A 144,179-nucleotide genomic window follows, 5' to 3' on the forward strand; every position below is an offset into this window, starting at 1 on the left:
GGCCATGAAACCATGCATTGTCGATTGCCTCGGAGGCTCCCGTACCCGCATCCTTACGATCAACTCAACCCTACAAACAGACCACCAAATTTCTTTGAAAGGGGATCCCCATTGGCTCTTCCGACACTAAATGACGCTAAATCTACCATCCCTAGGATGAAAATCAATCCTACATGTATCCCTAGACCACCTAGACCCTATGTGACCCATCCACCAAGTGACACTCCAATCCACTATGTGGACGAGCCTAGCAGCGACGAGCCTTATGTAAATCCATACGTGTCGTACAATGAGGAAGGCAATGCTATCCTCATGGACTATTGACCAGTACCGATGATGGCATTGGGTAGACGGAGAGGCAGAGGCCTAGGAGGGCAAATCCAAGAACCAATCATGTGTTGGAGTTGCGTCACCCCAAGACATATTTCTTCGCGCTGCCCCGAGAGGGAGTAAGCAAACAAAGATAAGGCTAACCTGAGATGGACTGAGTGTGGAATCACTCATCTCTTTGTCGACTTCCCTAAGTGGAGACCATCCTCTAGTTTAGCAAACGAGCCATCGATTCCATTGGGGTTGTTTGGTGTCGAGACACCCGACGGGGAGGCCACACCTATCCCATTGCATGTCATAACCCATGCACAAATGAATCAAGCTTATTATTGCCAAGGCCTAGCAACCTTGACGCAACCTCAGTTGGAAAAAAGAGTCGGAGACGAAGGAAGAAGAGACTGGATGCCAAGGGCACCCTCAAAACCAAAAGTGTCATAACACTACCGATTGGAAGGGAAGTCATTGACGCAGAGGAAGAAAACGTCGACTCCATGGACAACTGAGAAGGGAAGTGCTAGAGCCATGGAGTACCCCAAACTGAAGTGCCAACTCGAAGCTGTTAAGAAGGTGAAGGAGTGGGTGAAGGAGGCCCAAGAACACCTAAAGGACGCTGAACATATACTAGAGGATGAGATCGATGATCTCTCAAGCATAAGCACACCAATCTCTCCCCCACGATTAAGATCAAAGGAGGTGATGGCACCTCAAGGTTGGCCACCCAAACAAAGTCTAAATGCTTCGGGCCACCAAGCTAGTCAAGGCCATTGGCCAAGAACTGCAGAGTTAGAAGAGAGGCAGGTGGCTAGCAACCTCCTTAATACACTGTTGACCACCCCTGTAACTTAAGCTTAGGCAACCTGCTTAGGCAGCACCTAACGCTATGGTTGGAGCTATTGTGAAGCAGTGGGTTGAAGAACCAAATGAGCTAGTTTCCACAAATTTGCCTGAGTATGATGCAGAAACTCAAATATCAAGTTTGACGGTACACTCCATACCCAAATCCTACACATCAATGCCTTTTGGGAGGGCACGAAAATGCATGCAATCCACTAAGTCTTAGCACTAGGAGATGTCACCAGAAAGGGGATCTTGGACACAGGGGCAGGAGTGAGTGTGCTAACCCATGTAGTACTCCAAACTTGGCGCAACCCACCGGTCGAGACTGCTAGATTTAACGTCACACTGGCAAATGGAATGAAGGTGAAGCTGTTGGAGTGTGAAAAAATTGGCCAGTAAAGATTGCAGGGATCCAGTTCTATGTTGACTTCAGAGTCATGAAGGGAGTGGACTATGATATCCTGCTAGGTCGACCATGGATGAATAAGGCAAGAGTTGTAGAAGACTGGGGCAATGATCTTATCTTCTTAGGTAATCAAACAGAAGCTGTGAGAGTGGAGATGGACACTTGGAAGATCACACCGATCAACCTAGACGCCATCTCCACCATGCTGAAGGGTGATGGACAAGCTAGGAGATCTTATGGAGCTCTTACCAAATATATCCCATGCCCTGAGGATGAGCAAGACTAGATGCACGTTCTTGCCACCATCAACCTACCATTCTCAGATACTGAGGAGTACGAACAAACCGTCAAGCAACTGGTAAGTTCAAGGACACACCTTCAGTGCCAGTCTGCATGATGATGACCCGGAGTCTACGTGGAAGACCCGCTCATGTTGCATTCCAAGTCCCAAGCAATAGACGCAAGCCTTAAGCTTTAACCATCAGGTGGACAGTAATCCAACGACGAACCTTAAGCTGCTTCAAGATCTCTTGGATGAGCCTGAATGGCGATGGTCCGAGGTGCACAATTTGAACTTGAAATACAATTGGGCCTTACTTCTCGACCAATAAGAAGGGGATAGTCAAAATCAAGAGAGTCATGAGCAATTGAAGAAAGACAGCTCCGATGACGAATATGAGGACTGTTGTTCCCTCAGTGATGAGAGCAAAAAGGAAGTCAATACCCTAGAGTATGACACTAGGGGGCATATGATGAAACAAATACAAGTAGACCCCAGACCACACAAGCAGGGTGCACTTAGAGTAGAGAAAGAAGTCAAGCACAAGGATTGCGATCGAACTTGGTTGGAGCACATGGGTGCAATTGACTACAAGTAGGCAAGCCTAGCCCCACAGGCCTAGCCCCGCTAAATGATGCACCACTGATGTGAACAAACTCGCCTTCTGAGCTACGATCGCCAATGGAGAGTCCCTCTTCTAGCAAAGACGGAGAGTTTGATTCCAAATCAAAAGTCAGCTCAGACAGTGATCCTGAAATACCTCGGTCTCCCAAGACTAGACACTCTAAGGGGGACCTACCCATTCACCTATGACGTTGACCATTAAGAAAGGAACGACAAATGTTAAGCAAAGAAACATGGATCGTGAAGTTCAAAAAGGGAGATAGGGTGGTGATCTTGCTAGGAGCCAAACGATAAGGGCAAGCAAGTGAACCCATTAAGGGACCCACCAAGGTCAAGGAGGTCAATTTAGCTAGGGAAGGGGAGACCCCACGACCTATCTTTATAGCTGATGACTTGGCTGAGCAAGATCAGGCAAGTCTCATTACTCTCTTTCGAGAGTATATAGACATCTTTGCTTGGTCCCTAAAAGAGCTCAAAGAAGTAGACATGAGTGTAGTGATTCACAACATACCCATGACACCTGCCGGTCAAACATCGACCGTATTCCATGAATCCAAAGCACACTCACATGCAATTGAAAAATTGATGAGAGCGGGATCCATCTACGAAATTGAACACACGGACTGGGTCTCGCCCATAGTCATCGTCCTAAAGAAAAATGGAAAGATTAGAGTGTGTGTTAATTACAAGGAGGTAAATGCAACTACAAAAAGAGATAATTATCCACTGTCATACACCAGAGCTAGTGGCTAGCAAAGAGGCATACAGTTTCCTGGACGGCTTCTTGGGATACAATCAGATGCAAGTGCATCCTAATGATAGGCATAAGACGGCGTTCGCCACTAAATGGGGAGTCTTTACCTACATAGTCATGCCTTTTGGATTGACTAACGCACCAAGCACTTTCCAACGACTGATGTGTACAATATTCAAAGACATGCTGAGGAAGGAGTTAGAAGTCTTCGTGGATGACTTGTACGTTCACTCTACTTGGCAAGAACACTTAGGCATGCTCTGAGCGGTCTTTGAATGACGTCGATTGTACCGCCTCTCATTGAACCCCTTGAAAAGCCAGGTCTGGGTGAAGCATGGATGTATCCTAGGACATGTGGTGTCAAAGAATGGTATTGCCACAGATTTCTCAAAGATTAAGGTCATTGTCGATCTTCCACCCCTAGATGATTACAAGGGTGTTCAATGCTTCTTAGGACATACTGGGTATTATCGATGGTTTTTGTTAAACTACGCATTGATTGCTAGACCTCTATATAAGCTGTTGATTATATTGGAATGGACCGCAGAGTGTCAACGCGCATATGAGGAACTAAAAAAGGCTCTAACCACCACTCCAATACTACGAGCCCCAGATTGGACACTCATGTTCCATCAATGCTTCGAAATTCACTGTAGAAGGTGTGTTGTGCCAACCTGGTGAACACAACCTAGATTATCCAGTGAGCTTTGCTAGCACACAATTCACTAAGACTGAAATGAATTACTCAACAATGGAAAGAGAGGGCTTGGCCATGGTATTTGCAATGTAGAAATTCCAACATTATCTTTTGGATACGCCTTTTACTTTCTTTGTTGACCATCAAGCCTTATTGTATCTAGTTAATAAACCATGCGCCACATGACACATTGCCAAATGGCTTCTTCTACTTTTGGAATTTGACTTCTCCGTGGTAGTGCATAAAGGGACGTAGCATGCTTATGTGATACTTATACTAATGTCTATTGATACAGAATCACTTGTGGATTTTATGCCTTTTATGTGAGATACATTTGGGGCTAATTTAGCTCATTCATTGACTATTTTGAATAGTCCCAGATCTGGCCAAAACAGGGCAGCACTTATCTCTTGAAGTCTATGCTTACCGGGATTGATCACTTGATGTATATTGATGTCCGGATTATGTCTACATGTATGGAGATGCTATGTTAATGGATTTCCATCATTTTGGTACTGATTTGAGGCCTGAATTACTCAGTTTGGAGCAGTGAATGTCTACTGTAAACAGTTGGGCTGAAGCTATTCTACTCATGTATGCTTATGCCTATGCTATTCGGGTCATGTCTTGGAGATGTACATTGATGTATTGACCATCGGGGATTGGAAAAGAGTTCGACAGTGCTTCTTAATCATTGGTTGAGCTTGAGCTCCACTTTCCATAGCATTTGGATATTTATCTTGGATGTATCTTGGCATTTATCGATCTATGCTTGACCGCTTTGGACATGCACTTATGCTCATGTCACCTACCTATGTCAGATACATTGTTTGAACTTGGATGCTATTGGAACTTTACTTGGGCTTGACATTCAATTGTCTGGAGCATATTTTGGAGCTTTATTCGCTTGCCAGAGTTTATTTTGGGATATATTTGATGTCTATGGATGCTACATATGGATGTCACACCGTCTCCATGTCCGGATGTCTCATTGATGCTTGATCTTGGACACTTGTCACTGGTGCTTATATATGCTTTGTTCGAGATTTTTTGCTTAATATTTATGGCTTTTGTGCCAGTGGGAGCATCTTCGGATGCTTTATCGACATTGAGTAGTTGGATCTTATGCTATTTGAGCTTTTGAGATTATTTGGGATCTCTTACCTTTGGGATGATGCATGGTTCATATGTCTTGGTTCATCTTCAATGCTTATGAGCTGACTCTCTAACTTGGGTCCCTCTCTTTGTGAGCTGACACCTACTTGTGTTAAGTCTTGGCAGTGGCAGGAACATTTTGCTCCGTTGACTGGAGGGTGTGCCTACTCACTGGCAAATATTTCATGACATGTTCGGGTGTTGGATTCATGCTTATCGACTGTCATATGCCTATGTTATGCCCGCATGATGTTGGTTTTGGTCTTGGCAGTATATGATTGACTTGGGATTCGCTTCTGGCACAGCTAGCTCTCATTTACTTAAATATGTCATTTATTACAACAAGCTGAAATCTACAAATTTTGAGCACTTGTCTGAGAGTAATGCTTACCATTTGATGTTATCTTGGTCATATTTGGTGGATAGGTGCTTCTCTTGGTAAAATCCACTCTTTCAACCAATTTTAGCAGTGGTTTTAGTGCATTTTCTGCTAATTACAGTAACCTACAATTTTGCATTTTTGCATTGATTTGGGACAATATGGCTAGTCATCTGAAAGACACAACTCTCTTTAACATTGCCAAGTTGGATGGTACCAACTATGGGTACTGGAAGTCCCAAATATGGTAGGTTTTGGTACAGAAGTTGTATATTAAACCCTTATGTTTCAAAGGTATCAAACCTGAGGATATGGATGATGATGTTTGGATGGAAGTTGATGAGCTATACAAATCTACCATTATTTTGTCACTCTCAGAAGAGGTCCATCATAATGTTGTTGAAGATGAGAATCAGAGTGCATGGAATTTATGGAAGAAGATTCAAGAGCTCTATGCGCAGATCTATTGGCTGAAGCAATTAATGGACCTTCGCATGAAGGAGGGGTCATCCCTATCATCTCATTTCAGTCAGTTTCATGCTATCATGAAGAATCTGTTGTCACAGTGTATTGAGTTCAACGATAACTTGCACCCATTGTTTCTGCTTGGCACCTTGCCTTAATCATGGGATGTATTCTGTACTGCCATATACACGAACAAGCTTGATGGGCTGAAAATCAAAGATGTTGAGAGTGCTTTATTGACTGAGGAAATCAACAGGAGAAACAATGATGCTTCCCACTCTTCACATGCATTGACCATTAGAGGTGGCAGACATGGCAGGCATGATAATGATCATAAGGGCAAGGACTCTCAGAAGTCCAAATCCACGTCACGTGGTCGCAATAAGTCCCGTGGACAGAAGTCTAATCTTACATGTTATTATTGTGGGAAAGAAAGACATATTAGGCCGTAGTGCCATAAAATGCACAATGATAAGCGCAAGGAAAAGGAAAAAGAAAAAGTGCAGGAAAAAGTCTTCTGAGCGCAATATTGTACCTACAAAGTCAAGTCTGAAGATAGAAGAGGCAATGTCATGCAAGCCACTGATTCAGATGATGATTACATACTTGCAGCTTCTTCATGCAATGCCTTACAAACTTTTGAGATACATTCTATGTATGCGCAATACTGGCTCTTGGATTTGGGTGCATCCTTGCATGTGACACTCTGTAGAGATTGGTTTCATACCTATCGTATCATGTCTAGTTCTGTGCATCTTGGTGATGACAGGTCTCTTGATATTGTGGGCATTGGAGATGTTAGGCTGCAGTTTTCTTCTGGCATCTCTTTTGTTTTACACGATGTATGCCATGTACCTGGTTGACACGCAGCCTTATGTGAGCTGGACAGCTTGATGATGCAGGGTATTTTGTGTCTTTTGGAGACTCTGCATGGAAGATTACTCATGGCAGGCTTGTACTTGCAAGAGGTGCCAAGTCTGGCAGCCTCTATCCCTTACTTGTATCTGGAGCTACTTTGGATCATGTTTTGTCTATGGGTTCTATTCCCCATGTATCCCTTTGACATGCTCGTTTGGGGCATATGCCTTTTAAAGGAATGAAAATGCTCCGTGCTTTGCAGTATCTTCCGCCTTTTGACTCTTTGCATTTTGATTCTTGTAATCATTGTTTGTATGGCAGACAGACTAGAAATATGCATAAAAATTTTGGTAAGAAACGCATGGGTGAGCCCTTGGCTCTTGTGCACTCAGTTGTATGTGGACCCATGCCCTGTCAGTCACTTGGTGGAGCAAAGTACTTTGTTACTTTCATAGATGATTACTCGCATAAGGTTTGGGCTTATCCCATAAAGAGAAAATCCGATGTCTTAGACACATTTCAGCGTTGGCTTGCATTGGCAAAGAACTAGTCTGGGAAAAGGCTCAAATGCCTAAGGTCAAATAATGGGGGTGAGTATGTATCACGTGCTTTTGAGCAGTTTTGTGATGAGCGGGGTATTAAGCATCACTTGACCACCCCTTACACCCCACCCAGAATGGTATGGCTGAACGCATGAATAGGACCATTTAGGAAAGGGTCCGTAGCATGCTTAGCCAAGCTCGCTTACCGCAGTACTTTTGGGCTGAGGTAGTTACTACTGCAGTGCATCTCATTAACAGGTTGCCTAGCAGTGGCATTGACTTTCAGGTTGCAGAGGAGGTATGGGCAGGCAAACCCCCCTCTTATAATCATTTGCGTGTCTTTGGCTGTGAGGCATTCTGCCATGTGCCCAAGGACAAACACAATAAGCTAGATTCTAAGAGTGTCAAATGCATTTTTATTGGCTATGGAGATGCAGGAGAGATGGGTTACCATCTATGGGATCCGTAGGTGCGAAAAGTGATCCGCAGCCATGATGTCATCTTTCATGAGGACAAAATGCATATGCAGTCTGAGAAAGTGGTTGAGGTACGCTGAGTTATCTTTCAGGATGAGCCACCTGCTTTCGTTCAGCCCGCTCCATGACTAGCTAGACAGCGTGCAGCATCACCTGATGGTCTTGGCCCAGATGCTAGATATGCTGATGTTAGACAGGATGTCGGTCAGCCAGCAGAGCCTAGATTGAGGCATTCTACTAGAGATAGACAACCTCCTAACCGTTTTGCGCCCTCTATGAATTATGTGCTGGTTACAAATGCAGGAGAGCCTCTCACTTATGATCAGGCTATGCCTCGAGGTGATTGTCACTCTTGGGAGAGGGCTATGCAATCTGAGCTTGACTCATTGCTTAAGAATAAGACTTGGGATTTGGTTTCCTTGCCTCAAGGTAAGAAGGCTTTGCCATGCAAGTGGGTATACAAGCTAAAAAGTACCCCTAGACATCCCAAGCCGGTATACATGGCTCGATTGGTTGCTAAGGGTTTTAAGCAGGAGCATGGTATTGACTTTGATGAAGTCTTTTCTCTTGTGGTTAAGATGAACACCCTACGCTTAGTCTTGGCCTTGGTTGCACAACTTGACCTGGACTTGTACCAGATGGATGTCAAGACGGCTTTTTTACATGGGGACTTACATGATGAGATTTACATGGAGCAGCCTAAGGGCTTTTCAGATCCTGGCAGGGAACACCTAGTGTGCAAGCTAAAGAAGAGTCTATATGGCTTAAAACAGGCACCTAGGGAATGGTACCATAAGTTTGATGCGTTCATGCAGTCACAGAGCTACAGCCGCAACGCTATGGATCCGTGCTTGTACATGAAGAAAGCCTGTGACAGTTCTTTACTGATTTTGGTACTCGATGTGGATGACATGCTTTTAGCATGGACAACTCATGAGGAGCTAGATGCTCTTAAGGCTCAGCTCAAAAAGAGCTTTGAGATGAAAGATCTGGGAGGACAGGCCCCTCATATACTTTGTATGTGCGTTATGTGCGATTGGTCTCAGGGACTACTCTATCTGTCACAAAGGGAGTACATTCATAAAGTCCTTGAGCGCTTCCGCATGCAGGATGTTAAGCCTATTGGCTATCCATTACCTTCTCATGTGAAGGTTTCATAGGCCAATTGTCCGTAGATAGATGAATAGAGGGCTGAGATGGCCAAGATTCCCTATGCATCAGCCATGGGCAATCTTATGTATGCCCTGATAGCCACCCATCCAGATATAGCTTTTGCAATTGGGGTTTGGCACGTTATATGGCTACACCTGGCAAGAAACATTGGGATGCCGTGAAGGGTATCACAAGGTGCCTGAAGGACCCAATAGATATATGTCTTTGTTACGGCAGCCAGGATACAGGAATCATGGGGTACACTGACTCTGATTATGTAGGACATGCAGATAGTAGGAAGTCCACTACTGGCTATGTGTTCACTTATGCTGGAGGGGCTATCTCTTGGATGTCTAGGGCGCAGAAGTGTATGGCCCTTTCTACTATAAAGACCGAGTATATTGTAGCCACAGAGGCTTGCAAAGAGGCTATATGGTTAGGCCGTTTGATTGCAGACCTTGGTATGACAAATGATGTGCCTACACTGCATTCGAATTCTATGAGTGTCATTCAATTGGCCAAGAATCCGGTCTTCCATGCGAAGATGAAACATATTGAGATGAGGTATCACTTCATTGGTGAGGTCGTTGAGGACAGGTCTATTGACCTTGTCAAGATTCCAACTGAGCAGAATCCTGTAGACTTGCTCACAAAGAGCCTCACTACTAAGTGCTTTGCCTTCCTTAGGAGATTGATGGGCATTGGATGAGATGACATCTTTTTCCTCATCCTGTTGTACATCTGTACATGTTGTAATGTCTTTTCTTTTTTCTCTCTCACTAGGGCAGATTCGCCTTTAAGTAGGAGGTTGTTGGGGGTAAAGGTGCCTCTGCCTAGCCACCCGTGTATTACTACACTGACAGTACCTGCCACTGCACACTGCAGGTGGCGGGCGCCCGTCATAGTCACTTATTCTTTATTCTTTTAGTGACTGTTTGAATAAAGGAAGGCCCAGCCACACATTGTGGTTGTTGGAGCTCCCATTTATTGTCTCTCTCTTTCTTGCTCTTGCTCTCCCGCCATAGCTCTCGCATGCAAGCTTCGATCCTTCTCACCTTTCACTAATTTCTACTCTCCTATCATAAGCTTTTGTCTTTCTTACTTATTCATCATCATCATCATCTGATCAAATGTTTCTCCCATTGTTTATGCCATAAATCTAGTTATTTTAAGTCCCACCATTCTTTTATTAGCTCATCAAATCATCCTTTGTATAATTCATACAAACCATCTTTGTTGATGCCTCCAATAGTTACAAAGTATGATCATCTCCATCTATAAAATTCAACTAGACTTGGTCCTCTTGTTCCCCATTATCAATGTTAAATTTTCCTCATCTAGTGTATACCTAAACCAATACATTCTCAAGTTTAGAAATTCATTAGTATAAGTCAACTCACAGATTCTATCTTAAATTAGTCCCTTTTTGGTCATCTATCTATTGCAATTTGCATCGTCCTATCCAAATACAAGGATCCCAACAACAAAGGCAGCTTACAAGAGGACAAGTACCTACAATTTCACATCATGGATGCACAAATGAACCAAAGTATGTGTATTTCCATCTAGTCAATTTGTTTATACTACCACATATATGATGTGTAGAAATGCCATTTTTCATAACTTATTCATAAAAATTTATGTTAGTATTGGTATTACTATAGTACATCACTTATGCATAGATAGAGTAACAATGCAATTTGTGTGCACAAGCGATTGATATAGTATTTCTTATATGATATTGGTTGTATGAAGAGGTTGTTCCATATATGATAGCATCACATAAGTGACATTTGTTGTAGAAAAACCAAGCTTAATAACACACCTACCTACAATGTGTGTGTGTGTGTGTGTGTGTGTGTGTGTGTGTGTGTGTGTGTGTGTGTGTGTGTGTGTGTGTGCGCGCGCGCGTGTGTGTGCGCACGCGCATGCATGCACGTGCATGCGTGCGTGCGTGCATGCGTGCATGTGTGTGCGTGCACGCATGCACATGCGTGCGTGTGTGCGTGTGTGCGTGTGTGTGTGTGTGTGTGTGTGTGTGTGTGGAGAGAGAGAGAGAAGAAGAAAGGAGCTTACCTCAACGATACCAATAGCTGGAGAGAGTGATAGTGAAGGTTAAGGGGGAGAATGAGAAGTGCAACATTTTCATGATGAAAGTCCCTAAATATTTAAAAATGTATTGCAAGGTCACTACCTTGATTAATGAAGGTATTGATTGTAACATTCTAACATATAATGATTGGATAGGAATTGGGCAATCACCACTCACACCAATGACTACAAAGGTAAATCCATACGAAGGATCTCCTTATGCATTATTAGGGAAATGTCAAATCATGTTGATTGTCGAGACTGAAGTCTACCCACCATCTTCTATGTGTTGCTTAACTCTAAAGGAGTTGGTAATGAGGTAGTGTTGGGATGCCCATTTAAACAACTCACAAAGTGTATAATCAACCTTGAACTACAACGTACTTGTTTGGAGTTACCCAACAGCAAGATCATCACCACAACTTTCAACAAGGGTACTAATGCTTTGATTGAGAAGATAGCACCATTGATGCTACCCACATCTCAATTCACTCCTTGAAAAGAGCAATGATGCTCTCCTTAAAGAATTGGGCAAAGCTTAGGAAAACCATAGAAAACCAATCAATCATGCACATCCATCCAATACAAACCATCAAGAGTGGGTGTCAATGTTGTATAGGAAAAATAAACATACTCACTCACATGCTCATCACCAAAGAACACCAATTCCTAGCCAAGTATAGTGGCAACACAAACATTATACCCTAAATCCAACTTGATAGGTTCCTAAAGCTTTGCTCAAAGCATAAGGCTATTACATTGGCAACAAGCACATCCAGTTGCCAAAGCCCACACACAAGGCTACCCTAATATCCCCATAGATCAAATCTTGGGGTACCACAACTCCACAAGCAAGGAGATAAGCACCACAACCACTTGCACCTAATGATGTACCTTAAAGGAACAACATGCACCACTAGTCAATCCTATAAAGAGCCCAAGCTCTAAACACAATGTGCAAAGAATCACAATCCACTAAGCTAATAGGCCCACATAGGCTAGCCATCCCTATTTGCTGTGAAGAATTGCCAAGGATCACTAGAATTGTCCCCACTCTCATCCCCAAGCCCAAGTCAAACTACTCGATGCCACACCCCCATCTGAACCTAAGAACATCCTCAATTCAATGCCTTCAACAAACGAGGGTCTTAAGAGCTTTGAGAAATGAGAGCTTGAGTGCATCGTACATAAGGCCAAGAAGGAAAGAAAGTGGAGTTTTTATTCCTCTATTTCACTTATCTTGCTTAATATTTATCAAAAATCACATGGTCCTTTTGTTTCCACATTGATCTGAGCAAGTCTACTGTGATTAGGAAGTGTCTCTTTAGAATAAATTCATATAAAGTTCTTTCTTTGAGTGAAAGAGTAGTTGTGCATAATAATCTTCTATGTGTTGCCCAACAGTAAGAATGCAGGCACAGAATTGCTGCTAGGACAAACTTTTAAGAAGTAAGCCTCTGGCCATGTCGACTATGGGTCGCAGTGTATCCACCTAGCCGTGGGTAACATCTCCATAGTTACAGCTTTCATCAAGGGCAGTGTGACTCTTTCCAAGTCCACAGATCCACCAGTAGAGAAGCCCACTGCCAAGTCTCAGGAGGGGGTCGGGACTTGTCACAACCTACCCAGCCTCAAGGCCAGAAACCCACTAGAACCAACACTGAAACCCATGAACCACGATTCAAATGGGTACCTAAACAGAGAGTGCAACCTAGGAATAGAAACCTGGGGCCTCGTAAGGCTATGGATCTGCACCTAAAACCTAGGAGGCTGAGACAAAAGCATAAACATCGGCACATGGTCAAGTCACGATGGGTTCCCAAGACCTTATTGCAAGCACAAGGCTACTATGTGGGTAACACCTAGATTTGGCTACCTAAATCCCAAACATCCAAAGGCACTACTCAAATGCCATCTACAAGCTTGACTGCACAAAATGTCCCATCAAAACCACTCAAACCATGAGCTACTCAAGCCGTTTAATCCATGGAACCTCTAAAGCCTAACTCCACAAGGCATAAGCCAATATCTCAACCAAAACCACAACCTGTTACTAACAAACTGACCACATTTAGTCCCGATGATGCCCCCCCTCAACTCTCAAATGCACCAAGTAGTACGTCAACCGCAGCCACAACCATGCCCATCGAACATGAGGCCAAGCTACAACCTCACAAGCAAACCAAGTGACAACCACAAGCTACTGATCTCTCTAACGCTATCAAACCTCAACCACCAAACCAGGCTTAGACCCTCTTATGAGCGGCGCTCAATTCTAACCTTGGCTGCGGATTTAGCGGAAAACACGGGAGACGACTTGGTTACCTGCCTCTCCGATGCTTATATGCTACTTTCATGACATTGGCTAAAAGCTACGATCAACTAGATCTAGGACTCTTGGAAGAACCCATAGCGACAAAAGTGTGAACACTCCCTTGCTCTTGGGAGGAGTCAGAGTTCGTATTTGTTAAAGCTTCTAAAGTAGCTGCGGAGTTAATTGCAACCAAGGTATCCAAGGAACAAGCAACTAAACAACGTCTCATTACATCGTATAGCAAGAGCACCATCATGGCTATGAACCAGGAAATCGAGAAGTTGCAACGGCTTGCCGACAACAATTCCCCCTTCTTGCAGAAATGGTACGCTCTATGGTTGCAATGGGAGCTAGAGGGATGCCAAATAATGGCCAATGTTGAACACGTACAATCAAAGCATCTGAATATGACCCAACCTGTGTCACTCCAACTTCATATAGGGTGTTGACTACACTCTGTAATCGACCCATGGAAGACCACATTAAAGAACACCCTTATCTAGATTGCATCCTCTCCGAGGAGGAGTTGCATGTTGCTAGTAGAGTGGCCTCTGGTGACTTCTTACTTGATGTCCTCACTTACATTACACATGTGGGCATCCGCCCTTTCGATATGGACACCTATGCTCGGTTAGAATATAATCTTGGTTTCTATGCCTAGCTCATGTGAAAGTAAAACACTAAGGTTGTGCGCTAAAGACCCTTCATCCTCTAACCATTTCATCCTAGGAAGGATTCTTTTCATTGGGAAGGGGGAAGGGGTAAGGTGAGTCAAACCAAACACATAAAGAAAACAATAACGGAAAAGCACACACTACAAGGGTAAAATGCAGCAACTTGTGAATAAGGAAAATGTTGATAAAAGTTAAAATCAATAGACTACTGGGAGGAAAAGTCTACTTCTGCACTCAAGCATTTCAGTTCAACAAGCATGTAGTTGTTTCATGTTGCTTAGTCTGAAAACCACTAATGGTAAATATGGCTTCATGACAAACACCCATCATGGCAGGCTAAGAAAAGGCGAGCAAACTACCTTTTTCAAAGGAAGAACAAGCAAAATATGGACTTTTGGTGGAAATGCGAGCCTTCAACCATTTCAAATTCCGGCATATCTTCAACCTTGATGACGTGGCCATTGAAGAACAGGCGATAAGGTAGATCATTGAGCAATGCAATCTACAGAAATACATGGAAGCAGTGAGCTAGGGAGTAGACTACTTCCACTGTGCAAAGTTCCTGAGGACTTTCCACAAAAACCACATCACCATAACCATGCATGAGGGGGAGGAAACTCACCAAGTGCAGATTGAATTGACCCCTGAGCAAGCAAAGTGGAAAGGAAGCCAAAAAGAGACGTATACACCTTGCTAGGAATGGACAAGGTAAAAGTCCACATCAACGACGGCATCAAACTCCAAGTCAAGATGGTGCACATGCTATTTTCTAGCCAAATATACAACTCCATAATGAGCTGCATCAATGTTCCCCTGTTAGAGAGTGTCGCAGCAAGGTCGCTGTCAGCAAAAGCCTTGGCAATAAGAGGGCAGCCTATTGAAGGAGAATCTCCTGCCACCAAAGCTAAAAGGAATTTTTGAGGGGGGAGGGGGGGGGGGGGGGAAAGCTTCGTCTTCAAAGCCTGCAACCATTGGATTCGGTGGGGTCCTCATTGCAATCATCAAGGAAGCCTTGGGACGACAGAGGCAGGAAGAAGGAGAAGAGGGGGTGGATGAAACATCAAGCAGGTCGCCACCTCATCAGGACTGGAAGGCACAGTCCAGCGAGAGGATGCTGAGCGAAGAGGAGGAAAGCAAAGAACAAGAAGTGCAAACTAGCCAAGGAAAGGCTAGAAAAATGAAAAAGAAAAGTGCACAAGAACAGCATGAAGAGGAGAAGAGGAGACAAGAAAATGCACACTTGCAAAAGGCCCACAGGGAGTCCAGAAAGGCCGAGGAGGAAAGGAAGAGAAAGCAAGAAGAGGAGGAGAAGGAGCTGAGATAAAAAGAGGAGGAACACATGGCCCTCACTACGTGCAGGTCCATTGAGAAGTAGTCCAGGCACGATGAGCTGGAACCCGCGAGCCCCATCAAAGACGAAGGGCCTAGCTCAAGCGCCTATGTGCCTAAGTTCGTGCCACCTGCAATGCAAGAAGGCAAGGGCAAGGCTCCGATCACCCCCATACCCACCCTCTTGACACCTGCCATCACCACCGCCATCCCCACTCCCAGTTCTACAACCCACGTGGATGCCAGTAACCTAATGGCTTGGGTCAAATAAGGAAATGGGCCAAGGAACAGGAGAAGGAACCCCCTGGTAGGGACCAAAAGACCGACTGTAGCAGACGTCGAGTCGAGGCGAGACCCTAAGAAGCAAAAGATGGCACACTCTACAACCTACGTCCCCTCAACAGAGAGGCTGCCCAAAGAATATGATGAGTATGTCAAAGAGCTCCTCTCTCAACTAGAGAGAGCCAAGGAGAAGAAGAGAACCGCGATAGTAGAGCTTGAAGTTGAAAAGGAGGCCATGGCAGCATTCTAGCTAGAGAGAACACACCAAATGGCCATGGCCCAAAGGGAAGTTAATGAACTAAAAGAGCATCCAGAAGATAAGAAAGAGACACAAGCTGAATGGCAGGTGTGCTTGAATGGAGAAATCAAGGCCACACAACGCCTACGACAGCACAATGAAGAGATCGTGGCACTCTACGAAGGTCTGCAAGCTCAAATGGAGAAACTCACTAAAGCCATAGAAGAGCTAGAGGAGCTGAGGAAGGAAAGAGCTCGCAGGCGTGAAACAGAGATGGAGAGACTAACCCAAGAGGCTACCTCGGCACAGGAAGCACAGCAATAGCTAAGGGCAGAAATGGAAGACCAAGAACAAATACTAGCAGTGCTGGCCTAACGGCAAGGGAAAAGCCTCAAAGACGTGAACAAGAGGAAGGAGGAATGAGCCAATCAGAACGAAAAAATGGTCAAATCTTTGGCGCATCGCCTTGCTCAAGCTGAAAAAGAAAAGATATTTGCCGAAAGCATAGTGGAGGCTGTCCAAGTGAGCTTCCATACCCAACAAGGCGCTTTCCTAGAAACCCTATTAGACGTCACCCATGCAACAGAGGGATAGTCCATGGAGACAATGAAAAGAAATTGGGAATGGCTCTAGGGCACTGAAGGCTGGACTACAGATGCCACCACAACCTTGTGGAGTTGGCCCAATCCTAGAAGAAAAATGCCATTATCTCCTATTGGCAGGACTAACCTCACAGGAAGTGGATGCACTCGGGTTTCTCAAAGAGGAGCAGCAAGAGCCAAGCTGGGAAAGGGAGGTGGACGTGAACTTTGAAATGGGATCACATGAATACCACCTCTGCAGAAAGAAAGGCGGCACTAAGAGAAAGAAGAAAGAAATGGTGGAGGAGACAAGGAGAAAATGGAATGCCAAGGGAGTGAGGGCACCCCAAGCACCTATCCCACCATGTGCGGACGACACCCCAACAAGCTTCCTTGCTGACCTCATAATTTGGGAGAGGCAAGAAATGGCTAGGAGCCCCTTTGACCTGGACTTCCAATTCCCCACCACCCTGCTTAGAGTGTTACCTATCAAGGTGGTGGAGAAGGTGATTAACATCGGAAGCAGGCTCGGACAAAGATGGTTGGAGGAGAGAGAGCATAACCCCACATTATGGGCCACAGAAGATGCCAAATTTTGGCAAAATAAAGTTTTTGAAGTACCATGTTTGTGCCCGGCTACAAATGCCAACCTACATGGAGAAAAAGGGTCTACGACACCAACCTAGACACTTGGATGGCCTTTTGCAACACTCAACCCTTTGAGCGGAACGACCCAACCTTTATGCCTTACCCTCGAAGGGTGGGAGTAGATTTTGACTCCAGTGTCCACGGCCGTTATGACTTCCCTGTAATCTATAATCCTCACTGTACTACATATGAAGATGCCCTCGTCTTCACATCAAAAAACTTGTATGATACTCTAATCCAATTCACTGACCAATTCTCTTCATGCCCTGACCCTGCCTTTATTACCACTTGTAATTACCTTAGATTGCTTAGAATACTCCTTAGGCAAGACCCCATCCCGCAGGAGCACAACCTCCCAGTGCTCCATTTTGATCCTAATGCTATAGATAATTGAGTAATGGCTTGGCTAATGATGCGAGCCATTCTATTGCCTTCATTTTGCTTAACTCTACTAGAGGACACTTCATTCACTGCAATCATCCATTCCTCTCCACCACCACCCTTTAAGTCTCCGCCTAAACCTCAAGGGGTATCTCCAAAGCCGCCAATTCCTTAGTAAATCTATTAAGTCTCCTTCTCCACCTCACTCCGGTGATGAAGATTAAACTTATATCACAACTAAGTAACTTTATTATTATTATTATTATTATTATTATTATTATTATTATAAAAAGAAAAAAAATCACACATCCCACTGTAAGTTGCACATCCACCATGGCCCACCACACCTAGGGGACCTCAAGTTAGGTGTCTCCAGTGGCTTTGGTCGGCCGGCTCCGTCCCTAACTCCCTAGCCTCATTTTGACCCCCCACGTCACACTTAGGGCACATCAAGGGCAAGACACACCCAAGGAGGTAACACATGCATGTGGTTAGACCTATCACCCTAAGCTCCATCCCACTAGCATGTGCACAATGCACCACATGACAATGGCACACACCCACATATAATGCACAACCGAAGGCCCCCCACCAGCTTCAACAACCCCATCATTCATGCAATGTGCTCCCCATCTTGTGAAACATCCTACCATGTTGACCTAACAAACCAAGGGGCGGATGCAATAACCCCAATCGAAAAGTGAATGAAGAAGCTTACTTTGAACAATGCATAAAAAGGTCAGTGCAGAGGGCTATGCAATGGATCCATCCAACACAATATTCAATTTCAACACCAAATCCACGCACCAACCTCTCTCCATGACCAAGGCTCTGTCTAAACTCAAGGGCCTTTCAAGTCCATAAATCCTCCAAGATAAGGGATCATCTCCAACTCAAGGGCCTCACAGTTCCATAAATCCCTCCAACACACCTTCCAACTTGACTCGTACACAAACTCAAAGCACTACTTGGTTACTCCAGCAACAAAGTCCGACTCATCTCCCAACAAGTGCTATGGGATTGGCACTCAACTAGGAGGGGGGTAATGTTAACCCTCAAATCAACAAGGTGGAAAATCGAAAAAATATAAAACAAAAGACAGAGCCAAGGCAAAAGCAGAATGGAGAACAATGGCACACCAAGAAAAAGCACAAGTCAATACTTTTATAAAAGAGCGCAAGGCACATCGTGATTTATTTTAAGAGTGCTTGGCTCTGACCTGTGCAAATTGTAAATATAGATGGGTAGTAGGAAGGAAGCTAGGAAGATAGGAGAATAATGGAAAAAAGGCCTAGGCTATGGCTGGCCATGTAAAAAGGGGATGACCACCCAAATGGGATTTAGGGCTTTGTATATAAAGGTCAAAAGATGAATGAGAGCTCATTATTTGGTGTGTGGCAAAGTGGACTCTTATTCTTCTCTCCTTCTCTTCTATTTGCTTGCTTATGTTTGCTTGAGGTAGGGAGTGTGAGAGTGTGAGGGAGTGAGTGTGTGAGGGTGAGGGATCAAGGAGGTTGAGCTCTCCACCATCCTCTCTCTTCTCTTCTCTTCTCTTGTTTCACACGTGGCTATGGAGGATGGAGCTTGGAGGTGGAGATTTGAGGATGCTTGAGCTTGCATCAAAAATCGTGGAGCTATCAAAATACTTGAGAGAGGAAGCAACTCAATCAGGCATCAAGGTAAGCTCACTGCACTCATAGAGAGGGATAGCACGTGGGCTATGTGAGAGGTAGCCATTAGTGCTCACTTGAAATGCTTGAACAATAAGCGGTCCGTGGGTCTTGGCGGTAGAGCTTGCACTCGCCACTACAAAATATATGCATCAAAGGGTGAATACTATGCATGCAATACCAATGAGACCAATTCCACTCATCAGATTTGCTATGGTACCTTGCTTGAACCATACATGTGTATGTGTACATAAACACACTATACTATGCAATACTCAATGTGCATAATATAAATGTATTCATCTTGTAATTATGAGTTGTCATTTTTACTCGAGAGCATGCCAAGGAACTTTTAAGGTATAGTACATATAGTAATCTACAAGTACAGTAGCCTACATGTTCATACCTTCAATGTGCCTTGTAACCACTTCCTAAATTCATTATTAAATGCATGTAGCCACACCATCATGGATCATTTTAGATGATAGGCTAACATGTTATTCTCTGTAGGATTTCAATCCTAGAGGTGTGTCATGCTTGTGTGCAAGAAACCCTTTGAAGTACCCGATTATAGTCTCCTTGAAGTTCGAATCTCCAATGTGACAAGCAAACCCTTCGTTTTCAATGGATGTAGCACTCATTTGGATGGGAAGAACTGAGTTTCCTAGCTCTACTATCCTCACTTCAGCTAACTAAGAGTGGAGTAAATGAATATTCTTTTAGAGATTCTAGCCATTAATGTAGCCGAAGATAAGTTAGTGGTCACCACGAAGAACACAGCAATCCATGTGATATTCCTCCAAATTAAATGTTCAAGTAGTATCTAATCTATGTCTATGTCATCATATGGCTTGTCATAGACCAACTGTTGGAATCCCATGAATGTAGTGGTTATAGATTTCTTAGAGTGAGCTATATTATTAAGGGGCATTAGGGATATTTATAGGAGAATCCAATGGGTATGATTGTGTGCATGTGTGTACATGACAATGTATGTACATGTACATGTAGGAATTTTGTTTGTCAAACAATATGGTTAGTGTGTGTGTATGTGTATGCATGTTATGTGAGTTGTGTGTATGTTGTGTGAGTGTGTACGTAGATTAGAATAAAAGACTAGATACAAGTCGAAGTCATAATTGTGTGTGTGTGTCTCCCACCCAAAAGGTTCAACAATTCATATGTGCAAGTTGCATTATTTATATCCAAGCCACCAAGTTGAAGAATTTGGAAGTGGGAATATGACTACACTTAAAATCTAGTGATCTCTCTAGTATGAGACACATGATGCTCATAGACATGCAATGATTGAGCGATAATACAACTTATAATCATACTAACTCAATGCAAAACATGTAGATTCTTTACTCATGATGACCAACTAGACTATTGATAGTAATCTTAAACCCAAAGTATTCCTAGTGTGCCTATAAACACCAATGCCAATATCTATTTTGAACTTTAGTTATATTAATCAAACCACATCATAAGCCACTTTTAAAATAATATCAAAGTGATGGGTAATGTAAAAATTTACCAAATGGAGACATGCCATACATACCCGCGTGTAGGGCCACAAGGTGGGGATTAGAGCCCAGCAAGTGGCCCTACTCCCGACCAAGAAGAAATACATAATTTTCTCACAATAAAAATGTGTTAATATGCATAAGATATGTTTTAATGAGTTGTGTCAACATGAGTCAATGTGTTTGAACAATTGTATGGAGAATAAAATTTTCAGGGATGAGAGTAAGATATAGTTGATGAAAAAAAATTGCCATATTTTCTTTTATTCGTAAAACCACCTCAAAGGCCACATATTTCTATATGTCTACAAAATATGAGTAGAAAAAGGGCATTTGCTAGATAGGATAGAAAATCCCAAAAATATGAGACAAAAAAGTAAAGTTAGATTAAATAAATAAAACAAAAAAATTAATAACCCTTTAAAATATTAGGATCTACAAGACCCTTAGCACCCACAAGAACCATTTGTTTAATGTAGAGCTAGAATTTTTGGGTTATTTATTTAAATATAATAGTAACACCCCCAATAATGTAGATCCAAAAGGACTATAGCTTTTGCAAAAACTGATTAGTTAGTGTAAAAGGTAGATTGGGGAGTTTCATGTCTTGATATAAGTTATTAATTCTTCAATTATCTATATGATGCTACTTGACCAAGGGTTACTAGGGATAGCGAGAGTGTGTGTATTTAAGTAACATTTCCCTTCAACAAAAACTTGAATCGTATAATTTTAATTGAAAGAGTGATAGATTACATTGAATAAGCAATTCAATAAGTCACATTACATTAAATAATCAATCTAAGAGAAAGCACATGATTAAACCAAATAATATATCTCACATTGTTATGAGAAAAATATCACCACAAAACTTATTTTGAAAAATTGACAAATGATACAATTAAGTAGTGATCACTTTGAGTATAATAAAACATGGTATAAAAATAAATAAAATTTTGAAGATATAATTAAGTAACTAGACCAAACACACCAAATGATAAAAAGGGATAGATGTAAATAATGACTCTAAAAATTATTTGAAAATTGTAATCTCACAAAGCTCATAAAGAATAAATTGTCATTGAAACAACTATAAGTATACAAAATTGTTGTAATCTATTGAAGGTAATCATTGAGAGTAGCTTTTCCAAGCTTAAGTGGGTGAAGGATCTAGCTATTACTTGCATCCATACAAAAGATGAAGGTGAGAACCTTGCCTTTTGATGCGTATTGCAGGTGTCATCACAAGAACCGATTGTCATCTCGATCACACCTACCAAGTCACTAGAAACACTAAATCCTAAGGACTTATATCAATTTTATTATGAAATAACAAAGAATTGCATGATTAAAACTTCAAAAGTGTTAGCAAGGGCAAGTATATCTTTGCTAATAAGAGCAAGCAATATCTAGATACTAAAGCAAATTATTTGTACCATTTTACCATCCTACAATTCTCTTTGTAAAGAAGATCATTAGTAACATGAATGTAGTAACCATGGTAAATAGGAGTTATGAACCTATCATACCAACAAGTAATCTTAAATTCTATTGAAAAAAGGTTCACTACGATTCAAGCACACATCAATACAAATAGAGTTGGAAGGTATAGAAAGAACCTTCACTATACAAAGACTATACACACATTTCTACAAAAACACCATTACTCACTAAGCTCATTGAGCAAGCTAGTAAAACTTATGTAAGTACACCTAGGTATGTATACAAGTATAAAATGTAAGTAGCTATGACTACTTTAAGCATAGATAGGATTAGGTAGGTAACCATAACATGTAGATGTAAAAAATACACCTTGAACCAAGTGATGCAAGATAAAGAGGATCAATATATAAGCTTAGTTTAATATGTATATGTTCATTCTACGATATTAACAAATGTAGATGGAGCTTTAAAAATCTTAATAAGTATATCCTAAGCAACATTCTACAAAGCAAAGCTTTGCGAGTCAAATACATTTAATCAAAACTACTTTTGATAAGCATCAAGCTTTATACATCTTTTTGAATTTTTTATGCAATAATTATTGGCATAAGCCCTATTAGTCTCTATCAAGCATAAGCCTTATAACCATCATTATTTCATAAAGCATCAAACATGATATCCATAAAGGATCAAAGCACAAGCAATATGAGTCTTAAATAGAAATTTTTAGCACAATGTCCATCACTCTAAAACTAAAAATATACACATGGTCAATGAAGAGTGCCAATAAATTTCCTCTACATTTAGTATCCAATACCATTAGTGCATGTTCATGATATAATATACTACCTTAAAGGATTCGTGCTACACTTTCACATATGCCAATCTCACAAAGAGTTGCTACAAAGTAGACATGATGGAAATCCTGTCTATTCTCAACATATTCAACTATAGAGAATCCCTCCATAATGCATCAAATGTAAAAACTGTTTGTATTATCTTACAACGTTACAGCTGGGAGGAGTAGAGCAACCAAGCTCCTAATTTAGTAGGCCATGTAGGAACAACCATAACCATGAGTAACTTGACCATGTGGGTACAAGGGATGAGCACAAAGTGGGAGAAGTAGAAGTACAAATAGAAGCTGAAGTAAAAGCCATAGGATACCAACCAGGAGTTTAGAGAGAAAAATATTATTCAGGAAGCAAGCCGACCCAAGTAAAGTAGATAAATTTGTCTATAGTGCTCAACAAATTAGACCTAATGGGTTATGACATTAAATAAACTTTGAAAAGCATTTGTAGGGTCTTAATAGTAGATAAGAAAGTCAACTCATTTAAGCCACCCATAGACATCAATATACAAGGAGACACTTAATTATACTACTACGAATTTGCACAAATGATTAAGCAGATCGACATATCTATGAGTAAGTTTATCAATATACAAATACACATGTGGCATCATTATGATTAATTCCTACATTGGCGATTAAAATTTGATAGTAGAAAGCATCTCAAAATATATGCATCGAAGGGTGACTACATGCATGCAATACCAACGAGATCAATTCCACACATTAGACTTGCCATGGTACCATACTTGAACCATACGTGTATGTGCGTACATAAGCGCACTATACTATGCAATACTCAGTGCATAGTATAAATGTGTTCATCTCGTGATTGTGAATTGCCATCTCTACTTATGAGCAAGCCAATGAATTTTTAAGATATAGTACACACTACAATCTACAAGTACAGTAGACTATATGTTTATATCTTCAAAGTGCCTTGTAGCCAGCTACTAAATTCATTATTAAACACATGTAGCCACACCCTCATGGATCATATTAGATGACAGGCTAACTTTTTATGTTCTGTAGGATCTCAATCCCACCTCAATCCTAGAGGTGTGTCATGCGTGTGTGCAAGAAACCCTTTGAAGTACACGATTACAGTCTCCTTGAAGTTTGAATCTCCAATGTGAAAAGCAAACCCTTGGATTTTGAATGGATGTAGCACTCATTTGGATGGGAAGAACTGAGTTTCCTGGCTCTACTATCCTCGCTCTTCTGAGTAAGAGTGGAGTAAATGAATATTCTTTTAGAGATTCTAGCCATTAATTTAGCAGAATATAAGTTGGTGATCACCATGAAGTACGCGACAATCCATGTGATATTCCTCCAAATTAAATGTTCGAGTAGTATCTAATCCATGTTTATGTCATCACATGGCTTGTCATAGACCCACTATTTGAATCCCATGAATGTAGTGGTTATAGATTTCTTAGAGTGAGCTATATCAATAAGGGGCATTAGGGGTAATTATAGGATAATCCAATGGGCATGATTGTGTGCATGTGTGTACATGAGAATGTATGTATGTGTACATGTCGGAATATTGTTTGTCAAACAATATGGTTAGTGTGTGTGCATGTGTACGCATGTTGTGTGAGTTGTGTGTATGTTGTGTGGGTGTGTGTATGTAGATTAGAATAAAATACTAGATATAAGTCGAAGTCATAATTGTGTGTGTGTGTGTCTCCCACCCAAAGGGTTCAACAATTCATATGTGCAAGTTGCATTATTTATATGCAAGTCATCAACAAGTTGAAGAATTTGGAAGTGGGAATATGACTACAAGTAAAATCTAGTTATCTCTCTAGCATGAGACACATGATGCTCATAGACGTGCAATGATTGAGGGATAGTACAACTTATAATCATACTAACTCAATGCAAAACATGTAGATTCTTTACTCATGACCAACTAGACTATTGATAGTAATCTTAAACCCAAAGTATTCCTAGTGTGCCTATAAACACCATTACCAATTTCTATTGCAAACCTTTTGCAATTATATTAGTCAAACCACATCATAAGCGACTTTTAAAATAATATCAAAGTGAAGGTAATGTGAAAATTTATCGAATGGAGATATGCCATACAAACCCTTAGTAGATATGAAAAGTACTACTTTGCAATTTGCATGTGTATGTGTGTGTGTAGCAGTATCGATCATAATCATTAGATTTCAAAGCATAGTTTGTATGTATGTGTATTTTTTACAAACATGTAGGAATGCTTATCTGAGCCAAAAGGGGTAATACAAAGATTCTTTTAGTAATGTATACCGTATAGAAATGTGTGTGTGGAGAGAGCAATGTTAACGACCAATACTGTGTTTATGTATGTGTGTGAGTGTGTGCACATACATACACACACACACACACACACACACACACACACACACACACACACACACATACAAAGAGAGAGAGAGAGAGAGAGAGAGAGAGAGAGAGAGAGAGAGAGAGAGAGAGAGAGAGAGAGAGAGAGAGAGAGAGAGAGTGTGTGTGTGTGTGTGTGTGTGTGTGTGTGTGTGTATGTGTGTTGATTCATCCCATATGTAGTTCCTCGTAAGTAAATAGCTGAAAGGACAATTCAATTATACAAATGTGTATAAGAGGAGTAAGATAGTAGGAGTGTGTGTGTATGTGTAACCACATAAGCATATAAGTATATGGGCATTTAAGTAGAAAGAGAGATCTATGCTAGACAAGGGGTCATGAGATTTTATTTCTATAATCAGTGTGTTGTGTGCATGTGTGTACGTGTGTGTAAAAGAGGATCAAGGTCTTGTACTCTGTGTGTGTGTGTGTGTGTGTGTGTGTGTGTGTGTGTGTGAAGAGAGTAAATAGTGAGGTCAAGCCTTTATCATCACCATCTCTCCCTCCCTTTATCCACTTCAAGATTAGCTTTCAACTTGGCTTGAATCAACTCCTCTATTGGATCAATCAAATCAGCCATACCACTCACTATCTCCAATTGTTGGGGGTAAAGGCGCCTCCGCCTAGCCGCCCATGTACTACTACACTGACAGTACCTACCACTGCACACTGTAGGTGACGGGCGCCCATCATAGTCACTTATTCTTTATTCTTTTAGTGACCGTTTGAATAAAGGAAGGCCCAGCCACACATTGTGGTTGTTGGAGTTCCCATTTCTTGTCTCTGTCTTTCTTGCTCTTGCTCTCTCCATGTTGTCCTGTTATTCCATTGTTTTCACAATGACCTTAAAAATTTAGGGTCCTTTAAGTTTGATCATTTTGGGTCAAGACTTGATGATGCTTCATTGTGAAATAGACTCAGAGACCACTTGATGAGCTAAGTCCATCATATGGGATTCGAATTATACTCTTTGAGGAGAGCTATTTGAGCAACTACTAAAGCTTTTCTTCTCTAGCCGATCCTTATATATGGCATCAAAGTCATAGGCAAAATAGTATAAGTGAAGAGTATAAGGATTTGAGTGCAAAGTTTGGACTAAGAGTAGAATACCTATTAGCAACTCAATGTTGGAGAGGAAATTAGTTTTGACCCTTTTGCTTTTAATTGTCATCTAATGGATGAAAGTTATAATGATCTTATCGTGTAAATTGAGTAAGACCTTTTAGTCAAGCTTATGAGTCCAAAATTTATTGTTGTAGGCTTATGCCTTGTGTGCAAAAATATAAGAGAACAATTACTTCTTAATCAAATGCAACCTGCTTGTTTTAATGGATAGGGTCCATTGTTGAAAGGGATGAAAAAGTTTGGACATGGAAGTTTTTTCTTGCTATAGGGGTTATAATCACTAACTGATCCATCTTTGGAAACAACAGTGAAAGGATAGTAGAGTGGCAAAAGTCTCTCAAACTTTGGAGGATATCAAGAGAACAACATGGAGTGTTATTTTCACCCTCTCATGAGTCCATTAAGATGAATGAGTTTTTGGCTCTCATGTAACTTAACTCTAGAGGAATACTGCTCTAAGTTCATCACCTTGAGAAAGTATGCTTCAATAATGACTATTGAACATCAAGTTGGCCCCCATTTTTCCAAGGTCTTAATGCATCCCTAGACTTTTTTCTAGAGGTGATGAGATCTACATCCTTACAAGATGCACTCATAATAGTCAAACTGTTTGCCAAATAGATCAACACCAAGACAATATAGTCCCATTAGAGGGAGAACTCTAAATCTTACCCTAATGAATGATCCTTCAAGAAAACCCAGTATAGGTATCTAGCTTGTGCTATGAAAGGACCTTAACAAGTATCTTAGAAAAAGGCCTATTGTCTCATAAATCAAGGAACCAAGGCATTTCAAGGCCAATCACCCTAGTTATAGGACAACTCTAGTCCCATTTGAGAATCCATGACGTATCCATATAAGTTGTTAAATGCACAAGTATCTAAATCTAATCCCTTCTTGACAAATAAATTGTAATATACCATTTCTTACTGAGATGGGGACGTATAAATTTTCAAGGAAGAATGGTTTTAATATATCCACCTTTCTATTTTTAATTTTATGGAACATTTTGCATTTATCTTAAGAAAAGCTATTAAAGACACTACACATTCTATTGTACATGAATAAGGCATTAGGCCAACAATGTATAGAGATTTAAAAGGCTTTTTTTAATAATTTTCTTACATTGGTAAAAAAACTTGATGGTAAAATACATAGAGATTGAATTTTGGCTTTTACAAAATCATTTAAGCACTTAATATGAGGAGATGCAATCGTAAAGCTTGCCACATGATTCTAGTGGTTTGATCCATTTTAAACTAGTTTTCATATAATATGGACATAACAATGAGACAAAAACCTTAGTACTAAAATTAAACAAATGATTGAATACCTTTTAAATCGCCATCAATGCATGGGCTTAGTTAATTGAGCATTTTCTAGTTTTATCTCACACTTGTAAAATGCATGGGTTTAAAGAGTAAAACACTTGTTCAAACTTGCTTTTGCTTTGAGAAGAAGAGGAATCCAAGCCAAGGTTCTTCTCCTCAAGTATAAACATAGAAATCAAATCTGCAAAGTCAAGGATATCATCCCTTGTATTCATAGATAACCTAAAGCTTTTGTATTCATCTTCAAGTCCATCTAAACATGCATGTACAACATTATCATCATCAATTACCGCACCGATAGATCTAAGAGCTTCCATAGTACTCTTGATCTTCAAGGCATAATCATTAATGGATAAATTCTCTCTTTTCACTTGGTTTAGCTCTGACTTAAGCTGTAGCTTTCTAGCCTTTGTATTTACTTTGAGCAACCTTGACAATTTCTTCCATGTAATAATGGGGGTTTCAAATTCCTACAAATAACCCATCATGCTATTTATGACACTGATAGATAGCCAATACATGACTATACTTTGTGTTTACTCCCAATCTTTCTTAGCCTTTAACTGTTCTGCAATAATCAATAGCACATTTGGTTCAACTAGAGTGTTAAACAAGGGGGAGTGATGCATTAGCCCTTATATTGTAGCATAGCATGTTAACATATCAAGCTCATACTATTCTCTTGTTAGTATATATGACCGACATTAGCCGTGTCCAGCTGTATCAGCAAGTGTGGGACATTAAATAAGTCGGTGGTCTTAGACCCAGTGTGAATGGTCCTACGGACCTTAGTACTATTGTATACACTTACTCTATGTGTGTGGTTAAGTGAGTATGAATGAATAAAGAAGATGAGAGCATGCTTGCTCCTCACTCTGTCTCTGCCTCTCTCAATCTCAACATGGTATCAGAGCACCCATGACTAGGCTCTGTGGAGTGCATATGGGAAGAAGAAGACCTGAAGATTAAACTGTCAGGGTTGAAGAGAACAAAGGACTGACTGTCATTTTCCTCCATTGCTCTAACACAAGGTATGCATTTGTTCATGTGAGATTCTATGCTTCATGGCAGCAGTGAAGACTTGTCTGGGAGTCTTTGGGAGCATCCTTAAGCACATTTGAGTGCTCATCATCATCATTATCATCAACAATAGCTGCTAGTCCAGGATCTGAAAATAGCGTGATTGCACCTGTTTATGTTGCTGCCTTCATGGTCTGCAAATCATCAACTCCATCATCCATGGACTGACACACAGCTTGTCTATGCTCTTTGGAAGGTCATTGAAGTTCTGGATATGTCAATACTTGATCATGGACTCATTAATGATCTTGAAGGACTATTCACAGATCTAGAATAAATGATGGACTGCTGTATACAAGTAACATACAACAGGTATGCATCTCTAACATGAGACAGGAGCATTCAAACATGCTCAAAAGCATCATTGAAGCACATATATATGCCAGGAAGACATATTGACTTGATGTCATGTATTGGAGCTGGAATTATTTGAGATCTGTGAGTTTATGACAGGCTGAAAACTATCATAAACTGTCATCAATATATACTCATTGGTCTTGAAGAAATACACACCTTCTGTTAGCTTCAGGAAGATGTATGGTATGGGATATGGATGTTGAATGTGTTGGGGATTAAAATAAGCATTGAAGGCTTTTAAAACTGAAATTTGAAGCTGAAATTGAATGCATTTACATTGTCTTGGCTGGGTACAAACTGTAATTGCAATGTATGCAACTGGCTATTGAAGACATCTTGTTTATGGGTGCCCATATGGTCATGCAGTGACCTTGACACTTTAAAGTGGATGTTTGGCATGTTTTTGAGATAGTTTGGAGCTAAAAAGGCTTGAACTCACTGAGCATTTGCCGAATGCAATCTATGAGCACGAAGTTTGACACCTATACTTGCTGATTATGCACTGTTTTGTGCCCGTATGGTTATGCTTGGACTGCTACATGTACTAGCAGCTGTCTATGAAGGTTTGGGACATGTATGATATGTATATGACTCAGTTTTGGCTTTGAATAAGCTGCTGGTCACTAACAGGTTACAGTTTTCAAACTATATGTATTTATCCTGGCAGTGAGGTTGTAGGAGTTTAAGCTAAAGCAACTCCAAAGCATATGTCTTGACTGTTATACTTATGAGTTAGACCACTGGTTGTGGACTATTTTGAGCTGTTATTGGGCTAAAATACCCTGGTTTTTTACTGCAATTAATTGCAAAAAATTGTCATAAACAGTTGAGGATTGAACTTGGTCAGTCATACTTGTTGGCTTGCAGAAAGTCAGGCAGTGACTAAATAGTGTCTGGTACAACATGGCTAATGCAGAGAGGACTGACAACATAACCCAGATAGTGGGGGAAAAGCTTGGCAGTAACAATTATGCCATATGGAAGTTCCGCATGGAGAACTTTTTAATAGGGAAAGGCTATTGGGAGTTGGTGATTGGAGCGGAAGCTGAACCTGAGCTCCCAGATCGACCTACGGCTGATCAGAGACTTGGATAGAAAGAGCTCGTAGAGTCTTGCACTTGCTCTCTTTATGTATCTCAGATGTCATGGTAATGCAGATAATGAACTGCAGCTCTCCTAAGGATGCATGGGACATTTTGGTCAAGTATTATGGCACAACCACAAGTGCCAGGAAGATACGGTTGAAGCAGAAGTTCAACAACATGGAGAGGAAGAGCAGATCTATACAGGATTATGTCACGGAGGTTAAGACCATTGCGGATCAGTTGGCATCTATTGGTTCACAGGTTGAAGATGAAGACATGGTTGCTGTGACTTTGAATGGCTTGGGGCCTGAGTATAAGTCTTTTGACACTTCTGTGTCTGTGCGGGCTGAAATGCCTGATTTCAATGAGTTGGTTGCATTGCTTATCCATGAAGAGGTTAAGCTTGGCTTGGCTGCAGGATCTAGCAGTTCTAAAAACAAGGATGCAGTTTTCTATTCCAATCAATGCGGCCGTGGAAACCGTGGTAGAGGCTATGGATTTGGCAGAGGAGGCCAGCAAAATGCATCCTATGGCAATAACAATCAGCAAGTATCGAATGCAAGAGGTGGTGGAAACTTTAGAGGCAGGGGGAGATCTAGCCCTAGAGCTAAAGTCTCCTGGCAACAGCAGCATCCATCTGACAATCCGGATAAGGATAAGGATTGTCATTACTGCGGGAAGTATGGGCATATTGCCAAGGACTGCTGGAAGAAGCAGGGCAATCAAAAAGGCAAACGACATGGACATTTTGCTACATCTAGTCAGGCAGATGATACTTCAGGAGATAGATTGTTTGCCATGCAGTATGTAAAAGATAGAGTTGCTAAAAGATCCACTGATGATGCAGTTTGGTATATTGATTCAAGGGCATCGAACCATATGACTCCTCATGGTGATTGGTTCACTGATATGGTGGCTGAAAAAATGGCTATGTCTATACAGGTGATGACACGCAGCATAGCATTGAGCATAAAGGCAAAGTGCCTCTTGCGGTTCATGATGGCAAAAAGAAAAATTTGCATAATGTACTGCATGTTCCTTCGATTACGAAGAACCTACTATCTGTTGGTCAGATGATGGAGCAAAACTTGCAGGTTAGATTCAACGAGCATGGTTGCTTTATTGAAGAGTTTGGCAATGGATGCAAGTTGATAACTCGCGGTCACAGGAATGGGAGAATGTTTACTCTTGATGCTACCTTGCCAGAGCTGAATTCAGCCATGTTTGCCCATGGTTCTGGCACTATTAGAGACTTGGAAATTTGGCACAAGAAAGTGGGGCATGTAAATTTGCAAAGGCTACAAATTATGCAAAAAAAACAGCTGGTTATAGGTTTACCCAAGTTCCAATATTCAGATATTGGTCATGTATGTGATGCTTGCCAGTTTGGTAAGTAGTCAAGGTTGCCATTTGTCAGGCATGTAAGGTAGAGTACACATCCATTGCAGTTAGTGCACTCTGATGTTTGGGGGCCAGCCCATAATGCATCCATGGGAGGCTCGAAGTATTATGTGACATTCATTGATGATTACAGTCGCTATACTTGGGTTTACATTCTGAAGACAAAGGATGAGGCGTTTGCTATTTTTCAACAGTTAAAAAAGCAGGTTGAAAAGGAATTTGATTGTTATATCTCTTTCTTGAGATCAGATAGCGGTAGGGAGTATGTATCAAATGAGTTTCACAACTTTTTGGCTCAAAAATGGCATACGTAGGCAGCTTACCTGCAACTACACTCCTCAGCAGAATGGGGAAGCTGAAAGAAAGGACATGGTCTTGATGGAAGCTGTCGTGCCATGATGAATGAGAAGAAGATGCCACTCTACTATTGGGCTGAGGCTGTTATGACAGCCATGTATATCTTGAATCGGACTCCCACTGCAGGTATTCATGAGATGACACCGTTTGAGAAGCTGTATGGCTATAAGCCGGATGTAAGTCATATGAAAGTCTTTGGATGTCTTGCTTATGTGCAAATTCCAGATGAAAAAAGGAAGAAGCTGGATCCAAAAGTGCATGTGTGTTTTCATTGGATATTCGCGGGAGAAGAAGGCATACAAATGCTATGATCCCTCTACTAGGGAGACCTTGGTGAGCAGGGATGTTATTTTTTATGAGATGGGTTCTTGGTATGTATCACCAGCTACAGTGCCATCAGATATGCCTTCTACTCACGTATCCACAGTTGATATGCAGTAGATCATTGCTATGACAGGACCTAGTAGTCAGACAGCATCCCCATGGACAGGGAGATTGAGGAGCTCACCGTCCACTGACACCAGTATGTCATTGAGGGGGAGATATGATGTCGCAGACAAAGGAAAAGAGAAAGTTACTAAGGATGTATCTAGGATGATGACACATGGTAGAATGACTTCTGGATATGAGACTACTGACACTTTAGACAGTGAACTTGGTATTCCGACTGTCTATACGCCTGGTGCAAGGCAGAGCAAGTACATTCCGCCTCATGAGAGAGGGGAATCGAGCAGTGCATTATGCTTACATGACAAAAGTGATGGAGATCAAAGAACTAGGTACATATGCTGAAGCAGTGGAAAATGAGAACCGGTGTGCAGCCATGGATGAAGAAATGAATCCCTTGGTTGAAAATAAGACATGGGATCTTGTGCCACTGCTCGAAGGAAAAAAGACCATTGGCTGCAAATGGGTCTACAAAATCAAATGCAAGTCAGATGGCAGTGTGGAAAGGTACAAAGCCAGGCTGGTTGCTAAGGGGTATGCCCAACAGTATGGACTTGATTATGAGGAAACATTCAGCCCTGTTGCCAAGATGGCAACCATACGCACTGTGATTGCCTTAGCTGCTGCTAGAGGCTGGAAATTATAGCAGATGGACATTAAGAATGCATTTCTTAATGGTGACTTAGCAGAGGATGTCTATATGGTTCAGCCAGAAGGGTATGTTCATCCTGATTTTCAACATTATGTATGCAAGCTAAAAAATGCACTGTATGGGCTGAAGCAGGCTCCGAGAGCTTGGCATGCTAGGATCAGTAACTACTTGCAGAGGTTGGGATTTACTGTTGTAGGGCTGATCACAGCCTATTTACAAAGAAGACTGACAGTGGCTTGGTAGTGCTGGTCATATATGTTGATGATTTGATGATCACTGGTGATGATGACTTGGGCATACAGTATGTAATGAAGATGCTGAAATCTGAATTTGACATGAAAGATCTCGGTGAGTTAAAGTACTTTTTGGGTATTGAGGTAATCAAGGCTGAAAATGGTTTATGGCTAATGCAGAAACATTATGCCATGGAAATGCTGAAGACGTATGGCATGACTGAATGCAAACCATTGGATACACCCCTTGATCAGAATGTCAAGTTGGACATTAGCACTGGAGTTGAAATTCAGGATATGACTATGTACAGGCAGATGGTTGGAAGTCTAATCTACTTGACCATCACTAGGCCAGATTTGAGTTATGCAGTTGGGCTCATAAGTCAGTTTATGCAGAAGCCCATGAAGCCACATTTGGATGCTGTTAGGCGGATTATGAGATATGTTAAGTCCATTGTAGATTATGGGTTGCTCTATATGAGAGATAAGCCCTTGAAACTAGTTGGATACACAGATGCAGATTGGGTAGGATGCTCATATGATCGCAGATCTACGAGTGGTTATGTTTTTGGCCTTGGAAGTGGCATGATCAGTTGGAGCAACAAGAAGCAACCAACGGTTACATTGTCTAGTACTGAGGCAGAGTACAGGGGTGCTGCATTGGCAACATGTGAGATTTCATGGCTACTCAAGCTTATGGCTAATTTGGATATTCAGGTGGATGCTCTAGTGACCTTATTATGTGATAATCTCAGTAGTGTACTCCTAGCAACGAATCCAGAACTATTGTATACACACTCTATGTGTGTGGTTAAGTGAGAATGAATGAATAAAGAAGATGAGAGCATGCTTGCTCCTCACTCTGTCTCTACTTCTCTCAATCTCAACATAGCCACACTTCATTTCCCTAAATATAATGTTGGTTTGGCTTCTCCCCTAAATGTATTGCTAGTTTGGCTAATGTTCTACTATGCATGTGATCACGATTAGTCGATTCTAATTCTAAGTAGTAACATAGAAAGTTGACTGAATTGTCATTCCATCTATTCATCAAATGAATCATTGGGACCTCCATCTACTTACTTTCCCTCCATGCACTTAGCAAGATTTAGCTATCCAAGTCATTTATGATACTATTTTCTTTTGGCATTTAAAGACAACTTCCTTAATTAGAATGTTATACATGGTTTGTTACATGATTCTTTTAAATACAATATATCAATCAAAAGATAATACAAAAATAAGATTTTCCTTGCAAAAAGGATTTTCATAAATATACTTTGAATAGATACTCTCACCAACAACTTGATTCAACTCAATGGTGACCAATTCTTATTTATTTTGATAACCTTGGATTCAACGTTCCAATATCCCTGATTGAGTATCCACTAAGGGATTGCACACCCCATCCTAGGCAAGTAACAAAGCATCAAACTATCAAATTTCCATATTTAAGCTCAACATTCAACATCTCTACTCCTCCAAGGGACATTGCACATTAGGGAAGGCTCCCATCACAACCTAGCTTGTGCCCACAATGCTAAGCAACTTTATTCTTAAGAATACTATCCAATGGGCGACTCAATCACCCCATGGACTGCCAATTCTTATTCTAGTCACCTAACGAAAAGTTTGTTTTAGCTCAAAACAACAAGCCTATAACGAGGAGAGGACATGGAAAAGGGACTATGTGGGGCCATGGACCATGAAAGGTAGATCTCTCTCCTTTAATACTAGAGCCACAAGTGGAGCAATGCCCCTAGCCATAGCCTAAGCCACATTTTGAAGCACAAGTATGAGAAATACAACCTCAACAAGCACCCAAAGGACAAGTGGAGCAATGCCCCTAGTCATAGCCTAAGCCCCATTTTGAGGCACAATCATGAGAAATACAACCTCAACAAGCACCCAAAAGGACAAGAGCCATTAGAAGTACGAACAACATAGTGAGCTCCAATGATAGGGGTGCTTGCACAAAGGAGGAGGAGGAGAAAGAATTATCACTTGGTTGCACATAGTACAATCCACAAATAATGAAAAAGTAATTTACTTCTCATAAGATGTGTATTTTTAAAGAAGTCATTTGGTCTCACAAAGACAGAGTATTCTAGGCCATCCAAGAAGTAGCTAAAACTTGCCTTATCTCTCTCTTTGAAGATGCCAATTTGTGTACTTATAGTTGGTTGTAATGCTAAGGAGGAAGTGATATTAAATAGGGAAATACAATTCTACTATGCTTGTATATAATGTATCCACTTTAGAAGTCTATCATAAAGAGATCTCCCATTTGGCCCTATCTTTGCATGAGTTTGGGTTACATACTAGTATGTTATCGGTCTTATCATGAGATAATGTGGAGGCAACATACTTTTTGTTTTAGAGTTGTTTAATTGAATGTATGAAGCTACACATTCTACCTTCAAATTTATTCATACACACACACACACACACACACACACTCTCTCTCTCTCTCTCTCTCTCTCTCTCTCTCTGTGTAATTGATGTCTTCTAAACACACACACACACACACACACACACACACACACACACACGGAAAATGAATTAAAATAAAACCAACTTGAACCTCTAAAGGCTTTTTTTCACCATGTGGTCCATCCCTTTAATGTGCTAGCGTGCTTTTGATTAGTTATGTTATGACCTTTTGAAGTGATCAAATGCTGAGTATAAAAAGGCATTTAGAATTGGTCTTTTTGCTTCATAAATTATTTTGGTTATAAATTACTTGAAAGAGGACTTATGAAATGTTGAAATAAACATTAAAATTCATATTTTCTTTTTAGAAAGATAGCATGGGATCAAGAAGGGTAGTTTCTAAGCATGACATGTGTGAAAGTATGTTAAAAACATTGTCTTTGAGATGTGATGGACTGCATCATCTTATGATTTCATACTTGTAGTAGGTGAATGAATATCTTACTACTATATTATTTTAGCTCAGCAAGCCCCAAACCTCTAGAGGGCTTCCCGAACCTGCCTCCTTTTCCAAACCTCCCTCCCCTTCCCCTCCCCTCTTTCTCACGTGCAATATCTCATTTTCTCTTCCCCCTCCCTTTTTTCATTAAAGCTTCCCCTACCCCCCCTCACCTCCCTTTTTTAAATTAAAACCCCCTCCCCTCTCTCTCACATATAATCTCTCTTTTTCTTTTCCCCCTCCTCTTTTTAATTAAATTCCTCACCCCTCCCCCCTCTCTCTCATGTGTAGGGCCTAGGTTCTCTCTCTCTCTCTCTCTCTCTCTCTCTCTCTCTCACACACACACACACACACACATTAAACTTCTAAATGTAAACTGGAGAAACAAAAAGTTTACATTTAGAAGTTTTATATATATATATATATATATATACAAAGAGTAAAAAAGAAAGAAGAGAAGAGGGAGGGAGGGAGAGAGAGGGGGAACAAAGAGAAAGAGAATTATAGAGAGGAAATATAAAATTTAAGAGAGAGAGAGAGAGAGAGAGAGAGAGAGAAAGAAAAAATGAAAAAATAGGAGAGAGAGAGAGAGACTGAGAGAAGAAAATGAGAGAGAGAGAGAAAATAAGAAGAAGAAGAGAGAATTTGAATACAGTGAGAGAATTATAGTGAGAGAAAATATAAAATTTAAAAGAAAAAAAGAGAATTATAGAGAGATGAAATATAACATTTAAGAGAGAGAGAGAGAGTAATAAAAAATGAAAAGAGAAGAGAGAGGGAGGAGAGAGATAGAGAAGAAAATGAGAGTGAGAAAAGAAGAAGAAGAGAAAGAATTTGAACACATAGAGAGAATTATAGAGAGAGAAAATATAAAATTTAAAAGAAAGAGAAAAATAAAAATTTAAAGAGAAAAAAAGATAAAGAAAAAAGAGATTTTAAAAAAAATAAAGAGAGAGAGAGAGAGAGAGTGAGTGTGTGTGTGTGAGAGAGAGAGAGAGAGAGTGTGTGTGTGTGTGTAAAATATACAAAGAGCAAAAAAGAAAGAAGAGAAGAGGGAGGGAGAGAGAGAGGGAACAAAGAGAAATAGAATTATAGAGAGAGAAAATATAAAATTTAAGAGATAGAGAGAGAGAAAAAGAAAAAAGGAAAAGAGAGGAGAGAGAGGGGAGAGAGACATAGAGAAGAAAATGATAAGAAGAAGAGAGAATTTGAACACAGAGAGAGAATTATAGAGAGAGGAAATATAAAATTGAAAATCTTACTACTATATTATTTTAGCTATAGATTCGGAAAGCCCCGAACCTCCAAAGGGCTTCCCGAACCTGCCTCATTTTCCAAACCTCTCTCCCCTTCCTCTCCCCTCTTTCTCACGTGTAATATCTCATTTTCTCTTCCCCCTCCCTTTTTTCATTAAAACCTCCCCTACCCCCCCTCACCTTCCTTTTTAAAATTAAAACCCCCTCCCCTCTCTCACACACTTATAATCTCTCTCTTTCTTTTCCCCCTCCCATTTTAAATTAAATTCCTCCCCCCTCTCTCTCATGTGTAGGGCCTATGTTCTCTCTCTCTCTCACTCACTCACTCACTCTCACTCTCACTCCTTATTTTAATTAAACAAAAAGTTTACATTTAAAAGTTTAATCTAAGAGAGAAAGAGAGAGAAATATACAAAGAGCAAAAAAGAAATAAGAGAAGAGTGAGGGAGGGAGAGAGAGGGGAAACATAGAGAAAGAGAATTATAGAGAGATGAAATATAAAATTGGAGAGAGAGAAAAAAAAATAAAAAAGGAAAAGAGAGGAGAGAGGGGAGAGAGAGTCAGAGAGAAGAAAATGAGAGAGAAAGAGATATATATAAAATAAGAAGAAGAAGAGAAAGAATTTGAACACATTGAAAGAATTATAGAGAGGAAAGATAAAATTTAAAAGAAAGAAATAGAATTATAGAGAGATGTAATATAAAATTTAAGAGAGAGAGAAAAAGAAAAAAGAAAAGAGAGGAGAGAGGGGGGAGAGAGAGATAGAGAAGAAAATGAGAGATAGAAAATAAGAAGAACAAGAGAAAGATTTTGAACACATAGAGAGAATTATAGAGAGAGGAAAGATAATATTTAAAAGAAAGAGAAAAAGAAAAAATTCAAAGAGAAAAAAAGATAAAGAAAAAAAGAAACTTTCTTTTTAATTAAAATAAAGAGAGAGATATATATACAAAGAGCAAAAAAGAAAGAAGACGAGAGGGAGGGAGAGAGAGAGAGAGGGAACAAAGAAAAAGAGAATTATAGAGAGAGGAAATATAAAATTTAAGAAAGAGGGAGAGAGAGGAAAAGAGAGGAGAGAGATATAAAGAAAAAAATGAGAAGAAGAAGAGAGAGAATTTGAACACAGAGAGAGAATTATAGTGATAGAAAATATAAAATTTAAAATCTTATTACTATATTATTTTAACTATAGGTTTGGAAAGCCTCGAACCTCCAGAGGGCTTCCCGAACCTCCCCCCTTTTCCAAACCTCCCTCCCCTTCCCCTCCCCTCTTTCTCACATGTAATATCTCATTTTCTCTTCCCCCTCCCTTTTTTCATTAAAGCCTTCCCTACCCCCTCTCATCTCCCTTTTTAAAATTAAAACCCCCTCCCCCTCTCTCTTACACTTATAATCTCTCTCTTTCTTTTCCCCCTTCCCTTTTTAATTAAATTTCTCCCCCCTCCCCCCCTCTCTCTCATGTGTAGGGCCTAGGTTTCTCTCTCTCTCTCTCTCTCCCCTTATTTTAATTAAACAAAAAGTTTACATTTTAAAGTTTAATCTAAGAGAGAGAGAGCGAGAGAGAGCAAAAAAGAAAGAAGAGAAGAGGGAGGGAGGGAGAGAGAGGGGGAATAGAGAGAAAGAGAATTATAGAGAGAGAAAATATAAAATTTAAGAGAGATAAAGAAAAAGAGAAAAGAAAAAGAGAGGAGAGAGGGGAGAGAGAGATAGAGAGAAGAAAATGAGAGAGAAAATAAGAAGAAGAAGAGAGAATTTGAACGTAGTGAGAGAATTATACAGAGAGTAAAGATAAAATTTAAAAGAAAGAAAGAGAATTATAGAGAGATGAAATATAAAATTTAAGAGAGAGAGAGAGGAAAAGAAAAAATGAAAAGAGAGGAGAGAGGAGGGAGAGAGATAGAGAGAAGAAAATGAGAGAGAGAAAATAAGAGGAAGAGAAAGAATTTGAACACAGAGAGAGAAAAAATAAAATTTAAAAGAAAGAGAAAAATAAAAAATTTAAAGAGAAAAAAAGAAAAAGAAAAAAATAAACTTTCTTTTTAATTATATATATATATATATATAGCAAAAAAGAAAGAAGAGGAGAGGGAGGGAGAGGGAGAGGGAACAAAGAGAAAGAGAATTATAGAGAGAGAAAATATAAAATTTAAGAGAGAGAGAGAGGAAAAGAAAAAAGGAAAAGAGAGGAGAGAGGGGGGAGAGACACATAGAGAAGAAAATGAGAGAGAGGAAATAAAAAGAAGAGAGAGAATTATAGAGATATAAAATATAAAATTTAAAAGAAAGAGAAGAAAAAAGAGGAGAGAGAAGGAAAAGAGAGGAGACAAAAAATTAAGAGAAAGGGGAGACGAAGAAAATGGGGCGGAGAGAGAGAGAGAAATGACAAGAAGAGAGAGAATATAAACATAAAGAGAGAATTATATATAGGAAAAATATAAAATTTACATACTTTAAGAGAGACTGAGGGGAGGGAGAAGCAAGTGAAAGAAGAAGAAGAAGAAGAGAGAGAGAGAGAAAACATGTAGAGAGAATTATAGAGAGAGAAAAGATAAAATAGAGGAGAAAGAGAGAAGGAAGAGAGAGAGAGAGAGAGAGAGAAGAAGGAAAAAAAAAGGAAAAAAGAGGAGAGGGAGAGAGAAGGAAAAGAGAGGAGAGAGGGGAGAGAATAAAGAGAGAGAGAGAGATAGAAGAAAAGAGGGGAGAGAAAAAAAGGAGAGAGAGAGTGAGAACCAAGAGATGAGAAAAAATAAACTAAAATAAAAGGCAAAGAAAGAGAGAGAGAGAGAATTAGACATAGGGATTTTGGAGAGAGAGAGAGAGAGAGAGAGAGAGGAAAGAGAAAGATCAGAAATGGATTGTTGAGTGAAGTTGCCGTGCGATAGCATAGCTACTTCGCTCATTGCTTCGAGGCAGTGAAGCTACTGCGAAGCGGCTTAGCGTTCCGTGCGTGCGAAGAATGCTAGTATTGATTATGGTGGCTTAATCATTGGGATCCCTTTCCCAACATGCCTTAAACAAAAACATCCTTGCTACAAATGGTCACCTCATCCATGGTCCAACAAAGTTGTTAACTCAACCCCCCGGCCTCCAAGTACATAACCACCTCTTATGGGAACAATATGCGGAAATTGGAGAGGTTGAAAGAGTGGAATAACAATCACCATTGAGCAAAAAAAAAAAGAGCATAAATATGCTTTATGAACTTATGGAGTTGTGCATTGTTGAACCACCCCAAGTGCACCAATTTCTTCCCATTCGCTCACACACACATTCTCTCACTCTTAGATTGCTATCCTTTGATAGTTTGCTTTTGCTTAATGCATATGATCTTTTAAGAGCGTCAAGCATCCCCAAGTACATACTCAACGACCGCAAGTACATAACCACCTCTTATGGGAACATGGTGTAAAAAGTAGGAGAGATTTGAAGAGTGGGATTAACAAACAGCACCGAGGAAGAAAACAGGCAAGTATAAATATGCTTTATTGAACTTACGGAGTCGTGCACTGTTGAACCACCTAAGTGCATCCTCATTCTCTCTCTCTCTCTCTCTCTCTCTCTCTCTCTCTGCCTGCGAGTCCGCAGTCTTTTCCCCTCGATAGCCTGCTTTTGCTCATGAATATGATCTTATCACAGCATCAAGCATCGGGCGCATTTCTCACTTCGTCTTCCCCCTTGCCTTCTCTTTCCAATAGTGCTGGCCATTTTAACAACAGCAAGCGCATGATATGCAGATCGCCCGTCTTTGTCTCGCACCGTCCTGCTAGCGCTATTAGCCCGTACTCTCCTTCGGCTTCCCTTTTCCCTCACAACTCCAGCGGCTCCAACAAGCCAATGAAGCCTGGCCCCGATGAAAGCGGCCTCTTAGCCTACTCCAACACCAGCTATGTCGCTCCCTTGGAGTCCCCCTCCGGCTCTTCCTTCATCGTCAGGCCCCTCGCCGAGATCCTTCGTGACCTTAACAAGCGCGTTCCTGAGCAGGTCCTCAAGGAGAGAGGAGATTCCGGCGAACCTCGAAAGTACATTCCCTGGTATGCCCCTTCCCTTCCCTATGCCATAGCGGTCATATGTTGCTTATTGACTGCGTGCATTTTGTATGAAGACGTGACAAATGTCTTCTTATGCACTGTTTGCCCGATGAATGTGCATACCATCACATATTGCATCGCGATCGTATGCAGTGCTCTGATATCGCATAGGAGTTGACCGCGTTTTGGATGGACATTTGTGTGCTAGAATAGCAATGATTGTGTCACACCTACTGCGTCAATACGATTGCACATCTTTTGACGGGTCTGTCTAATAAAACGAATCAAGCTACCATGCCTATTTCATCTCGACCTTAAAGTAATATGTACATTGACCTTGTATTAATATGCCTTGGGATCCTAAATCAATCCTTGATTCTGATCAATTCTCATTTAAAGGCAACAGCAGTGCGGACCCTTTGAAATTTTTAGCTGTACTAGCCCATGGAAGCCTCAGCCTTGCGGAAGGACAAAAAATTGTCAGGCTGCGGTGCATTGGCATATGACATCAACACTGCTGTTCAGCATTATGGTGCAATGTTCTCAGTAATTATGGACCAAACAGCTATCCTTTCAGCATAGTAATGGAAGTTCCAAAGAAATGTTCATGAAAGGCCTTATGCTTGCACTCGATCCTCCTCAGCAGGGAATGTGCAGCAGCAAGGATTTATCTCAGAGCAAGCTCTCATGCTGCAAATTCAGTAATAAGTAGGGTGTCGGTATATTGGTTGTGCAAGTGTCTCTGCGTCTTCTCTTTCTGATTTTTATTTAAATCAAAATCATGTCAGAGAAGTCAAAAAACTAATCTTGGCTCTACTGGTCAGCTGACCAGTGGTTTACCTGCATAATGACTTTCTGTTAGCAAATGCTACTTTCAATCTGATAGCAAGTCAACAGTCTCTTTTATTTGCTTGTACTCATGGGTTTCTCTTTGTATTTAGTGTTAATGCATATCAAGAACTAAGTCTGGGAATGTAAGAGGATAGGTTGAGGAGAGTTCAGAAGATCTTTATTCAAGCAAGTAGCCTCTTCTCACTACTGCTGCAGTTTCAGCATTGAATCCTTTGCATAGAGGGGTTATTATTGCAGTTTCAGCGTCAAGTCTTTTGCTTAGAGGTGCTATTGTTGCAGTTTGAGACATAGAGATGCTAGGGAAAGAACCTTCAACTTTTGCAACATGCACACATGGTAGGATGTTTAGGGTGTTATGTGTACAGGTTGCAACTGACCTAGCATAAATCAGTTATTCCAATATTGGTACTATTCAGACAGTCGGTGTGACATGCTGTAAGTCTTAAGTCATCGTAAGTTTTAGAAGTTAATTTGATAAGTACAGCTTGAGTTACTAAAGAACTAGGTTTTATTTGTGGCACAATTTTGCAAAGGAAGCTTTTGCACCAATGGGCATCTATAAAGTTAGAAATAACAAGAGAGAATCTTTTCGGCATTCCATATTTATTTTCTGGTTTAAAGATAAACATATCAGTGAAATTCGTACTTATCTTAGGTTTTGACCTATTTTCTATTTTGCTTGGTGCGTCCATGACTTCCATACATCATTGTTTGCGTATGAAATCATCATTGGACTATAATTCAGGCCCTAGACTCTGATCATGTGTGGCCCTAATTTTAATGTAATCCTAAGCCTGGTCTTTTTGAAGCACAAGAGAATGCAATCACCCTCGGCCAACTCCACATGTCTATGGTGATTGTTTGCCAGTCTCTTATGCATTTCTTGCGACTTTTGAAGAGCTCTCTTTACTTTCTTCAACACTTTCATCCATACTCTCAACATTCCTATTTGCCTCTTTATTTTTTTATTTTTTTGGGTGTTATGCAAAAAGGTGGAACCACTTGGCACCTTCAACTATCTCAAATGGAGCCTTGTGTAAAGAAACGGTCTGCCAAACATAGAGAAAATGCAAAGTGTGTGATGATATGTGGAACACTATCTGTAGAGTGCTGAATGAGAATGAATAAATAAGAAGGGGGATAATACAATCAGCAGTCCTGGAACCTCATTTCTCAAGGATCAGGGTAGAGGTGATTGAGAGTGGTGTTGGTGTTGGACTCCAAACAGTTTCCAAATTGCAGCAGCAGCAGTTTCACAGGCTGAGATAAAGATGTTGATGCAGTAGAGGGAGCAGTGTGCAGTCCTCCAAAGTCTTTGGCAAACTCGGATCAAGATGGGGCAGCGGTGGATGTAGGCACCAGCAATGGAAGCACAGCTGTGATCAAGTCAACAGCACGTGTTGCAGCTAGGAGGAGTGAGAGAACTGCTGGGAAGCCTGGAGAAACTGAAAATGCAAGCTGTAATGATGATGTCAACTAGCTGGATGGGGTCAGAGTTAGGAAAACACAAGTCTAAATCAGTTTGCTGTGCAGGTCACCTTACTGGAACAGAGGGTATGCAGCAAGGATGGCCTGGTTACCAGCTCGTAGCGGGTTGTGGCAGGCTGTGTGGCAGCTGGACACTTGTTTGATATTCTTGATTGATGGTGATGCCCTGCAGACGGGCAGTAAGCTGAGATGGAGCAGCAGCGGCTTTGGATGGCGTGTGGGGCCTGGGCAGCTATGAGGATAGAGGGCTGATGGCTGAGGGTTGAGTGGGGAAATGATTAGGGATGAAGGAAGAACAAACAACAGATACTATTTATAGCTTATTGGGGCTGTTTTAAGGAGAACGAACTAGGGATTAATGCATCGTAATTAATTTTTAGTGCAAACCCCAATGCTAGTGGCTCAACATTCCTTGGTCCAAAAAGTGTTGGCAGATGTCAGTTCACGTGTGAGTCAGTGCATGAATAGTAGGGTGGGCACATTATTTATCAGTTTTTACTTGTTGACGCTTGATATATTGGGGCTAGATTGTGGCCAACTAAGCGTTTATTGCTGGCCAACCTCCTCAATTATTCATCATCAGCATACTTAGACATTTGCAGGTCTTGGTCAAGAGAGGGAGCCAATGCCAATGCCCACTCAGCCCGTGACTCATTGTTGTCTTGTACTGTCCCTTGTCTTGATATATGGATTCCATTTCCTAAGCATTCTTCTTATGGGTTCTCTTTGTAGTGTTCATTCTTTTCTTTGTAGTCTCTCTTTTGTCTTTTGTGTTGTGTAGTCTATTACAATAGATTCTTATGTTTCCATCATTGTATCCACTTCTAACAAGATGTGTCCAAGACAGTGAGTAGGTCACGACTCACATCTCCACCCTCTTTGATACTTGAAATGTCCCACCCAAAGAAATCAAGGTTTTGGACCAAGGGTTCCTTGATGGGCTATCCAAGGTATAGTTGCTGAGGGTTTTAGAAATGGAAGGTATGAAATGGGCTTTCGAAGTTTTGTACAAGTTTCTTAAAAAATATACTTAAGTTCCATGGGCTAAAACAAAACGTATATTAAAGACGATTCAACATTTTATACAAAATCTAAGTGAACAATCAACAAACCAACAATTTACATAATATATATATGGTACACCGTATTCTACAATTCATTTTCCAGAATTCAGATTTCAAATTTCATGAATATAAAAGAAGCATGATGCTATAGATTTGGTGAAACATATAAACTGCAATCAATCAGAATAGCAATAATAATCTATGTCTCGATAGGACATCAAAATGAATCCATGACCATGTGACATGAGACTTGTCACATGAATAATAAAAGCTTCTAATAAGCATATTCAAATTCAAATGACAATGAGATTAGAAATCCCAAGTTAAGTACCATAAATCTTGAGTCCTAAATGAACGAATGTAAGGAGTTACTTTTAATAGGCCATAATGGATGACTAGATTTGACTTTAAAAGTCATTGATTGATTCTTTAATAAAATGAGTCAACAAAAAATATGTGAGTATAAAGATCAACTTGGATGTTTCCTATCTTTTCAAAATGCCTACCTTTTTCATCTATTAGTGAATCCAATCAACCACTCCTTGACAAGGTTAAAAGGGAGACATGCTTACATAGTACAAAGAGTTTTTGTGAGAGTGTGCAATGGAAGAGGAAACACGATCATGGAGAGACATGGGAAGAGAAAGATTGCAATGAAAGAAGAAAATGGAAGAATAAATTTTGCATTGAATTCGAAAAGAATGGTGAATACAAGGATTGATAAGTTGCTCTAATCACATGGTTCAGCTATGATTGGCTTAGGTCAAGTGTAGGGCAATCCAGGCTGTAGTTAGAGGGGGTTAGTGTGTCAATTTGCAGCCCATATAAACTAATCCATGTACTCATCTGAGCATACCAACAATGTCTTTCACCATCTGTTGCTAGTTGTCGAGAAGAGGCCAAGGCTAGCTGTTGGCATCGATCTTGGGGGAGCTCCCATAGTCTATGTATGAAAGTCACTACTTGGACCAAGGCCTCAACCACCATGGCTCTCAACTTAGCTTTGATAATCTCATGTGGGATTAAGCTCTTTGCTCGTATCATATGTGAGATCATCATGACCAGTGATCTTTACATATGCTCCCACCCATCATAGTATTCCTTCTGTGGCTCATCCTGGTCTCCCAGAGCTTGTCTCCTTGCATGGAAGAGACTCTGACCCCAAATAGCTGCCCCATATAGGGGAGTGGGTGTAACCAAGGTGTCAAAAGGCCATAGTTTGGTGCGCAGTTCATGAAATTGTATGTGAGCACATTGTCTCTCCAATGCACCTAAGGCTGCATATGCTTTTGCCAAACGAGCCTTCGATGTCTCTCTCCAAGAGCCCAAATAAACATACTGCTTGACCATCCCCACTGGCTCTCCATTGAAAGCAAAGTGGTGCTCAGCTCTCGTCATCCAATGAGCTGAAGTGTTAAATACCATAGCTTTAGTTTTCCCAAGTACAATATCATTTGCGTCAAGCAGTAATGGTATTAGTACTCCAGCTAGGCTAGCTTTGGGCACACCAGTTCTGTCCACATATTCTGAAATTTCATCTATGTATAGCCCAAATATTGTCGGTGAAAGTGGGCAACCTTGTTTCACCCAATGGTGCTATTGATTGTATCTGAGATGCCCTTAGGTGTCCGTACTCTGCTTGTCATTGTCTCAATAAGGTATAGATACCCTAGTGTATGTGAAACCAGCCTTCCTTACGTGGATGGGTGGTGAATCCCTAATTATAAATTAATTACAGCAGCAAACAATTAATGCAAATCTGAAAATACAAATTTACCTACTGATCTTGGACAATGCACACTTGATTGGCCCCAAAATTGGCGCCCCTTTTGGTATTTCTTTAGCTTTATTGAAGAAGAAGTTGATTTACAATGGGATTCTCCCGATCCCCTTCGCAATCCAAACTCCCCTTGCTGTCCAAAGTGACCAACAAGTCTTCAATCTATTTTGCCCCTTGATTTGGGCACTTAATTGGCCTTCACCCACTTCATAGACGATGGAAATGCCCCAAATTCAATGGTTGGCTAGTCCTCCAGCTGAATTTAGCTGAAATTCACCTTCAGCCTTGAAAAATCCAAGTCTTGGAGCTTTTTTTTTTGGCACGCTTCTTGAGGCTGCTGCTAAACCCTAATTTTTGCTATAAATTAGGGTTTATAGCAGAGAAATTTGTAATTTCTCTGCCTCCAAGGGTCCAAATGCTGAGATCTTTGGAACAAGGTTGTGAAATGGTTGGGAGATGAGAGAGAAAGCTGTAGAGAGAGAAAATTCAGAGTTTTGTCGCGAAGAATGAGTGAAAATCAATCAAATGCAGCTGTTGTCCTGGCACAACAGCATGTAGATGCAAAGAACTGAAGAAAATCAGTCATTTACTACTGCTGCCCTATCTCAACAGCCTGTAGATGCTGTCACCTGCTGTTGATTGGTCTTCTCCTGCCCCTGGCTGCCTCAAAAGTTCCTCCAATACTGCAAATCAGACCAACAGCATCTCCCTCTCTCTTGCGTAGGTTGAATATACTAAAAATGCCTCTCTCCAGCCTCTAAAGACGTTTTTCAGTCTTGCATGGGCATTTTTGACAAGTGGCAACCTTCTCCAAATGGTTTTTCCAGCATTATCCATAGTTAAATATTAATTTTCAATCTTTAAATATTGAAAATTAATCTAATAATTATTTTGGTGCCTTGAAAGATAATCTGACTAGCCAATAATTAAATTGGCTAGGCATCTTCCACTCTCGAGAGTCTCTACACCATCTTTGAACATTAGATTGGCGTTAGGTGCCATTAAACGCCACTTCTCTAGTGTTACCACAACTGACACTTATGGCCAAATGAATGACCTAGGCCAACAATTGGCACCAGATACCACCAAGTACCTGTGCGGCATAACGTATAGCAACTTTTGCCTTTGACATTTCGTGATTTCCTTGGGTCTCGGGCTCGTAAATTTACTTTAACCCCAGTTACATCTCATATGTGCAACATTTACTTAACCACGTGATTAACAATTAATCCACATATTAAGTGATGTTTCAAAAATACATGTCCTCATGATAACTCTCCCCCTTGAAATCCTTGCAATTGTCCTTGATTGCATTGCCAAATGCATCAAAAGCAAAGTACTGCACCAGAATTTTCCATAGGGCATCATAGTCAACACAACATTGCGCATTGTTGTTCAACCATTCCATACGTCCAATATATGCTGAAAATTACCAGCCAACATAACATAACATAAGACTCACAAAGAATCTCAAAAACAGTGTCAGATTATCATGTGACATGTCCATTTCTCATGAGCTCAACTCATCTGGCAAAACCAAACCATAGCATAGCATAACCAAGCATAAACCATGGCTAAAACATCAATGGCATCATAACATATACTGTTGTCCATGGAACTAGATGTATATGTAAACCATTGAAAACTGAGCATAATTTGATCATAAACTGATCACTTGCTGATCTGAGAACTGATCAAAAACTGTTGCAAATGTGACCCCAAACTGATCACAAACTCATTGCAAAAACTAACCAGCAATCAATGCAAAAACTGATCCAAAAAGTAACCATAAACGGTTCTCAAGCTGATCAAAATTTGAGCTGAATACCACTTAATATTAATGATTATATGCTGAAAACCAACATTCGATAATCAGCCCTTGATGATCATTAATTGATGCTACATCAAGCATAACCAATGCGATACCAAGCATAACTGATTACACACCGAGCATAACAGATGCAAATGTACAGTTTTAGAGCTGTAGTGAAAACCATACCAATCTGCATACCAAACATAGTGACTAGTACACTAAATAGTGATCTCTTGACAAACATATTGTTAAGCTACAGTACCCTGAATGTATGCTGAATACATTCGAGATCCACTACTTCTAGAGCTGTCCATTATTGAGGAGCGGAGGTGCTAGCTCCCTCACAAGCATCAGGTAATACTTTTTTGGACCTTTGCTCTACTGAACCTGATTGAGCCCGAGAACTAAAGTCGGCTCTAACTGGAAAGCATCAAGGTAAAGTTGCAACAACTGAGGATGGTCTGTCAAGTCATCCTCCTCCATCCATTTGGCATCCATTGGTGAATAATTCTGAAACTTCACCAAGTACCTTCTGGAAACCTTATCCATGATCTTCCTCTCTTTGTGTGCCAAAACCTGCTCTGGCACCAGTATTTCATCGAGCTCTTCATCCTTTGGCTGAATTTTAGTAGAGACATCCTCTGGCACATCTCCATGAAAAGGTCTAAACAAGCTCACATGAAAGGCATTGTGTAACCACCAGTGTGGAGGCAATTTTAGCCTATAGTATGCATCACTGATCCTCTCCAACACTCATTTCCATTATCACTTTTATCCATAGTGAAGACTAAGTAAGTTGAAAGATGATTTTTCATTACTTTGGAAATAGCAGAAGTAGATACAACAGGGACAGATTCCCCTTTCAATTTTACATCCAAAGTATGAACTTTACATTTATGGAAGAGGATCACACTCTTATCATGAGTATCAATCACTGCATGCACACGATGACACCAAGGCATACCAAGCAAGACATCACATCTTTCCAATGGAGCAATAAAGAACTCTTTGCTGTCCACATAACTTTGAATGTGTAAACGAAGTTTTCCAATGATAGGAGTGACCAGCTCTGCATGTCCCTTGCATGCCATACCAATCTCACCCATGGGCCCCATCTCATCCTCTTCGATGCCTAAATGGGCTGCCATATCAAGAGAGATGAAATTTGACCGTGCCCTTGGATCAGGAAAAATCAATGCATGCTGATCTTTGATTTTGCCCCATGTCCTGCAAAGTTAAGTACTATCCTGACTAGGCTGATCTGCCACTACATCAAGCAATAAACTAGAAGTGGTTTTGCCTTTCTTTCCCTTATTATCATCCTTTTCAGCTTGCTGTTTATTAGGATAGCTGTGTGCCATATGCCCTTCTTGCTCACAAATATAGCATTTATTTACAGCCACCTGCTCCTTATGTCGTGCATCACTTTTCCCACTCTTTCTTTGCGATCTGTTCCTCTTTCCGGCCCTATTTTTAGATCTGCCCTGATTTTCAGCTTTATTTTCAGATCTACCCTTTTTCTCAGCCTTTACCTCTTTGACATGTGACTTGGCATCATCGTTGTGGAATCTTGCATCCTCTCCACGCAGCAATGTGTTGGCTGTAGTAGCAGTTTCTATAAGCTGAGACATGTTGGAAACAGTGGACTTAATGCAAAAATCACGAATACCCTTTGGCAAACCACAAATATACTTCTCCACCTGCTCATGGAGGGATACTATGCGATAAGAAGTAACTGGCAGCAATGCATCCCAAAACTTCTTATTATACTGATCTAAGTTCTTGCAGTCTTTGGAATTCAACTAATTCCAAGCTGTCATAATGTCTACTTCAAAGGTACTTGTCAACCAATTTGAAGCAAACGTTTGCTTGAACTGGACCCAAGTGGTAGGTGACTTCCCTTGAATAAGAAGTGTAGACCACCACTGCAATGCATTTCCCTTCAAAAATGTGGTTGCCTTACGTATCATACATGCTTATGTGAAGTTGCCTTCAGAATAGGTTGCATCAAACTGCTGAATGAAAACAAGTGCTTTCAGCCTATCTTGTGCACCATTGGAAGGCTCAAACTTCACGCTTTTGCCACCTTCATCATAGTCCTTCAATGGACCTATGGGAGTTAAGTTATCATAAATGGGCTGCTGCAAAAAGGGTGCATTGACTATCTTTGCATAAAAACCAGTACTATTTAAAGCACCTACATGACCAGCACCAAATCCTTGTGCTCCAACAGTCCCTGGGGGTGCCGATACATATCCATATGGCTTGATTTGTGCCTCAAGCATCATGCTTATGCTACCATACATGGGACTAGGCATTCCACGTGCATTACCCGGCTACATTGGGTGTTGTGAGCCATGCATTGGCTGTTGCATACCATAGGGATTTGTGCCATACATTCCCGTATGTGGTGCCTGTCTAACCATAGCATGAAAAATGGTACCACCACCAAAGTATCATTGCTGTCCCATGCTTGTATGTGCATAATTGCCTTATTGCCCATGTTTCCATGGATTGGCACTACGAAGTTGGCCATGCATTTGCACTTGCTTCGCCACGGATACCAACTGTTTGTGCTCATCAGGCATTTTGGGCTCTTCTAAAGAAGGCTTAGGCATTTCCTTCGGTTCTTGTGGCTGTCCCGAAGCTGTAGAAGGTGTCTTCTTCTCTTTGCCTTTGCTGTTCTTCTTTGGGGCATTCAAGAATCAAGTAAACTGGGGATCCTTTGCCAATTCAGCAAAAGGATTTGCTGCTGTACGCATTCGATCCTTGAAGCTATCATCAAAATTTTCAGCCCCTTGCTAGTCATCAGCCTCTTTATGCATTGAAATGCCGACATTTGGGTCATCTCCCACATTTTCAGCATGCTGTCCATGCTGAGAACCATGCCCAACATCAGTCATTGCATTTCCCCCTTCACCAGGTGAATGACCAAGGAGTGATGCATCCTCTCCACTTGATCCCGTATCACCATGTGAAGACATGCTTGCTGTAATTCACTGTTAAGAACAATTTCAGCAATAATGCAATAGTCCCAAGCTGCAATCAAGTACCACGAACCCACCAATTCAAAGGATTTGATGGTACCCCGGCAATGGAACCATGAAACTAGCCTTCCTTCCGTGGATGGGTGGTAAATCCCTAATTACAACTTAATTACAGCAGCAAATAATTAATGCAAATCTGAAAATACAAATTTACCTACTGATCTTGGACAATGCACACTTGATTGGCCCCAAAATTGGTGCCCCTTTTGGTATTTCTTTAGCTTTATTGAAGAAGAAGTCGATTTACAATGGGATTCTCCCGATCCCCTTTGCAATCCAAACTCCCCTTGCTGTCCAAAGTGACCAGCAAGTCTTCAATCTATTTTTCTGCTTGATTCGGGCACTTAATTGGCCTTCACCCACTTCATAGATGATGGAAATCCCCCAAATTCAATGGTTGGCTAGTCCTCCACCTGAATTTAGCTGAAATTCACCTTCAGCCTTGAAAAATCTAAGTCTTGGAGCTTCCAATTTCTGGCACGCTTCTTGAGGCTGCTATTAAACCCTAGTTTTTGTTGTAAATTAGGGTTTATAGCAAAGAAATTTATAATTTCTCTGCCAAGGGTCCAAATGTTGAGATCTTCGGAACAAGGTTGTGAAATGGGATGAGAGAGAAAGCCGTAGAGAGAGAAAATTCAGAGTTTTGTTGTGAAGAATGAGTGAAAATGAGTCAAATGTAGCTGTTGCCCTGCCACAACAGTATGTAGATGCAAAGAACTAAAGAAAATCAATCATTTATTGCTGCTGCCCTTTCTCAACAGTCTATAGATGCTGTCATCTTGTTGTTGATTGGTCTTCTCCTGCCCCTGGCTGCCTCAGAAGGTCTTCCAATGGCTAGAAATCAGACCAGTAGCATCACCTCCCTCTCTATTGCAGGTTGAATACACTAAAAATGCCTCTCTCCAGCCTCTAAAGACGTTTTTTAGTCTTGCATGGGCATTTTTGACAAGTGGCAGCTTTCCCCAAATGGTTTTTCTAGCATTATCCATATTTAAATATTGATTTTCAGTCTTTAAATACTGAAAATTAATCTAATAATTATTTATGTACCCTGAAAAATAATTTAACTGGCCAATAATTAAATTGGCTAGGCATCTTCCACTCGCGAGAGTCTCTGCGCCATCTTTGACAATCAGATTGGCGTTAGATACCATTAAACGCTACTTCTCTAGTGTCACCAACTGACGCTTATGGGCAAATGAATGACCTAGGCCAACAACTGGCACGAGATACCACCAAGTATCTGTGCGGCATAACTTATAGCAACTTTTATCTTTAACATTTCTTGATTTCCTCGGGTCTCGGGTTTGTAAATTTACTTTAACTTGACTTATACCTCACATGTGCAACATTTGCTTAACCATGTGATTGAAAATTAATCCACATGTTAAGTGAGGTTTTAAAAATACATGTCCTCATGATAGTATCTCTACGAACACATCACTGTCTTGCATTCTTCGATGATTGCCCTCAATGTAAAGATTTGGTTTAGAGTTGTATATCCCCTCTTGAAGCCAGCTTGGCCTTTTGATCTCAGGCCATGCATTTTGGCCCATTTAATCAATGGCTGTTTCACAATAGAGCCATATATATTGGCCAGCATGTGTCCAATCATGATAGTTTTATAGTTACTTGTCAGAGTGCAGCGGTGCGGAAGTGTAAGACTGAAAGAGAGAGAACGCAGAGAGAGGAGAGAGAAAGAGACGGTGGAAGATGAAGATCTGCTGTATAAAGTGTGCTGTATACAAAGATATGCAGATATGTACACGGGCGCAGTGCACGGGACTGCGTGTCTCCACCTCGACGATGCAATCTGCTGTTCACCTCAAAGCCCGCTGCAGTCTGTACGATCTCCTGTCTGAAATCTGCGAACAGAGACGTAATCTGCACGTATCTCCAGCCTGGAACCTGCGTACAGAAGTGTAAGAAGACTGTTGGAAGATCGGCTATAAATAGCCACATCGGCTGCATTAAATGCAGCCGACTGTCCTGGTACAGGTCGGGCTGCCACGTGGCAGTCCGACTGGCTGCCGGCGGCCAGGACCTGATCGCTAACACCCCCTCTCAGAGCCTGGATGGGGCAGAAGCCTGAGGGATCTGGCATGTCTCCGAAGTAGAGCTTGGGGAAGCGCCTTCGTAAACAAATCTGCAAGATTGTCCTCCGTCTTGCAGTACTCCACAGCGATGGTCTCATCCAGAAGCTTCTCTCTGATGAAGTGGTACTGGATTTCTATGTACTTCATCCGAGCATGGAAAACAGGATTCCGTGCCAAGGCAATGCAACTCTCATTGTCACATTGCAGCAAAGTAGGACGAGTCTGGGGGCAGCCAAGCTCCTCCAATAATCTCCAAAGCCACACAACCTCACATGCGGTGGAGGATGCGGCCCGATACTCCGCCTCACTAGACGAAAGGGCTACCGTGGGTTGCTGCTTGCTACTCCATGAGATAACACCTGCACCCAAGGTAAAACAGTCACCTGTTGTAGACTGCTTGTGGTCCACATCACCAGCCCAATCCGAGTCGCTCCAACCTGCAAGTACAAGATCTGAACCACCTGTGCCTGCTGGATAATGAATCCCTAAATTAGATGTCCCCCTCAAATAACGAAGTATTCTCTGGGCAGCCTGCCAATGTGCCGTCTGAGGTTCACTCATGAACCCCGCCAAGAGACCAACAACAAAACAAAGATCAACACGAGTGTTGAGGAGCCAAATCAATGATCCAATCAACTGACGATAGCGGGAAGCATCCGCCATGGGAGAAGCTGAATGTGAAGTGGCCTTCCAGTTCGGATCCATAGAAGTAGAAATGGTTCGACAATCCTCCATCGCAAAAGAAACCAAGAGCTCCTGTACATATCTTTGCTGAGAGATGAAAATCCCCCTCTGAGATTGATAAATCTCATGGCCCAAGAAGAAATGGAGTAGACCCAAATCCATCATCTCGAACGTCTGATGTAAAGCTGCCTTCGTCTCTTTGACCTTCTGTGCATGATCACCTGTGACAATCAAATCGTCAACATACAACACAAAAAGCACACAACCAGCCTCGGAAGTGTGTACATGAAGCTGCGGATTGGCCTTGGAACATCGATATCCCAACTGTGACTGAAGGAACGAATCAATCTTCTCGTTCCATGCACGCGGAGCCTGCTTGAGGCCATACAAGGCCTTCTTCAACCTGTAGACTTTCCCATCTGAAGATTCAAAGCCAGGAGGCTGCTCTACATAGATCTCCTTCTTCAAATCACCATTGAGGAAGGCCGACTTCACATCCAACTGGTAGACAGGCCATCTCCTATGGCCAGCCAAGGCAAGAACAACTCGAATAGTCACTATACGAGCAGTGGGGGCAAAAGTGTCATGACAATCAATCCCTGGGCGCTGTACAAAACCTTTAGCAACAAGGGGAGCCTTGTGCTTGTCCAAAGAACCATCGCTAACGTACTTGGTCTTGAAGACCCATTTGACGCCAATCACCTTCTTATTTGGGGGGCGTGGCACGAGATACCAAGTGCCATTCCTCTCAATAGCCTTCAACTCGGCTTTCATAGCTTTCTTCCATGGTGCGGACTTTAAAGCCTCCTTCATTGAGGTGGGCTCTCGATCCTGCATAACACGGGTCATCAAATAATAGTTAGAGCAAACAAGCTTCGTAGAATGTGCCTGGTGCCTCGATGACCGCTGCGGACCATCCTGCAGTCCCCACTCCTCAGGGACCCCCTCGATCCTTGAATCACGGAGTGTGTCACGGGCCCAACGAGGAGGAGGCCGAACCTCTCCTCGTCTCTCTCCATCAGCTGAAGACTCTAGGATATCCACCGGTGGTAACTTCTCGGGGGTGACCGGTGGAACAGTAGACTCTGTATCAGAAACAGAATCGGAATCAAAAGGCGCGGGCTCCAAAGGAACTGTCTCGGGAGCCCAACTCTCCCCTGGATCTCCAAGAACGGGATGCTCCTCACCCGTTGCTATGGCCGGAACCTCCACGGACCGCACATCTTGACTGGTGTACACATCCTGCTTGACGGGATCATACAAACGATAGCCTTGGGACTGAGAGCTGTAGCCAACAAACACCTGTTTTCGGGAAGCTGCTTCAAATTTATCACGATGAGCCTTGGGAATGTGAATATAGGTATCACACCCAAAAACCCTAAAATAAGAAACATCGGGCTTAGTCCCAAAGTAGGCCTCAAAAGGTGTCATCCCATCAACGGCCGAAGTGGAGGATCGGTTAAGGATGTGGACTGCAGTAGCCACAGCCTCGGCCCACAGAAACTGAGGTGTTTGTCGGTGCTCCATCATGGTGCGCGCCATCTCGATCACACTTCGGTTCTTCCGTTCAAGAATGCCATTTTCTTGAGGAGTGTTGGTATTAGCAAACTCTTGGTGAATACCTTTATCTGCACAAAAACGAGCAAACTCATTAGAAACAAATTCACCACCCTTGTTGGATCGCAAGGTCTTCAATCTCCGGCCCGATCGGTTCTCCTCAAAGAGAAGCCAATCCTTGAAGTGGGAGAAGGCCTCCGACTTCAACGCCAAGAAATAGGCCTATGTCATCCTGCTGTAGTCATCTACGATCAACATGAAGTACGAGCTTTCTCTCAAGGACTCGTTCCGCATAGGGCCACAAAGATCCGTAGATACAAGCTCCATCGGGGAAAAAGACCGCCGCGAAGCTTTGTTGGGAATCGCATCCCTATGCTGTTTCCTACGAATGCAGGAGACGCATGGCTGCTGGCTCACCACTATGTCCGGCAACCCTCGAACAAGCTGTCCACGTGACACCCTCCGAAGATAATCATAGTTGAGGTGACCAAACCGAGCATGCCATAGCTTTGACTGTGTCTGAGAGGTAAGAAGATGAGTAGGGAGAGCGGTAGAAGACGTCAATTTGTAGATGCCGTTCTCCTCATATCCTGATGAGAGAACCTTCCTTGACCCACGATCAAGGACTCGCACCGAATCACTGTCAAACTCCACCAAAAGTCCAAGGGAACAAATCTTATGAACCGAAAGTAGAAGATACCCTAAACCTGGCACATGCAAGACCTCTGAGGTATGGGTACCACCATGTCCATCTGGAATAAGCTGCATCTCACCCCGTCCTGCAATAGACACCGAAGAGCTATCTCCAATGAGAATCTGCCCACGCGAAGGTCGCAACTGGGCAACACCAACTGATGAAGGAGTCATGTGCTGGGAGGCACCACTGTCAACGATCCATTCTCGAGCCTGGGGAGCTGTCATCGCAGCATAAGAAGCATTCGATGTAGAGTCCTCAATGACAGCTAGATGAAGAAACACAGCTGATGAGGGTGCAACCACCGCTCCAGAATCCTTCGTGTCCTTCTTGTTGGTGTCCTTCTTGTCTTTGTTAGGGCAATACTTCTTCCAATGGCCAGTCTTTCCACAAATATGGCATGTGGATTCTTTGTCCTTGTCCTTCTTTGACTTGTTGTCCTCCTTCTTCTTCTTTTGGTCCTTCCCCTTCTTCTGGGAGGCTTGACTTGTCAAGGCTTCCGACTTGGAAGCATGCTGTCCCTTCAGTTGTTCCTCTTGGTCCAAGACCATAGGAACCAGCTCTTTCCACCGAAGAGTAGACTCACGCCCCGAAGCAATAAGGGCGGAGTAGAAAGCACCGAATCGTGGCAGCAACTGGGACAAAAGTGTGATCGCCATGTCTTCGGAGGAAATCGGCTTCCCCGCACTCTGAACCTGCACCTGAAGCTGTCTAAGCTTGTTGATGTGCTTCTGCAATGAATAAGAATTGTTTACGGACAAGGTCCGCATCTGCACCTCCAAAGAAACCCGCTTCATAAGGGTCATCCGGTTATACATCTGATCAAGCTCCAGCCATATCTCTCGAGCCACCGTCAAGTGCTCGATGTGGGCTATCACGGTTGTAGTACAAGACAGAAAAAGAAAAGAACGAATCTGGGCATTCAGTTTGTCCCAGTGAGACTGTGCCTTGGCCATCTCCGTACGAGCATCGGAAGAGAGTTTGGACTCATCTCTCACCGAGGGCCGGTCGATCTCCTCCTGTACAAGCTCCGCTAAATCATAGGACTCAAGGATGGCCAACATCATCACGTGCTAGATGTGGTAATTGTCGCCATCGAGCTTTTGATCTGCGGGAAGAGCCGGTAAGACAGGCACCTTCCGGTCCATGATCGTCTGGAACTCCAAGTCAATCTCTGTAGACATCTTCACCTGTAATGCCTTCACAAACGCAAAAACAGCCCCTCTGACTGTGAAAACGCAGCCTGCTAGGGCTCTTTCTTCCGCGTCCCGAACCTTCTTCACCCGCCGGAGGCGATGAAAAAAGCAAAACCTGCACTTGAAAGCTGAAAACTCAGCCTTCCTCCTCTTCAAACAGCAGCAAATCCACCAACTGGGCTCCTTTCCCACGCGGCCACGCTCGCTTCAGCCTTGTTCCGAGGCGCAGCCCTCCCACTCGCCCTCAAACGCTGGAAACGCAGCCTTGTGTCGCAATGAAAAACTCCTCTTCAGGTTGGTTCTTCACTCAGCCAGCCCTTCTACACTGCTCTGATACCATGTCAGAGTGCAGCGGTGCGGAAGCGTAAGACTGAAAGAGAGAGAACGCAGAGAGAGGAGAGAGAAAGAGACAGTGGAAGATGAAGATCTGCTGTATAAAGTGTGCTGTATACAAAGATATGCAGATATGTACACGGGCGTAGTGCACGGGACTGCGTGTCTCCACCTCGACGATGCAACCTGCTGTTCACCTCGAAGCCCACTGCAGTCTGCACGATCTCTTGTCTGAAATCTGCGAACAGAGACGTAATCTGCACGTATTTCCAGCCTGGAACCTGTGTACAGAAGTGTAAGAAGACTGCAGTGCACGGGACTGCGTGTCTCCACCTCGACGATGCAACCTGCTGTTCACCTCGAAGCCCACTGCAGTCTGCACGATCTCCTGTCTGAAATCTGCGAACAGAGACGTAATCTGCACGTATTTCCAGCCTGGAACCTGCTTACAGAAGTGTAAGAAGACTGCTGGAAGATCGGCTATAAATAGCCACAAAACAGGCGCCCAATAAATGCAGGTCGGCTGCATTAAATGCAGCCGACTGTCCTGGTACAGGTCGGACTGCCACGTGGCAGTCCGACTAGCTGCCGGTGGCCAGGACCTGATCGCTAACATTACTAAGTAGTGCGGGGTCTCCACTCTTAAATAGCAGCACAATAGTATGGTCTGATCAATTGGTTGGAAATCCCTCAGAGACTGCGTTATAAAAGATGTGAGCCAGCGCTAGTGCCAATATATCACAAGCACGCATGAAGTGTTTTGCTACTAAACCATCATGATCTTGGGCTTTCCCATTTTTTAGTTTCCATGTGGCATTCCTGACTTTTTTTTTTGTGAAAAAATTGCAATTTGCTGGTCTTGAGGTTGAGGGGAGTGGCATAGGCCCTTGGTCAAGAACATCATAAATTGTGCAAGCATATTATGCCAATCATCCGGTCTTGTAATTTGTACAGGTGGTTGGCTCTCATGCATCCTTTTCCATGCTCTTGCTGTTTTGTCCCAAGAAAATGGAATACATTTTTGTTTCTAGTCTGCTCAGGTATTCCCGCTTCTTTTTGTGTACCAATCGTTTGAAGAGTGTGCGAGCATGCTTGTTTGTACATATGCCAAGTGCCACCTCTTGCTGAAAACGTGCTCGTGTCTCTCTGCACTCATCATCATACTAGCCATTCTGTGGGGCATTACCTCGTGGAGGCTTATTTGACGGTGTAGTGTTTGGGAAAGCATAGGCTACTGAAGTATGTATTATCTTGGCATGTGTGTTTAGCTGTCTCAATGCATCTCGAACAATAGTGTTGTATATGTGTTAGGTCACTTCTACAAAATCATAGCATCGTAATTTTGGTATGTGTGACTCTGCCTTATGTATATACCCATATTGCATTGTGAAAGCTAGAATAGCATGGTTTGCTGCTAATCCAATCGGTCTGTCTGAGATTTCAAAGCTTTTTATGTCAGGCAGCAAGTTGGGTGATCTAATCAAGTAGTCCATTGTGCTTGACCCTTTCTTGTCATTCTAGCATGTGAAACCATCAGATCGTGGCCATTGTGGCAGCTCATTAAGGATGGCCAAACCATGTGCACTTCCCAATGCCAGTAGGTGTGTTCCATACTCTGTTCTCTCTCTATCTTGGGCTGATCTCACTAATCCCACTTCATCTAATGCAATATCTCTGAACATCTCATTGCTAGTGTCAAAGAAAGCCAATTGGTTGTTTCCTATGTGTGCATTAAAGTCTCTTGCTTGTAAAACATCCCCAATGCTCATAAATCTCATTATGTCCTCATATAGTGGTGTATACAGGGATGCCTCTTTAGGGGCAAACTTAGAGTATGCAGGGGAAAGTAGCATATGACAATATATATGTCTATCATTGTATTTGTATGTAACCTGATCCACATGTATCTTACCTTTGTAGCTTTATGTACCACCTTGGATTGTATCTCAGAGCTCTTCTCTAAGTAGAATTGCCACACCTGTTGATCCCGTCGTCCCTCGAGGCCTTCTAGGCTGAGGGCGATTTGTACATTCCCATCTATATCCATATACATTAGGTAGACAGCTGTCTTTACACTGGTGTGTCTCAGTATACATAGCAATGTCTATCCCTTTGAAAGAATCCTCAACAGAACTTGCATCTGTCTTAAGGGAGCCATTGCAATTCCATAGTGTGAACTTCAGGGTGTCATAGGCTGTGCACCGTTGTCGTACAAACCCTTCGACACTGTCATGCTGTTCTTTTCTCTGTGATGATGGCTCTTCCATCTTTGTAGGCAACCCATTTATTTGCTTTTCGTGCCTCAAGAACATGTTGCATGTTTTCCCTCTTGTGGGCTATTTGGGCTGGGGCAAGGTCTTTATCTAGGTAGATCTTTTCTCCTTTGAGAGCGATCCTCTTGGAGAGGAAGGCTCTCTTCTTTTCCAAGTCTCCAAACTTTAGGATGAGGACTTTTGTTTTTGTGTCATCTTTCCCGACTCACCAAGCCCCAATGATGGGTATATCTGTAGCCCCAATTTTGGTAGCAAGAGCTGTAGCATCTTCAATTGGGGAGCTTTTCTCATGTAGTCCCCAACCACTCTTACATGAAGTGCATGTGCTGTCTTTTTGCCTCTTCTTTCAAGGTGGCATTCATAACTTCCACTTTGTTGCCGTGCATTCCTTTGTTCTTTTTTGTTTCTTTTGTCCATTCTGCACTTTCTTTGATAGCATTCTTAACATTGTCCATTTTCTTTGGGTGCCTTCCACCACACTTGCATTGGTGTGCATATCCTTTTTTAAAACATCCTTTTCTTTTTGCAGCTCTAGTGTGATTTGTGGTTACTTTTGTGCGTCCAATTTCTTTTTGCATTCCTCTAGTTCTTCTTTTAGGTTAGTGCATCCAGTGTTTGTTGCATCTCTTCTTTTAGTTCCTCCATCATTTCAGTTCGAACTTGCTCTTGTATATCACTTTCCATTTCCTTCCTCATGATATGCATTTCAGCATGGAGCATGGTCAACATCTCATATAGTGTTTCATTGATTTTGCGGGAAGCCTTCCCATATCTATTTTCTTCCTCATGATATGCATTTCAGCATGGAGCATGGTCAACATCTCATATAGTGTTTCATTGATTTTGCGGGAAGCCTTCCCATATCTACTTGACCATGGAGAGACATTTCAATCTCAGGTTTTACGCCCATAGGTTTTGTAGCTTGGGTTCTTTGGCGGTGAATGAAACATTGTTTCCATGGTTGGTTTTGTGATTCCTTCATTGTCAGTTTCTTCCATCATGATTATAGAATATGCTGTAGCATAAACGGTTTACAGTCTGACTGGAGATGTAAACCAGTAACATAAACTGTCACTATAGCATAAATTGTCAGTGTATCATAGACTGTCAATGTGATTGCACCATAAAATGTGAATGTAGCATAGATCGTCAGTGTAGCGTAAAACTGTCAATCTCCCCTAAACTGTCACTGTAGCATAAAATGTCAATGTGTCTGCAACAGAAAATGTGACTGTAGCATAAATTGTCAGTTGGCACAGCACGTCAGGTTTCTGAGCACATTTACTGATGTGATACAATATGTGCAACGCTTACTGTTGTGTTACAGCAGTCCAACTGTATGTGTACCACTGCATTCACTGCACCATTGTTCACTGTATCACTATTCACTGATGACTGTTCATGGTTCAGACATACATTGCCATTCAGCATATAGGTTCTGTGCACAGGTTCAGACATGCATTGCCATTTAGCACATAGGTTTAGATATACATTGTCAGTCTCTCACACACTGTGCGAAGCTATAAGCTCTAGGTTCTGTCAGTCTCTCACATAGACATTTCGTGAGAGAGAGAGAGAGAGAAAGAGAGGGAGAACAACTGTATCAGTATCCACGAACAACTGTATCAATATCCACAAAACAGGGTTTAAACTGGTCACGATTGAAAGGTGAGAAGGATCGAAGCTTGTTTGGAAGTGAGCTATGGCGGAGAGCAAGAGCAAGAAGAGAGAGAGACACAAATGGGAACTCCAATAATCACAATGTGTGACCGGGCCTTCTTTTATTCAAATTGTCACTAAAAGAATAAAGAATAAAGTGATGGTGACGGGTGCCAACCACCTGCAGTGTGTAGTGGCGGATACTGTTAGTGTAGTAACACACGGGCGGCTAGGCAGAGGTGCTTTTACCCCCAATAACCTCCCACTTATAGGCGAATCTGCTCTAGTGAGGAGTGAAAAGAAAAAGAAAAGACAGTACAATATACACATGTACAACAGGATAAGGAAAGTCGTCATCTCATCCAATGCCTATCAATCTCTTGAGGAAGGCAAAGTACTCAGTAGTAGGGCTTTTCGTAAGCAGATCTGTATTTCGTCGAGATCTTGACAAGGTCAACAGACTTGTTCTCCACGACCCCACGTATGAAGTGATACCTCACCTCAATGTGTTTGGTCTTCGCATGGAAGACCGGATTCTTGGGTAGCTGAATAGTACTTACAGAATCCGAATGCAACATAGGTATAGTATCAATCCCAAGGTCATGAACCAAACGGCCCGACCATATGGCCACCTTGCAAGCCTCAATGGCCGCAATATACTCGGCCTAAGTGGTAGAGAGAGCCGTACACTTCTGAACCCTGGACATCTAAGAAACAACACCTCCAGTATAGGTAAAGACATAGCCAGAAGTGGACTTCCTACTATTTGCATGTCTTGCATAATTAGAGTTTGTGTAGCCCACAACTCCTGTATCTTGACTGCCATAACAAATACACATATCTCTTCAGGTATCTCATAATACCCTTTATGGCATCCCAATGCTTTTTGCTAGGTGTAGCCATATAGCGTGTCACAACACCAACTGCAAAGGCAATATCTAGATGAGTGGCTATCATGGCATACATCAAACTGCCCACGGCTGATGCATAAGGGATCTTGGCCATCTCGGCCCTTTGCTCATCCATCTACGGACAATTGGCTTGTGAAACCTTCACATAAGAAGGTAATGGTTAGCCAATAGGCTTTAGTCTTGCATGTGAAAACGCTCAAGGACTTTATGAATGTATTCCCTCTGGGAGAGGTAGAATAGTCCCTGATGCCTGTCGGGCTTAATGCGCATACAAAGAATGTGAGAGGCATGTCCCAAATCTTTCATCTCAAAGCTCTTCTTCAGCTGAGATTTAAGAGTATCCAGCTCATCATGAGCTTTCCCTGCTATCAGCATATCATTCACATAAAGTACCAAAATAAGCAAGGAGCCATCACGGGCTTTCTTATGTAAAGACACGGATCCATAGCACTCCTGTTGTAGCCTTGTGACTGCATAAAGGCATTAAATTTATGATACCACTCCCTAGGTGCTTGCTTCAAGCCATAAAGACTTTTCTTCAATTTGCACACTAGGTGCTTCCTGCCAGGTTCTGCAAAGCTCTTAGGCTGCTCCATGTATATCTCATTATGCAAATCCCCACGGAAGAATGCAGTCTTGACATCCATCTGGTACAAGTTCAAGTCAAGTTGCGCGACTAAGGCCAAAACCAAGCATAGGGTGGTCATCTTGACCAAAAGAGAGAAGACTTCATCAAAATCAACTCCATGTTCCTGTTTAAAACCCTTAGTGACAAGTCTTGCCTTATAAGCTGACTTGGGGTTTCTAGGGGTACTTTTCAACTTGTATATCCATTTGCATGGCAAAGCCTTCTTGCTCTGAGGCAGTGCAATCGAATCCCAAGTTATATTCTTGTACAAGGAGTCTATCTCAGAGTGCATAGCCGTCTCCCAGGAGTGATTGTCACTACTGCGTATCGCTTCATCATAGGTGGGAGGCTCTCCTGCATGTGTAACCAAGACATAATGCATCGAGGGCTCAAATCTATCAGGTGGACGTCTATCTCTAGTAGACCGTCTCACGGTAGACTTTGGGGCCAGTCCAACACCCTGGCCATGTGTACCAATTGCTGCTGCAGGCTGTCCAACTGGTTGTGCAGGAGCACGTGGCTCCTTTTGGAATATAACCCTACGTATCTTTACCACCTTCTCAGGTTGCCTATGCATATTGTTTTCATGGAAGACTATATCATGGCTGCGGATGACTTTCCGCGCTTGCGGATCCTAGAGGCGGTAACTCATCTCACCTGCATCGCCATAGCCAAGGAAAATGCATTTGATACTCTTAGGATCCAACTTAATATGCTTGTCTTTGGGCATATGGCAGAATGCCTCACATCCAAAGACACGTAGATGCGCATAAGATGGAGGTTTCCCAGTCCATACCTCTTTTGCAACTTGGAAATCCAAACCACTAGAAGAAGGTGATCTATTTATGACATGCACAGCTGTACTGACTGCCTCAATCCAAAAGCTCTGTGTGGTAAGTGCGCATGGCTAAGCATACTGCGTACACGGTTTTGTCCGCTCAGTCAAACCATTCTAGGGTGGGATATAGGGGGCGGTCAACTGACGCTTAATATCCCTCTTGTCACATAGTTGCTCAAAAGCACGTAACACATATTCTCCCCCATTGTCAGTCCTAAGGCATTTTAGCCTATGCTCAATCTGGTTCTCGACCAATGTAAGCCATCTCTGAAACACAGCCAAGACTTCTGACTTAAGCTTAATGGGGTAAGCCCAGACGTTACGTGAAAAATCGTCAATGAACGTCACAAAATACTTTGCACCACCCATAGACTAACAGGGCATGGGTCCACAGACATCCGAATGTACCAATGCCAGGGGCTCACTCATGCGTGTCCTATTAGACTTCTTATGCGTATCCCTAGTCTGTCTGCCGTAAAGACAATGCTCACATGAATCAAAACATGCGTAGTTAAGGGGCGGTAAGTACTGCAAACCAGAAAGTATTTTCATTACCTTCAAGGACATATGGCCCAAACGAGCATGCCAAAGAGATATATGTGGGATGAAACCCACTGACAAAACATAGTCAACAAAGGACTCATCACCTACAAGATGATAGAGACTGCCAGCTTTGGCACCTCTAGTAAGCACAAGTCTGCCACCACGGGTGATCTTCCAGGTAGAATTCCCAACTGAAACTTTAAACCTAACATCATCAAGCTGCCCTGCAGACATAAGACTGCGTGTAAGCGCAGGTACATGACGTACATCCTGTAATAGAAAAGTACTGTCAGTAGAGAACAGCAGCCATACATCCCCAATGCCAATAATAGCAAGTGACCTGTCATCACCTAAGCGAACTGAACCAGAGATAGTGCCGTAGGAATGAAACCACTCACGGCATGGTGTAACGTGAAATGAAGCACCAAAATCCAAAAGCCAGCACTGCACATACATAGAGTGAACATCGGTCAACGATGTAGCATCACAAGAACTAGCTGTAATTATGTACTCCCAATCGGAGTCATCAGTTTGCATGACATTTTTCTCCTCGATTTTCACACTAGATTTCGCAAGCATAACGCTGCGATCAGAGGACTTTTCCTGTTCTTTGTCTTTCCCCTTCTCTTTGCGCAACTCATGACACTGTGGGCGTATACAACCCTTCTTGCCGCAATGATGACATGTCACATTAGCATTTCTTCCACGAAACTTATTGCGCAACTTACCACGTGACTTAGACCTAGACTCCTGCGAGTCTCTGCCACGGCCATCCCCACGATCATTCTTGCCATTACCATCTTTGCCTCTAACAGTCAAAGCATGCGACACACGAGAGGCATCCAAGTGTTAGAGATCAGATCAGATCAGGGCAGCAGGCCAGGTCTGGTGCAGTCGGACTGCACAGTCGGACTGCCACGTGGCAGTCCGACCTGCAGTAGGCAGTCGGCTGCATTTAATGCAGCCGCCTGGCCATTTCTGGCGCCCTCTTTCCCCCGGTTTTTCAGCTATTTATACCTGGCACTTTCAGCAGTCTGGTACACTTCTCTGCTCGCAGATTACAGACCGGTGACACGCGCAGATTCCGTCTCTGTTCGCAGATTTCAGACAGCAGACAGTGCAGACTGCAGCGGACTTCGAGGTGGACAGCAGGTTGCATCGTCGAGGTGGAGACACGCAGTCCAGCGCACTGCGCCCGTGTATATATCTGCATATCTTTGTATTCAGCATTCTTTATACAGCAGATCTTCATCGTCCACTGTCTCTTTCTCTCTCTTCTTTCTCTGCGTTCTCTCTCTCTCAGTCCTACGCTTCCGCACCGCTGCACTCTGATATGGTATCAGAGCAGTGTTTGAGGGCTGACTGAGCGCAGAATCAACTTGAAGAGGAGTTTCCATCGCGACACAAATTTGCGTTTTTTTTTGCGTTTAAGGGTAGACAGGAGGGCTGCCCCTTGGAACAAGGCTGAAACGAGTGTGGGCGCACAGGAAAGGAGTACAGGTGGTGGATTTGCTGCTGTTTACTGCTGTTTGACGCAGAGGAAGTTTGAGTTTTCGGCCTACAAGTGCAGGTTTTGCTTTTTCATCGCCTCCGGCGGGTGAAGAAGGTTCAGGACGCGGAAGAGCCTTAGCAGGCTGAGTTTTCCCAGTCAGAGGGGGCTGCTTTTGCGTTTGTGAAGGCATTGCAGGTGAAGATGTCTACAGAGATTGACTTGGAGTTCCAGGCGATTATGGACCGGAAGGTGCCTGTCTTACTGGCTCTTCCTACAGATCAGAAGCTCGACGGCGATAACTACCACATTTGGCGCGTCATGATGTTAGCCATTCTTGAGTCCTATGATTTGGCGGAGCTGGTACAGGAGGAGATTAATCGGCCCTCGGTAAGAGATGAGTCCAAACTCTCTTCCGATGCTCGTGCGGAGTTGGCTAAGGCCCAGTCTCATTGGGACAAACTGAATGCCAGGATTCGATCCTTTCTCTTTCTATCATGCACTACAGCCGTGATCGCTCACATCGAGCACTTGACGGTGGCTCGGGAGATTTGGCTGGAGCTTGATCAGATGTACAATCGGATGACCCTAATGAAGCGGGTTTCTTTGGAGGTACAGATGCGGACCTTGTCCGTAAATAAGTCTTCTTCGCTACGGGAGCACATTAACAAGCTAAGGCAGTTACAGATGCAGGTTCAGAATGCGGGGAAGCCGATTTCCTCTGAAGACATGGCGATCACACTATTGTCCCAGTTGCCGCCACGATTCGGTACATTTTACTCTGCCCTTATTGCTTCGGGGCGAGAGTCTACTCTTCGGTGGGAAGAGTTGGTTCCTATGGTCTTGGACCAAGAGGAATAATTAAAGGGACAGAATGCTTCCAAGTCGGAGGCGCTGACAGGTCAAGCCTGTCAAAAGAAGGGGAAGGACCAAAAGAAGAAGAAGGGGGACAACAAGTCCAAGAAGGACAAGGAGAAGGACAAGGACAAAGACTCCACTTGCCATATTTGTGGAAAGACTGGCCATTGGAAGAAGGATTGCCCTGACAAAGACACAAAGGACACCAAGAAGAAGGACACCAAGGATTCTGGAGCGGTGGCTGCACCCTCATCAGTTGCATTTCTTCATCTAGCTGTCATTGAGGACGCTTCACCGAATGCTTCTGATGCTGCGATGACGGCTCCCCAGGCTCGAGAGTGGATTGTTGATAGTGGTGCCTCACGGCACATGACTCCTTCATCAGATGGTGTTGCCCAGTTGCGACCCTCGCGTGGGCAGATTCTCATTGGAGACAGCTCTTCAGTATCTATTGCAGGTCGGGGTAAGATGCAGCTTATTCCCGATGGTCAAGGTGGTACCCATACCTCAGAGGTTTTGCATGTACCAGGATTAGGGTACCATCTCCTTTCAGTTCATAAGATTTGCTCCCTTGGTCTTCTGGTGGAGTTTGACAGTACTATGGTGCGAGTCCTTGATCGTGGATCGAGGAAGGTTCTCTCATCCAGATATGAGGAGAACGGCATTTACAAACTGAAGTCTTCCACCGCCCTCTCTACTCTTCTTCTTACCTCTCAGTCAACAGTCAGAGTTATGGCATGCTCGGTTTGGTCACCTGAACTATGACTATCTTCGGAGGGTGTCACGTGGATAGCTTGTTCGAGGGTTACCGGATATAGTGGTGAGCCAGCAGCCATGTGTCTCCTGCATACGGGGGAAGCAGCATAGGGATGCCATTCCCCACACAGCTTCGCGGCGGTCTACTTCACCGATGGAGCTAGTATCTACCGATCTATGTGGCCCTATGAGGAATGAGTCCTTGCGTGGGAGCTCGTACTTCATGCTGATCGTGGATGACTACAGCAGGATGACATGGGGCTATTTTTTGGCACTCAAGTTAGAAGCTTTCTCGCACTTCAAGGATTGGCTTCTCTTTGAGGAGAACCGATCGGGCCGGAAGTTGAAGACCTTGCGATCCGACAAGGGAGGTGAATTTGTTTCTAATGAGTTTGCTCGGTTTTGTGCAGATAGAGGACTTCACCAGGAGTTTGCCAATACCAACACTCCTCAAGAAAATGGTATTCTTGAACGGAAGAACCGCAGTGTGATCGAGATGGCGCGCACCATGATGGAGCACCGACAGACCCCTCAGGTTCTGTGGGCCGAGGCTGTGGCTACTGCAGTCCACATCCTTAATCGATCCCCTACTTCGGCCGTGGAAGGGATGACCCCATTTGAGGCTTATTTTGGGACGAAGCCAGATGTTTCTTACTTTCGGGTCTTTGGGTGTAATGCCTATGTTCACATTCCCAAGGCTCACCGTGATAAATTTGAAGCAGCTTCCCGAAAATAGGTATTTGTTGGCTACAGCTCCCAGTCCCAAGGCTACCGACTGTATGATCCCGTTAAGCGGGATGTGTACACTAGCCGTGATGTGCGGTTTGTGGAGGTTCCGGCTACTTCAACGGGTGAGGAGCATGCCGTTCTTGGAGATCCAGGGGAGAGTTGGGCTCCTTCTACAGTTCCACTGGAGCCCGTGCCTTTTGATTATGATTCTGTTTCTGACACAGAATCTACTGTTCCACCGGACACCTCTGCGGAGTTACCACCGGTGGATATTCCAGAGTCTTCTGCTGATGGAGAAAGACGAGGGGAGGTTCGGCCTTCTCCTCGCTGGGCCCGTGACACACTCCGTGATTCAGGGATCGAGGGGGTTCCTAAGGAGTGGGGACCGCAGGATGGTCCTCGGCGGTGACGGAGGCACCATGCACATTCTACGGAGCTTGTTTGCTCCAACTATTGTTTGATGACCCGTGTTATGCAGGATCGAGAGCCCACCTCCGTGAAGGAGGCTTTACAGTCCGCACCATGGAAGAAAGCTATGGAAGCCGAGTTGGAGGCTATTGAGAGGAATGGCACTTGGTCACTCGTGCCTTGCCCCCCGAATAAGAAGGTGATTGGAGTCAAGTGGGTCTTCAAGACCAAATACCTTAGCGACGGTTCTTTGGATAAGCACAAGGCCCGCCTTGTTGCTAAAGGTTTTGCACAGCGCCCAGGGATTGACTGTCATGACACTTTTGCCCCCACAGCTCGTATGGCGACCATCAGAGCTGTTCTTGCTTTGGCTGGCCATAGGAGATGGCCTGTTTATCAGTTGGATGTGAAGTCGGCCTTCCTCAATGGTGATTTGAAGGAGGAGATCTATGTTGAGCAGCCTCCTGGCTTTGGATCTTCAGATGGGAAAGTCTACAGGTTGAAGAAGGCCTTGTATGGCCTCAAGCAGGCTCCACGTGCATGGAACGAGAAGATTGATTCGTTCCTCCAATCTCAGTTGGGATATCGGCGTCCAAGGCCGATCCGCAGTTGTATGTTCACACTTCCGAGGATGGTTGTGTGCTGTTTGTCTTATATGTTGATGATTTGATTGTCACAGGTGATGATGCACAGCAGGTCCAGGAGACGAAGTCAGCTTTACATCGGACGTTCGAGATGACGGACTTGGGTCTACTCCATTTCTTTTTGGGCCATGAGATTTATCAGTCTCAGAGGGGGATCTTTATCTCTCAACAGAGATATGTACAGGAGCTCTTGGTGTCTTTTGAGATGGAGGATTGTCGGGCCCTCTCTACTCCTATGGATCCGAACTGGAAGGCCACTTCCCATTCAGCTTCTCCTTTGGCGGATGCGTCCCGCTATCGTCAGTTGATTGGGTCTTTGATTTGGCTTCTCAACACGAGGGTTGATCTATGTTTTGCTGTTGGGCTCTTGGTAGGGTTCATGAGTGAACCTAAGACGGTGCATTGGCAGGCTGCTCAGAGGATACTTCGGTATTTGAGGGGGACGTCTGATTTAGAGATTCATTACCCCACAGGGACAGATGGGTTCGATCTTGTACTTGCAGGTTGGAGCGACTCGGATTGGGCCGGTGATGTGGACCACAGGCGGTCTACTACAGGTTACTGTTTTACCTTGGGTGCAGGTGTTATTTCATGGAGTAGCAAGAAGCAGCCCACGGTAGCCCTTTCGTCTACTGAGGCGGAGTATCGGGCCGCGTCTTCCACCACATGCGAGGCTGTGTGGCTTCGGAGATTATTGGAGGCGCTTGGGTGCCCCTAGACTCGTCCTACATTGTTGCGATGTGACAATGAGAGTTGCATTGCCTTGGCAAGGAACCCTGTTTTTCATGCCCGGACGAAGCACATAGAGATCCAGTACCACTTCATCCGAGAAAAGCTTCTGGATGAGACCATCACTGTGGAGTACTGCAAGACGGAGGACAATCTTGCGGATTTGTTTACGAAGGCGCTTCCTCCGACTCTACTTCGGAGACATTCCAGATCCCTCAGGCTTCTGCCCTGCCCAGGCTCTGAGAGGGGGTGTTAGAGATCAGATCAGATCAGGGCAGCAGGCCAGGTCTGGTGCAGTCGGACTGCCACGTGGCAGTCCGACCTGCAGCAGGCAGTCGGCTGCATTGAACAGCCGCCTGGCCATTTCTGGCGCCCTCTTTCCCCCGGTTTTTCAGCTATTTATACCTGGCACTTTCAGCAGTCTGGTACACTTCTCTGCTCGCAAATTACAGACCGGTGACACGCGCAGATTCCGTCTCTGTGCGCAGATTTCAGACAGCAGACAGTGCAGACTGCAGCGGACTTCGAGGTGGACAGCAGGTTGCATCGTCGAGGTGGAGACACGCAGTCCAGCGCACTGCGCCCGTGTATATATCTGCATATCTTTGTATTCAGCATTCTTTATACAGCAGATCTTCATCGTCCACTGTCTCTTTCTCTCTCTTCTTTCTCTGCGTTCTCTCTCTCTCAGTCCTACGCTTCCGCACCGCTGCACTCTGACACCAAGTTCTTACGGTTGATCTCTTCCTGTAGAAGAGCACTCTCTACATCAGGCAAGTTCAAAATAGTAGCAGGAGCACATAAGATAGTGCAAAATACATCCCATGACTCACTTAGAGTCCCAAGCAAAAACAATAGAGTAACCTCATCATTAAAGGTAATACTCTGCGAAGTCAAGTTTTTGAGAATAGTATGAAACTAGCTCAAATGAGCAGACATTGTTATATTCTCCTTCATGCGCAGGTCCATAAGCTGCTTCAGCTAATACATCTGACTTGCTGGACTTTTCTCGTCATAGAGGTTCTTAATTTTTACTCCAAAGCTGCCAAGCACTTTGTGCTTCCTCAACCACATTGTAATGCACTTGTTCAGTGAGAGACAAGATGAGGGTGGACTTGCATAACCCATCAAGCTCATTCCATTCGTCATCAGTCATAGTTTCAGGCTGCTCGCCATGCATCCTTAGTGGCTTTATGTGCGATTTTTGCACCAATACCTGCCAAACTTGGCTCTTCCAATAGGCATAATTCGTACCATCAAGCTTAGTGATGCTGAAGATAGCACTATCAGTGGAAGAAGACCAAGGCAAAATGACCATGAACTGATAGCTAATGATGCTACCCACCAAGTACCGTCAAAAGTACATAAAATCAGGATGATTCAACATGAAAATTCCACATCAGTCCATACATAACTGTTTGCTGTAATAAATTATAGCCAGGTACAATGAGAGCAAGTTGTAGGCGAAATCAATGCACTAAGTCAACCATTGATTGTCAAAGCATAATCAGCATCAAGCGGGCATAAATCTGCATATGACAGTCATATGGACATTGAGCAAACACCCAAGCATGTCAAACGAATCCGTCAGTAAGCCAGCACACCCCTTGTGTAATAGGATAGTGTATACAACACTGACAAGACCTGACACAAAGAGGTGTATGCTCAAGGAGTGCGAAGCTCAAATCAGCCCAAGTACATGTATGCGGAGCACGGCATATCAATCATGCAACATCCAAGTGAAGAAGATCCCAGTCTGAGAAGACTTAAAGCTCAATAGCATAAACCACCTGCTCAATGTCTGTCAAACATCCAACGATGCTCCCACTATTACTGATAGACAGCCAATACATAACTTTCCTGGCTCTCTCATGCCATGTTTTGAATGCCTGCATTTGCTGTTGATTGGGAACATCAGGAAGAACTGGTTCTTCTTCATTTCCTGCAACAAGTTCCCAATATCCTTTTCCCATAAGGAAATTCGTCATTCTAAACTTCCATGCTTGGAAGTTGTTCTTGTCAAGCTTTTCAGTGACAATCTGTGAAAGAGAATCAGACGCCATTACAGAACACTGCAAAAAATTCTGTCACTGCAAAAAACACAGCTTCACCCTCACAAGAGCGAATCTGCAAAACTGGCGAAAGTGGTATTTGACCACACAGTCACTTCCTAGTGACGATTTTGCATAAACAGGCAACAGGGAGAGCGTGCTAAAACCCCAAGTTAGACTCTTATCTTGTCTAAATCGGATTCTGGATGCTCGAGATATGAGAAAAAATGGGATTTTTGAGCCAGATTTTGAAACAAGTGCAAAAAATGTGAGCTGCTATTGTGGGGCTTGTTGGTTGTGCTGAGGATAAGGGGGCAAATGGGGGCATACAAGGTGCCTAATGAAGCCAAGGAACACCTGCAAAGAGCCTATGAGGGCCGGGGAGAGGCGGGAGATTAAATCTTACCTCGGGGGGAAAAAGCCATGGCTGGCATTGAAGCTCCAAGCTCTAGGTCTTCAATCCGGGTCGAAGTAATGCCGGGCCAAGCTCCATGATCAAGCTCTGATCCAAAGCTCTGACACCAGTTGAAAGGTGAGAAGGATTGAAGCTTGCTTGGAAGTGAGCTATGGCGGAGAGCAAGAGCAAGAAGAGAGAAAGACAAAAATTGGAACTCCAACAGTTACAACATGTGACCGGGCCTTCCTTTATTCAAACTGTCACTAAAAGAATAAAGAATAAAGTGATGGTGACGGGCGCCAACCGCCTGTAGTGTGCAGTGGCGAGTACTGTCAGTGTAGTAATATACGAGTAGCTAGGCAGAGGTGCCTTTATCCCCAACGACGATTGCATCAGCGTTTGTCAGTCTCTCACAGACATTTTGCCAAGGGGGGGGGGGGGAAACAACTGTATCAGTATCCACAAATAGGGTTTAAATTGGTCATGATTGCATCAGCGTCCACGGACTAGTGGTCATGACAGTATTTCATCACGGGCATTTTGTCAGACATTTCGTCAGCACCATTTCATAAATCACAGGCATTTTGTGGGTATCATTTCCTCACAGTTCTCAATCCTTTAGTGCACCCTCAAGACAATCTTTCAATAGTTTAGGGAGCATTCTCACCATAGTACATTCTCTTTGCTCACGAAAGCTCAGGGTTGTCAAAAGACGACGTACAAGCGAGAGAGTAGGGTTTGCGAGGAGGAACACGAGTGAACTCGGTAAACACTGAGAAGAGAAGAAAAGAGAGAAAAAACTTTGATAAATGGAATGATGAAGATCTGAATCATGGAGTGAATGTGATACAAGGGAACAAGGGTGCTGTAGTACAAGGAAGATGATGAAGACAACCACGAACCACGAACCGCAATGTTCTCCTGAAGGGGTGTGAGGGCAGTGGAGAGGTTGGAGAGAAGAGGTGACGGACTGAATGAATTAGTCGTGTCTAATGAGTAACAGAGGCAGCCTATAAATAGGCAAGAGACTGTCTAGGGTGGCGTCGGGAGGGAGGGCGTCGGTTGTCTAGGGTGGTGTCCCATTGTGGGTGCCCAGCCCCTTTTTGGGGCTGTCCACTGTGAAACCCTAAATGCAAAACGCCAAACCCTAAATGCAAAACACAAAACGCAAAACTACGGGTGAAGGGTTTCTCCCTCTTAGGCTAAGGGGAACAAGAGAAGAGAGAGATGGAGATGCAATGCTACATATTGAAGAATGCTCATGCAGCATAGTGCCACTTGGACAGTGTCCCTCGTGGGAAAATTGTTCACTTGCCCAAGCGCCCTAGTACAAAGATGATGCATAGGAGGAATGTCGGACTTTGGGTGGTGCCAAGAACCATAAGGATATGCTCGTACTTGAGCTCGGGAGGTGGCACCATGCTGACCAAGGGATGAAGAAGATCCACCCTGTGATTTGAGAATACCACTTGAAAGGAGAACTTTGAAGATAATCAAGAGATTGGATGAGGTGTAGAATGCGAAACTCAACCTCGGGAGAGAAGCCACTAGCTCCATGACTCTATGTTAGAAGGAATACGAAGGCCTAGCCACCAAGTCGCTGCTAAAGACCCAAGGGTCCTGATCTAGGTAGATCCTCTAGATCCTGGGTATGAGTAGAGGAAATGACTGCTCAAAGGAGAGCCACTTCTCGAAAGTGAAAGGTGATAGTATGTGAAGAACTTCATGGCACATAGGGTCCCTCTCTGAATCGGAAGGAGTAATAGGAGTCTTGTCTAAAGCTGAAGAAGAACTGGAAGTCCCCTCTGAGGGCAAAGTAAGAAAATCCCCCTTTAAATCCCAATTTGAGAGAGAAAGGGAATCCAACTACTCATGGCTCACGGATACCTGGATTCTCAATTCGGGTATTTTCTTTCATGTCACCCCTCATGGAGAGTGGTTCCCTGCTTATACAGGGGGTCGACACGTTGTTGTCCATCTTGGGGACAACTATGCATGTGACATTGTAGGTATTGGCAATGTGCAGTTACAGTTTCAGCATGGCTCTGTCTTTACACTTAAGCATGTACAGGATATACCTCAACTCAAGAAGAGCTTGATTAGCACAGGGTAGCTAGATGATGATGGTTTTCATACCACCTTTGGTGATGGAAAATGGAAGATTTGTAAGGGATCTAAAGTGATTGCTAGAGGTTATAAAAGTGATACTTTGTATTCTCTCCATGTATCTAGTGTGAGTGATCATGTTGTTGCCGTGACCGAGCAGCCAAGCGTTTCTTTGTGGCATGGCCGGTTGGGGGATTTTGAGCATTGTGATCATTGTATTTATGGTAAACATGCACATACGTATCATAAAAAGTCTCTTTCTTTGAAATCTTCTCCTCTAGAGTTAGTACATTCAGATGTATGTCAGATGCTATGATTATCTTTAGGGAGAGAAATATTTTGTCACTTTTATCGATGATGCTATACAAAAGGTATGGGTTTATCCTATTAGTAGCAAAGATGAAGTGCTTGACAAGTTCAAAAAATTCTTGGCATTGGTTGAAAATCAAACTGATAAGACACTCAAGTGTCTTCGCTCTGATAATGGTGGGGAATATGTGTCCAAGGCCTTTCAGGCATTTTGTGACAGCAAAGGGATAAAGAGGGAGCTCACTGCCCCTCATAATCCACTCCAAAATGGAGTTGCAGAGCGTATGAATCGGACCATACAGGATAAACTCTGTATGATGCTGTCTCATGTTGCATTACCCCATGGTTTTTTGGGCAGAGGTTGTTATGACAACCGTACACTTAATTAATCGGTCACCAAATAGGTCTTTGGGGAGGGGGGGGGGGAGTTTCCCAAGAAGCGTGGTTAGGCAAGCCACCTTCATATGCTCACCTGAAAGTGTCTGGCTGCGAGGCTTTTGTGCACATTCGTAAAGAAATATGCAGCAAACTTGAGCCAAAGTCCTGTAAATGCATTTTCCTAGGATATGGTGATGAGGGTGAAATGGGGTATAGATTGTGGGATCGCGAGAAAAGGAAAGTGACACACAGCAATGATGTTATCTTCCGGGAAGATCACATGCATAAACAGCCTGAAAAGATTGAGGAGGTTTGTAGGGTTGTATCCCAAGAAGAAATACCTTTTCGACAACAAAATGTGTCCACTGTACAGGAGCAAATACCTGCTGTAAATGAACGTGTAAATGTAGAAAATAATGCTGGAAATGATCAGCCAGCTATTGCCCATGATAATGAGCCACTACATGTGCAGGAACAGCCAGGACAGTAAGTTGTTAATGCTAATTTGCAGGCTGAAATGCCAGGACAACAAGCTGAAAATGCTCAACAACCAGCAAACAATGATCATTGGGTTAGGAGATCGTCTAGGGGTACTAGACAACCTGATAGATTCATTTCTGGCGCAAATAATGTGGCTAATTATATCACGTTGACAGATTGTGGTGAACCGTCTTGCTTCAAGGAAGCAACGAACAGACAAGACAGCAAGAAATGGTATAAAGCCATGTTGTCAGAATTGGAATCTCTTGAGAAAAATGGCACTTGGGACTTGGTGCAGTTGCCTAAAGGGCAGAAAACACTTCCATGCAAATGCATTTATAAGATAAAGGTCACTTCTAGTTTCTCACCAAAGTACAAAAGCAAGATTGGTTGCAAAGGGGTACAAACAGGAGCATGGAATTGACTTTGATGAGATTTTCTCTCCTGTAGTCAAGATCACTACATTGAGAACCATTTTAGGCTTGGTTGCAGCTGAAGATATGGAGCCCATACAGATGGATGTAAAAACTGCATTCTTACATGTTTATTTGCATGAGGACATATTTATGCAGTAGCTTGAAGGGTTTGTTGAAAAAGGGAAAGAAAAGATGGTATGTAAACTCAAAAGGAGTTTGTATGGGCTGAAACAAGCACCAAGAGAATGGTATCATAAGTTTAATACATTTATGTAATCTCAAGGTTTCCATAGAAGTTAAGTGGATCACTGCTTGTACACTAAGAAGGCAATAGATGGCAGCTTGATTATCTTCGTTTTGTATGTTGATGATATGCTGATTGCTGGCAGGGATACTCATGCCTTGGATTCATTGAAGCAAAGTCTTCATGGCAGCTTTGACATGAAGGATCTTGGTGATGCAAATCACATTCTTGGTATGCGAATACTCAGAGATAGATCGAAAGACTTACTCTATCTATCTTAGCAGGAGTATATCTCCAAAGTTTTGCAGTGTTTCAATATGGAGGGAGGGAAAACAATTGGGGTTTCATTGTCTTCATATGTGAAACTTAGTGCAAAGGACAGCCCTACATCTAATAATGAGAAGGCTGAAATGACCAAGATACCATAAGCTTTAGCTGTTGGCAGTTTCATGTATGCTATGATTGCTACACGTCCTAACATTGCCTTTGTAGTGGGAGTGGCTAGCAGATACATGGCAACCCCTGGCAAGAAGCATTGGGATGCAGTGAAAGGTATTATGAGATACCTCAAAGGCACAAAGGAGTTGTGCATTTGCTTTGGAAAGCAGAAGGCATTTGTTGTTGGCTTTATGGATGTAGACTATGCTGGTCATGTGGACTGCAAGAAGTCCACTTCTGGGTATGTGTTTACTTTCATAGGAGGAGCAGTCTCTTGGATCTCCAAGCTACAAAAGTGTGTTGCATTGTCAACTATAGAGGCAGAGTATTTGGCTGCCACTGAGGCATGCAAGGAGACTTTATGGCTTTCACGTCTGGTGGGAGAGCTTGGCATCTCAGAGTTACCTGTTCTCCATTGTGATGGTTAGAGTGCTATCATGCTAGCATGGAGTCCTGTCTTTTATGCAAAGACAAAGCACATACAGGTGAAGTACCACTTCATTAGAGATGTACTTGACAGGAAGAGCATTGAGCTTGTCAAAGTGCAAACAGATGATAACCCTGCAGACCTTCTCACGAAGGGTGTTTCAATAGAGCGGTTTGCTCATTGCCAAGAGATAATGGGAGTTGGATAGATATATGTATTTCAGCTTTGTACATACCTAGACTTAGTTGATTCTTTTCTCCTCTTAAGGCACATTGCCTTTAGGTGGGAGGTTGTTGGGAATAAAAGCCTGGTTTTTTTAAAAGTGCTTAGGTGTGAACGCACCCTTAGCACTTGTACTTATACATATATATCTATCTACAAACCTAAAGGTACTGACTCGTCATCGTATGTGAAAACGTGTTCACTCTCTACTGTGCTCTCTCTCTCTCTCTCTCTCTCTCTCTATGTGTCTCTCACTGCGCGTAGCGACGCTCTGTCTTGATCTTCGTGCCTAACCCGTCACTACAACTACTATGCCTCTCGTAGCCTCTAACACACTGAGAACACACATAATGGAGAGCATAATAAAATAATGGACTCTAGTTTTTTTTAAAAATGTAACACAATCTTTATACCTCTAATTTCAATTGTTGTGGTACATCGATCTTTTTGCTTTTTGCTTGTAGAAGTTCGAAGTATGCAAAATTTGCTCCTACGCTTGGGTGCGACCCTCCTCCCCTCAAAATCAAGACTTGAGCAAAACCAAAGAGAAGGGCCTCTTAGCTCTTTATAATTCTCCTTTATATAGACTATTACCCCCCTCACGAACAATTACAATCAGCTTTAAAGCTTCTAGCTTTTATCGTTTGAAACCTCATTAAAAGCTTAAAGGATTTTTGCTTTTCCATATGTTGTCTGCCACCTCTTAAACCACATATTATTTTCCTATTTACGGCATCAACACTTCCATAAATATATGAATATACAGGTCGCCTCTTAAAAAGATGCATGTACATTCTTTGTTGATTACACTGCTAGCTTCTACCATAATATGTAGAGAAGTTTCTTCAAAAACACGGGCCCCATCATCTTCTTAAATTATATGTTGGCAGCTTCACTATCTTTTCAGATCACACGCTTAGTTTCCTCCCATTACATGCTAGTGCCGCTGTCTCACCCAATCTTCATTGCCCCTAGTTCCCCTAGTATTATGACAACTCCACCAATCTTGACAACTTTCCTTTAAACACATGCAAGACGATGCATTTTACTATAATCGTGCTTGTGATTCTTTTGAACTCAGTCCTATGTCTTCAAAACGGGCATCACAGAAAAGAGCTTTCTGACACCTTACACGTAGGCAAGCCCCAATCAGCCTCCCAAATAGCATTGTAGTCCCTTCATGATCCTCTCCCCCTTTGACTGCTCACTGCATCCGTCCAGTCCATCCAATCAAAGCATGGCCAGCTTCTCACGTTAATATTTATCGCATGACAAATATGTAGTGACTCTTAAAGATAATGATGATAATAACAAATCTTCTTCATTAGAATGAAAATACATGGCCTAGCTCCATCAGACTTTCCCCCCGCTACAGATTATGATAATTGTAATTATACACTACCCCACAGTTGACAAAGGCACGCTGTAAGTCTCCACCAACCATACCATAAATCACGCTTAATAAGATGGCCACTTAGCACGACAACCATGATCTGCTACTTCGGTCATATCTATTGATGATCAATCTCCTTCATCACGCACTGCCCCATAGTTTACGCTAGCTCATTAGCCTCAGCATGAGCCACCCCCCAGAATGGCAAGTAGCCTTCTTGTATTAAACTATTCATGCGTCTTCTATCAGCATTCATATTGATAGATACCTCAAAACTTCATGATGAAAAGCCCTCCTTAACAATACTTGATATACTTCTCCTCTCCTTTACACTTACGGCCATCACTTAGTCGTCGGACACACTCTCCACAATATGAAATTGGCAATTCTAGTCACGATCAACCTGTTTTCTAAACTTCTCTTCTTACTAAGCCATAGAAAAACCACTGCAATTATGATTTTCTACATATAGTTATAGTGGGCATCATGCCATGCTAGTACTCAACGATGGTGCAAATAGTGCATCAACCCAACCCATGGCATGGACGTAATTGATAAAATCAAGAGACAACCCCTGAGTGTAGTGTATCCGACAAGTGCAACGTGAAGTGCTTGTGAATCCAAAATCCCTGTGATGTGCAAAGATATTGGTAAGAAAATATACCTATTTCAGGATGTCTAGCAGCTACCATCGTAATCTTGTTTCAATCTGTCCAGGAAAACACCAATCTCGACCAAAGCCATTGAGTTTCCAAGTTCAACAAATTCAAAATAACGACACAAACAATCCTCTATCTAGACAAACACAAAAAATCTTGCTATAAAACAACAAAACAAACAATCACACAAACGGCTAAGCTATAAAAATCCTACATTTAGTAGAGTATGAATGAGAATAAAAGAATTAATTGATGTAGATCAACACTTGATCACAAATGAGAAGCAATGTATTTATGGGTGTGAGAGAATACAACGCTCAAGGTGATCACAATAAAAATGCCACAAATTCTTCGCAAGAAGAACATGTCGCATCATGTAAGCCCACATAGGATAATTTATGCCATTGAGCTCGTCATCGGCACTAGGCATGCCCAACAAATCATTATTATTGCTAGCCATGAGTGAAAATTAGCAACAATATGGTAATTTCTAACTGAAGAGAGAAAATAAATCCCCGAGTAATGATGAATCACCAATAGCAAAGATGCATTGTTGGCTACTTCAATGACTAAGATGAAAAATAATATTTTTCTCTTGCTGTTTTCTTGATGAGGAGAGATAATAATGTTGAAAATGAAGTTTTCAGAAATAAAACATAACCTGAACAATGCGGCAATCAGCAATATGCTGAAATCAGAGATTAATGGCTGAAATGCTCCGATAATGTGGACAGCAGTAGAATTTGAATAGATTCGCCCAATAAATGCGTTGAAAAAAGAGAAATTGTCTTCGATGTCAAGAAAAAACAAGACCAACAGCCGAATTATATGGTTTTTGAGCACTTGAGGCCAAAGAAAGTGAATTGAGGCAAAAGCCCCAAATTTCTAGTGCCTTAGAGGTGAAATTAGGCAAAAAGCCCTAAAATTTATCTGAAATTTAAAGAGAAATTGAAGAAATTGGATCAAATTATTATCCAATTGGTATCGAATGCCATGTCTCAAGCTGAATTGAGTCTCAATTTTGATGACATTTGATGAATTTCAAAAAAGTCCCAAAATTTCTAAGAAATTTGGATGAAATTGAGCTCAAATGACGAAAAGCCCCAAAATTTATCGGAAAATTGAAAGATATTTAAAGAATTTTTGTGACATTTTAATATGGGATGATGCCAAATGTCATAGCTATAGATGAAATGAGCCTCATTTTGATAAAGAATGCTAAATTTAAGAAAAGCCCCAAATTTGGTGGTGAAATTGGAGCGAAATTTGGCCATCTCGATGAAAAGCCCTAAATTTGATGAAGATTGTGTGTCAATATTCCTTTAATCTGGTGTCAGAATATGCAAATTTAATGAAAGCATTAAAACTTAATGAAGATGGGGTGCAAATTGGAAGGTTTTGTGAAAATGGCCTAAATGTTGTTCCAAGTTGTGCTTGGGAAGGGGCAATTAATGAGAATAGGGGCCTTGCTGAGGGCTAAGGGATAATGGAATTAAAAAAATGATTTTTAAATGAAATTGAAATCTTTTGCACAGCGAGTCTAAGGCGACGATGAGTTGAGGACGTGGCAGCTCATGTGTAGAAAGTCAACATGTCATCGTCTGTTGATAAATAGGCGGTGCGTGTGGGTGGCTAGACCAATGTGGCAGACATGTGTTAGATCACTGGTCCCAATAGGTCCGTTGCTAGTGATGGGTCCACGGAGGTAGTAGATAGGCAATCAATAAGGCGGCAACAACTAAAGACAATTGGCGAAGTGATGCCAGGCAAGGTGTGATCAAGTTGTTGTCGTGACACTAGGGCGACATGATCGATCCTTGGTGTTGATTTACTCGTGTGGTAGAAGCTTGAAAAGGTGACAGCAAATGTTCAAGGTGATGGAGCATAATAGAGTAGAGAGCGAGAGATGCAATTCCCTTTTTGATGACATGGTTGACATGTGAGTAGAAAGAGCTGCTTTGATAATCAATACAACACAGGGATGGATGACTGGCTCAAGATAGTAGATTGATGAGATAGGCGCATAGGCTATAGGCAGCATGATAGTTGAGGTATATTATAGAATTCTCAAGTGGTGGAGCTTTGGACAATGGGATAGTGCCATTGGCAATGTTTGGCGATGGGTAAAGATGGTGGCACGGACTGCAATCACCGATAAAGGAAATAATGTCGATGTGGGGGCAATGGCTCGAGGGAAGCTGATTGAGCAAGAGGATCTTGATAGCAATGGTTGGTGGTGGATGTAGGTAAGTAGCCTTGATACCACTATTGGCCTAGGTGTAAATTGCGCGATTATTTTACCAAATAATGAATGAGAATGAAACAATTAATCGATGCATAACAACACTTGATCACAAGTGAGAAGTGATGTATTAATGAGTGAGAGAGAATAGATTGCTCAAGGCGATCATGATAAAAATGCCACACTTATGTACTAATGATGCACAAAGTATCCTTTTGTATTAAAATGAAACCCTAACCCTAGTGTCACTTAGTGCCTAGGACACTGGGGGCAACAATTGTATTTAATGACAATTTAAATGCCTAGGGAGCCTGGATCATGGATCAAAGGGTATTAACGTGTTGCCCATGAGATGGCTTATTGGGACTCTTTGAAGGAACCTAGGCCCTTGATCAAAAAGCTCATCACAAAAAACATGAACTATTAGAGGGAAGATGACATTGAATATTTCCACACTACTTTAGTCTCCACTACAGCCCATATCAAGAATGGAGCAAGAGTGGGCTTCACAGCTTGCCCAACAAGTTTTCAACACTAGTGGAGAGACTTATGACTACATGTTTATAGACCCTATGAGATGCCATGGGCCAAGGATCCTCATGCATTGAGCCCAACAACAACTAGAAGGTAACATTGTTTAGTCATCCCTACATTCTGCACATAGGTTAATGATTTTGTTGGAAGGATGAAACCTCCATATGGCAATGGCCATCCTATTGGAGAAGTAGACACAGAGTACAAACCTTTATATTCTTCCCCTCCTTCCACTCCGATGTCATGTATACAATTATTTACTTCTGTTTCCGCTTTTAATGTTTCTACGTCGATGCAAGATGTTGGTAGTATTCAAGAAGAAGATACTCTTCACTCAATTCATAATAATCTTAAGTCTTGAAGAGGATAGATACTTCTATGTAAACACAAGAGGAGATGCTTATAAAGAAAACTCAAAATTTCCTTGAAGTTTTGTGTCTCAAATTTAGAATAAAGTAGGTGCATGATGCTTTCAAACATCGTTATCATTTCACAGAGAATTATGTTGAACTTATTCATGGATAGTGCAAATTCAAAATCATTCATCCCCATTTACTACATCTTCCTCACAATTTCAAAACTCACCCATCCCACCCTTCTATGCTATCTCTACATCTACATTCATATCATTTTCCATATCACCATTCACCATTCCACTTGTCCAACCACATGCTACTTTGGGGGGATATTTAAGCATTTGCATATCCTATCTCTTTAGATTCTTTTGCTTTTGCATAACCTAGTGGTGAAGATGCACCATTAATGGGATTTTTTTCCCCAACCCAACCCTTGATGGGGACCCATATGCATGTGTATCCCATTGACGTTGTCTCAAGCCACACCCTATTCTCCCATTTTCTAGATGGCCATATAGTTTGCCGATATGTCAATATCTAGTGGACCTTCCTATACCTTTTTGACATGTGGACCATCCATGAGTTAGTTGCCTCCTGTAGGGCACACATCTAGAATCACTATGCTAGGCACTTCGATGCCTCATGTAGGTGTTAGCAGTCATGTTTGTCATGCCTTGTCATCTCTTGCCTGTGGGCCTCAGTTTGAGTCAGATGAGGACTTTAGGAGCTTTGACCTGTCTATAGCTTGTTTTGACAGAGGAGGTAGCTTATTCTAGATCACTTAGTTTATTGCATTTCAATGCATTTTCTCCTCCATTCGGGATTTATGTGCATTTCTCGGGGCAGTTTCTGCATTCTTCAACTCGCCTCACCTGCCAGACATCGTCCACCCTTTTTGGGATTTTTCTAAGCATTTCTGGCATTTTTACTAGCATTAAATGCTGGTTGGACATATTTTTGGCCCCAAATTTCAGATCGGTCAGTTTTTGGGATTTTTGGCTATTCATAGCCATTTCCCACTTGGTAGTTAGTTAGATTATCATCTTCCCTCCTTCCTTGGCAGGTGCACACTTCGACTCCGTCGTCTTCCTCCGTCTTTGGTGCTGCTGTCATCATCAGGCTGATCTGGTGCCCTCATTGACATTGTGGGTTGCGTGCATGGACTGATCAAGTCTCCTTTTGTATTCAGCATTTGTTCCTTGTTCAGTGCAGGTTTCTTTTCTTCTTCTCTTGTAGATTGTCTCTCTCTTCCTCTGTGTTAGAGTTCCTTCTTCCGTTGCGCACTTTCACATGGTATCATTGCCTAAGAGCGACACAGAATTGACTTCTCGCGGAGGAGACCATCCCAGACTGCCAGGCAGCCTTGCCACATCAGCGTTTTGCTGAAAATGCAGCTTTTTTCTTGGAGGCATAAGCTTTTCTTGTGCCAGGTACCCTTTCTGCTGCCTACTTCCTCTCCTATTGGAGGCGATAGGCTTCCTCAGTCAGGCGACAGTCTTTTGCTGCAAACACACTGTTCCTTGGTTAGGGGACAACTCTCCTCAGCAAACACACTTAGTCCTTGTGGCAGGCGACAGTCTATCTCCCCTAGATGGACCCTCTACATCGACTTCCTTGTGATCCTATATAGCCGTTTCCTCCTATTTTGGGGCTGTCTACCGCTAAAACACAGATTTTTTGTGGGTGTTTTGTAGATATATACGAAGATGCCTTATCATTTGTTCTTTGCTGACTCAGAGGATGAGGTCTCTGTTCCTTCCTTTGAGAGACGCAGAGATTTTCGTGCTAGCTCATGCGACGACCAAAGGTCACCTAGCCTATTTGTACGAGATCCCTCTCCTCCTTGTTCTCTCCATGTTTCACAGAAGGCTTGTTTTGCGGGCCTTTATATGCCTTCCATGGCGCCCTCTATTGAGCTAAAACACACTTTTCAGCTGATTAGCATTCTTAAACAGCCCCAAAACACACTTAATGAAAAACCCTAAAAAGGGGAGCGGTCCGAGAGAGTTTCAGTGGTCCCCTAAAAAACCCTAATTCTTTGGGGAACCATTCAACATCTATAAATAGATAGGTTGCTCCCATTCAGCCCATCCCTTGTGTGCAGGTTTCTCACTTCACGTGCAAATTTCAGCCATCAGTCTCCTCCCACGTGGCTATCCAGCCCTCGTGACTACTGCCACTCCCTCCTTGTTTGCTCTTGCTGTTGGCGCCTTTATCCATGCTGACGTCAGCTGCTGGCGACGTCATCATTTGCTGCGATCTGATCATCCAGTCATCGCCAGCCACATCAGACATTGTTTCAGCCTATGTTTGCACTTGTGCAGTCTAGGCGTCAGCTGTTCATCATCCTGCGGCATATTCAGATTTGCATTTGTTGTTTGGGACAGCCACTAGCCATCACACATACTCTTATTGTTTGCGTTTGCTGATCAACATCTGCTATCACTTGCATTTACAGCATCTACCTCCTTAGATACTCTAACTGGTGGTCACAGACTTGGGATCCGTCTTCGGTGGATGTCACACTCCGACATTGCCTTTGAGCACATAGTACACTCTTGCATTTATTTACATCATTCATTCACTTAAGAGTTGTGTTCTTCTCTCCCTTCTTTTGTTTGTGTTTTGAGTTTGAGTTTTGAGTTTTGCCTTTAGCGTTTGAGTTTTTGCTTTCTGTGTCTATGTTTGTCTCTTTGTGTTTCTGCCGTGGTCGTACACTCTGTGTTTCCTCAGTGCAAACCCTAGCAGTTTTTTTTCACATGGTATCAGAGTCGGTGCTCTTGTAAATGTTAGATATGATCAATGCTCCACCCTCATTAGGTGCTACCAATGATTCATGGTGCTCAAAGTTATAAGGCCGCCATTATGAGGAGAAGCCAAATGTGAGCCTTGACATTGGTTGAGTCCTGTCTTGTATATCAGATGAGGTCTATGTGATCGGATGGCAAAAAGGTGACCGTTGTGGGTCTAATCTTTGGGTTAGACGGAGTGGTTAAGCTGGTAGCAACTCGAAGTGCATTGCATCGAGTTGCGGGGTAAGGGAGTTAAAAGGGGCCCCTATTTTGGGGTTCGGGGGACCGCGGAAGCGGCCCCTGGCGGGGGTCTGGGGGGCAGCGCCCCCGGCCTGATGGTAAAGGGAATATTCCCTGGCCGACTAGCGGAGGCTCATATGGTAGGTCGGTCAGGTCGACCTAACGACCTTCGCAGGCTATAAAAGCTAAACCTCTTCACAACCATCGATTATTCATCTTTCACCCAGTCAGAGTTGTTGTTCCAGCTAGCCTTAAGCTCTTGTGTACTCTCTATCTCTCTATCTCTTTCTCAGATTCTGTTCGCTGTGCCGTGTAATATATTACATGGTATCAGAGCCCAAGGGGCTCTAGAGATCGGAGAGTGTGCAAGAGGCAAAGGCTTCAACAGCAAAGAGAAACTGTGTCGACTTCCGGAAGTGGTTCTAGCGCATTAGGAAGCGGTGCAGGAGGTGGTGCTGCTGTACCGGCTATTCAAACACTGAGGATTCGTCCACCAACCTTCAGCGAAGGCAAGCTAGATGGTACAAACTACACCTTGTGGAAGTTCAAAATTACAACTATCTTTGATTCTTATGAGCTTCTGGAGACTGTGCTGGGGACTGACGCAGAACCACAGCCTATCCCCAACCCCTCAAATCCTAGTGTGATGATTCCTCCGAATGCAGATTTTCTACGAGCTTGGAAACGAAGGAATGCAGATGCATTGTGTGCCTTGGTTACAAGCTGTTCTGACAGTGTACTGACTTTGATTCAGCATACAACCAAAGCGTCAGAGGCTTGGAATGTATTAAGGAGTCAGTATGAAACACGGAACCAAACAAGGATTAAAAACTTGGAGAATCAACTAGCAGCGGAGAAGTTTGTTGAAGGAGAGACGGTTGAAGCATTCATTACTCGGATTAAGAATCTGCGCGACCAGATGGTTGGCCCTGGGATACAAAAGACTAGTGAAGAGCCAGCTCGGAGATGTCTTTGGATTTGTCCACAAAAGTTTGATGGACTAGTAACTGCCCTTAATACTCAAGGGAGACCTCAAGCTTTGACTTTTGAGGAGTTTTGTGCATTATTAATGGAGGAGGAGTTGAGGCTGAAAGCCCGAGAAGGAAGCAACAATGGAGATGTTGCATTCTCTGCCAGTGCAAAAGGAAAAGGTGGTTCCTCCACCAAAAATGATGGTGACAAAAAGAAGGGCGACAAGAAGAAGTTTCAAGGAGAATGCTTCTATTGCAAGAAGAAAGGACATGCGATTGTAGATTGTCATGTCAAGAAGGCAGATGAAAAGAATGGCACCCTTAAAAGTAAAGGGAAAGAGACAGCCAATACGGCTGAAGCAGAGTTGGAATTATTCATGGCGACCATTGAGGAAGTGTGCTCCTCGACGCAAGAAGAATCTACCACTGACTCATGGGTGTTGGATAGTGGGGCCTCCCGTCACATAACCAACAAGAAAGGTCTATACAGTTCTATGCAGCCTCTACAAGAATCCATCACTGTGACGGTTGGAAATGATGCTAAATGCCCTGCTACGAGCACAGATACTATTTCTTTTGTTGCTGCAAATGGTGAAGTCAAAAAGCTTTTAAATGTGTTGTATGTTCCCGAAATCAGGAGAAATCTGTTATCAGTTGCTGCCATAACTGATCTTGGTCATGAAGTGAGGTTCAAGAAGACAGGTGTAGAAATTCTTGATAGTGCTGGCACAATTGTTGGCAAAGGAGAAAGAAGGAACAACTTGTATGAGCTAAGTGCTCTTACAGCCACCACTGAAATGGGCACAAGTAAGCTTTGGCATGAAAGGTTTGGACACATCGGATTTTCAGTGTTGAAGGAGATGTAAAAGCAAGGTATGGTTGCTTACCTGCCTACAATAACTGAATTGAAGGAACCATGTGAAGCTTGTATGATGGGCAAGCAACAGAGAAAGGCATTTCCACAAGAAAGCAAGAATAGAGCACAGGCTCCTCTAGAGTTGGTACATGTTGACTTGTGTGGTAAGATGCCTACACAGGCCTTGGGGGGATCTTTTTATTTTATGTTGATTGTCGACGACTACAGTAGGAAGATGTGGGTGTACTTCCTTCGTGATAAGGCTCAAGCTTTTGGTAAGTTTAAAGAATGGCTAAAACTTGTTGAGAATGAAATAGGGAAAAGTGTGAATAAATTTAGAACAGATGGTGGTGGTGAGTTCAACTCAAAGGAGTTTGAAGGCTTTTGCAAGAGCAAAGGGATCAAGCGTCAATTGACGACGCCTCACACACCTCAGCAGAACGGTGTTGTGGAATGCAGGAATCACACCATTGTGGAGATGGCAAGATGCATGCTAAAGGGCAAGGGATTGCCCAACCATTTTTGGGCTGAAGCTGTTAATATTGCAGTCTACATTCTAAATCGGAGCTACACAAAGGCTCTCAAGGGAAAAAAACCTCATGAGGCTTACACTGGTAAGAAACCATCTGTCTCACATTTCAGAATTTTTGGATGTGAATGTTATGCACATGTTCCAGATGAGAAGAGAAACAAGTTAAAACCAAAAAGCAGAAAATGTATCTTCTTGGGTTATAGTGATGAGCAGAAGGCTTACAAATTATATGACCAAGAGGCAAAGAAGATCATTGCGAGCCGTGATGTGGTGTTCAAGGAGGAGCCACATACAGTGGAGGAGGAGAAGGCAAGTTCTTCCACTTTATCATTAAGTGAAGAAGTAGTCCACTATGAACCTGTCCCGAGAGCTATCCCTATCCTTAAGTAGGAAGAAGCATCATCTTCAGATGATGAGGAAAAAGTTCACCAACCTGACATCACCCCACCGGAAAAGCCATTGCCGTGCTGGGTGAAGCAGCTCTATGACCACAATAATTCTATGCCTGCATCTGTTGAGGAGAAGGCAGATGGACCAAGGAGGTCTCAGAGAATAGAGGAGCAAAGGAGGGCTTCTGCTCACATAGTCAATATGGCCTTGATGGTTGAGATTATGAGAGAAGTAAAGGAGCCAACTGACTTAGAAGAAGCACTTGCAGATCCATCATGGAAGACTGCTATGCAAGCGGAGTATGACGACATAATGAAGAATGACACTTGGGAGCTAGTGGATCAACCAGCAAAGTGGAAGATTATTGGCACCAAATGGATCTGGAAGGTAAAGTACAAGGCTGATGGTACCTTAGAAAAGTACAAAGCTAGATTGGTTGCCCAAGGGTTTTCACAAGTTGAAGGGTTTGATTTTCAAGAGTCATTTGGCCCAACTGTCAGAATGACCACTATTCGCACGGTACTTGCAGTGGCTGCCCACAAGAAGTGGCCAGTGTACCAAATGGATGTTAAGTCAGCATTCTTAAATGGTGACCTCAAGGAGGAGGTGTACGTGGCTCAGCCACCAGGGTTTGAGGCTCCCCATTCTGAGAACAAAGTGTGTAAGCTGAAGAAGGCATTGTATGGGCTGAAACAAGCCCCCAGAGCATGGTACCAGTGGATAGATAAGTTCTTTTTAAACCTAAACTTCAAAAGATGTGCCTCAGATGCTAACTTGTATGTTTACAGGGATGGTAAAAAGTCTGTAGTGATTGTCCTATATGTGGACGACCTTATTACAGGTGACTATGAAGATATGATCAACCAAACTCGAAAGGCTTTGAGTTCTGAGTTTGAAATGACAGACTTGGGCTTGCTGCACTATTGTTTGGGGATTGAAGTCTGGCAAGAGCCGGAAAGATCTTCATCTCTCAGAAGAAGTATGCATGGGAGATCTTGAAGGTATTTGGCATGACCGAGTGCAAGGAGATAGCTACACTTATGGAGGTGAATGCAAAGTTATCCGTCGAGGATACATCAACACTAGCAGACATTGGGAGGTATAGGAGGTTGGTCGGCAGTCTGATCTACTTGCGTAACACTAGTAGTAGACATTGGGAGGTATAGGAGGTTGGTCGGCAGTCTAATCTACTTATGTAACACCAGACCAGATATCAGCTTTGCTGTTGGTATTTTGAGCAGGTTCTCAAACAAACCTCATGAGAGTCATTGGAAGGTTGGGATGCGGGTGCTCAGATACTTGAAGGAAACTCTTGACTATGGTATCACATACAGTTTCGGAACTTCTCTTGTGGGGAACTGTGACTCATATTGGGTAGGAGACAGTGATTCCAGGAAGTCAGTTTCTAGTTATTGTTTCTCTTTGGGTTCAGGAATTTTCTCTTGGATTAGTAAGAAGCAGCCAACAGTGGCATTGTCTTCTACTGAAGCAGAGTACAAGGCAGCTTGTTTTGCTGCATGTGAAGCAATATGGTTGAGAAGGATTCTATGGCATATGGGAGTGCAGGATGAAGAACCAACTGTGCCGAGATGTGATAATCAGAGTTGCATCGCCATTGCTAAAAATCTAGTGTTTCATACACGCACCAAATATATAGAGATCCAGTATCACTACGTGCGTGATTTGATGGAGGATGGGATAGTGGAACTGGTCTACTGTCCAACAGAGGAGAATGGAGCAGATATCTTCACCAAAGTACTTACGAAGGATCTGCTTCAAGTTTATCTTCAGATACTCGGCATTGGGCCAAGGAGATAGTTCACCTATGGGTGGATATTGAGGGGGGGTGTTAGATATGATCAATGCCCCATCCTCATTAGGTGCTACCAATGATCCATGGTGCTCAAAGTTGTAAGGCCCCCATTATGAGGAGAAGCCAAATGTGAGCCCGGACATTGGTTGAGTCCTGACTTGTATATCAGATGAGGTCTATGTGACCGGATGGCAAAAAGGTGACCGTTGTGGGTCTAATCTTTGGGTTAGACGGAGTGGTTAAGCTGGTAGCAACTCGAGGCGCATTGCATCGAGTTGCGGGGTAAGGGAGTTAAAAGGGACCCCTATTTTGGGGTCCGGGGGCCGCGGAAGCGGCCCCTGGCTAGGGGGTCCCAGGGGGACCAGCGGCCCCCTTGGTGGGGGTCCGGGGGGCAGCGCCCCCGGCCCGATGGTAAAGGGAATATTCCCTGGCGGACTAGTGGAGGCTCATATGGTAGGTCGGTCAGGCCGACCTAACGACCTTCGCGGGCTATAAAAGCTAAACCCCTTCACAGCCATCGATTATTCATCTTTCACCCAGTTAGAGTTGTTGTTCCAGCTAGCCTTAAGCTCTTCACCTATCTTCTGTCTAGATCGCCATCTAAGCTTCACATAGTGGAAGCGCACGGGTGGACAGAGCCATCTTTGTATCAGTTGTTTGGAGCTAAAGAATTTACTGATTCTCCTCTTATCTGTTGTGTACTCTCTATCTCTTTCTCAAATTCTGTTCGCTGCGCTTACAGTAAAGAGTATCCTGCGGATATTGTGGAGAGCTAGTCTTTGTACGAGGCACACAATACGACTCGTAACCGAATCACAATGTCCTAGACACTTCTTCTCCAGTTCCTATGATATTCTATTAGGCTTCTCTATCACTAGAGGCCGTGAGACAGCATTATGGACTTGGTGAGGAGGACGGCACTCCACTCTTACCTTCACCTTCTTTTTCTACTCCTATTCCAGATTTCACTAACATGACAGAGGAGGACTTTGAGGAGTACTATCGCAACAAGTACAATGATGCTTATTCCTTCTATCAGTTTTACTACCACATTTTGACCAGTTGGTGAGGCTGGCCACCTCTCCGATCATGGAGGATATATGGCATTTGGAACGTTTGGCAATCCATCTTCATCATCTTAGTCAGGTCCCATGTCAGGTTTGTACAATCCTTTTGAGTTGCATAAATCAAAACCCTCGCCTGTTTCTTCTTTTGAGGTGCAAGATCTGGATGGCTTTGTGTATGTGAACTTTAATGGAGGGGGCTCAGAAAGTAGACGGAATTTAGGTATATCTACAGCTTTTGTTTCATTTGAACATGTAACACACAAATCTCACTTCGCTCCCATCCCACCCTCTTCTACATCACACCTTGATTACCTCTCATTATCTTTCCAAAATCTTGAATTACACTCCACATTGGCTTCACACATACAAGGGGTTGAATCTTTCATCTCCACTCCTAGTACCTTCTCATTCTCTACCCCATTCTCTATCTCTTTGCACCATGGTACTTCGTTAAGGGAAATGCCACCCTTTAATATAAGGCCTCTCACCTTTCCGCAAATAAGTACACCCATAGCACCTGGGACGATTGTGATGGGCATTCCCCTCACTATCCCTAGCTTCACATCTTACATGACTACTCAGACGCAGGGGTTTCCATCCTCAGCTTATGGTGCGTCTTCACACTCTCCTTGGGTTACACCTCCATAGAGATTCCCATCTTAGGCTCCACGTGTTCCCATCCCACCTTCTTAGGTTACTCATGTGGCTATCATGTTCATATCTAGTCAGCCCATCCCGACCTATGGATCCACCTTGCATAGTACTCGCATGCTTGGTGGACACTCTGGGGCCCATTCCCAAGTGCACTCCACTCCCCCATCTTACCCTCATTACACTTTTTCACACTACCCATCTTCGAGCATTCCCACTCCTGTTGTAATGGCTAAGAATGCCTTTATGGATATCACTCGTTTTAACGGGTCGAATTTCACCACTTGGTTGAATTTCATGCAACAAGTGCCTGAGTCTCAGGGTCTTTGGAATCTCGTCATTGGTCTAGAGCCTATGTCGGACCCTCGACTAGCTCACCCTAACTACATCTGTCAATGGAGAGCCCGCAATACCACAACCAATGTTGAGCTGATGCAGGGATTGCTTCTCGAGCTTCACTCTCAGTTACAGCACTTCCCGCTCGCGTTAGAGCATTGGAGTTACCTTCTCGACCGCTATGTGGCTCGAGATCATACTCAGTGCATAAATCTCGACTTTGAGCTTCTAGAGTTTTCTATTAAGGAAGGGGATGATATGAAAGTTAAGCTGGTTGAATATAGGTGGTTACTCGTTGAGTTCGTCACTATTGGCTCTCCAAAGTCAGACGACGATCAGGTTACGTTCTTGAATAAGTTGCCTGAAAAATACTTCAATTTCATTCAACACATCATCTCACAGCCTTGATTGCCAACCTTCTACGAGTTTGAGTGCCAGTTCTTGCGTTATACGAGGCTGCATGACCAAGTCCACAAGAAATCCTCATCACAACCTTATTCAAAGTAGAGGGGGTTGGTTGCCTCTTCTTCGGGAGGGAAAACCAATAGGGGTAAGAACTCGGAAAAGCAATAGGGGTAAGAACTCGCAAGATGCGAAGGCATGCCAATCAAAGGGTGACTCCTCTTTCTCAGATGGAACCTAAGAATCTAGATCTATTTGGTAGCAACTCCCTAAGAAAAACCGATTTTGCACACACTGCCAAAGAGCGGGCCATGTGGACAAGGAGTGTCGCTCAAAGGTCCAAGGTCTTCCACCTAAAAAGCCTCAGCAGACCGCTGCGACTGCATAGTCTAGAGGGGCTACACCTTTCGCTGCTACTTTATCTACTCCTTCAGCACCCGTTGTTGCTGTTGGACATGTGGCTTGATTACAGCCTCAGCAGACAGTCTCTTTCACTACCCCTGAGGGATTGGCTGATTGGTCTGCAGGTCCCGATGCCGTTGCATTTCATGCATCCATCTCACCTTCCTCTCCACCTCGTCAGGCGTTCCCTTGGCAAATCCTTTTTACTGGACGTACGTGCTAGTGGACACCTTCTTAGACTAGCATATCTCAAGTCTTTTACGATACCCTAGGTTAGTCTGGCATCCCTTTTTCGCACTCTTAGAGTCGGGCCCATAGGATTTATTGTCCTTAGCTTTTCCATTCTTGAGTCTTCTGCTGTATTTACTCACATACATACACATTCATTGCATTGTCTTTTTAGTTAGAATTTTCTCTCTGTTATGTTTTGTTTTGAAGCATCTCACCACTGACCTTTGTGTTTGCAGATTCTCATGTCTTTCTTTTGCATGGTTTTGTCTTTTAGTGTAGGGCTAACTTGCAGATTGCTTTGTTCCTACCTGGGGTAGAGACTGGGGATGCGCACCATTCCTTTCATGGTTTTATCATCCTAGTAGTGCTTGCTCTTATTCCAGCATGGAGGTTTCCCCTACCGAGGTGGATTGTGCTGCATCTCCTCGATGCTATCATGGTGGTGACTTCTACCTTGCTCTTCTAGGGGGTTGCTTTATCCACTTCATCTTCATAATCTTTTTCCTTTCCTTATGGTTCTCAGCACCACACGAAGATCAATGTCAGACTCCTCTTCCTTCTTCGGCATCTACATCCAAGTTGAGAGGGGGTTCCTACCCTTCTTGGTATTCTACAGGCTTCAACACTTTGTCTTCAACATCTGCTTCTTCCCCTTGTTGTACCTTTTCCTTGCATTGCATGATTTCATCATCTTTGTACTAGGGCGCTTGGGCATGTGAATAATTTCTCCACGAGGGACACTGTCCAAGTAACATGTGTTGCATGAGCATCCTTCAGCACGTAGCATACTTTGCATCCCATTGAGCAGAGCATCACTTGAGCGGATTCTAAGCTATTTTCACCGGTGGCTGTTGTCACTACACCACCATACTCCTTCATCACATGGATACCTCCTTTTTTTCCTCATCATCGATACCCTTGAGTGGATGGTAAGCTTGTACTATTTTGTGATGTGTTGGGTGTACCCTTCCTACTCCCGTCTTTTGGGTCACTGTTACTCAACCGGCCGCATCCCATAAAATTTAACTCACTTAAAAAAAAAAAAGTTCAATGTGGTTCTATTCGCCTTTGTAGGGCTTGGTAGGCCACTGGGCAGCCGACGTGCACTCTTTGTCCGATGCCCTATTCTCTCTGGGGTGACTACTTAGACTCCCTTCATAAGATATCCATCGCCTTTGTAGTCTTAGTAGGCTACTGGGCAGCTGACGTGCACCCTTTGTTTGATGCTTTGGTTGCTTTGGGGTGGGACGCCTTGGGGTAAGTAAAAATCAAAGCGGCTGGCCTAACCTTTTGGCTCTGTTTTGGGGATGAGAGGGGGTGTTAAGCTAAAACACGCTTTTCAGCTGATTAGCATTCTTAAACAGTTTCAAAACACACTTAATTAATGAAAAACCCTAAGAAAGGGAGCAGTTCGAGAGAGTTTCAGTGGTCTCCCGAAAACCCTAATTCTTTGAGGCACCCTTCAACATCTATAAATAGACAGGTTGCTCCCATTCAGCCCATCCCTTGTGTGCAGGTTTTTCACTCCATGTGTAGATTTAGGCCATTAGCCTCCTCCCATGTGGTTGTCTAGCCCTCGTGATTGCTGCCACTCCCGTCGTGTTTGCTCTTGCTGCTGGTGCCTCCATGCATGCTAATGTCAGCTGTTGGTGATATCATCATCTGCTGCGATCTGATCATCTAGTCATCACCAGCCACATTAGACACTGTTTTAGCCTGTGTTTGCAGCTGTGCAGCCTAGGCGTCATTTGTTCATCCTACGGCATATTCAGATCTACATTTGCTGTATGCGACAGCCGCCAACCATCACACATACTCCTACTGTTTGCATTTGTTGATCAGTATGTGCTGTCACTTGTGTTTATAACATTTACCTCCTCAGACACTCTAATTGGTGGTCACAGACTTGGGATCCGTCTTTGGTGGACGTCACACTCCGACATTGCTCTGTCCTTGAGCACACTGTATACTCTTACATTCATTTACAACATTCATTCACTTCAGAGTTGTGTTCTTCTCTTCCTTCTTCTGTTTGTGTTTTGAGTTTGAGTTTTGAGTTTTGCATTTAGGATTTGAGTTTTGAGTTTTGCGTTTGGGGTTTGAGTTTTTGCTTTCTGTGTCTGTGTCTATCTCTTTGTGTTTTTGTCATGGTCGTACACTCTGTGTTTTCTCAGTGCAAACCCTAGCAGTTTTCTTCATACCCTCTATGCAGGTGTCCGTACTCCCTTCTTTGCCCAAAAAAGATCGGCTTGATGGTTTCAACTACTCGCTTTGGTCATATGAGGTGAAGTGTATCCTTGATACCTTCGATCCTTGGGAGTTTGTTATCCACCCTATTTCCCATCTAGTGGAGTATCCCACCGTTGGATTATCGATGGATCGTGCGGCCTTATGGAATCGGCTCAACTTAAGAGCTCGATTTTTCCTCTTTATGAGCTACAGGATTCTATCCTAGTGTATGTGCGCAGGTTGCAGAAAGTAGCGGAAGTGTGAACAAAGCTTGCTTCTTTGTACCATCAGAAGACATTTGCCCATCGGATTACTCTCGAGAAGAAATTACAGATGCTCGTTGTTGATGATTCTTCTTCCATGAAGGATCATATCAACAAGTTAGAGGACATGAGGGATGAGCTTGTGTCCCTTGGCAAGATGATCTCTTCAGAGGATGTGGCCATGATTCTTTTAATTCAGTTGCTATCTCCTCGGTTTGATGTCTTCTACATGAGTCTTCTTACATCGAGGACCTCTGAAAAGCCTCACACTCATTTTAGAGCATGACGAGCGTGCCAAAGAGGTGACTAGTGGATCCACCTGCGCCAAAGCTTTTGTTGTAAGTTCAGGAAGGGGGACGCAGAAGAAAAAGAAGTCACAGGCTAAAAGATAGGAGAGTTCTTCAGGTTCTGACTCCGACTTGTAGGGACCGGTTAGGCACGGAGATCAGGACAGACAATTGTTACGCGCAATGAGAGAGAGAGAGTGAGAGAGAGCAAAGTAGAGAGAGAGCATGTTTTTAGATACAATGACGAGAGAGTACCTTTAGGTTTTTAGATAGATATATATGTGTAAGTACAGGTGCTAAGGGTGTGTTCACATCTGAGCACATTTAAAAGGCACGAGGCCTTTATTCCCAACAACCTTCCACCTAAAGGCAATGTGCCTTAAGAGGAGAAAAGAATAAACTAAGTCTAGGTATATACAAAGCTGAAATACATATATCTATCCAACTCCCATCATCTGTCGGCAATGAGCAAACCGCTCTTCTGGAAGACCCTTCGTGAGAAGGTCTGCAGGGTTATCATTTGTATGCACTTTGACAAGCTCAATGCTTTTGCTGTCAAGTACATCTCTAATGAAGTGGTACTTCACCTGTCTGTGCTTTGTCTTTGCATGAAAGACAGGATTTCATGCTAGTATGATAGCACTTTGACTATCACAATGGAGAATAGGTAACTCTGAGATGCCAAGCTCTTCCACCAGACGTGAAAGTCATAAAGCCTCCTTGCATGCCTTAGTGGCAGCCACATACTCTGCCTCTGTAGTAGACAATGCAACACACTTTTGTAGCTTGGAGATCTAAGAGACTGCTCCTCCTATGAAAGTAAACACATACCCAGAAGTGGACTTCTTGCAGTTCGCATGACCAACATAGTCTACATCCGTAAAGCCAACAACAGACGCCTTCTGTTTTCCAAAGCAGATGCACAACTCCTTTGTGCCTTTGAGGTATCTCATAATACCTTTCACTGCATCCCAATGCTTCTTGCCAGGGGTTGCCATGTATCTGCTAACCACTCCCATTGCAAAGGCAATGTTAGGATGTGTAGCAACCATAGCATACATCAAACTGCCAACAGCTGAAGCATATGGTATCTTGGTCAATTTAGCCTTCTCATAATCAAATGTAGGGTTGTTCTCTGCACTAAGTTTCACATATGGAGGCAATGGAACCCCAATTGTTTTTCCCCCCTCCATATTGAAACGCTTCAAAACTTTGGAGATACACTCGTGCTGAGATAGATTGAGTAAGTCTTTTGATCTATCTTTGAGTATTCGCATGCCAAGAATGTGATTTGTATCACCAAGATCCTTCATGTCAAAGCTGCCATGAAGTCTTTGCTTCAATGAGCATGAGTATCCATGCCAGCAATCAGCATGTCGTCAACATACAAAACCAAGATAATCAGGCTGCCATCTGCTGCCTTCTTGGTGTACAAGCAGTAATCCACTTGACTTCTATGAAAGCCTTGGGATTGCATGAATGTATCAAACTTATGATACCATTCTCCTGGTGCTTGTTTCAGCCCATACAAACTCCTTTTGAGTTTACATACCAATTTTTCTTTCCCTTGTTCAACAAACTCTTCAGACTGTTGCATATACATGTCTTTATGCAGATCACCATGTAAAAAGGCAGTCTGTACATCCATCTGTATGAGCTCCATATCCTCAACTGCAACCAAGCCCAAAATGGTTCTCAATGTAGTCATCTTGACTACAGGAGAGAAAATCTCATCAAAGTCAATTCCATGCTCTTGCTTGTACCCCTTTGCAACCAATCTTGCTTTGTACTTTGGTGAGGAACCAGAAGTGACCTTCATCTTGTAAAGCCATTTGCATGGAAGGGTTTTCTGCCCTTTAGGCAACGGTACCAAGTCCCAAGTGCCATTTTTTTCAAGAGATTCCATCTCTGACAACATGGCTTTATACCATTTCTTGCTGTCCTGTCTGTCCATTTCTTCCTTGAAGCAAGACGATTCACGACAGTTTGTCAACATGACATAATCAGCCACATTAATTGCACCAGGAACAAACCTGTCAGGTTGTCTAGTAGCCCTAGACGATCTCCTAACCCAATGGTCATTGTTTGTTGGCTGTTCCTGTAAATTTCCATTTTCAGTATGCTGTCCTGGCATTTCAGCCTGCAAATCAGCATTAACAGCTTGCTGTCCTGGCTGTTCCTGCACATGTAATGGCTCATTTTCATGGGCAATAGCTGGCTGATCATTTCCAGCATTTACAGGTTCATTTACAGCAGGTATTTGCTACTGTACAGTGGGCACATTTTGCTGTCCAAAAGGTATTTCTTCTCGGAATACAACCTTACGGACCTCCTCAGTTTTTTTGGGCTGTTTGTGCATGCGATCTTCCCGGAAGATAACGTCATTGCTACGTACTACTTTCCTTTTCTCGGGATTCCACAATTTATACCCCATTTCACCCTCGTCACCATATCCTAGGAAAATGCATTTACATGACTTTGGCTCAAGTTTGCTGCGTATTTCTTTACGAATGTGCACAAAAGCCTCGTAGCTAAACACTTTCAGATGAGGATATGAAGGTGGCTTGCCCGACTACGCTTCTTGGGGAACTCCCCCCCCAGAGACCTGTTTGGTGACCGATTAATCAAGTGAACGGTTGTCATAACAGCCTCTGCCCAAAAACATGGGGTAATGCAGCATGAGACAGCATCGTACGGACCTTATTCTATATGGTCCGATTCATGCGCTTTGCAACTCCATTTTGGGGTGGATTATGAGGGGCAGTGAGCTCCCTCTATCCCTTTAATGTCACAAAATGCGTGAAAGGCCTTGGACACATATTTTCCACCATTATCAGAGCAAAGACACTTAAGTGTCTTATTTGTTTGATTTTGAGCCAATGCCAAGAAAATTTTAAACTTGTCAAGCACTTTATCCTTGCTACGAATGGGGTAAACCCATATCTTCCGTGTAGCATCATCGACAAAGGTGACAAAATATTTCTTTTCCCCTAAAGATAATCCTGGCATTTGACATTCATCTGAATGTACTAACTCTAGAGGAGAAGACTTCAAAGAAAGAGACTTTTTGTGAGACGTCTATGCATGTTTGCCATAAATACAATGATCACAATGCTTAAAATCAGCATAACGAAGACAAGGCAATTAACCCAAATGAAAAAGCACATTCATTCTTGTTTGACCAATGTGTCCCAACCGGCCATGCCACAAAGAAACGCTTGCTTGCTTGGTCACGACAACAACATGGTCATGCACACTAGATACATGAAGTGGATACAAAGTATCACTCTTGCAACCTCTGGCAATAACCCTACATCCCTTATAGATCTTTCATTTCCATCACCAAAGGTGGTATGAAAACCATCATCATCTAGTTGCCCTGTGCTAATCAAGCTCTTCTTGAGCTGAGGCACGTGCCATACATGTTGAAGTGTAAAGACAGAGCCATGTTGAAACTGTAATTGCTCACTGCCAATACCTGCAATCTCACATGCAAAGTTGTCCCCAAGATGGACAACACCATATCGAGCCCCTTGTATAGGCGGAAAACCACTCACAATGAGGGGTGACATGAGAGGAAGCACCTGAATCAAGAATCCAGGTATGCATGTCATCATCTGTAGCTGCAAGTAAAGCATGTGCACCAAAGTGTGAAGAGACAAAGAGTACGTCACTCCCACTGTCACTGTCATGAGTGACTACATTCACCTCTTCAATTTTTACTCTGCTCTTCTTAGGTTGACTGTCCTTCTCTTCCTTGCTATCATCTGTCTTCTTGCCTTTTCCTTTCTCTTTCTTCCATTTGTAGCAGTCACGTTTAAAGTGACATTTCTTGCCACAATGATGGCATTCAACATCTTTGCTACGTGATTTATTGCGTCTCTTGCCATCATATTTACCCTTTTGTTGTGATCTGCCCCTAGTATGCAAAGCACTGGAAGACTTACTATATGCTTTATTCTGCCGATTCATCTCTTTCATAAGTAGAGCACTCTCTACATCAACATACAAAAGGATTACATTAGAATTGCTCATAGCAGTCCTGAATGTATCCCAACTCTCTGGTAGAGTGCAAAACAAGAAAGTAGCTTGTAATTCCTCATCAATCATGAACTTCAAGGCAACCAGTTGGCTGAAAATGTAGTTAAACTCACTCAAGTGAGTAGACATTGCTAAACCCTCTTTCATACGCAAATCCATAAGCTTTTTCAGCCAATACACTCTGCTTGCAGTACTCTTTTGTGCATACAGTTCTTCTAGTCTAGTCCATATAGCATATGCAGAATCCAAACCTTGAATGTTGAATAGCAAGGCATCAGAAATTGATAGCTCTATTGTTGAGCATGCAAGCTCGTTTAACTCATCCCAATCGTCCTGTTCCATGTCCGCGGGCTTTGTCCCTTTGGTTTTGATCGGCTTTGCCAGCTTCTTTTACAACAGGATATTGTAGTACTGCTTTTGCCAAACTGCAAAGTTATGTGCGTCTTCAAGCTTCTTTATGTGCATCAGATTACTATTGTCATTGCTGCTAGCCATGATTTTCAGCCCAAATGTGACAAAAAAACCAGCAAATGCAGGCCCAAACTGTCACCCAAGTGACCAAGGTACAAACAAGTACCAATCAGGAATAAATGACCATGTAGAAGCATAGATTTCAGATTTGTAAATAAATTTTCAAAAGCACCAAATCATGTGCTACAAGATTCCACAATTGATTACAGCTGTCCCAAGGGTATATGCATCACATTACATGAGAAATTCCAGATTTTAGCTGCAATGTCTGTTGTACATGTACCCACGGGCATAAAATTTGACACGAACGGCCAAAAGCCCCAAAATTTTGTGCTCAAAGCATCAAACACACATCTACATTTTCTTTGTCATGCATAGGACAGTCCAATTTTGCCAAAATAGAGCAATTTCGGCAAAACCCCCAAATTTTACGAAGTGTTGATGTCCAAATTATGTGGAATTCAACCTGCATGTACATAAAATGCCCAAATACTGCACAAATTTTGCCCAAACTGCAAAAGCCCTAAATTGCACGGGTCCAATGTGCATCAATGTCGAGAAATTGGGTAAATTTCAGCCCAATTTGAGCATGTACATGAAAACCTCCAAATGTCGGGGACAAAATGTCACAAAATTCCTGCAACTTGTGAGACAGATATCACTTTTGCATCTTGCTCGCATCAAATCTGGACAAATCCCCAAATTTTCCAAGTTCTGCATGCACTAATTTCGGTGAAATTGAAAAAATTTCACTAAAATGTAAAAAGCCCCAAAAATTCCCAGGTAAATTTGCACGGACTTTGCAATTTCTGAGTCAGATTGTCCAATTCTGTGTTGAGATCCCCAAATTCGGGAAAAGCCCCAAAATTTTGACTCAATTTTGCACAGATTTGAGATTTTGTGCTTGCGCGCATGAACCTTGGTTAGAGGAAGTGGATTTTCAACAAATTTTGAAGAAGAAGAGAGAAAAAAAAAGGATGACAGGTCTGTTGACCCATCAGACATGCATCGTGAGCCCCACTAGTCGTGCGCTGTGAGCTCCGCTGGTCGCCTACAATTGCATGGTCGTCTCCTGGTCGTGTGCCCCTTTTGGCGCCTGGTTGCGATTGCTATCCGTCACGTCTGCTGCAGCTCATTGCTGCCTGCTGGTCCACGTTGGACCAGTTGCTTGGTCTTGCCCGTGTCGCTGGTCACCTACGACTGTTTTTACTCTTATGTCTTCACTGCCTGCTACTACTCACAATGCTTGCCTTGTCACCTTGAGCAGTATTTTCTTTTGCACGGCTGCTCGGCTGTCGGTCTTCTTTACGGGAAGTGTGCACAGAAGTTAGCTCTGATACTGGTTTGTAGGGAGTGGTTAGGCACGGAGATCGGGACAGGCAGTCGTTATGCGCAGTGAGAGACAGAGAGAGTGAGAGAGAGTAGAGTAGAGAGTGAGCACGTTTTTAGGTACAATGACGAGAGAGTACCTTTAGGTTTTTAGATAGATATATATGTGTAAGTACAAGTGCTAAGGGTGTGTTCACACCCGAGCACATTTAAAATGCAGGAGGCCTTTATTCCCAACACGACTCGGAGGAGCCTAAATCCCCATATTGTGGGAACGGGACACATCCAAAGGAGAAATGTTGGAAGTACCCTCACCTTCGTCCGGGAGCGAAGGATGGAGCTAAAACATTTGGGCCTTCTACATCTACTCTAGCGGTTACCCATGAGTCTGTTTTCCTTTATATTGTTGACTTGGAGGAGCCTTCTTCAATGGTTGCCTCATCTTTTGAGAGGCCTTGGCTGGTTGATATTGAAGCTTCTAGTCACATGACTCCATGAGGTGAGATTTGTTGTAGGATCTATGCTCTTCTGGGGGTTCAATCACTGTTGGTGACATTGTTTTGGTGCCTATTTGTGGTGTTGGTACTTTGCCTTTATTTTTCGACCGTGCGTCGAGCTCCCTTTAACAGGCTCTTTATGTTCCAGACTTGGGCTTTCCACTCCTCTAAGTTTATGGCCTTACAAGGCTCGGTATCCGGGTTGTCTTCACTGAGCGGGCCATTTGTATTGAGGATTCGGGGGCTGTTATCGCGATAGGTTAGCAGGAGAGCAGGCTTTACAGGCTCCATTCCCCTTCTCTTATGTAGGGTCCTCTGAGGCAGTTGTCTATTGCTACACCTGTTCTCGCTTGTGCACCCTCTTTTCCATAGGTTTCTTCCTATCCCCCACCCTCTCCTACGGTGGTTCCCTCGTACCCCCATCTCTTTTAGAGGGGGACAATCTAGGTGATGTGGCTGTGGATTTTCTGGCCCCTATTGTTTTAGAGGGGGCTTTCTAGGATCGTGAGAAGCTTCTGCATCGGCAATCTTTATGGACAGACTTCATCGACATTGGCATTTCTCTTTCCATCCTAGGATCTGTTTTTTCCTTGGCTTTCTGCCACATCCAAGATCTGAGAGGAGGGTGTTAGCAGTCATGTTTGTCATGCCTTGTCATCTCTTGCCTATGAGCCTCAGCATGAGTCAGATGAGGACTTTAGGAGCTTTGACATGTCTATCACTTGTTTTCACAGAGGAGGTAGCTCATTCTAGATCATTGAGTTTATTGCATTTCAGTGCATTTTTTTCTCCAGTTGGAATTTCATGTGCATTTTCTAGGGTAGTTTCTTCATTATTTAGCCTGCCTGACCTTTTTAGGATTTTTTTGAGCATTTTTGGCATTTTTACCAGCATTAAATGTTGGTTGAACATATTTGCCCAAATTTCAGGTCGGTCAGTTTTTGGAAATTTTGGCTATTTATAGCCATTTTCCACTTGGTAGCCACTTAGATTATCATCTTTCCTCCTTCCTTGGCAGGTGCACACTTCGACTTTGTGATCTTTCTCCGTCTTCGATGTTGCCGTCATCATCCGCCTGATCTGGTGTCCTCATTAACGCTGTGGGCTGGGTGTAGGGACTGATCAGTCCTCCTTCTGTATTCAACATTTGTTCCTTGTTCAATGCAGGTTTCTTTTCTTTTTCCTCTTGCAGATTGTCTCTCTCTTCCTCTGTGTTCGAGTTCCTTCTTCCGTTGCGTACTCTCACAATAGCAACTAGTTACTCCTCTTTCTATCTTATGCCACCCACCTAAACCCTTTCTCAATCAAGCCATTCCAGCTAAACATGCGTTTATGGATAAGACTCGTTTTAAGGGTCTAACTTTAGCACTTGGTCTAATTGATGTGGTATGTCTTGGATTCCCAAGGCTTGTGGGAACTTGTTCAAGGCCAGGAACCTTAGCTTAATCCTTATTGGTTCTCATTATGAGGTAGTTCACTCTTGGAAGAGTAGAAATGCCATAGCCATAGGTGAGTTGATATAGGGTCTTATATCCGAATTTCACTCTCAACTCTAACACATTGACCTTACATCTAAGCATTGGGCATGCCTAGTTGATAGCTACGTGACTTGTGATTGTACCCGATGAATCAATAATGACCATGAATTCTAAGTATCGAGAGGGATGATTTGATTGTTAAGTTGGTTGAGTTCAGGCGATTTTTTGTTGAATTCGCCACCATTGGCTTTGCAAGTCAGTTGATGATCAAGTCACTTGGTGATGAACAAATTACTGCAAACATGCTTTAATTTTGCCTAATAAGTCATCTCACAGCCCTTGTTACCCATCTTCTATGAGTATGTGTCAACAGTTGTATTACGCTCAATTGTTTGATCAATTTCACGTGATATTACAGCTGTATTACGCTCAATTGTTTGATCAATTTCACGTGATATTTAGAGGTGGCCTTGTCTTCTCGGAAGGTAAAGCAAGGTGGTGAATAGAACAATACTAAGAGTGAGTCACACATTGAGGAACAATGTAACTCTCCTCTAGGATTGAAACTGGATTGGCAAAATGTATCAAAAAAGAATAGATGCTCTTGGCCAAAAGGTCGGCTATTTTGATGATGAGTGTTGCCTAAAGGCCAAGGGCAATCTGCCCAAGACTAGGCTCTCTCCCCCTCCTAGAAACTCGAGTGCATCAGGCAAGAGCTCTTTGGTCCCACATCCAGAATCAAGAGGGGGTTATTCTCCACTCGCTTTATGGACATTATTATTGTACTTTGTATCATTATCTGAATTATCAAAATGATCATGATTGTAAAGGGGCGATCGTGACAAGTGAATGATTCTCATGCGAGGGTATTGTCGAAGTGGCACCATTATATAGCATTTTGCATAAGCATGACATCTTGCATTGCTCTTTGCATTAACCCATGCTTTGGCATTCTGTTCTGATAAACATGCATTTGTGTGCATTTATCGCTTTTTGGCCAGAGAGTGGTTGGCTTTGGATCCACCATATCTATGGTAACTATCATGGCACTCTTAGTCTCCTTGGGTAATATCTTTTCTCTCTTCTCGGTTTCTCTACACATTCTTTGTATTTTTCCTTTGCATTGACACTCATGGATGGTCGGGATGGCTTGTCTATTTTTATGTTTTGTTGGATCTAACCATCCCTTTCATTCTTCCTAGGGCACAACTACTTAATAGGGTGTAAATCATTACTAAAAAGCAAAAAGCTCAAAGTGGTTCCATTTGCCTTTGTAGGATTTGGTAGGCCATTGGGCATTTGACAAGCACCCTTTGTCAGATGCCTTGGCCTCTCTTAGGTGACGCTTTGGGTTCCCTTGGTAAGATAACCATTGTCTTTGTAGTCTTGATAGGTCACTAGGCAGTTAATGAGCACCCTTTTTCCGATGCCCTTGCTGAACTCAAATTATTACAAAAGTTTCATCAAATGGTGTGCATTTCTAGAGTGTCAGTGTCCCATAAGCCAAAGCCTAATTTGTGAGGATCTACACTTCTATAAGTAGACAAGCTGCCCACCACTCAGCCCCATCTTGTCATTATAGCTCCTCCATCAGCGGGTGCCCACATCTCCATTGCTGTCTACACCCCTTTGTGGTAGATATCTTAGTTCATGGTGGTGACCAGCCTTCCATCAGTACTGGTGATCAGTCTACAGCCATCCAGACATTGTGTTTGCTGTAGTTGCAGTTTTCAGCCTGCAGACACTTGCTCCCAGCCATTGCCTACAGTTTGTGACCTTTCAGCTGTTTGCATTTGCTGCAACTTAACCCTCTACAGTCTGCATTTGCAGCATACAGCTGACACCAGCCCTTCTAGAGCATTTTGATGACTGCATTTGCTGTCTACAGCAGTCACCTTCATCTATGTGAAAGTTCTCAGTCTGGTGCCCACTGTTTGGTGCTGCCACTGCATGTTCAGCCTGATCCAAACTCTCCAGATCTGGGTTTGTTGCTGTTGATCACATTCGGAGGCTACATGTTGGGTTTTGGGACCCGTATAGAGGATAGCACACTTTCTAGGTCATACTCTTTGCTCCATCCTAGAGAGACAGGAGTTCGAGGGTCAGTTTCACTTTGCATAGTGTGTTTGTTGCATTGAGCATCATATATATTCATTCATTCATTTTTCATATTCAGTATTTATTGTCTCTAAATTACCCTAACCTTAATTGTGTTCTTTATCAGTTTGTGCTTCGTCGTACACAAATTTGTGGAGGCTAGTTGCATGAGGGCAGTTTTGAAAACAACTTTCTTGTCATTGAAGGGTCAGAGTCAATAAGTCTCTGAGTTAGCAGATGGGCTATTGACAATGTCATGGAGGGGGAAGCCTGAAACAGTAAACAGACTGCTCCTTTCTCATAGCATTCTCCTGTCAACATCCCTGGGTGTCCATTCTTCAGACATTCAGGCTATATGCCCATTTATGATAATATTTTATAGGCATTACTAGACAGATTCTTCAAATATCTGGACTTCAGGCCATCTATTCATTGCGCATCTGGTCCCTGCAGATGCAATGCTATAATGTTTTAATATCTGCTTAGTCCTTTGTTGAAAATTATTCTTCAAATTGAGAGGACTCACTTTTTTTTTTGGTTGGGGTTGTAGAGCTGAATTATGACTTTATGTGCAGGTATCACGCTAATCGCATGCTCAGCTTTTATGCTCCAGGTTTGGCCAAAAAAATGTTTCTCTTTTAATTGGAAACAGTTTTTTTGTTTCTATTTTTTGGGGGGGGGGGGGGCGGCGGGTGAGTGAGTGAGTGAGTGAGTGAGGATTTCCATAGATTGCTGTTCACTATCCCACAAAACCCCCACTCACGACCACAAACCCTGTGTGCTGGAAAATTCTGAACACGGCTTCATGGCATGTTGCAGCTTAATAGTTTAAAGTGCCATGCTAAGAACCTACAGTTCTTAAAACCTGTAATGTTTGTTTGCAAATTTTAGTACTTCACATTGACACTCCTGATGAGACATTTTAATAATACTGGTTTGATGCGCAGGTTGGTGTGGTGAAGTTCGGGATATAAAGTACTCCACTGATGGGAAGTTTGTCACAGTTATTTATCGAGTCACAATCAGAGGATCTGATGGAGAGGTAAGTTATACTGTATGATGTATCAATATAAGCTCTTAATTTTGTTGTGATGGAGGTGACAGTTTTGTGGTGATGGAGGTGACAAAACCTTCAGCAACTTTTGTGTCATGTATCACATGGTTTGGCTTTTATGGAATACTTGTACTATTTCCTTGAACATGATTTTGTTTCCCAAAATCTTATTGGTAGCTGAAATGATCTGCTTCCTAACTAGCAACTAGCTTTCCTCAAGGATGTTCATAAGCTTTGATGTTCCAAAGAAGGCATGAATTCAATATACTCTTCCATTAATTCAAATCGTCATGCTTTCCACACCCATGCCTTGTTCTTCAGAGGGTCAAATCTTGGTGCTGAGTTCATGGAGCTGAGACTGGAAGCATTATTCCTCTTAAAGGTAAGACTTTTCTTCAAGTTACAAAGTTAATGCTAAACCAGCAGCATTCCTGAGTAACTGTGGGACTTCCGCAAGTGCCAGAAGATGCATATTCTTAGTAGCAGGCAGGAACAGGGAATCATCAACATAAGCTGTCCAGCAAAGGTTTGATTGGCAGAGAAAGAAAAAATATGTATTTGTTCTTGTAGTCCATGGTTTGCAGTGACTGGTGCCAAAGTTTCTTTCACTCGATAATTTTCTGGTGCGATGCACTTGAGAAAGGTCTTTTTGTTCAGATTAATCTCCAGCTCCTGCAGATTTTGACGCTTAAGGAGCATTTGATCTTCGGAAGCATGAATACCCTCTTATATCATTATTCTTGGGGAGTTGAGTTCTGCTGAAATAAGATTGTTATAAATAAGTTCTCTTTGATTAGGTAGCCAATTTGTCCCAAAGGGTCCAATTGAGAAGCTTACTTGCCCAGTCAAAACGATAGCAGCCAGTAACATTTAGAAATGAAACACTAGAAACGTGTTTGAGTGATATTAGAGTCAATTGAGAATAATACGTTACATATCTATGATCCACTATTGACTTGCCACTTATGTTAAAGTTAAGTCTTTGGACAAGCTATACTACGGTTTGGAACTCAAACATTATGATTCATATATATCATATAAAGAAAATTGAAATAAACATGGAAATAGCCTATCTACAATATGGATTGAGTCAAGATGCAACATCATGATTCTCATTTCAAAACAAATTGACAAAATGTCAAATTTGAGAATGAATCATAATATATCATAAATAACTCATAAATGAGACTAAAGTCGTATAATAATCAACTCTCAAGACAAGAGTAGATACTAGATTGACAAAGTCCAATAACTAAAGAAAATCAGTCTCATCCAAAATCTTAAGCCCTCACGAGTTATTACACATCATCATCATCATGTTTAACATTGTCCAACAATCTTTGTCAAAAAAACCATGTTTTGGGTTCCAAATTAAAAAAAAAACCCCACTTATTTTACTCTCAGAAACATTTCTTACTTTAAGAAATGTTTCGTAAGTTTCAAATTGAAAGAAATGTGTTTCTTAGCTGCTATGGTCAAAACCTAAAACCGCATGAAGAGAGCTAGCCTTGGAGAGGAGGGTGATATGCCAATAAGCCTTCTGATGTGGCTTAAGGAAACGAGGTGGTCATTCTTGTCAATCATGGACATTTCTACATACATGCTGCTTGAATCATCCACCTGTAAATTGGAACATGCATATATGGGCATGTACATAACTGTGCAATTGGTCCTGGATTTATATGTGTGTCTTGTGCCTGCTGGATCGATTTCAACCTTACCGAATATGGATATGGGGTTGACACTTGCTTGAAGAGAAGCACTATATTGTTGAGATTTGAGCCATAAAAAGTTTCGCCTCAAGAACTCCATTCAAGGCTAGCAGTAGAGTTTCCTGCACTGTTTTTTAAGTTTAACCTCTATGGTCCCCTATTGTGCTCACTTCGCTTTTTGTGGGGAGGGAGCTGTAAATACTTTTTTTCAAAGCTAAAATTTATTTAGGCATATTTGAGCTGTCATGTGCTATATGCTCTGGATCAATTCAGTTATTTCACAAGTCTCAGTTGTAACAAAGTTGCCACCCCATAACCTTACTTGCACTGCTGGTATGCCCAGGTGAAGAATTAATTTGTCTGCAACTCATTAGAAAGTTCAGCATTTGGATTGTCCAGTTGTATACTTTAAAACACTTGTGGTAATTTGAACATCAGAGAACATCATGCACTGGTAGTGCTGAAAAGAATAGCTGGATGATTTCTCATGCAAAATGAATCCTGAAGGTTCTGTGATAGTTAAGTTGATTATAGTACTGTTGACTTGTGCAGGCATTTCGTGAAGCTTCAGGGACAGTCTCCACCGAATCATCAAAAACAGGAGATCCTACTCAGGAGGCAGAAGCACTGGCATTTGTGCGTGCATGTGCGAGATTTGGTCTGGGTCTATATCTTCATCATGAGGGGATACAATGAGTTCAACGTGAGATTTTTTTCACTCTCTGTGTGCTGTATACTATGTTTGGGAGTACAGCTAGAAGTGGTAAAGCATTTTGATTGGCTGAGCAGATACACCACGAACCCTGTGTTTGTGAAAGTTAACACACTTTTCAAGCTAACAACAGACTTTGTATAGGGTGGAGGGATCCTACTGTGTAACTGTGCATGCTTGATGAATCTCAGATTTCAAAGCATGTCTGATGGCACAGGCTATTTTAGATCTGTTGTGCTTAGAGCTGAGCATCCAGACTTCCTTTATTAGGTGTATCTTTCTGAAGCTAGCAAGTGAGGCTCGTAATGCTTCATAGAAGTTAAGTATCTAATTTCATCACAGCTTGTTTTCTTTTGTCTATGTTTGCAAGTAGTAGTTTCTTGAGCACTCTCTTTCCATCACATTGTTCTGCAGCACCTGGGGGCTCCGTGTTCAGTTGCTTCCAAAACTCTTATTTCAAATTACTACCAGAGTTGCAGGAGTTCATGGCACTCTACTAAAGTTGAAAGGTGCCTTGATAGTAGATGGGACCAATGAATTATCAGATTTTCCTCAATAAGCAAATTGGAGAAGCTATTTGTTGTCCACCAGAGCTATCTACCAAAAGATTCTAATTTTGCCTACTCTTGAATATGGCTGATAATCGTTTCAAGTCGAGGAGTGTAGCATTTAGATGGTTCAGTCCATTCTCTTCAGCTGTGTGACTTCCATGGGTAAATTGTTAAGTATTTATGGGTCTTGCTGGGCTTTTTCATGTGACTTCCATGGGTCTTGTTGGGCTCTTTCATGTGACTTTCACGGCCTATGACTCTTTGACATGAAGCATGGAAGTTTTCAATTCGGGAAGATTTGAGTTATAGACATCTCTTATCACATCTTGGATAAATTTATTTTTTAAATTCGAATTGGAAACAATTGTACGAGTTATTATTGAACCATGTTGGTAGCAAGTCCTTGTAATGGGGTTCCTTCTCTCTCTCTCTCCTTCTCTCTCTCTCTCTCTCTCTCTCTCTCTCTCTCTCGTCGGTGGTCTCTCTCTTGAAGTTTTGGGGGTGGAGGGGGGCGGTGCAAGGGTATGTAGATATGCCATGGTGTTGAAGTAGAAACACTTATATAGGGAGTAGTAGTGACTCTGAGCTTTGCTTGGTTTCCACTCTACATGTGGTTCCCTATGCTCAGTTGTGAACCCTTACCTATGTAGTTATGAGATGTGCTTCGATGTTGCATCTTTTGATATCATGAATACAAAGGATTCCTTATCAATATATCTTGTGTGCCTTTCCGTTGTGCCATTTTGTGTCTCATGACAGGTTATGACTTGAAGTCCCTTGACGATTTGTTAACAGGCCGCCCTGGGGGGACATGCTGCTGTCAAGGTGGTAGGAGGGGGTTGGCAGAGGGTGGTTAAGGGAGAGGCGGGATGTTTTTTCCAAACCACCTACATTAAATGTATCGAGTTAAACTTCGTTGTCTGGAAGTTATCGTTTTGAAAAAAGTAGTTGATTCTTTTGCGTGCAAGATTGACAAGGATAAATGTGGCTAGTCTTAGCAATGAAGGGGTTTCATGGTTGCACAGTTTGCCTCCTCTCTCATAGCTGATGGATAGGTACTCTACACTCTTAGCTTGTAGAGCATTTTCTCTAGCTCTCACATAAGAGCTTGTTTATATGCATAAATAACTTCAAAGAGCTTTAATTTTTTAGTCACCTTTTCCTATACGGTGGAAGGGTGGCATGTAAGGAAGTGTTAGTCTAGAATTCTCGTCCTAATAAGATGATGTACCCAAAGGCTCAATGCTATTGGTAAACCATCCGAGCCAATTCAAAAGCTAAGGTTATCTATGTCAATGAGTTTGTAACTCAGAAGCAAAAAAAAAGGCTTGTGGGACTCACTTTTGAAGGTGCGTATGAACATTGGATCCTATTGGGTGACTCTCCAAGGTTGCTTGAAGGACTTACTAAAGTTGATATCATAGAATTAAGGGTTTAATTGGGTGACACCATGGTGCATTACCAAATAAGGGAATGACCAAGCAACTTTGTAGATGTACAAGATTAAATTGAGGCACTAAAGCAATCCAAATGTTTAAAAAAAGACTAATTGTGGAATACACATAAGCTCATACCACTACAACTCAAAGCATGAGGAGGTGAGATTGCCCTCGTGCAAGGAAAGTACAATGATATTGCATTACCAAATGCAAGAATGAATACTCATTTTTGAACTTGTTAGTATTACCACTATTACTTTTTGTTGCTTACTGATCTCTAAAGTAATTGTCAACATGATCAATTACCTGTAAATGTGGAATAAAATTATTGGATGATAGAATAGAGGGTCGAGAAGGGATGGTAGTGACAATGGAATTGAAGCATTGCAAGTGAATTGTTAGTTTAGTTACACTACTAACTACTCTAATCACTAGTCAATGAGGTTAGAATGGAAGATCCTTGAGTATAGTTCATAGACAATACAACATTGTATAAGCTTGCAAGCAATGCTTGTCAATGGGAGACTAGTGATGCAGACAATGGGGATTACTATTGATCCATAGCTTAGGCATTTTGAAGCTCATAAAAAGTGAAGGGCCAAAGAAATCTTAAGTAATGAGGAGCTTATTTTGACAATTTAGAAGAGAGACTACTTATTGTGATGATCTAAAAGAGTGATCTACTACAAAATTGGTTTTGACGTGTATTAAGAGAAGATTTTCTCTACTACTATGTAGAAAGAGAAGAGAGAGTTTGCCATTGCTTATGAAATTGAATGCAATTCTGTTGAGAACTTGAGTAAGATATATTAACATCGTGAAAGCTTTCAATTCGACCTGATGCTCCAAGTAGAACATAAGAATGAAAGAGGCTATAGTTTGCTTGATAGTATAGTCCAACCAAGCCGACAATAAACATTCTAAAGAGGCAAGCAACAAGAGTTTGCATGCATCATACGATGAAATATTAACCATCTCGTACAAAGAACAACAATTAGGACAGACAACTTGCTTGCAAGCAACTCGCCCCACCTTGCCTAGATATCACCTTGGAAAATGCAGTGTTTTTGTTTCTATTCTCAATTGGCCATGGTACCTACGATGGCAACGTCTTAGTGAATACATCAACATGCAAGCATCAAACATGTTGGGTGCATCTAGCACCATGTCATTGGGTATGAGATCCAACATAAGGGCTCCTTACATGCACATATAATCCTATGGTTACATGAGGCATACATTGCAAATAGGGCAAGTAAGATATACACGTACATTCCCTCCAATGATGATCGTTACAGTTTGATAGTAAAACTAAGAGCCCTCGTCAATGGTAGAGCAAATTCATAGGTGCCGTTGTACCTGCTACATAAGCAAAAGTAATAGCCACGGTAAATGCAAGTACAAATTTTCGTATGTCTGATGTGGCGATCCAAAACCAACAATAGACCCTAAAACTCAATGATACATCTACTAGCATCCTAGAGATGAGCATCGAAATGGTGTGCCATATCACCCAACACTAGTGCTCTTCTGGGGAGCGTACATGAATATTCAATGAGGAACAAACTCTTCCATCTCTTACTGCTTGCTCAATTACGCAATGAAGGTGGAGTTGTTTGGAAAGTTAAAACATTCAAATAGAAGATGCCAAGAGATTGGGACTGCAATACTTGGACTGAAACAAGCAAAAAGTAATGTCCATTACATTATTGTGCAAGCCATTGTCACCTATTGAAGTGACTTTGAATTGCATGCAAATCTTGATAGTCACATGAAGAGAGTCTATCGAGTACATCGATAGGTCCCTTGCACAAATACAATAGCAAAAGCTCACAAGGATAGGGAATATCAACATGCATCCTGTAGACCTTTATTGTGCATGGCCAAGGAGCTTAGAGCATGTAACATTCTATCACTTCCACAAAAACTATAGTATCACCAAAACTACCACTATATGTGATCTCGAACCCACTCTCCATGAGGCTTATGGAAATACCGTAGAGCAGTATATGAGATTGGTACGATTCACAGATTTTCACCTAGGCCACCAAACTGAAGGTTATTTCTTTAACACATTACTACAACGAACAAGCTTTAGTTCAAAGAGTAAACTAATAAGCGGCGAGAACTTGGCACAATCATGCTACATTGAGTGCCAACTCCGTGGTCTCGTGGCCATGAGGAAGACCTCGAAATGTTCATCATGGACTACACGCAAAGAAATTTGCTCGGACCGAACCCACCAATTGATAAACATGATTATTTAAAAGATCACTTTCATCAAATAACAACCGAGTGACATTAATAGTACCTCCAATAGCTTTTGACTACGAAAAGTAGCGTTTCATCAATACGGATAAAGATGTTACAACTCACGAAAGCGTTTGGAACAAATCTTGACAATACTCTAACAATAGAATAAAAGCTATCTATAACCACCTCATTGATGCGACATACAACCTACACATCGTCAATATGTAGTGGAAAGAGCTTCCTCACACGTTACTATAGTTACAACTTGATTGCTAGGAATAAGACCCTACTGCTGACAAAAGCACAATAGAAGTTGCAACTAATCTCTACAGCCTATCCACCACGGTCCACTACCGGTCCACTACCAGTTCAAGATACTAGTACGCGCCCAATAATATCTAGTACAGTTGCAAGAGATGGACGAACACTACATTGCAATAAGAGAAGTTGACACAATCATCATAGATGAGATATCCATGTTAACAAGGACAGTGTTTGATAAAAAAGTGCACTAGATAGTGAGCGTTTGCCAAGGCTTGTTGCTCAGTCCATTCAATAAAAAGCTTGTGATACTATTTGGTGATCTTGCACGGTTATTGCCTATCTACAACCATCAAATCGAGTTCTACAAACAAACAATGTCACATCACCTCCTCATTGTATTGGGCCCATGAAAAGCAACACACTCCAAACCTCAGTTCGACACGCATGCGACTTGCGATTCCTATGGTTTCTACAAGTGATCAGGCATCGTTGTTCAACAAAGTGAGAGATACGTGAATGCTTATATCAATGCATGATCAATGAGGACATCCTAGATTTCATTGACCAAAAAACAACAAGCATATGCACTGTTTACTGCAGCATAGAGGAGCGGGAAAATGGAGCAGAGGAGCGGGAAAATTGAAGAAGGAGATAATCGAAAGGGCATAGGACAAAGGAAGGAAAAGGCGCCTCGGATGGAAGTCAGACCCTGAAAAATTTGAATGACGACCTCTCCAGAAGGCCTCAATGTCACCTCGAGAAAAGAAAAGAGTAAAAGCGCACCATTAATTGTGAAAGCGCTCATGAATCCTTGTTAAAGAGTGCCAGGCTCACTTCTGTGCAAATTGTATGCACTAGTTGGGAATGGGATAAGTTAGAACGGTGGGAAATAGGAAAAGAGGGCCTAGGCTAATGGCCGGCCATGTAAAAAGTGGGGATGACCGCCCAAAAGGTAGGGCATGTATATAAAGTTCAAAAGTGAATGAGAAGCTCATTCTTGTGTGTGGCCAAAGCTTCTTCTTCTTCTTCTTCTCTTGTTTCTTGCCTTCTTGCTTGTGCTTGAGTGAGGGATTGAGGGAGTGTGAGGGAGTGAGGGAGTGAGAGTGAGGGATCGTGGAGAAGAAGCTCTCCATCTTCACTCTTCATCTTCTCTTCTTCTATTCTCTTCTCTTTTCTCGTGCAGCTATGGAGGATGGAGCTTGACGGAGAGGGTTTGGGGTTGCTTGAGCTTGCCGCAAGGATCGTGGAGCTACCGGAGTGCAAGAGAGAGGAGGGAACTCGATCGAGCATCAAGGTAAGCTCACTACACCCGTAAGGTAGGCATTGCGCGTCGGCTATGTGAGAGGTAGCCATGGCCGCTCGGCTTGAAAGACTTGATCAATAAGCGGTCTGTAGGTCTCAGGGTAGAGCTCAGTAGCTCTCCTCCATTTTGATTCTATTGCCGGGACAGACGGAATCGAGCCTTAAGCGCCACGCGCATTGAATCGAGCATAGTAGGGTGCTGCCCGAACCGATGCTCGAGATAGTTAGGAGATTTAGGAGGTTTTAATCCTTGGAGCAAGTAAGTATTTTGATTTGTTGTTGAATATTAGAGTAGGACCATCCATCTCCATTTCTGGTTTTGATTTTTGTTGCATTAGGTTAAGATTAGGATAGGAAAAAGAAGGAAAACAGAAAGGGTTCTGCTGTTGTTGGAAACATGGAAATAGGGACACAGATTCAGATTTCTGGCTGGAAGAGTGTGAGGGATTAGCTTCTAAGGTTACAGCAGGCAGGGATGGGGCAATAAGAGGCCCAAGGAACCAGGAAAGACCACATTTGACATTCTGCCTTGTGAGAAGAGAGTGAGCTTGAGAGCCAGGGAGAGAGAGAGAGAGAGAGAGAGAGAGAGAGAGAGAGAGAGAGAGAGAGAGAGCTGTAGGGAGATCTTTGGAGTGCCAATCGATTCGAGTGCCACAGTGATTTCAGGTATTGCCTGGCATTTCCTTGTATTGTTTTGCACCTATTTGGAAGGCACGGGATGATTCCATGGAGTAGGCATTGGGCTTGAGGCATCGCGCGCAACCAACGGGCTATCATCCGTGCAATCGGACCAGCTTGTCCGACTCCCAGAATCGGACCACCAATTTCTCGAGTCCGACCGTCCGACTGCTAGAATCGGATCACCTTGTCCAATCCGATTCCTAGAATCAGACCACTACGAGAATCGGATCCAGTCTCAAAATTGGGCCACGTGTCGTAGTCCCAGAATCGGACCCAGTGCCAAAATCGGACCACTTGACCCATCGCAGTAGTCGGACCCCCCTGTCCGAGTCTCAAAATTGGATCATCTGCGATAATCAGACCACTTTTCCTAGTGTGAAAATTGGACCAGCTCGTCCGATTCCCAGAATCAGACGAGCCTGTCCGATTCCCTGAATCGAACCACTTCACCAGAACTTAAAATAGGGGTTTTGAACTTGCCTGATAGTCCTGGCCACCCTGTTCACATCTTTGACCCCCCTGGAAGCCCAATTTAGCCCTTAGAAGCCAGAGACCAGATAGGATAACCAAGGATTCACCTTGAATAGCTAGACACTGAGCAGACCAAATTTAGAATTTGACTTGACTTTCGGTGACCAACCAACCCACCCTGAAGCAGAATAGAGAACACATCATGGACTTTCAGTAAGACCTTAGGTTAGCCAGAACCTACGCTTAGAGCCATATCAGGCTACGAATGTGAGGGGAAGAGTGGAGTTTGCATTGAGCATTGCCTGCATTGGCACCTCACTTTTGATTTTATCACCAAAGGTGTACTACAAGAAAAGAAAAAGCCTGTTTTCGCACTGAGCACTAGAAAGCACGAAGCACAACTTGTGAATAAGATTGACAACTACTTTCAATAACAAGGAACTCATCAGGAGATATAATAACATCAAGGAACCCACTATTAGGAGAAGATCCCAAAACATAGTTAGGTGCCTGAGAGCCCTATCAATAGGGCCTTAAGGGGACACGAAGATCGAGAAGGCGACAACATAGAGGATCGGACGCTGCCGGAGCTACTCAAATTGATCGGCGACCTTGTGGAGCTGAAAGTGGGATCAATGTCAGGATCATGAGGTTGATAAGGAGAGGACCGAGTGGACTTGGGAGAATTCCCAGTCTTAGTGCAGGAGTTAGTCAATGAGTACGACTTGTTGACTAGGATGGTAGTTCAGGGTAGACCAGTAGAGGAAGTGGTAGCAAGCCTAGAAGAGGAAAGAAAGGCGATTAGAAAGGCGCTAGAGAGCATAATTGCCTATAACCACGAGTAGAAGGCTAGGAAACTCCAACAAGATGTAGACATGTACGAGGCCCGGCGTGTGCTAGCCTTGGCTAGTGCGGCCAAAGCAGGGCCAAATGCAGAGAGAGAACGAGTAGCAGAGACTGACTTATCGTTGAGTGAACTCGTAGCCAAGCGGCTTATGGAAAATACATCCGCTGAGCAGAGCGCAATAGCCTTAGCCACCGCATTACTCTCGGGATTAGGGGTCACGCAAGGGGCAAAGGAGCAATCTAGGATCCCTATTGTAGCAAATCAGCTAGACAAGTATGAACCTAGCAATGACCCATATAGCTTTGTGGAGCAATTTGAATAAGTTTGTGAAGCAAACGGTCTCACGGATCTTGCACAACGCTCTTAAGCTTTCGGTCTGTGCTTAGGTGATAAGAGGAGAATTTCGTACACTAGTCTAGATGTAGCTGAGCGCATGAACTTTGCCCCGTCTTAAGGACCTCTTTATCAATAGATTCTCTGAGGCAGGGTACTCTGACAATCTCATTGTCCGGTTGATGAATGTCAGTTAGAGGGAAAAGGAAGACGTAAGGGACTATGTTACTCATGTGCATAGCCTCTTCAAGAGGATCCCTGCAAATGAGCGAGCTAACAAGAAGGCGGTGTCTATCGTATTTATAAATGGAATTCAAAGCGAGGAACTCTACAAGGCTTTGGCTAGTGACTCCACTCTACACCGAGACGTGTTAGCTAGAGTCTTTGAAGAGGCAATAAGGGTGGACGATCGGCTTAGGGAGCGAAGAATGAGGAACACCTGTCGGGACGGTGCAAGTGAGAGAGCTCCAGAGCGGTCAACAGTTTCAGGAGAGAGAGAGAACTCTAGCATACATGATAAGGGAAAGAGTGTTGACCAAGGCCAGGAGCTGGTTGAGGTGAGAATGGAGCTTGCATGATTGCAAGACCAAATGAGGAAACCTGTGCGGTCGCATGTGCAGTGTATACACTGTGACAGTAACCACCTTCCAGCCGAGTGCCAAGATCCTAGATCTAGGCCGTGCTCGAACTGCGGTAGATTCGGTCATGACGCATTACATTGCAGATTGCCAAGGAGATTCCCATATGCGCAACAATACAACCCTCCATACTTAGGCAACATGCCACCTAACCTCTTTGGTAGGGGAGTCCAGTTGGCGCTTCCAGCACCAAATGATGCAAGACCGGCCATTCCTAGGCTAGAGATGAACCCAGTAGGCATACCTAGACCACCAAGGCTCTATGTAACCCATCCATCGAGTGATGCTCCTGCTCACTATGTGGAAGAACCTAGTGAAGAGGAGACCTATGTGAACCTATACATATCCTATGATGAGGAAGGCAATCCAGTCTTGATGGACTACTGACCAGTACCGGTGATGGCACTAGGTAGAGGAAGAGGGAGAGGCTTTGGAGGACCAAGCCAAGATCCAATCTCATGCTAGGCTTGCGGTCATCCAGGCCATATTTCATCACGCTACCCGGAAAGGGAACATGCAAACAAGGATAAAGTTGACCTTCAATGCACCAAGTGTGGAATCAACACACCTATTTCCTAACGGTCCTAGACGGAAGCCATCAACTAGTTCTGCCAATGTGCCCTTAGTACCCTTGGGGTTGTTCAGTGTGGAGACCTTTGACAGTGAGGATATGCCCATCCCACTACATGTCATGACGCGAGCATAGACAAAACAGGCAGGCATCTCATTGCCTGGGCCAAGTAACCTGGATGCAGCCTCGTAGGGAAAGAAAAGCCGGAGGAGAAGGAGAAAGAGAACAGAAGCAAGGATTACCCTTAAGACTGAGGAAGCTACAACGCTAGTGATAGGAAAGAGAGTCACTGATGCAGAGGCAGAGACCTCAACCCCTAAGACAACAGAACTAGGGAGTGCCAAGGTAGGGGAATACCCCCACCCCAAACGGCAACTCGAGGCTATAGCCAAAGTCAAGGAGTGGGTCAAGGATGCCCAGGAACACCTTAAGGACGTAAAGCCCATACTAGAAGAACAAATTGAAGACCTCTCTAGTGTGAGTACACCTGTTTCACCGTCGCGACCCCAATTGGAGAATGCACCCACACCGCATGAGATGCCACATAGGCAAGACCACGAAGAAGCATATCAGCAAGCCAACCAAGACATATGGCCAAAGAGTGCTGACCAAGGAGGGAGGCAACCACCTAGCAACCTCCTCACCACTTTAGTAACCACTCTAGTAACCGTGAGCCTAGGAGATCTGCTTTGGCATCACCCTTCCTTATGGGAAGAATTAAAGCACTGGGTGGAGGGAAAAGAGGAGCATATTGCCACTGACTTGCAAGAGCAGGACGCAGTCACGCAGATTCCAAGCCTAATGCTACACTTAGTTTCAAGGTCACTGTACGTCAATGCTTTCTGGGAAGGCATTGAGATGCATGCAGTCTTACCTATCTTAGCCTTAGGGGATGTAACATGAAAAGGAATCGTAGACACAAGCGCTAGTATCAGTGTCTTGAGCCACGCAGTTCTACAGGCCTGGGGAAACCCACCTATAGAAACGGCTAGGTTCAATGTCACATTGGCCAACGGAATGAAGGTCAAACCATTTGGGGTCTTGAAGAACTGGCCAGTGAAGGTCGCAAGGGTGCAGTTTTCCATGAACTTCACTGTCATGAAGGGAGTGGACTATGACATACTGCTAGGCCGACCCGGATTGAGGAACGCGCGAGTTATTGAAGATTGGGGTAACAATCTCATCTTCTTGGGGAATAGAACAGAAGCAGTAAGGGTTGAGATGGATACCTGGAAGACATTAGGGGAGTTTTGAGGTCTCGAAAATGCCCTGTAAGAGATCCTAGAGAGAGAAAACAATTTACAAAATAAAATCATTTTATAGAATTTTTAAAAGGTTTATATTTTGGTAAGTTAAAATATCAAAATTCGTTAATAAGTCATTGTCGTGATATTCTCGTGGTCACATCAAACCTAGAAATCTAGGTCGCCATAAAGTTGGCAAGGTTGTCATAATGAAGATCTTACCTTTCCTCATTAAAGTGAAAAGTAATATTCAATTTGAATTTTGGTGGATACTCGATTGCCTCCCTCCATCGTTTCTCCATCGTTTCTCTCTTCTTTTTTTCTCCTCCTTATTAGTCTCTTCTTTGTTTTCGTTCTTGCTTCTAATCATATCCTTAGCTATGGATCAATCACCCAATGATCTTTGTAACTCAGCTATGGATCAATCATCTAATGATCTCTGTAGCTCTCATAAAAGACCTCTCTATCATCTTCATATTGAGTTGGACAGTGAGTATGAACCGATAAGAAAGAGAACAAAATCTATCGCAGTTACAGACTCTATGAAACATATACTGAGGTTTGAAGGAAAGAATAATATTGATCTTTGGTTAGATGAAAAGCTATATCCCAAAGATCCTAGCAGAAATAGCACTCCTCCTTTCTATAATAGCTCGTCATTAATGAGGTTTATTGGTGATGGCTACAATGGATTTTTAGGTTATACACTTAATCTTGTTGCAGAAAAGGATATCCTTGGACTAGAGAATCATCTTTTGATGAAACACAATATAGAGTTTTTGCAGAAGCTAGAGGATTGTCAACAAAAAATTCATTCATTGGAAAAGTGTATCAAAGCTTATCAACAAAAGCAAACTTTATTAGGCCTTCGAAATCGACAAAGATCTCTTAAAAATATTGAGAATCTCAAACGAGGAGGAGGAGGCAGTGGTAAAAGAATCCAAGCAGCAAGGTATATTTTTTTTCACTTGAAAAATCTTAAATATGGCTTGATTTAAACTACTTGCATTGATTTGTGATGTTAATTTTGCTTAGATCTCTTCTACAACCAAATGCAAGTGAAAGAGATTCTTTAAAAGCAGCTCAGTTTTATTATCATCTTCTTTCTTCAGTGGTTTCAAAGGATATTTTGGAGAAGAAGAAATTTAAAAAGGCAAAGAAACAATGCTTGGAGTCATTTGTGAAGGATCATTCTTTGGATTCTAAGTTAGTACAGAAGACACTAGATAGTATTGGTATCAGTCGAGATGCTTATATGCAACTTTTCCAACTTTTACAATCAAATATGAAGCAAGGACAGGTACATAATTGCATACTTCCGAAACCATTTGTGGTTAGGACTATCAGACAGAGAGTTAATAACAAAGTGATGGAGATTCTAGGTGAGCCTTTTCATATCAAGGCTAGCTTCAAGGGCAAAAAAAAGGAGGTTACATTCAATGAATTTAACAATATTTTCCTTGACTTGCCCACCCTACAATGCTTAATGATCAAATTTTATGACTTGTCAGTAGCAGAGGCACAAGGAGTGGCTAGACTTGTGATTAAACTTGATGAAAGTGAGATTCTGAAATGTAAAAAATTGGAGAGTGATGAATAGAGCACTTTCGTCAAGTCATTGCAATCACTCAACATCATTTAGTGTTCAATCTGAATATAACATCTGGTGGTTAGGAGCATTTGAGGTAGATACTGAGAATTTTGATATACTATATTGGGTTTTTAATCAAACATCAATACCTAATGTTATTCAAAGGCAACAAGTAGGAGAAGAGCTATTTGTTGAAGGATTAGGGAACTACAGATTGAGTGGCACATAGCTGGTGACCTAAAGACACTCAAATGTATGTATAATGTATCAAAGGGAGCTAACTCGAGATCTCCTTGCTTATACTGCATGTCACCAGCTGTAGAGTTAAACTCAAGCAATTGGAATAGAGCTCCCTCTAGGCACAATAAGGATCCACAGTTTAAACTAGTCTTGGACATTCCTTTAGCGAATGCCCATATTTGTACACTTCATGCACTTTGCAGGATAATTGAAAAGCTTGTTTATCTCTGTATAGGATTTGCATGGAAGTTGAAGCCATTATCAATTAGAACAGATGCTATAACAAAGGTTGAAAAAGTTCTCTCTACAATTGGTTTGCATGGTGGCAATGTTGTTATTGAACCAGATCTTCAAAAGTCTAAGGATGGTAATTGTGTCCCAAAAAAACCATCTATTGGTGGAGTGATGGCTAGAAGGTTTCTAGGCTTTCATGGGAGACTTGGCAAGATAAACTCAAGAAATGGTGGCTCAACTATTAAATTTAATCAGTGGAAATCCCTACATAATGCAGTTAAGGATCACACTGATAATGGACAAGCTCGAAATAGAAAAGCTAAAGTTTGGGAAACACTAGACAAAGTGTTTTTTTATTGTGATAAGACTGAATGGAATGATGATGATCTCAAAGACTTTAAAAACCAATTGAACCTTTTCAAAAAGGCGATGACAGAAGCTTGGGGTGATCAACACTTTACTCACTATATGGTAAGAAGTTTGTATATGTTTGTTTCTTCATTGTCGAAATCATATAATGTTTTTTAATAACTTTCCTTATTTGTTGACTATGCAGCATATTCTATACAACCATGCTCCATACTTTATTGAACAATATGGATCTCTATCTATCTGGTCAACCCAAGGTATGGAAAAATCACATTATCAAGCAAGAACAAAATATTTCAGATATACAAGACATGGAGGTAGAAGACACAAAGCCAACAGTTTATTAGAGGTCTTTCAATGGTTCTATCGACAAATTTGGCATAAATTCAAGCTTAAAGATACAATCACATCAAGCAATACATCATCTTTAGCAAGGACTATACAAATTGTTACCCAAAGAAGAAAAGATAGATATTTAAATTCTTGCGCAAAGCAAAGATTTACAGAATGGTTACAAACCAAACAAAGAGTTGGGAAAAGATGGGTTTCAAGAAACCCTTAATCTTTGGCATCTTCTAGTCTGATTGTGTTGCAGAAGAGTCCTTAGTTTCAGGCACCTCAACAGGGCCTTCAGAGGAGTCCTTGGTTTCAGGTAGCTCAACAGGGCCTCTAGAGGAATCTTTTGTTTCATCCCACTCAATAAGACCTCTGTATTTCAAAAACTCTTGTTTCCGATAGCCTAGAAGAAGCTTCAAATTCTTACTATCTCCTACATAAGAGAGCAAATAGGAGCCAAGAACTCCAAAATATCCAGCTCTAGATCCACTGTATCCAGGCATAAAGCCAAAAACTCTTATGGCTTCTTCCTTCTCCACCAAAATGATCTTGTCCAAACCTCTGCTGAAAACTTGAGATCCAATTACCTTTGAGATAGCTCTCAAAGCCATCATTGGTAGACTTGGAGGGCTTGACAATCTACTATGATATATTACAATTGTTTGATTGTTTAAGTTTCCAATATAATGGCCAAGGCTTTGATTTTTTCCAAGCTTCATTGGCCTAGAGCCCTTGGCCCTTCCAAGAAAGTTGTCCAGATCTTCAATCTCAATCTATAGAACAAACCACAACAGTACAAGATATAAGATATTTATCTATAATGCATAATAAAGTCTAACATAAACTCAATGGGTAACTTCAAATTATATTTCATACCTTAGGGTGTTCATCTTCTTCAAGAAGACTATCATCATAAAGATTTATTGAACTCTCGGGCTTCTCATCTGATGGAGACTTCAATCTCTCTTCATACCCTACATTATCAATATGAAGTTTCTTCTGGACCTGTAAGAACTCTTCTTCTGTAGGTAGCCCCCCCTTTTCATATTCTATGATCTGATTAATACATGTATGTAAGGCTATAGAGCTATCTTGGAAATTCTCTCCCTCAACATCAAGACTTGCTAGTGGTTCTTGTTCATAACCTATAAAATTCATGTCATTTTTGCCCCAACCTGCAAGGATTGCTAAGCAATAATCTTCTCTAAGATAAAAAAGATGTTGAATATCATTTAGCAACACATATCTCTTCTTGTTGATAAGATAAGTGGGAAATGTTGGAACGCAGGCAAGAGAACCTTCTTCATCAACCTGTGCACTTGGCTCAATCTCCTTTTCTTCCACCATTGTGATATTGTCACTCTTGAATAAACCTACATCAAAACCTTGGACAAGTTGATTCTCAATATCTTCTTGGAACATCTTCTCATTCTCTTCGACCTCCTTATCCATACTTGCAATATCCTCTAGCTTTCTCTGTTGGTCTATATCTGGAGAAGAATTTTCCATGTACTGAAGATACACAATAAATCCAACGTCCTTGTGGATCAGAAGGCATTGGTGTTGGTACCTGTGGAAAGGGCAACATGTTTCTTTCTTTCTGAATTCCTCATCAATGAGGTTGAACCTGCCGAGCAAAGTTGACCTGGATGTATTGGTGGCTCCCATGACATCACTATAATGAACAAATCCATTGACTTCCAAACCTTGCACATGTCTATCATAAAAACATCTGTACTCCTTAAGTTTATCATCAAGATCCTCCAATAACTCCTTCAAATCAAAAGGAACATTGAAAATTTCCCTGATATAGCAAAACTTGGAAGAATTTCCAGTGGTGTGTAAAAAATCAAAGAGCCTATCATCAGCTGTCTCAATTATCTCCTCCTCATCCATTCCTTCCAGAGATAGCTTCCTCTTTGTCATCTTGACCAGAAAAATATTTATCCCTGAAAAAAAAAAGCACAATAGAACCCATATCCAATAAAACAAGATGATATCATGGAAAGAGGCCCCAACATTGATTTTCCAAGACAAAAAAATCAAAACAGGAAATTTTTTTTAGTTGACTAGTGAAACGCGAAAATTCAAGTGTGTAAGGCAAATGCCTGTGAAGGAATCGCGTTTCATCGGATACTAGCTTGAAGACAAAAATTATTCTAATATGTGGCCGGTGAAACGCGATACTAAGTAAAATATCATCAACAGAGACATTGTCTCGCGTTTCACTGGTCAAAAATTGCAAATGAAGAAAAGAAACATGAACAATAAATAAATTCTATGGAAACACACAAATTGATGATATAATCATTTTTGAAAAAGCTATGCTGCTTTTGAAAGATAGAAAGCACATAACATCTTTAATTGTTCAAGTGTTATAAAACATTCTTTCTATATTAATCAAATTTATTTTGTTAAAATGCTTGTAATAAAAAAATTTGTTACCTATCAAAGATTGTTGAACTGCTCTCCACACAGGATGCAAGGACCTTGAAGGGAAGTCGAGACGAAATTTTGGCAGAGAAGAAGACAATGTCGGAGAAATGGGTTTGAAATGCTTTTATATCGACCGTTAAGCATGTGGTGATAGTTCCAATGAAAAAGTTTGTGTAATAATGGAAAAATACGTGTACACGTGTCTGACTTAACACAGCGTAATAAACTCCTCAGAAGACGTGCGCATTCTCTTTTTCCAAAAATACGTCACACGTGTGTTAAATAACCATTTTCCAAGTAAATAAAAAATTCCGGTAAGCGAGAGTACGTCACACGTGTGTTATTAACACTTTGCGAAGAACGTTGAGTCCATGCAAATTCACCGCCTTCACCTTTCATCGCATTTCATCGCTACTCCATCTTTGTTTTTGGTGTTCCTTCCAGTCTCCAAGCATTTCCTTCCAATCTCCAAGCACTTCACTACTTCCCCAACAAAGCAAACATTCAAGCATATTGTCATCTTTAGGCTGAGATTGTGAAGAACAAGCTAAAAAGAAGGTATGGTTTCTGCATCTTGCTTTTCAATAACAAGCTCCATTCAATGCATTGTTTTGATATTTTTCCTTAATCCTTTATGTTATTATTAGCTCATGACCACTACAAAAGAATTTTTTCCACAGTGAAAGCATTCCTTAATATTGTGGATATTTAAGGAAATCTTCAAATTTCCTCTCTAATTCTGTGGATATTTTAAGTAATCTTAAAAGCTTTCCTTGGATCAAAGCTCTTTTTTCTTGGTTTTGTCAATTTTTATGCTATTCATGAGCTGTCTGGTGAAACGCGAAAATAAGGTACTTCAAGCAGGTTTCTTGCCTTAAATTCGCATTTCACTGGACATAATGGACAACAAGTCCGGTGAAATGTGAAAAGAAGCAGCTGCAAGGAGGCGCCTTGCTTGACACTCGCGTTTCACTAGACAGCTCGAGAAAAATTCAGCTGATACGAGAAAACGCCATGCAGCATAGATAACTCTTGTCTGGGACTCGCGTTTTGCTTTACATGCTGGAGAAGAAGTAACATATGTTTTTTTGGCAGATGGCTAGGACTAAGGCAACAGCAAGAAAAGAGAAGATTGATCCTAGGGATTTAACATCAAAGATTCATCAGTCTTCAAAGCCTCAGAAGCTCTCTAGAAAGTCAAAGCCAAGGAGAAGGTTTTCTCAAAATGTCAGGTGTCTAAGGGAGATTAGGAAGGCAGTAAATGCTCTTGACAATGCAATTCTAAAGTTGTCTTTTTAGAGGCTTGTCAGGGAAATTTGTGACATATATAGTTTGGATAGTTTTAGATGGACAAGAACAGCTCTTAATTGTATACAAGAAGCCACATAGGATTTTCTAATTGAGTTTTTCCAAGATGCCTACATTTGTGCTGCTCATGCTCATAGGCTCACACTCATGGACAAGGACATGGTAATTCTTAAGAGGCTAAGATATAGATTTTCAAAGGTCCTTGAGCCAATTCCCCTCACTGATATGAAGACATTTAATATCCTTAAGTGCCCCCAACTAGAAGAAAGAAAGATGATTCTGGTGTCAGGGTTGAGGATGTCACCCATGAGAAGGATACAAGGCAACATGAAAAAGAGGAGAAGGTTAAAGAGGAACAAGCAGATAAATGGAGAGAGTATAGGAGGCAAAGGGTTGAAGAAAGGGAAATAGAGCAACTAGAGTCCTTTGAAAATGAGCTAGCCACCCTTCTTGAAGCAGCTAATCCAAAAGGATTCAGTGTGTTTTGTTTCTTACCTGGTGACTTAGGCAAAAGAACTGAGGTTATCTCCTTTGATGCTGCATGTGTTCAGATTCTTAAGGATAAAAGAAGAGAAGTAAATGACAGTCTTATTCTTGCTGGCCTAAGGTATGTCGATCCATAATTACTTATACTTTTTGATATTTTTTTAGCAATAAGATTTTTCTTGTTTATACTCACTATTTCTATGCCTTTTCTAGGTGTATAATGCATGAGTTTCCTTTGGATATACAACAAAAAATTGAGGTTTTTGATCCATCTATCTCATTCTTTATGAGGTATGAGCTTGATGCAAGTTTTATTGAGCACTGGCTCAATTTGATTGACTTCGATACTTTTGAGCTGCTTATAATTCCATATAATGAAAAGTAAGTGATTCAATATTCTATTAGAGTTTTTGAGATTTTATCCTACTAATTTGTTGAGATATGATTGCTTTTAGTTCTCATTGGAGCTTGATTGCAATAGACCTTGTGGATAAGCAATGCTTTTTAATCAACTCTATGAAAGGAAGCCATGGAAATGCTAAATTGTAAGTTATATTATCCAAGGGCTCCTTGATATTTCAATTCTTTTTTTTGTAAGTACTCTAAATTTCAATATATTTTATATACAGAGGTGCCAAAAGATTAATTGAAGAGCTAGAGAAAAGACCCCCTATGCCATCTGATTTGCTTGCAACAATGCAATATAGACAAGTTGCGGTAAGTTATTCATTAAAATAATTGAAACATGAGTTTATTCTATGAACTACCATTCGTCCTCTTTATAGTTTTACTTTGTGTTGGTGGTTGCAGTGTCCCCATCAGGATGATAGCCATTCTTGTGGCTGGAGGGTGATTGCAAATGCTAGAAGAATGGTTAACTTTGTTTATCTTAATGATGATAAACATGTAAAGGTAATATGAAAGATGCTAAACTTTAAGATAGATATTAATTGCAAATAGTCCATTGATGATAAAAATATAGTCTATTGTAAGAACAATAATGAACTAAAACTCTTTTTTCTATAAATGTGTGACAGTTTTCGAAGGATTGCTATACATCTGAGCATGTTTGGTACATTAGAGCAAAGCTCTTGAAGTATATGATGGTCAATTGTATACAACCAACAACAGAGATTGGTGGGGATTTGCACCATGAAGGAGATGCGGTGTCTATAACCACGGAAGGCAAATCCACAGCTTCAACACCTTCTATACCCAAGACATCAAAGAAAGGCAAAAGGACTCCTAGAAAGGATAGTTCTCCAAAAAAGAAATAGCTTTGCCATATCGCCTTGTAGGCCTTCATATATAGAAATTTGCCCTTCAGCCCTTATATATCTCATAGAGATGGCAGATAGACATTTGCTACAAAATTTGTACATGTATTTTATATTGATAGTAAAGATATATTTTCTTGAATGTCATTGCAGTGTATTTTATTTTCTCTCCTTTTCGATATCTGCAAAAAATAAATTACAAATGTTTGTTAGTTAGAAAGCGAGATCTTGATATACATCTAAGTAGATATAATATGATGTGAAAACTTACTTGTTTCTTGTCAAGTTGGAATACAAAGGAGCATGGTAGTTCAATGTCTTCATTTTGTAAATCCATCCTCACTTGATGTAGCGTACATGATTTTCTGATATTTAAGATTACAATAATATCCTCATTGAACCAAATATCAAGATCCACAATAGGATCCTTGCTGAAATCATTAAGATTCTGGTCTAAAGCAACTAGACTACTACCAAAAAAATGCCATCGACTATAGTAAAAGCTAAGGATAAAATTTTGAGTAGCAATCATATATTTACAAGCTATAGAGTCTTGATCTATCTTACATATAATTTTTCCTTCTGTCCTTGTATCCCATCCTTCATCAACAAATTGTATGATATGATCATATGTTAGTCTCTTCACTGAAAGCATGGTTTTTGTTATTCTTATCTCCATATTAGAGAAGAAATCAATAAATATATTAATAGGCATAAATAAAGTAACTTTGCTTAGCCTACTTGAGATATTAGATTTTAGTGCTTTCTGGATCTTAGAAAATATCTTACATCTATAGCCCTCACCAGTAGCTGGACTTGGCAAAGGCCACTCAAAGCTTGAAAAATCTGGCAAAGGAAGGAGTTTTATTGATCCCCATTGGCAACGCCGCATAGGAATAACATAAGAATGGTAATAAAAGAATATTCCATTCTTTGTAAGCTCTGTCTTCTTTCTACCTCTATACATTTCTTCTCCAATTGAACCATGTATAACATCAATAACATCAATAATAGATTCCACTGGTTGCCATTCCTCAAGATTAGAGGGATAGACATCTACAAGACAAACAAATATTATAATGGAAAAACCTAAACCATGTTTAAGAAAGGAAAAACTTTAAGAATCAAATTCTTACAATTTGGTCTATGCATTGGAAGCTTTGAAGATCCAGGTTTCAAACACAGCTCTCTATGCATGAACACATGTTGCACTAGTACCTCTTTGATACTATTCTTATTTGCTCCAAGCTTAAAATCTCGGATTCTGCCCTTCCAAGCATAGATAAACGAGCTCTCATGTCTTTGCCTTTTTCCACGTTTTGCTTGTTGCATGGTGATCCAACTACCTTTGCTAATGATAGTAGAAATCCATCTTCCATTAGTTTGGAATGAGTTAAACACTGATATGGATGTGATTTGGGAGCTTGGACGCCTTGTTGAAGGTCGAATTTTTGTATCCATGGTAGAAGAGAGAGAGAGAGAGAGAGAGAGAGAGAGAGAGAGAGAGAGAGAGAGAGAGAGAGAGAGAGAGAGAGAGAGAGAGAGAGAGAGAGAGAGAGAGAGAGAGAGAGAGAGAGAGAGGACTAGGCTATCATAACGGAGGGAAAAACAATAGAGGAATAAAAGAAAGGAGGGAAAAAACTGAGCGCCATGCTTTTCACCAATTTGAATTTCGATTACATCAGTCATTATCATTAATCTAGAAACATCATTAAATAAAAGTAGCCGAGACTCTATGCCATTAATGCAAAAGATGTCATAATCACGAATATAAGAGACTAAAAATACATAATAAAAATACAAATTCGTAATATTATCATATTTATATATTTTTGTAAAATGATTTTTTATTTTTTTAAAAATAGAAGTTCCGTTACGGAGGCTTTGCTCTTATTGGTCTAGAGCACTCTCTCTCCACATCCTAAAAGGTATTTTCGAGACCTCAAAACTCCCCTAATGCTACCCCAGCCGACCTTGATGCTATCTCAACCATGCTAAAAGGTGATGCATAGGCAAGCAAACCCTATGGATCATTGACCAAGTACATCCCTTGCCCTGAGGACGAGCGGGATTGGATGAACGTCTTGGCAACCATTGACCTACCGTTCTCAAATGAGGAAGAGCTATATAGGCAAGCTGCTAAATCCCCAAGCATGCTAGCAAGGGAGCCCATCGTGCCACTCTGCTTGATGGCAGGAAGCTCACGTAACGCAGGGAAAACGGTCTCGTTCCATATCCCCACCAACAAGCTCAAGCTTCAGGAAATCCTAGAGTACCTGACCGATAAACTGAAGGGCAACATGGCTGACAATCTAAAACCCCTAAGCGATCTTTTGGCTAAGCCTAAGTGGAAATGGACCAAAATTCACGATTTGAACCTATTATACGATTGGGCTTTAGTCTCACTGACGAAAAGGAGATTGGAGAGGAAAGCCTGGGGGATGACAAGCAGTTAGAGGGGCAAGACTCTGATTGTGAGGAGTATGAGGACTGCCGCTCTATTGGAGACGAGAGTGAAGAAGAGTTAGACACGATAGAATATGACACTGAAGTGAGAACGATCGAACAGATCAGGGCAGACTCTCGGCCTGGAAGGGAAAGGGTAGGCCGGAATGAAAGAGGAGTCGTGCGGATGGAGTGCGATAGATCTTGGTTGGAGCACATGGGAGCCACGGATTACAAGCAGGCAGGAGTGGCGCAACCATTGGTAGTTCCAGTGCTTAAGACGGATACACCTACTGAATTACGACCCCCTAGCGAAACTCCTTCCTCAAGCGAGGGATGTGAGTTTGACTCGGAGTCAGAAATCAATATAGAGAGTGACCCCGAAATACCCCAACCCTCTAAGGTCAGACGCACCAAAGGGGACTTGCCAGTCCACCTAAGGCGCAGACGACTAAAGGAGGAGGCCAGGAAATGAACTAAGGACTCAGAAGTAGAGAGGCAAAAGAAGCTGCAGGATCTCCCCAAACGCTTCACAAAGTTTAAGAAGGGTGATAGAGTGGTGATTCTGCTAGGAGCAAAGAGACAAGGGCAAACCAGTGAGCCAATTGAGGGACCCGCCAAGGTCAAGGAAGTCAACTTGGCAGGGGAAGGCGAGAAGCCTCGACCTGTGTTCAAGGCTGACGTCTTGACCAAGGATGAGGAGGCTAAACTTGTTGCTCTCCTACGAGAGTATGTCGACGTGTTAGCCTGGTCCTTGGAGGAACTTAAAGGAGTCGATCCTAGGGTTGTGACCCATAATATCTCAATGGTTCTAGATGCGGTGCCAACAAAGCAATGACCTTATCCTATGAATCCCAAACACGCCTATGCAGTGAAGGAGGAAATCGATAAGCTCATGAAGGCGGGATTTATATATGAGATTGAGCATATGGATTGGGTATCACCTATAGTGATCGTTATGAAAAAGAATGGTAAAATTCGAGTGTGTGAATTACAAGAAAGTTAATGCCGCTACGAAGAGGGACAACTACCCCTTATCGTATACCGAGCACATGTTGGAGAGGGTAGCAAGCAAAGAAGCCTATAGCTTCCTGGATGGCTTCTCTGGCTATAATCAAGTGCAAGTGCACCTTGACGATAGGCACAAGACTGCCTTTGCCATGGAGTGGGGTGTGTTCGCCTACATCGTTATGCCCTTTGGGCTAATGAATGTGCCTGCGACCTTCCAACGATTGATGTGCACCATCTTCAAGGATATGCTTAGACGCGAGCTAGAGGTGTTTGTAGACGACTTATGTGTACACTCTAGTTGGGCCGAACACTTAGAAAAGTTGAGAGCTATCTTTGAACGGTGTTGGTTATATAACCTCTCGTTGAACCCCTTAAAGTGCCAGTTCTGGGTGAAGTATGGATGTATCCTAGGGCACGTAGTGTCAATGAATGGCATTGCCACTGACTTCTCAAAAGTCAGGGTCATTGTCGACCTACCACCACCCATTAACTACAAGGGTGTTCAGTGTTTCTTAGGCCATACGAGATACTATCGACGCTTTGTACTAAATTATGCACTGATTGCTAGACCATTGTACAAGCTGCTGATCGTATTCGAGTGGACTGAGGAATGCCAACGTGCATATGAAGAGTTGAAGAAGGCTCTCACCACTGCACCAATCTTACGAGCCCCAGACTGGAGCATAACATTCCATGTATACATAGATGCCTCTAAGTTTGCTATCGGAGCTATTCTATGCTAGCCTGGTGAGCATAACCTAGATTACCCCGTGAGTTTTGCCAGGAGGTAGCTCATTGAAACGGAGATGAACTATTCCACTACAGAAAGGGAAGGGTTAGCCATTTGTGTTTGCTGTAAAGAAATTTAGGCATTATCTGTTGGCCACCCCCTTCGTCTTTTTGGTTGACCATCAAGCCTTGCTTTATCTCGTGAACAAGCCGTGCGCTATAGGTCACATAGCTAGATGGTTACTTCTCTTGTTGGAATTTGATATTTCTGTGGTTGTACGTAAGGGAAAGCAACACTACATGGTTGATCACATGTCCCGCATACCCATAGGAGAAGCTGCTGGACAAGGTATACCTGATGACCTACCGGACGCTCATCTCTTTGGCATGTCTAGCGAAAGAGACTTGTTTAGGGCCGATCTGACACCATATTGGGCCAATGATGTAGTTCAAGTGCTAGATAACGGTATGCCTAAGAGACCTATTGAGAAAGCTAGGCTAAGGAGACTTATCTTGAAGATCGAGACATACCAACTAGTCGCCGACCAACTCTATAGGCTAGGACAAGACAATTTGTTGAGTAGATATGTGTGAACACTAGATGCACGATGTATTGAGAGAAGCACATGGTGGAATAGCTAGAGGACACTTTAGTGGGGATACAACAGCCCGTAAGGTGTACAATCTAAACTATGGTGGCCCACCCTATTCTGTGATGCTGCTAAATTTGTAAAACACTGCGATGAGTGCGAGAGGACTAAGGTGCCTGTGCGTAAGGATAAGATGGAGTTGACCCCCATAATAGCACGACAGTCCTTTGAAAAATGGGGCATTGACTTCATTGGACCTATCAGTCCTGTGGCACAGTACTCCCAGGCACGCTACATCATTATGGCATTACCTAACGAAGTGGGCAGAGGCAAGAGCCACTAGGAAGAACGATGCTAGAACCACTGTGAAGTTCTTGTGGGAGCAGGTCCTTTTACATTTTGGTTGTCCAATTGAACAAGTAAGTGATCAGGGCACGCACTTCATTAATGAAGTGATATCCCATCTGCTCTCAACCTTCCTAATCATTCATAGAAGGTCCTCACCCTACTACCCTCAAGCAAATGGCTAAGCGGAATCCACGAATAAAATCCTAGTCAACGTGCTTACTAAAATAGTATCCACATCACGAAGTGACTGGGATAACAAATTAATTGCGGCCTTGTGGGCCTATCACACAGCTTATAAAATGGCTGTAGGACAGACGCCCTTAAGGCTTGACTTATGGAATGGAGGCCATTCTACCCTTAGAGTTCTTTGTCCCTAGCTTAAGGATAGCAGCCCAAGAGCATTGGAAGGGAAGAGTGCTTGGACCAACCGCTTAGTGGAGTTAGAGCGTCTCACCGATACTCGACTCTTAGCCACCCACACTCTGATTTGTGAGAAGGCAGGAAGAAAGATGTGGTTTGACAAGCATGTTAAACAATGCAACTTTGATCAAGGGGACCTCGTTCTACTATACTCTGTGAAGGGTCACAAACAGAAAATGAAATTTCGAGGACTAGGACCTTTTCGAGTACGTACAATTAGTAGAATATGCAATGTTGAATTGGAGATGCTCGAAGGTGAAGGAATAGGCTTCTTCAATGGCAGTTGTATGAAAAAGTAGTATCCTCCTTCCCATCCGTTGCACGAGCCACCTATGCTTGAAGCCCCTGTCAACGTCTGTGTGGCCACTATTACCGAACTGACAGATCAAGATGAAGTAGTGGCACCTGCCTACCTACGAATCACGGTCATTGCAGAATGGACGTATCCTTTTGATGCCTTGATTGAGGAAGGTGCCGACTATAATATCTGGACGCATGACCATTGGACACACATTGGTCAACCTAAATTACAGCCTACAAACACTAAACTCAGCCCATTTGGGAGCAACACTTACTCACTCTTAGGAAAATGCAAAGTGGCTGTCTCTATCGAGTTTGAAAGTATACCAGTCTTCTTTTATGTGTTGCCAAACACTAAAGGGGCAGGTAATAAGTCACTACTAGGTCGCACTTTTAAAAAGCAGACGAACTGCAATGTGGACTATAACCTAGATTGCACCCATCTTGCTATAGGCAATGTGTGCATAGTGACTACTTTCAACAAGGGTTATCTTGAGCCTTCTACAATTGCAAAGCCACCAATAGAGACCCCTACGACCACGCCTATGACCAAGCCTAGGGAGAAGGCCTGTGATATCTCACCCCATGCTCAAACTGCTAGAACCAAGTGCACAAAGGCCATTCACAAGGCCAAGGAGTCCACGCTCATATGGGTGCCAAAATGATAAGGGCCACCTCCTTGTAAATCGCAGAAATGTGCTTCTAAATGCAAAAACCATCAGTCACAGCCTAAGAGGCAGCTCAGACGCTATTGACATAGGCACACTACCATGCCACGATGGATCCCCAAAGATCTCTTGCGAGCCCGCATCACAGAGGAGTGGGAAAATGGACCAAAGGAGCGGGAAAATGGAAGAAGGAGATAACCAAAAGGGCACAGGACAAAGGAAGGAAAAGGCGCCCCCCCCGGATGGAAGTTAGACTCTAAAAAATTTGAATGACAACCTCTCCACCTCAATGTCGCCTCGAGAAAAGAAAAGAGTAAAAGTGCACCATTAATTGTAAAAGCGCTCTCGAATCCTTGTTAAAGAGTGCCAGGCTCACTCCTGTACAAATTGTATGCACTAGTTGGGAGTGGGATAAGCTAGAACAGTGGAAAATAGGAAAAGAGGGCCTAGGCTAATGGCCGGCCATGTAAAAGGTGGGGATGACTGCCCAAAAAGTAGGGCATGTATATAAAGTTTAAAAGTGAATGAGAAGCTCATTCTTGTGTGTGGCCAAAGCTTCTTCTTCTTCTTCTCTTGTTTCTTGCCTTCTTGCTTATGCTTGAGTGAGGGATTGAGGGAGTGAGGGAGTGAGTGTGTGAGAGTGAGGGATCGTGGAGAAGAAGCTCCCCATCTTTTCTCTTCATCTTCTCTTCTTCTCTTCTCTTCTCTTTTCTCGCGCGGCTATGGAGGATGGATCTTGACGGAGAGGGCTTGAGGTTGCTTGAGCTTGCCGCAAGGATCGTGGAGCTACCGGAGTGCAAGAGAGAGGAGGGAACTCGATCGAGCATCAAGGTAAGCTCACTACACCTGTAAGGTAGGCATTGCGCGTCAGCTATGTGAGAGGTAGCCATGGCCGCTCGGCTTGAAACGCTTGATCAATAAGCGGTCTGTAGGTCTCGGGGTAGAGCTCCATGACTCCCCTCCATGGACACACAATGAAGATGTTCACAACTATAACAAGCAAGCTCTATACAAATACTACACAATTGAATCGATCCATACCTTCAAAGTACAAATGAATGCAAATAATGAGCCAACATTGTAGACATGGCTACATGACAATAACTTCCACGAGATAGAGGAGATAGCAATTGGAGCGACAACAATGATAATTGAGAACATTGAACTCACCATAGGTGCAGCAAATGGTGCAATGTGTAAGATCAATCGTATCGACACATCAAAGGACAAAATGATATCAGGATTCTAGGTCACAATCCAGTCAACGAACCAACAGCTCACCCTATGCTACAGCAAGCACCAACGCAATGTACTAAATACCAAGTGGTACCATAAATCCACGTTCTCATTGACACTCGCATATGCGATCATCGGTTATAAATCATAAGGAGCCACAGTCAACAAAAAGCATTCCTACGCATAAGAAACGTGTTTGCACCCGGACTAGTCTACATAATGCTCTCCCGCTGTGTAACCAAAAGAAGAAATTTGTGTATCATCAGCCTTCCGGATCCATCTGCCTTTGCTCTGACATCTTTCCTGACACCATGACTCAAGTAGAGAAACAATATAGCTTAACAAAAAACAAAGAAAGATTAAACACAACACATTCCATCACACAATAATCTCATATGCTTCTTGTAGCATGTAATAAAGGAATCTTCCAAACCTTCTTTCAAACATTGATTGTTAATATACTAATGTGTTTTTCTAAATTTTCTTATCTCACTAATAGATCTATTAACATACTAATGTGCTTTTCTCATTTTCTTCTTTATAGATACACATCACTCATCAAGGCAAAGATGACTCCGGATTAGGTGTGCACAATCCAAACGATACCTAGTATGTATAAAAATACAAATATATTACTTTACCTAACCACATTGACATATGCATGTAGATGTTCAAGCTATACATTCAAAACCATAAGAACACCCAACACCAGATCGAGAACTATCGTGCAAATACACACAATCACAAGTACATAAGAACAAACCAGATGAGAATGACAAACATCGTTGGGCAAAAGCCATTAGCATACGTCAACGGCTTTGCAACATATAACGATCTCCAAAAATTGATAGCCACATCCACTCAAATTCTCGACAACAAACAACGACTTGCATCAAATACAAGATCGCAACTAGTACATAAACTCCTATAAACTTCCCAACCTTTATTTTTACTTGAAATAATAATGCTAACTCATATGCACTTAACATGCAAGCCTCCTCAAATACATACTCGACAAACTCAAACTTGAGTATGAAGACTCAGTTGACAATCCACTATGAACAAGCATGATCGAAGCACTTATGGACAGAAGGACAAAGAGCATTTGAATATACCCAGTTGAGCTGCTACACTATGGATTTAACATTTCACTCAACCAGTTGGTAGAAGTCACAAAAAAAGAAGGCAAGGACATACTAGAAGATTACATGAAAAAGAACCACTACAATCATAGGCGTGACAAATTTGCAATAACGATTGAGAATGTCACATACCTATTGAGTAGAGAGGTCTATACCCAGAAACACAGTTCCAATTTCGATCCGTTCAGTGACATAATTGACATAATAGGCAAGTTCTTAAACAAAACTTCTTCTCAAAAATAAGAAAAAAGAGCTAACAATATTAAATTTTCTAGCAGAAATGCAGACAGAAGTAAACCAAGAAGAAATCAATCTTCTACTAGTGCCAAACTTGTAGCCTCAACCCCTGCAAGTCTTGCCACCACTAGCTTAAGTACTTCCATATCATTTGGCACCGTATAGAACTAAAACCCATGAGTTGGTCCAAAAGCGCCAACGTAGAGACACAAAAGCAAGTACTTCATCTATAGCATAAGATGTAAGAAAAATGGCAAGGAGTACGTAGGACAGACGACCAACATCGAGAAAAGAATCCAACAACACCGAAAAAATTTAATCAAGAAAATGAAGAAAGACATGGAAAGATTCGAGCCATTTGAGGATAACTTCGAGGTTAACATAGAAGTAATAGTTGATAGCATAGACAAGTCTAGAAAATTTGAGCAAGCCACCATTCGTAAGAAAAACACAACCGTGAGTGATACGATATAACAACCTATATGGACACCCAACAAGATGTAAACAGTGTTATTTTTTGAAGAGAACAAAACTCATTCAACATAGCAAAAAAAAGGCAAATATTCAAACTCACGATCATTGACTCGAACCATATAAGTATACATATTCTCTTTTTAAGATTCTCCATGTATTTAAACAACACTAAATCTTATCTACAAATGTACTTGACTTTAAAACACGTCACATGTTTAAACACCATCGGTAACACTAGTACATAACATACACACAAGATTTGCATGTGGAACTTCATACTCCTTAACTGAATGTGTTAACCTAGTTGTGTGTATGACACGATGATGTATGCTCAATCCAATGATTGATTGATTCTCCTAAGTTTCAAACAATTATTGATGCATTGAGGTTTATTGGGGAGGGGTTGGAGAGTCTCTCAACATTTTGTAGATGTTTGAACCTATGCAATCTATAAAGAAAATTGATAAGAGATTGACATGGCACTAGAAATGTAAGGGAATTTCTATCATGTTGAAAGGTTGCACATCTAAAGCTACTTGTGAGAATTTAATTATAGAATGATACTTAAATACAAACAAGTCAAGAGACTTCATTGCTTATGTTATCATTAATCAACTCCAAAATGGTATACTTTCTATGGTCACATGTCTCGATGAATGTTAGGTTTGTTATTGTAAATGTGTTTAACTGTTTTTTTTTTTGGGTAGCTAGCATTACATTTCAAGCTTGGTAATATAATAACAATTGAGCTTTGGAGGCATCTAGGCTAGGTGTGTACCCAAAGGATCAAATATTTAGTGATGCTTTATTCATGAGAGGCTTAACATGAAGGGATTATATATTGATGAGAAGGATAAAAGATTTAGTGATGCTTTATTGATGAGAGGCTTAACACAAAGGGATTATATATTGTTGAGAAGAACAACATTCAAGGGTTTATTGGTAGTATAGTGGTGGTCTCATTCATGATATGTTAATTAGAAACTTAGTAAGAAATGGTCTAAATGATTCAATTGAATATGAGGGAAAAGCAAATAGTTCAGTAGTAGTTATGCTTAACTTCCATACTAGTCTAACTTTGCATTTGGCTATAATTTTTTTGTAAATACTTCTTGGCTTGAGTGGAATGGACATATCATATAAAGCCAAGAAGTTTCATGCATCAAGTGCTAAACAATGAAAGTGCATTTGAGGAATATTGCATAGTTGATAAACAAGATACTAGTTAGAAAGCATGAATTTTGCAATGCGGAATTTGAGCATTTTGATAGCTCAAAAATGTGTTTTTGATTATCTTGACTAAAAATATGACTTCTTTCAAGCTTAATAGGGAAGATGTGGCCTTAGAATGTGGTTTTGATAATTTTGATTATGGATATGAATCCTTTCAAGCTTATTAGGAAAGATGTGACCTTGTGAGACATGTAATTTGCTTTGCAAATACACCACGTTAGAAGGAAATTTGTTTTACTTTTGATGCACTATATTTTACAAATCGGTTACAATGTTCAAAGTCCACTCTTGGGCGGAAAAAGGGGGTCATATCTCAAAATGATCGATGCTCTACGTTCATCTACAATATCAAGATGCTCAAAATACACATTGAAAGCACTATTTTCTCTTAGTAGGATCCCTTTTGCTAGCAATGCGTGTCTATGACGAGAAAGTTAACAATAGGGGATCTATTTTGACAATTGGTTGATGGCTACCTGACTAACCTAATGATCATAACATGGGCAAGTTGACCAAGGTATGATGGTGGTTAGCTTTCAAGGATCCATTAGATGGTCCTGGACACATCAAATGTGTCAGACTATCAATCACTAGGCGACATGATTTATTGTGATAAGGCCAAGTTAACAATGGTATCAATGTTATGCTAGTGTGAAAATTAACAATTGATGGTCTATTGGGATCATAAAGTTGATCCATGTAGGAGAAATTAGGACAACTCTGAATCACTATAAGCCTTTGATAATGATGAATGTTGCATAGAAGGTTTAATCTAGAGCATTGCTAAATTCGTAATGCCTAAATTTCTACACACACCTAGCTCATTATGAATTTGTGCACTCTCTTAAAATTGATTTTTGGAATTGATAATGCCCATGAACAAGGGGATAAATATATGCTAATCGGCATGGATATTGACGAAGCATGTGATAGAGTTAGCTAGCTAGGACTTTGTCATTTGAAATCTAGCTTGGAGTAGTTTTGGTACTACCTTTTGCAAGATAGTCCAAGTTATGTTTAATAATGCATAAGTTGTGATCTATGGTAATGGGGCATTATTCTTCATTCTTTGAGTTGAGAAGGTCTATTAGGTAGGGATGTCCTCTTGCCCCTTACTTTTTTCCATGGTGATACAACCTCTTTTATGCCGTATTGACTACAAGGTTCAACAAAGAACCATAAAGGGCTTGACTCTACCAAGTGGCCGAAGATTTTCCTCCCAGATGTTTGTGGATGATAGATTGAATATTGTTCTTGCTGATAATAAATCTCGCATTGAGCTAGTTATTTATGAGGATTTTGTAGGTCTCTGTGCCTCGATAATAAGCAAGGAGACAATTGAGGTAATAATGCTTGACCTTTTGGATGATGATGATTAGATTGTTGTAAGGGAGGATATTTTGCTATTTAGGGGCACATCTAGGATGGATGTCTCAATGAAGCAAAGGTTTGAGTGACAATTGGCCAAATTTACATTTAAACTTCATTAGAAAAGCAAGATGTGTTTTGGATTATCCTGAAGGCTAATTGTGCTTAAGTCAATATTGACCCCCATGACTCTCTTCAATGCATCTATTCATCACTTCACTAACTCTAACTGGAAAGTTGTTGATGCAATGTTTAGTACTTCTATTCCCTTCATTGGGTAGGTGATCCTAAAGGTTCACCTAAATATAGGTTTGATCTATCTTTGAGCGAAGGTATTTCATTTTAATTAGTGACCACAATGCTTACTCTCCTATCAAAGAGAAATCAGTCAAAGCAAAGAGGGGATACTAGTTGATGGAGTGGAATCACACTAATGTGATTGACCTAAGGCACAGTCTAAATGAAGAGGAACATGATTGGTTCATAGAAATATTTTGTAGGGTAAAAGATGACCAATCAAAAGCCAAATATTTGATTGGAAGGATCCCCCTCAAGTATGTATAGAATGCAAATGGGAAGGTTGCAAATACACTAAAAACTCCAGGATTTCAATGCTGGCATCAGCCTATGGATAGACAAAAACACATAAGGATGGAGGAAATATGAGCCTAAAGGAGCACTTAGGATATGAAGTAGAATATTCAAAAGAGTATGGTCAACAACCCCATCATTCAAGAGAAATATTATGCTACTGAGAGTGCTTGCAAGGAAGATCCCCACCAAACATAAAGTTAAGTTCTTGAAATTTGCCCCTCTTTGTCTTTTTTATAAAAGGGATTTGGGATTGAAGAGAGACCAAAAATGTTAGAAATATGCAATGAACCTTATGGACAAGGCTAGCCTTCACAGTACTATTAGTTGGAGACAAGTCCCCCTACTTGGACCCTTGCTTCTTGGAGACAAAAATAATGCTTGAATGATGCTAGTTACAAATTATGGGCAGTGGTAAGAACCATAATCATTAGACTAGTGTGGCTATATATAGGAGTATTGTTATTTTTGGAAGAATCAATAATGTCAGTGTTTTTGGACTTTGTAAAGGATAAGATGTTTGTAGATATAGTAGTTGTTCTTGGTTAGCTAGGTAGGAAATCTATCACTTTTAAAGTGGATGTAGGTTTACTCAAGAACCTAGTTGCATCTACGTAAAGATGTTGTAAATACAATACCACTATCGCATTTAAAAAACAATTAGTGGTCTATTGATGCTTTGCTTGTGTGATATCTAGGAAGAAATGTCTATTGATGCTATGTTAGTGTAAAACTTAACAAGAAATGGTTCCAACTATTGGCAATTGAGTATCAACACTGAACCTACTTATTGATGTAACATAATCTTTGGTTTAGTTTCTCCTAAATTCTTATTATTTTGGTTGAAGTGGAATGGATAAATACAACAACAAAGGTATATACATCACGTTAAAAAATCATTCCTATATATAGTTGCTTTAGGAATCCACCATCTGTTCACTCAAACTAGCCACATGCAACCACACTTATGGTCCAAAATTTTTGGATGGAGATTCGATACATACAAACCATACATGTTTAGAAAATGAAATCATGAACATAGTGAGACCACATTTTGCATAGATGAGAAGGTGCTAATGTATGGAAATCCCAACAAAGACTACAAGCAAATAATAGTTTCTAGTATGTTTTAGATCTTTTTCTCAAATTAAATGGCTTTAGATATGCTTGCAAACTAATAAAAAGGTTATTATTTAAGAATATAACTTTTGAATGAGGTCTTTGAGTTTCTGGATACCATGTGCGCTACTTCAAGTAATTTAACTATAAACATTAATGTTTTTAGCTTATGAAAGGAAGATAATGTCTTTTCAACCCGATGGTATCAAAAATGTCATTTTAAGCTTGTATATGGTATTAAAATGCTCATAGTGTTGATTGATAAATTTTTTTTCTCTAAATTATATCCCTTTTATGTGCCTTTAGAGTACATTGATGAGAAAATTAATAACAAAGGATTTATGAGCCCCATAGTTTCCCTTCCAAATATAGCCCTCTCATAGGGTAGTTTCTTACTATGCCATAAGTGAAAAGCAAATTACAAGGTCTAAATGGTCTTCCACTCTCAATCTCGAAAAGGGCATCGTTTCTAGTTAAAGCAATTGAAATTATTATTCTAAGCTCATTCGTGGTATCAAAATGCCCAAAATTCCAACTAAAAATGAGCTATGTTTAAAAAAATATCATTGGAAAGAGAAGTATATCCATGAAAAAATTATCATGAAAGGTTCTATTTCTATCATATTAACGACTTGTGAAAGGCTCTAGTGCTATCATATGAATGAGTGAATTATTAAGAATTGGCCTAGAATAATAGCTTGCATTGGAGCTACCACATGAATAGTGGAGTAAGAACATCATTGTTTCCTCAAGGTTTGTCTAAACCTTCTTAAAGATATTTTTATTACTAGCTTCTCCTCTCCAAAAAATACGTTTGCTCCTACAAGAATAACCCCCAAGATAGCCTCAACTTTTTAATCCTATGTTTCTTACTTATAAGTATAATAATAAGAAACTCCCAAGCTGGCTAGGATCTTCCTTCTTTGTATCCTTAACAAATCATTCCGAATGCTATTGATGCTTGTAATTGAATTTGTCTTTTGCATCTAATCCCCTTGACCCCTAGTACCTTATCTCCTTCACTGATTGGTGCTCCCCCTAGCTCTCAATGCTCCACTTGCAAAACTAACTACCCAACTAGTTTTGACTTCAAGACTAACCACTTTCCTTACTCAAAACCTTGGAGCTAGTTTTGGTTATTATTGAGTTCCCCTCTCACTTGCACATAATCATAC

At 42.0% G+C, this 144,179-nt stretch overlaps 1 protein-coding gene across 2 annotated transcripts; it reads left to right on the forward strand.

Annotated features, from left to right (window-relative positions):
* Positions 1–41,129: 41,129 nt before the first annotated feature.
* On the forward strand, positions 41,130–110,580 carry LOC148031371 (DNA repair RAD52-like protein 2, chloroplastic). 2 transcript variants are annotated; one of them, XM_087684895.1, is made up of 5 exons: positions 41,130–41,651; positions 107,320–107,357; positions 107,692–107,786; positions 108,120–108,180; positions 110,063–110,198. In XM_087684895.1, the coding sequence occupies exons 1-4, from the start codon at positions 41,236–41,238 to the stop codon at positions 108,138–108,140; spliced, it is 570 nt and encodes a 189-aa protein (XP_087541021.1). In that variant the 5' UTR covers positions 41,130–41,235; the 3' UTR covers positions 108,141–108,180; positions 110,063–110,198. The 2 variants fall into 2 exon arrangements, with proteins under 2 accessions (XP_087541021.1, XP_087541020.1); XM_087684894.1 differs by lacking the exon at positions 108,120–108,180 and having other exon boundaries at positions 41,136–41,651; positions 110,063–110,580.
* Positions 110,581–144,179: the final 33,599 nt, after the last annotated feature.

The sequence above is a fragment of the Lygodium microphyllum genome, chromosome 9, assembly GCF_053477565.2.
Source record: "Lygodium microphyllum isolate KBCC chromosome 9, Lygodium_microphyllum_v1.1.10, whole genome shotgun sequence".
Lineage (NCBI taxonomy): Eukaryota > Viridiplantae > Streptophyta > Polypodiopsida > Schizaeales > Lygodiaceae > Lygodium > Lygodium microphyllum.

Bases quoted from the DNA above. Each gene is read 5' to 3' on its own strand.
- LOC148031371 (XM_087684894.1), top strand. From the start codon at position 41,236: ATGAATATGATCTTATCACAGCATCAAGCATCGGGCGCATTTCTCACT. The intron at 41,652-107,319 runs GTATGCCCCTTC...CTTTATGTGCAG, and splicing joins CCTCGAAAGTACATTCCCTG to GTATCACGCTAATCGCATGC. The intron at 107,787-110,062 runs GTAAGTTATACT...TGACTTGTGCAG, and splicing joins TCAGAGGATCTGATGGAGAG to GCATTTCGTGAAGCTTCAGG.